This window comes from Chroicocephalus ridibundus, chromosome 5 (assembly GCF_963924245.1).
Source record: "Chroicocephalus ridibundus chromosome 5, bChrRid1.1, whole genome shotgun sequence".
Taxonomy (NCBI): domain Eukaryota; kingdom Metazoa; phylum Chordata; class Aves; order Charadriiformes; family Laridae; genus Chroicocephalus; species Chroicocephalus ridibundus.
Window position 1 is genome coordinate 75,341,502 of NC_086288.1, and position 144,179 is coordinate 75,485,680.

General features: G+C 39.3%; 1 long non-coding RNA gene and 1 other non-coding gene across 4 annotated transcripts; one reads left to right on the forward strand and one right to left on the reverse strand.

Moving 5' to 3' along the window:
• The first annotated feature begins 22,116 nt into the window (after positions 1-22,116).
• Positions 22,117-120,888, forward strand: LOC134516253 (uncharacterized). Of its 3 annotated transcripts, none has more exons than XR_010071263.1 (5): positions 22,117-22,201; positions 102,485-102,642; positions 113,379-113,505; positions 119,367-119,478; positions 120,451-120,888. It is a non-coding gene; the product is annotated as an uncharacterized LOC134516253 (long non-coding RNA). The 3 variants fall into 3 exon arrangements; XR_010071264.1 differs by lacking the exon at positions 22,117-22,201 and adding an exon at positions 39,175-39,278; XR_010071265.1 differs by lacking the exon at positions 22,117-22,201 and adding an exon at positions 95,621-95,659.
• Positions 29,313-29,394, reverse strand: TRNAS-GCU (transfer RNA serine (anticodon GCU)). Its single transcript has one exon. It is a non-coding gene; the product is annotated as a tRNA-Ser (tRNA).
• Positions 120,889-144,179: the final 23,291 nt, after the last annotated feature.

A 144,179-nucleotide genomic window follows, 5' to 3' on the forward strand; every position in this document is an offset into this window, starting at 1 on the left:
CAAAATAAAAGCCTTAGTTCTGATTTGGGGACAAATAATAGGAGTATTTCTGATATTACAGAGAAGGTATTTATATTTATTCATTATAAATTGTATTTTATTTTAAACTTTAAAATATAGGCGTCCATTTGTGTGGTTCTGAGCTTATCTCAATTTCCTTTTAATGTGATATTAATACATAGTTAATATATGTTAGTAATGAAGTACGTGCAGAACACTTATATAAGGCCAATAAAATGATAGGTAGTTCCTTTTAATTATTAAAGATATGTTTTTTTTGCAAATCGTGTAAGAACTGGTCAGATTCCACTAGCTGTCTTACAATGCATAAAGGGCACAAACTGATTCATCAGGATGTGAATATTTTATGTACTTGTAGGTAAGGAAAATATCAATCCCACTAACATCTTGTGGGTGGGTTTGATATGGCCCATATGATATCATAATGGGCCCAACCACTATGATAACGGAGCGGCCCTTTATCTTTCTCCGTTTTTACCTGGGATTCTCTGCCGTTGACTTTAATCAATACGCATGGCTCTTATAAGTAACAAATTAAAGCTGAAGATTTTTCTGTCTCTCACGTTGAAGTATTTCTAATTTAAAAACAAATAAAGAACATGTTTTGTTTTCAAAGCTGTTAATTACTTAAATAAATACAGTGAACTGGGGCATGTCTCTCCTCCTCGCCATACAGGCGCACAGGTTAAATGGAGCTGATTGTTGATTAGGGTGCCCTAATCCTGCTACTGCTGACAAAGATATTTATTGCTCGGAAAGCTCGGGCTTGTTTTCTCCCCTTCAAAATGGTCTCCCGTGTTGTTAGGTGAAAACAGGGACTGTAAAGTTGTATGCTTCTGGTTTAATTATAATGATGTTAAATACAGAATACAAAACCTTTTGAATCGATGCTTGTAGATAAGTTTTATCACACCAGAAAGAGAGGAGGGAAGGGCTCAGTCCCACAGACATCACTGGCAGAGCTTCCACCTGCTGTCCTGGGGATGGGGCTTCGTTTACACCTGCACGCTTGCCATTAGTTCAGAGGGACAGAATTCGTTCTTTGTAGGCTGAGTTTGGGTTGTTCAGCCTGGAGAAGAGGAGGCTCCGGGGAGACCTTATAGCAGCTTTCCCATATCTGAAGGGGGCCTACAAAAAAGCTGGAGCTTTTTACAAGGGCGTGTAGTGATAGGACAAGGGGTAATGGCTTCAAACTGGAAGAGGGAAGATTTAGCTTAGATAACAGGAAGAAATTTTCACTCTGAGGGTGGTGAGCCCCTGGCACAGGTTGCCCAGAGAAGCTGTGGATGTCCCATCCCTGGAGGTGTTCAAGGCCAGGCTGGATGGGGCTTGGAGCAGCCTGGAGGAGTCCCTGCCCATGGCAGGGGGGTTGGAACTAGGTGATCTTTAAGGTCCCTTCCAACGTAAACCATTGTATGATTCTATGAAAACTCTCCAAATGTTGGAAGGGAAGAGTTCTCCTTCAGCTTGGAGCTCTCCTCTTTAAGCAGAAAGGTGTATGTTCTGTTCTTACTGCTATGAAGTTCCATGGGGTTATGGTGTTCTGCAAAAATGGCAGCCATAATGTTGCAAATGCCCTTGTTACAATGTTTTAGTATTGTGGCTGTGCTTTTATGTAAAATAGTCGGACGTGTGACTATAGTTGACTCTATGAATAGTAAGGAAATAGTACTTGCTATGCTTTTGATTCATATGAAGCGGGTCATTTCAAAAGCATTTGCTGATTACAATATAACACTGGTACGGTAAGTATATCCTCTACAGCTGGGAAATGTTTGTGTTATTCTAGATATTTGTGCATAAAATACTTGACTTTTTGCGTTTTCATTCTGTGTAATGCTCATAAATTTGTATTGCAACCGTACCTCACAGAAAGAGAAAAGAAGAGGAAGCTTTGGATGTTAATGCTGTGAAAAGGAGACCTATAGGAATGGGAAAAAAATACCCACAAGCAGTATTTTTATGCAAAGGGGATCTAGTGGCACTTACCTGCTCTGTATGGCAAAGTCTTCTGAATGTAAATACTTTTAATTTACTTTGCAATCGGACACCTACTGATTAAAACCGACAATCTCTTTCCTCCCCATTGTAAAGATGGTTCTTGAAACCGGCTCTTTAGTCATCCCAATGGAAGTGCTTATAAGATATGCTGTTGCTAGGTCTTAGCTCATATCAAACCTTTGTTTCTGGTGACTATTCCCTGTCCTTACGTGCTGTTTTACTGAGATAAAGATATGTAGAGTGTCTCTTAATGCTTTGGTCCAGCTGCTCTGGACCTGCAGGTTATGCTTCTGGTTGGCAGCAGTGGCAGTGCTGTCTCAGGGATATTTGTGCCCATTTGGCCTCCCCTCAAAGGCTATGATGTAGCCTATTGAGTCGAATGAGAATGCTGCCTCTGAGCCTAATTTGTCTCTTAATTAATGCTGAAATTGATCCATTATTAAGGAATAACAGGGATAGCATTATAGCCTTAAATACCTCTTTAGCAGCACAGAGTAATGCAAGTTCCCTGCCTGTTATGACAAAACATAACAGATTCAATAAACTTCATATATTTTTTTTCCCTAAAATAGCTTTACTGTTGGCATTGTAGCTTCTGGAGAAACTGGCTGCTATCTTCTTTCATCTGCAGGCAAAACACCTGCTACTTGTAAACAACTGTTAGTTAAATGACTTAAAAGATTGGCATTTGTTTTAAATGGCAATTAAACTATTGCATGAAGTCATGTTTGTTTCTACTGTACTAAAAGTTCAATAACCTAGTGTACCTTGATATGTACCACATTTCATAGTTGCAAGCTATAGGTCAAATGTAAAGACACTGTAATAACAGGTAATAAAATACAGAAATAGCCCGGCCTGTCAAGGCCTAGACATGCAAAGCAGCGCAGGGCTGCTGGGCTTGTGGCTCGCGCGTTTCTGTGGGCGCATTTCTGCCTGTTCATTGTAGGCATTAAAGGCAGAGGTAGCTGAACAGAGAGACATATTTGTGATCTGTTCTCCATTTGGCAGAAAGAAAAAAATGTTTCTGAGTAGTTAGTGTAGTGACTATTTTTGACTGCTTTCAGACTTGATTAACAGAAGACAATGTAATTCTGAATAAATAGTTTAGCAAGACATAGGAAAAATTAGCTGAACTATTCACAAGTAACACTCAGCCATCTCAAATTCAGATTGCTACAATCACTCAAGCACTGCATTTTAGCTAAGAAGAGAAAGTGGCCTTTGTTAGGATCACTGCTCCATACATCCTCTCATATATATATACATCCTCTCATTTTCTATACCTTTAAAAATGTAACACATCTTGTCCTATAAAGACAGAAGAGCGCAGCTTTCCTGAAATATATTGCACATCTCAAAGGCTTGCGGTACGGGTCCCTTGATGTGGAGGCCAGCGAGTGGTACAGCAGGAGTTAAGCACTGAAGAGGAGAATATAGATTACTGTGCTGCAGGCATCTATCACAGCACTGGCTGAAATAGAGAAAGTTCAGGAAACAGACATTGCTTCCAACAGAAAAATAATCAATTTTGGATCTATATATAACACAGCATATATATTATTGCACTAAAAGGCATCCGTCTTCCAGTCAATGCTTTTATAAAAAAATATTCCATAGAAAGGTTTCTGTAAGAGGACGTAGCTTGCGAATTGCACTGTTGCAACCGGTCAGGGGTCGAAAGTATTTGTAAAATGCAGTTAGTGTTTAAGATGTACTCATTTGGATCAAAGAGCGTTTAGGACTGACTCGCCACGCGGACACACATCTGCTAAATGTCAGACGTGAGGTAGTGGTACCTAATAACTCCCGAAAGAATCATTTTACATTCCCCGCAAGTCACAACTGGCATCATATTCAGCTTTCTGTTGCATAAGGATTTGTTCCTAGCAGGTTGTATATATGTGTGTGACAGCAGGGGCAAGAATGATTATGATGAGTGTTGCTGTCAAATCATTATTATGCTTACTGCCATAAACAGAGGCATACAGCTCTAGCACCTGCCTGCTCCTTTCCCGTAAACAGCTGGGATCAATTGGAATATATTCTGACAACGAGACCTAGATTAATAATTATTCTTGTTATAAATGTAGAGTTGTGGCTTGCTTATCTTTTATGAATGTGGTGCAGTAGTGCAAAGCTCTGTGTTGGCTAGCAGACTTACTCTAAACAGAGAAAAAAGCGCAGCAGATGAAAATTGTTTTACTCTTTTCTGAGATTGAAACAACATTGAATGAACATTCTAGCAGCTGAGGCTTTCAAGGAATAGCAAACGCCATCGGTTAATTGGCCATTATTTCTCTGTCATAAAGATTAAATCAAATAAGATTAATTGGATATCTCATTCCAAATTACTGACTGTGCGTGAGATGCAGGTCTGGTGGCTTTTTTCCTGTATTTGTGGTTGAAACACTCTGGATTTTGTGTAAATGCCTGTGTTTTCAGACTGGACTGAGCATGTCAGTGGAAAAGTATATCCTTTCTCATGGTATTGGATCTGTTGAGTAACAACAGAACAGTGGTGAGAATTCTATACCTCTGTTTTTTTTAAAGTTGCAGTTCTTTACATTTTGTTGTGTGACATCAGAACAAAGGCTTTTATAAACTTAACTGCAGAATAAAGGGACTGGGGAAAAGAGACCGTGACAGGTTGTAATTGATCTTTTTTCTTCTGCTCAGTTTAACAGAGGCAGTTTCTTGTCATGATTCTGTTTTATCAGTCACTGTTTTCCTACTCTGATCACTCTGCTTTCTCGTTTATTTTCATAAGAGAATTTTGTCTTCATTCAAATACTGTAATGAATTAGTAATTCCCAGTGTCCTGTTTTTCTGCATGAATCTCCGGTGAGTAGAAAAACTTGGCTGCTGTTGAAATACAAAGTGATGCCCGTGGACTGTAGTCACTAGTAAATCTGCAAGCACTGCCATATAGCGAAACAGCATGTTCGCTATAGGGCAGCCTATGTACACTGTGGTTAACTGGAACTTTTCATTTCCACTAATTCTTCTTTAACGTACCGTTTTAAAGCTGTCTTTTAACATAAATTCTGCTTGTGCTTAGAGACATGTCATTTTCTTTCTGAGATCTACTAAGTTTGTTACATGAAAGACATTTGTGAGAGTCTTTGATTTTTTTTTTTGTTGATAAAATAATTGACCAAAAATCATGTTTACTGTTTTTTTTTTTTCAGAGGAAATCACATGAAGGTAGTTTGGCAAGCATTTCTGCAGGAAGTAAAGATTTTCTGTTACCCTTCGGGATTAGAACTCTGGATTTGTTCTTCCATGTGGTGAATGTTTTCCACGCCACCTATGATGGCTGATGTCAGATTCTATCAGGGTCACAGTTTTACTGTTTTTTGGGTCCAGGGAACTCGTGGAGTCCATATGTTAGTACAATCAAGAAGCATAGTGTTTTTATAGAGTCAGATAATTACCTCCTACAGTTCTGTTTTTACTGGCAGAAAGTAATTTTTAAACAACATTACCTGACCCCCCAGCTCTGGTAGTTTTTAGGTTTTCCATCAAAACCAGTCTGTTCCCAATCCCTTCTGCATGTAGTTAATTCCCCAGTTCTAATGACCCACATCTGTCATGGTGAATGTGACAGTACTTCAGAAGTGTTATAAGAGACAGCAGTCACATTACAACTCGCTGAAGATAAAGGAACTGTTTCTAAAATTAGATCAGTTACTTTGGTATTTAACTGTAGGTAGCTTTATGTTGCTTTTTATGCTTTATGTTGCTATTTAAAAGAAAATATTGCTTTTTAACCCTTTAAAATGAAAACTTACTCTCATAATTTTGCAGGATCCCTTTTACTACTAAGAGCATAACTGATGCGGTATGTGGGGGTTGCAGTGAAGAGTAAGATACAAAGAAATCTTACTAAATGGAAAAAGTGCACAAAGTGAGATATGATTAAGGAGAGGTAGTTAAAGGGAGGCAGACACAGCAATTTTGTTAACGGGTCTGTACATACATGCTGAGATTCTGATTTTTTTAACATTAAAAATTGCACGTGGGAAAATTTTCCTATGGAATGGACAGAACATTTCCTCTGCCAGAAACAAGGAATTGTTGGTGGTAGAAAATAACGAAAAAGATTCCCTTGCTCACCAACCTTTCCCTTTTAAGCTGTATTAAGTTTAGATGGAGTACCTGCTGTCACTTTATAGAACCTTATAAATACCAGAAGTTAGGAAACCATTGAACTATTGGATGGGAGAAACAGAGGCTTGAGCAATACAGAAAAGATGGATTGAATCTCTGCCTAAGGACATCTTAAGCATCATAGTCATTAGTGAGAGATTTTCAGGTATAGATCCATATTGATTTGAGTAACAAATACCACTTAGAATACCTATAAGTCCTCTCTTGTCTCCCAAGACATAGCTTTAGCATATTGATGTGGATTTTTGGCTGGGTGGGGCACGGAAGTCTGAAATGTCTAATTCTCTTCTTGCACTGGCGCTAGTATACTACTCTGCTGGATACCACTTCTGATTCCAATCAGTTTAAGGTATAAGTGGGAGGCGAAAAAGGCTCAGTGATTTCAGGAAAAGTTCACGGGCAAGACTACTGTGGTATTCAGTTCAGCCCCAGGATTTCTGCATAGGTCAGTGAATACTGTCATCGCTTATGTCACTTCAAGCAAGGGAAGTTAAAGTGCAAATGTGGTAATGTTAATTATCATTCAGTAGGATCTTACTAGATTGTACAGATTGTTAACTTCCCTTGCCAGAGCGCACTGCCACTCTTTTCTCTCATTCTAGGAAAAAAGGAAAGCTGTGAGGGCATAAGCCTAATTTCTTCCCAGCAGGTAAAACATCTCTTTAAAATATTTTAACAGGAATTGATGGTTAAGGGGTGAGATGAGGGTGATGGTGGAAAAAAGTTGTAGTACGGAGTGTATCGCTTCTTCATTAAAAAGGCTGTAGTCTCAGTGTTTATTTAGGCACATGGTTTCTCTTCCACAGCAATTTACTCCAGTCTCTGCAAATCTTACTTTTATATTTGAAATGAAAGAAAAAACCACCGTCCCTCATGATTTAGCAGACATTAGGTTTACTGGACACAAGGTTTGTCTTTTTCATGCTATTGTCTGATCTTACCAAATGTACAAGATCCTGACCTGCTGTAAATGGACAGTATTACTAGAGCTCTGTCAGCATACACAGATCCAGCTTTGGCTCATTCTTCTTCCAAGTACATCAGGAATTTTTATATATGCTACTAGTGAATTTGTTCATGCATTTGCTGCAGGCTTAAATTCTTCTCGATACTGACACTGTTTTATCCATTCTCTCAATGGATGGATGAGGCTATAAAAAACAGGGATGATGTGCAGTCATTTTGAAAAACATGGCAGTTTCTCAAACTCAGGCTCATAATCATAGAATCATAGAATTGTTTGGGTTGGAAGGGACCTTAAAGATCATCTCGTTCCAAGTCCCTGCCCTGGGGGGGGACACCTCCCACTAGACCAGGCTGCTCAAAGCCCCATCCAGCCTGGCCTTGAACACCTCTAGGGATGGGGCAGCCACAGCTTCTCTGGGCAACCTGTTCCAGTGTCTCACCACCCTCATTGTAAAGAACTTCTTCCTGATATCTAACCTAAATCTACCTTCTTCCAGTTTGAAGCCATATAATGTCAAAGTTCATTAGACTGTATAAACAACTTGGACTATATATTTACAGAACATGTCAAGCACCCAAAACTCACCTGTTCATGCTTCAGGGGTTAATTCAAAGTCTTATTACAAAACCTTTGCTCATCTTTCTTACCTAATCATGGACAAAAGTGCACTATTTTTTTATGGTAAAATTTCCCAGGAGTCTGAATTTTTGCTCATTAGCCTGCCCAGTAACAGCCTGTGCTCCTTTGGTCCCTGGAAAAAGCTTTCCTTCTCTATGTTATGTGGTCTGAATGTGTTCTACTAATTGAGATCACCAGAACAGACAGTGAAGACGGTTTGCAACGTCCTCCTTCCTTCATACAGTAGCTCAGTTTTTAGAGCCCTTATTGATTAGATCCTGTCTTGTCAGACAGGATCAATTCCTTCCTCTGCCTTGAAAGGTGTGAAGACAATTCAGGTACCTCTCATGTTCCAGAAATATTCCTTAGCATCTGAGCTTAATATTTTTTCAAATGGAAAGAATATCTTCTTCTCTTTATGAGTGAACATAGAGAACAGGTGACGACCATTGATTTTACAACAACTTTTCTAAGTATTGAAAACTTCTAGTTTTCCTTTTTCTAGAAGAAATCAACAAAGATCAATCTCTTTCAAGCTTTAATCCCAAATAACAGTTTTTCTAAACCTGTTGGTATTTTTGTTCTTTTTTTGCATACTTTTGAATTGCTATACGTCCTTGTCATTATCCAAGACAGGGCACATTCTTTTTATCTGGGGGCTCAAAGCAGTAAGTAAAGTGGAATAATTACCCCCATATTATAGATGAAATTACAGTTAATATATTTGAAGCTGAATTTCACTATTTTACAGTGAGTTTTCCATTGTTAACTCCTTACTCAGTTTATGGTTGGTTTCCTTCTTCTCTATAGTACCTAACTTAGATCTTCCCAACTTCATATTTGGGCAACCCTAAGTACAGTGTTACCCCTGTCTTCATGAATTTCAGCTTCTGATTTTGAATAATTTCTGCAAATGTTCAGAATTATTCTAAAAATACAGGTGAATTCAACATGCTTGCACCTTTTTAATCTTTCTTATCTGCAAATTTTTTGTTTTCCATTTTCCCTGTTCTTTACGTTCTATGGTGCCTGTCGTTCAGATCATCAATGAAAATATTGGCTAGAAATAGGTTTTCTTGGTTGTTGTTGTTGTCTGTTTGAAATGCTTTCTCAATTTGACATGGAACTGCTGAAAACTCTACTTGGGAGATTTTTCAAGCAGTTGTTCTCCCATGTTACAGGGAATTAATCCATACCAGATTTTCTTAGTATACTTATGAGACAGTCATAGAGAATATTACCAGAAAAAAAAAAAAGTTATGTTAATGTTTATCACATCTATTGCTTCCCTGTTATCCATTACCTCGCAACTCTGTCAAAGAAATAAATTATGCTGGTTAGATGCAACTTTTTTTCTTGACAAATCCATGTCATATGTTTTTTATCATCTTATTATTCTTGAGGTGCTTATAAATTGCTCAATAATATGTTCCAGAATCTTTTCAGGAATCAGTTAGGCTGTCTCCAATTCCCCAGTCCCTTCTTTCTCTCCTTCTTAAAGATGGTCCTATGATTATCCTTCTCCGGTCCCCTGACACTTTCCAGTCCACTGTGAATTTTAGAAAAATTCATTATAGTTTGAGAAGCTATGTCACCTGGTTCGCTGGGTCCTCAAGACTGAATTTAATCAATCCTTGAAAACTAGTGTACATGTAATTTATCTAAATATTCCTTAAGCTATTGTTTCCCTAGCTTGGCCAACAGTCCTGTGCGCTTTTTAAGTATCTGGTTACAATTCACCTTATTTGTAAAGAATAAAGCTATGTCAACCTCTTCCTTATCATCAACTCACCTGCCTTCCCTGTGAAACAGTTAGCCTGTATTTTCCTCTGGTTTTGTCTTTTGGTGTATTTATAGGATGTTTTCCTTGATTGGAATCTCAGCTTTTTTATTTCAGCTCTGTGTGCTTGTGCTTTATATTCATAGTACGTTTTGTAAAGTTATTCTTGACTTTCAAAGATCTTAAAGAGGTCCTGAAGTAATCATTTAAGTTTTAATATTTTTTTCTTCTTATTGAATTAGTTGGAAAATGTGATTTTAATATAGAGTCTTCCAGAGATTTCCATTGCATTCAGAATAGTGGATGCAGTCCTTGTGAAGGACCAAACACAGCTTTTACTTTAAAATTTTCTGTGGAGAAATGTTATTTGAAAGCTTAAAGCCATGAGCTCTGTTATGAAGGGATAGATTCAAACTGTCTTCCCATCAAAAAACGCAAATTAAGTTTTGATTAGATGTGGGCCATTTTTTCCTCCTTTGCATTCTGTATGTAATTTCTATATAAAAAACCTTGGGTTGAAGTAATGACTTGTGTGGCTTTGTTGGCATTCAGCAACATAAAAACATATCTTTTCCTCAGTCTGTATAAAATGAATCAACTAATTTACTTGCCCTTTACACAGTATCCAGGGTTCACTTAAATTCCCAGCTCGTGCTGAATCATCCAGTATTGCTGGCTTGGTTTTTTTGTGGTTTGGGTTGTTTGTAATTACTTTTAGATCTATTGCAGAGCTCATTCAAGGCTTCTTAACAAGGTAATCAAATTGAAATGTGCTCTCTCCGAAGATGAAGGTTTTGGTTGGGGCAATTCCTACTTGGGAAGTGGAGAAATTGAGAAGCAGAGGTAGGATGGGGTTGTGTTTGAAAACCCCTGAAAATGGTGTCCTTGCCTTCCCTGCTGCCAGGGAATTCCCTTTTTATAGGGAATACGAAGGATGGAGTGGAGTCCTCCTTGGTTATACGCACAAGGAATTCCCTCAAATGCTTTCCTTGAAAGTGGTATCTACTACCCTACATCCTGAGGCAGAGAGGGCTCTATAGAGAGAGCTCTATTGAAAGGGCTCTAGAAAAAATAAGTAGAAGAGTATAATTTTAATTCCTTTTGGCAACTGATTTTTTTAGGTAGTTTTCTGCTTGGCACATGCCTGGTGTGGGTTCAGCTTAGTCAGAAATATGTAGGTTATTTTCTTTTTACTTTAGATGTGCTGCAATAGATTTCTCTGCAGAAATAACTATGGCACGGAGTCAGCCACGCATATGAGCATGAGTGTGACAGTTGTTTACTATAAATAGGTGCTTTTTTGAAACTGGAGCCTGAATTTGTGTGCTTACCTTTTTGCAAACTGAGTACATACCAATGACCATTGTAAATTGGATGAATCATGAATTTTCTTATATTTATCCTTGCTGCTATTTTCTAAATCAGATAAGCCAACACTTCTCTTATTCTCACACTTCATTGTTAGGTTGGCATTGCACACTACAGTTGAATATTTGGGTTTTTTGAGTACATCTTTAAGAGTGTCCTGAGATTTCTTGCCTTGAAAAAGCGCTATACATCTTGAACTTGTTGTTGGGGAAAACTTGTGCCATAAAATTGATGTAGGGGTCAACTGTTTCTAAAGATTTATTACCAAAGGGATTTTTTGGAAGATAATATGATATTAATACACTAGATTATGTTTATCGAGATTCAGCAACTATTAGAATGGCTAAATTTTCTTGGACATGATGATAGATTTATTACATCACCTTTACAGTGATTTTTCTTGCCCGCATTAAACTTAAATTTTAAACATTTGGTTTGGGAAGAATAGGCAACTGTCCTCAGTTCCTCTTCACTACTGGGCGGAAAATTGCTGCGCTCATCCATTTTGTAACTAAAGTCAAAGAACTGTAGAAAATTGTTAACTGTCTGATTAAGTGATTATCTCATGTGCATTTACAAAAATGACATCTAAAATAGAATGAGAGTTGGTGCTGACCAGATCCTTTTCTAAAATACTATATTTGATACGGCATTAGATGAACTCTTACATGTAAATGGAGGCAGAGGGAAAAATCTGCCTGGGCAGGTCAGTTTGAAGGATTGAGGTCTGTAGTTCAGAACTTTGGTGACGTTTTGGTCTTGTTAATTCAACTTTGCCAAGTCCACCAATAGTCTTCACGGATTGATAACGAACAAAACAAGACAATGCCCTTTTCCTGGGATTCTTATACTTTTACTAGTGGACAGTGGACGATAAAACAAACAAAAAAATAATCCAGTGTAAAAGTACTGAGAGAAGAATCAGACCTTTTCTAGTTCTTGTTGTGATTTAACCCCAGCTAGAACCACGCAGCCGCTCGCTCACTCTCGGCAGTTGTGATGTGAGAAAGAACTCGAAGGTTGAGATAAAGACAGTTTAATAGGTAGAGCAAAAGCCGCGCACACAAGCAAATCAAACCAAGGAATTCATTCTCAGCGTCCCATAGGCAAGCAGGCGTTCAGCTATCTCCAGGAAAGTCGGGCTCCATCATGGGTTACAGTGACTTGGGAAGACAAACGCCATCACTCCCAATGTTCCCCTCCTTCCTTCTTCCCCCAGCTTTATATACTGAGCATGGCATCACATGGTGTGGAATATCCCTTTGGTCAGTTGAGGTCAGTGTCCTCTCCCAACTTCTTGTGCAGCCCCAGCCTGCTCACCACTGGGGTGGTGTGAGGAGCAGAAAAGGCCTTGAGCGCTCAGCAACAATCAAAACCTCCAGTGCACTATCACACTGTTCCTATCCCAAATCCAAAACATAGCATTACATCTAGCTAGCAAAAAAAACCTCTGACTCCATCCCAGCTGAAACCGTAACACTTTTCTAAAACTATTAATGCAGTTTTATTTGGGTCATTACCTAGTAAGGACAAAGATGTCAGAAATAGGAAATGTACTTCAGAAAAAGTATCCAGCAAGGCAGATGGAGAACTGAGACCACGGTGAGCAGCGGGATCTCCCCGCAGTATCAACCGGTGTTGTACGTGTCTCAGCAATGCAATGCATGTCCAGCTTTGATGGATTTTGCTCTTGCTGTTCCTGCCGTCAATGGAGGTTGTGGTTGTTGTCTTATGGGAGAAAAATAAGTTTCTTTGTACAACTGTCAGCCTAACACTTCTTGACACATCTATGATTTGCTTATACTGAAGTATTAGAGGCTCTGCATGTTTTATGTTACAATGCGCTTTGTCACTGTGCTTAGAATCTGGCAATTAACTGTCAGTTTGCAGCATCTTCATTTTTGCATTTTAAACTGAAGGGAAGAGCAAAAGGAAAGACTCTGTTAATACAATAACTAGATGAATTAAATATAGGGAAATCACAGAAGAAAAGGGGGCAAGAGACATTAAATATTTATGAACCCTTGCTTATATTGCGTATTTTGAGGTGAGTTCTTTATTCTACATGAGTAGGCCACATACCATCCAAAGAATTTCACTTACACTGGTAGGTTTTGATTTTCATTTTTTTAAAGGATTTTTTTCAAGAACAACTGGGCTTTGTAATTTTTATATATCTAGGAGAGTGTGTAGTATGACTTGTCCTTTCTTCTTATGTTTTGAAAGAAACTTGCAGTAGTAAAAGCAGGTGCAGATGTGGTATGCAGCATATTTAAACCGTGTGTTTTATCCTGATTAATAGAAGAATTCTATCTGTCAGTTTACCAAACTTCAGATTTTATTTGTGTGGTGCGTTTGAGCGTTTGAGCTGTTTTTCTATTTTGCTTACATGTTAAGTGAGCTAAACTTGCATCTTCTTCAATGAGACCTGCCGGATTAAGCTTTCAACCTCAAGTTGTCCTTTGGTAAGAATCTGAAGGCAATTTGTCCAACACCAAATGTGAAGAGCAGATAAACAAATATTTATATAGCTTTTATTCCCCACAACTCATTGTTGTGGATACAATTTTTATCAGGTATATTCTGCTTCATGGTAGCTAATGAAAAGTCTGTATCCCATTGGGTAGAGATATAATCAGGAGCTCCACCAGGAACTTATAAATACAATGAATCTTTAATATACCAAAGATAAGTTAAGAAACTTTGGAGGAAAGATTTTTAGAGCAAGAGAAAGATCTCTATGTCTCTCACTTTAGATACTGCCTAACTTATCCACTAATCGAACAAGTCTCTTGAGTTTTTTAGCTGTTGCATTTCAGCTGAAGCCTTGCCGATTGGCTGCAGGATTATTTGAATGCTTAATTGCAGGCACTCTGTTGTGTGGCTTGCTGCCTAGTGTAACTCTATCATGGTTGAGACTGGCTTTGCCCCCATTTTCCTTCCCTGCTCGTCATCATTCCAGGTCTTGCAGCCTTTTAACCTCCTCATCTTCATTTCCACCCTTTCCACTGTTTTCATTGCGTTAAGCTTTCAAAAAAACCCCAATAAAAAACCAGTGCCATATTATATTGGTAGCTGTAGCATGTGTGTAGTATTGCAATATGGCAATGAAACGTTTAGCTGCTGCTCAGGGAATTTCTTTTTCAGCAGAACCCCTTTGAGTACAAGCCTTTCCTGAGAGGCAGAGCCCAAGCACTGCTGAAGCGTTGCATCACCGCATCTGCTCGGAGCTTCCACCACAGCCAGTGCAGGACACGTCTAGAGGGGTGCAGCAGCACTACCCTCTGAATGCTTAAAAATCTGTCGTTGTAGGATTACAGGGAGGAAGGACAGAAGGAAAAGCTTAGGTACGACTCAAAGAGATGTGTAGTTTCTGATTTCATCTTCAGGCTGCATCCTGAGAACCTTTTCCTTAGCAGATTTTCCCAGCCTCTTCTTAAAGTAAATGTAACTTGTCTATAGTCAGGCCTAATAGTACAAGAACTTCACTCATCTTCAGTTTCACCTGAGGATGGGGGGGAGCAGTTGACCTTACAGGTTCCCATTTAGTACTGGGTTAGTACTGGGTTAGCACATCCCATTGTGGCATTTGTAGTACTGGGCTGAATTAATGGCATTTAACCCATTGCATCTTTCTAAGCATTTGTTTGGCATATGGTGAGAGGAAGATGTTGAATGGCTTACAAATATTTTGACTTCAGAGGGAATATTTCAGGGACCTGAGAATGTAAAGAGACCTGGAATTCCATTTTGAAAGAAAGAAGATAATTCGGTCAATAATTTAATCAGGAGCTGCATAAAAGATATATAGGTGGAGAGATAAGTATTATCCAGTAGAATGCTGGAAATATTGGCGTATCTTTCTCCATCAAAACAGAAATTATTGCAGTAGAAAAAACTTTGAATATTTAACTTTTTTCTCCTGCTACTTTTTGGTAAACAGAATAAATGGCCCAAACAGTGGGGAAAAAAACAACCCAAGAAAAAATTTCTCATAAAAACATTTTCAATAAAAATACCTTCATTCAGAGGGTAAGTATGATCTCTAGTCTTTATTTATCTCTAGTTTCATATTTAGAGGTCCCAATCTCTTCTGTTTAACACTTTCTGTAGCTCGTTCCAGTCCCATTCATCCTTCATCTCTTCCCCAGATGCCTGAATTTTTTTTTTATGTCCCTGATCTCTTTCAGATAATCACTTCCAGGGCCACGGGTCTTTTAACAATATACCTTTACAGCCTACGTTTACTACTTTTCCAAGTGGAAGAGGCTGTCACTAAGCAGGAACGTAATGCGGTTTGTCAGTTTTCAGCAGGTATCTTGAGAAATCTTTTTTTTTCGCTCCGTAGATAATATGTGTCTCTTTAAGCAACAGTCTCCACCAGGGAAGCCTGTCTTCCACCTGATAATTCATTTCAATGAGAACTGGATGTTCTGAGTAGAACGCAATAGCACGTATCAGGCTGCTAAGTCTGCTACCACAGATGCTAGAGCAAGTAATAAAAACAGCAAGATGGAATTAGGGCAGGAAAAGTCCTATAATTTTCAGAATTTTTAGTATATTTTGGATTGATCTAACGATGAAAAAATTGTTCTAGTAAAGAGCAATCTGCTGTGAAATTAAAAAGGTTTTCCTCAATGTGACAATGCCTCGTGAAAATGAACCCTGTGAAATGAAGTCAGAGTGTCGGAACTTCTTAGACATCCTTGGTTTTAACATAAAGAGAGACCACTCTTGCCTCATGTTTAATGAGTGGGATTTTAGATGGCCAACAGCTGGCGTACATGCTCTGAGGAGTAAAGAAAAATCTTTCAGAAGGGGATGGAAAAATACATTTTTAAGACATCCTTGGGAATAGGAATTTAAAAATCCTCTTTATAAAATATAAACTAACAGCACTCTCTCCTTTTCCTTATAACCTTTTAGAGCTCCCTGCAAGGGATAAAACCGCTGCAGAGACTCCCAGCGTTCTGGGCTGCGGCACCGTCGGAAGCCTGTCAGCGTTAACTCAGCTGGGAACATGCATGTTCTTGGGGGCTTGTTGTGGTCTCACCAGAGGGGTGAACAAGGCATCAGAAAACCATCTAGAGTTGTATAGCAGATTCACTGCAGTGAGTTTGATAAAGCTACGTATTTCTCTAAAGAAATTTTCAACTGGAAAACTTCTTACTACCTTTACATATCTGGGAATGGTATTGTCCCCCTACCCTAAAATAGGTGGATGACATGCTCAGCTGGCACAGGTGGCTGTCACTCTGACTAATTCCAAAGTAAAAGGAGAAAGACTATATTCCTCACTAATAATATGGCTTCTCTCTTAAATTTTTTCTAAAAGTTGTAGTCCCAGCTTTATCACCAGCTATCTATCCTTTCTCAGCTGTAATTACACTATATGCTGAGCGAATGCAAAAGGAGAGAGTGTGCCCTACTTTAATGAATAGCAAATTAAGTCCTAATTTTACATTGCTTTCTTCAACTCTCTTTCAGGGACCAAATCCCCCTACTTTTGGATTATGGGTGCCCCTGTTTCATACCTCACTTTCAGTGGTTTTGCATCTGTATTAACACAGAGTGAGAGTGGGATGAGTTTGAGTGTGCTTATATTATCCTGGGTTATAATTAATTTAGTAATCTGCCAATTGAATATCTTTTTCATGCCGGTGGGTAGCTTTAGTTCAATACCCTTTCTGGTTTAAAGTTTGCTCTGTCTTTGTATTGGATGTACATACTGGCAACTGCTCAAACCGAGACAGATGAAGGAAATTTTAATTACCTTGAGGGAGTTAAGATTGCTTTTTCAAACATAATAGACTACCACTTAAACTGGATTATTAGCCTTTCCATTTTATTTTTCAGAAGGATCAGCTGTGGTTTTTAGAGGATATTCAATTCTATATTACACCATTATTATCCAGACTTACTTTTTGCAGCTTGCATTCTCTCTTTAAATTTCGGCAGCTGTTTTAGATTTTTAATTTTTTATTTTTTTATTACTTGCTATTGCTGAGCTTGGTATTTTCTAACAGCTTTTGTCAAATACAGAAGGTAATGCCTTTCAACTTTTTATTATTTTTATCTTTATTTTTATTTTATGATTTCTTTTTTTTTTTTCCCCACATCCACGATGTGCAATCTGGTATTTTTTCCAGTGTTGGTGTTCAGGCTGACATCAGTAAGAACATAAACAAACACCAATTTTCTTCTCTCCCGCCCTCCCTGCTCTTTTTTGCAGGGGTGTGTGTGGAAGAGGAAGAGTTTTCCTGGCAGTACTATTGTGTATGACAGCAGGAAAGACAAAGATAAAATAACACACACACACCAGTTATTTGAATAATACAAGCAGAGAAACAATGAGTTTCTTTTAGCTGCCAGGGAGCAATGAATTTGTGTGATTTGACTGCAGGTAATATTTCTGATGTAGTCTTGTTTTGAAAAAAAATTTCCAACTTGGTGTATATGCTCACAGTTTGAGGTTTTCCGTCTATCCCACTCAAATCAGCGTAACCTTTTCTTGGATCAAACAGTGCTAACCATAGACAGTTACAAACATGTTTGGAATAAATTAGCTCATAAACATTTTATTCCCATCCCTTAATGGGGAATGCTTCACAATGCACTGTCAAATATGATGAGATTTCTCATTTTATGGCTCACTTTATCTACAGTCTAGTAATTGCACTTTCAACGGCACGGTATTTGTGTGGAGCAATGGTGACATTCAGTGCCCAGTTAGACTGCAACGTGATTAATCCTCTGCATACGTTGCTTAAGGGTCTTATAATTCATATTTTCTTATTTTACAATGGCAGGTTTGAATTCAAGAGAGAATCTGAATATGCAATAAGTTCGTCTACATCAAATATCGAGTTGCTTGAAATACTGAATATATTTTCCAGAGATCTGGCTGCATAAGAATGATCTACAAATATTTTTCCACCTAGCAGTGCTGAGTACTACACCTGAGAATATGGGAGTTTATACTGGTTTTGGAAAAAAATCTGGAAATGAACTGCATTATATGATATGCAAACTCTTGATAAGCTTTTCTTGGTGAAGGGTTAGTTTTAAAAGGCTTTATTGGTGAGCACTTGAGAGCATCTAGTCTATCAAGGGTCACACAGGATAGTTATGAGTGGATTGTATGTTAAACAAGATTATATAGAGATTTTAAAGAAAGCTGTGTTTTAGCTGGGGAATCCAGTTCTGTTTAAGTGAAACAGAGGAAACAGTTCAACTCCTCTTACCTCTTGAATTAGCCTATGTAGTTTCTTGGAATCAGGACGAAAAGATGTGCGTCACTTAGGTGCTCTCCGTGGATCTTGCATGTGGTAGTCTTAAATGCTCAAGTTTCTCAATGCTCCAGGTAAACCTAACATCTTTTGAAATGTCCATACCCTTACAGAACATAGTTATGGGTGCTGAAATGCAACTATTGGATGAGGTTGTGTATAATGTCCTCTTGGTTAGGATATTTGCTCAGTATGTGGGAGACCGAAGCTCAGTGCTTCATAAGCCCAAAGATACTCAAATCCCAATTTCTTACTTACCAATGTACAGTCTTTCTCTCAGACTATGTAATGGATGGAGAAGGGAAAACACTTTTTACTATGCCAGTGTGCAGAATGTCTCCTGGGCAGGAAAAAGCCCAAAGAATGCAGCTTCACGAACCAAGTTTAGAGCACTGACCTGTGTTTCAGTTGTTCTTGAGGACAAGAAAGGACTTTGAGGACGCTGTTTATCAATTTATTATCACAAAAACAGAAAGAGATTTTGATTTCTAGCTCCGAGATATCTCTTAAATGGTGTTCTACATTCCATGTGGGTTACCCTCCCTTCGTTAAAACACCTTTGCATCCTTCAGTCTTTGCCTGCTGAAACATAGTCAAGATTGTGTGCTCGGCAGGGCAGCCGCAAAGCTAGAATACATTTAACTCATTAAGCCTCTTCTATCTGACTTCCTCATGCTGCCCTGCAGTGCTTGGGATGTATTATACCTTTATCACGCTCCTCTTCAGCTCTACAGGCTAGGTTGCTTTGTTTCTGCTTTCTTTGATAACGGGGAGCTTTGTCTTAAAGTCATGGTCTGGTCTGTATACTTGGATGCAAACACCAATAGCCTATTAATCCCAGGTGTAAATCAGTTGGAATCAGTAGAGGTAGACTGGTTTAGGTTTAGCTCCTAATGCACGTTATTGGAATGAATTATTCCTTCTTTTACAACTGAGCATCCCTGCTGATTTTGGTTAGGCAACTGAAGGCAGAATTTATTTCCTGAAGTCTATTGAAGAGAGACGCAGCTGAGTGGAGCTACCAAGGCTTGCCAGGCTGCAAGTAGTGGACTGAACTTTCTTGTGGTGTAAGAGCTGTAAGAAGGTGGGTCAGCTTCTATATTGTTGTGTGGCTGATGGTTTAGTCTGGGCACAGAGGACCGTCTTACTCTTGCTGCTTAGTTCAGTTCTTGCAGTTGCAAAAGGCTTGTGCCAGCCACCACCACTTCACCTGCCAGTTCGCAATCACCTGAGTTGCCCACGTCTCACTGTTCAGCCCCATCCCTCCTACGTAGTCTAATTTCCAGTGCAGTCCCCGGCTTTATCTACCCAGACAAATCATTGAATCATCTAGGTTGGAAGGGACCTTTTATATCATTGAGTCCAACCATTAACCTAACACTGCCAAAACCATCAATGTCCCTCAGCACCACATCTGCTCGTTTTTTAAATACCCCCAGGCATGGCAATTCCACCCCTTCCCTGGGCAGCCTCTTCCTATGCTTGAAAACCCTTTCTGTGAAGAAATTTTTCCTGGTATCTAACCTAAACCTCCCCGGCTGCAACTTGAGGCCATTTCGTCTTGTCCTGTCATCTGTTACCTGGGAGAAGAGACCGACCCTCCCTGGCTACCCCCTCCTTTCAGGGAGTTGCAGAGAGCGAGAAGGTCTCCCCTCAGCCTCCTTTTCTCCAGGCTGAACACCCCCAGCTCCCTCAGCCGCTCCTCACCAGACTTGTGCTCCAGACCCCTCACAAGCTCCGTTGCCCTTCTCTGGACATGCCCCAGCACCTCGGTGTCTTTTTTGTGGTGAGGGGCCCAAAACTGGGCACAGTATTCCAGGTGGGGTCTCACCAGTGCAGAGTACAGGGGGACCATCACTGCCCCAGTCCTTCTGGCCACACTATTGCTGATACAGGCCAGGATGCTGTTGGCCTTCTTGGCCACCTGGGCACACTGCTGGCTCATTTTCAGCCGGCTGTTGACCAACACCGCCAGGTCCTTTTCTGCCAGGCAGCTCTCCAGCCACTCTGCCCCAAGCCTGTAGCACTGACCTCTTACTGCCGCCTCCACAGCCTGGTGCCTCGATGCCCATCCAGCCATTTACCTTGTTTCTGCGTCCGTGTGCAGCCTGCAGCGTTGCTGTCATGGGCTGAATGTTCTACCTGCCCTAGATGGAGAGTCTAAGTAGCAAGTCCTTTTCCTCAGTAGTCTTTCAAGTGATGTTTTACTTTGGACATGTGATTAATATCAGATTAATTTACTTTAATAGCATGTGTTAGGTTGTATTTGCCTTACTCTTCTAAATAGAAGTGTTTGGTTAGTGAATGGAAACTTATTGAAGCGAGTAGGCTATCAACTTTCTTGTAATTTGTCACGTGTCAGTGACAGAGGTTAATTTTGATGGCAATTTATTTATGGCAAACATAAAAAACAACCAAACAATATTTGTATATTAGTGTTAACTGCCATGATTCCAAGGTAGCGATTAGGTTAACTGACAACAAATAGAAACAAACTGTAACAGTGAAAACATGAACAAAAATCATTCAACCCTTCCACTTTATTTAACGTAATAAAAATATACTGACTTAATTGATCTTTAGCTGCTATAAGTAAAAACTAATGACGTGAAATGAAGTTTAGCTATTGGCTTCAAGGAATGATATTTTCTCATGTAATAAAATACAGTGAGATGCACATACATAAATACTTTATGTTCACCATTAAAGGAATGATGTACATTTCACTGTGGCAGGATAAATACCTATAAGCAATTAACAGGGGGAAGTCTCCCTCTTTTTAAAAGCATAATCTCTGGCAGCACATGCAATGGGGACTTACATTGCTTAATTCAATGGTTATGGAAAGAACTTGATAGGGGATATTTTGTATCTTCTCCGTTAACTCATCCTTCAGGGCACACTCAAAATTTCTCTGGTATCACCAAACCGAAACTCTAGTATCTCCATCTACCCTGGGATTTGTTGATAATCTGTGTGTTCTTATTGATAAAATGACTTTTAAAGTGTCTTAATGTCTGGGGTTTTTTAAGTTTTTTAATTCTATGTAAGAAACAGTAACTGCTCTGTGAAGACCACGTTAAATAACTTTTGAAAAATTTGTGTTTGTTCTGTTTTCTGTTAATAGTTATATTTTTGATGAGGAAAAGGTTATGATTAGGCAAACATAAGAGATTCAGACAGTCCCAACCAACCCGGGCTGTGTTTCATCACACAACAGGAAGCCAAGTACCAAGGGAGGTGGTTAGTTGCCATTAATTTCATGTGCGTGTGTCCTGAGATGTATTGACATTTTCAGGAGTGTGAAGGAAGAACAAAATAATTTATTGAAAATTATGTGTCAACCAGATAAATTCAGTAATTTTATTCACACACACAATTCAAGCACAAGTTGCTGTCAGAAAGAAAATGAGGGAAAAAATCCTCTCCATTCTTTCTGTGGCTTGTAACAAGCAAGTTAAAATTAAACCCAAACATATAATTAAACTAGAATAACTTTTTTTTTCATTAAACTAGCAAGAAATGCAAGTATTTTAAGTATTAATCAGATTTGCAATTAAAATTAAATAAATGAACCAATGAACAAGCAATGATATTAGGTTGAATCATCAGGAGGGCAATTTTACCCACTCAATATTGTGGCTGACCACACTATGTGGTAATGACAGAGAATCCTTTTCTAAACTGAAAGTTCACTTGCTTGCCTGTAGTTTAACGTACCAGAAGACTACAGCCATTAACGGCACCTAGTATATTTTTCTTTGGTGAATTTATTTAATTGCTTTTTGAAGCCTTTTATATTTAATTTTCTCTCTGATACCCTGTGGCAATTAGTTTCATAGTTCAGTTATGCATTGTGTGATGATTTCATTGATTATTTTTTTTAATTTTTTTTTTCCAGAACCAAGTGATGGCTTAACTGGTGAGAAGAGTCATAGCTGCTTGGAATCTCCTGGATGTTGGCACACCATCCTACCTAATGACGTAAGTTTCTGTTTAATCTTCAAAAGGTAATATTTATTGGTTTTGTTTTAACTGAGGTTGGTATAGCAGAATTGTTATGAGAATGGTTACTCGTCTAGTTTCTTCAAGTCTCATCTCTCCATTATAACACTTGGCTCTTTCATATTGAAAGCAGTGCCAGCTTAGTTGACAGTTTGGTTTCCCGTTACATATCTGCAAATGCTAATACTCGTCTCTTAAGACAGCAGTCCTGCCGTACCTCCTGTTGGTTTGTTAGGTTATTTGCCAAAGATTAGTCAAGAATTTTAGGAACAGGGAGATCTTTCTGCGGTCAAAATGTCTTTCATGTAATATGCTTTACTGACTGGTGTAAATCTCAAAAGTAGTCTTCTGTTGCAAAAGTGCTTGGAGTAACACTAACACAGGATACTTGTGTTTTTAGTTTTTTTTTTCCCAAAGACTAAAAGATAGAGTTAAAAACATCCTTGCTTGTTTTTCTTTGGTTTGGCTTGGTTGAATGTGTATATATATTTACGTACCCAAACTGCCCTGCATAAAATGTATTTGGATGAGAGTAACTGTAAAGTTAGGCTCAACTCTTTCTTTAAGCTGCTAAAGTGGCATTTAGTCTTGTTGCGATGAAGACATAAGTGAAGCGGTTGTTGTCATTGTAAACCAGGAAGCATTGTGTGAAGTGAAGCCATGAAATTTGGCAGTTACGCAGCCCTTTCAAAGCTGGACACTCTGTTTTTCCAGATGATGGTGACAATTCTTCTTTGCTCTAGTTTTATTGCTTCATAGGCAATGTCTCACTTCTGCGATTGGCTTTGATTCTATTCCTGGAAGAGTTATATGTAGGTAAAAAGTGTCAGTCATAACTAGGAGAGACTAAAGCTGAGGGCTCTGTCATGGGGGCACCGGTTGCTGGTTTGAAGCTCTCCATTGTCAATATAAGCGATTGGAGAGTTTCAATCCAGGTTATTTTCCCTCCTGTTCTTCAGAAAATAATGCATCTACTTTGCTATTGTAGAAAATCTGTAAATGGACATCTGATGGGAGACAAACTTTGCTGCTTTTGAGATTGTTTTGGTTTTTTTTTCTCAGGATTTCGGTAGTTTCTCTCCACGTACAAGAGACATGCAGGTGTCTGCAGTGTTCATTCAACTTCAGCCAAGGGTTATAATTCACAAATAAATGACCTGTCTCTTCAAGAAGTTAGTTAAAAATTTCACTAAAACTGCTGCAATTCTTTCCTTACAGTCCCTACGTATTTTTCAAAGGGTTAACATAAGCAGAGGATATTGTGCATATAGAGGTAATTTACCTCATCTGCAAGTTCTCCAGAGCAGATGTCTCCATACATTGCTGAAAGGAAGTGTGTGGATTTATACATTTGAATGGGCTTCCTCCTTAATTTGGGCTCTGCAAAAACGTTCTCATTCTTAGGTTCTTTTTGGAGAGCAATATAGGTCATGTGCATAGCTTTGATACAGGCTTCAAGGCAAAATATAGGTGGTCAGAGGTAGATTACACAGAGCGGAGAGTCACCTTAGATTCAGTGTAACATCAATTTCTAACAACCCAAACGAGTGTCCAATTAGCAGACTCTTTTCTTTTTATTTTAGGTAGATTATTTCAAGCCGTCTGGTTGGAACTACTGCAGTATGTATAAATTATATATGTGCTGAAGTTACTACTCTTGTTTCTCACGTGTCTTTGCAGTCAATCATCTCCTTCATTCTGATCCAAGGAGCATTGAATTAAATTGTACAAAGTGGAAGAGCTCCAGCAGGAGATGTGGAGAGCAACTGTAGAGGCTGATGGGAAAACATTCACACAGTTTAATGACAAAGTAGAGACTTGAGATTTTAGCAGAGGGAGTAGGGAGAATATTTTTGTACAGGATTACTCATGTAGAAAAGTACAGGCATTGGTCGAGTATTCTCATTTATCCATGCAATACCACCGGAGCAGTCAAAATGTCATCACCTGAGCTTAATTGAAACAGGAACAAATGATGCGACTTCCAATAATACCTTTAAAAAAAATCTCCTCTTTATAGTAATTCTTTGAATTTTTCATAGAATGTCTTTTAGTCATTATTATGTGACATTCACTCCAACTCACTTGGAGGCCGGCACTCTGTAAATTGGGAATTGTAGAAGATGGTGCAGCAGTTCCCTTTTCAGGTAGTACTAAGCTGTTTCATGGATAGTGTATTCAGGGCATTCCTAGTAAATTAGAAGTAGTGCATTTAGTTTGCTCTGGCCTATCTTGTGATTTCCCTGGCAGTGCCCTTGCTGAGAGGTTCACTGAACTGCGTCTCATGCAGTGATTGCATGGAATTGTATGTTAGTTGGCGTAGTATGTGTTCCCTTCCCCAGCTGAGTTTCTTTCTCCACCTTTTCACTCACAGTGGTGTGTAACTGCTCAAATCAGATCACATTTGAAGCCTGAGCTCCCTTTGAGCAAGTCTATATCACTGTATATTGTCATTGTGTAATTGTGTCAGGAATCAATGGAGGCTTTCTTTTTTTATTTTATTTAGCAAGAACAGGATGAAATCTCAAGTTAGAATCGACTTACTTGAAGCAGTTCTTTCTATTTCAGATTAAATCATGATTGCTATAGCTCTTTTGCTGCTATTAATAGCTGAAAATGAAGCTTGATTTTTGTCAGTTGTGTTAACAAGATCTTAAATACTCCCTAGTTTTGGCAGACTTTGATCAGCATTTTCCCTACAAATAAGCCAGAGGCTTACTCCTGGGCAAACTTCCTTCTTTTCCTTATTTCTATTTCAGCGTACCCCTTTTGAAAGCAAATTTCCGTTTGATAAAGCAAGCTGCTTACAGCTTATCCATTTCTTTCTTAGGAGGTTGCCAATTTGCCTCTTATTTGAAAGTCCTTCTTTTAAAATTGGTTCTGCTTTTCTGGAATAAGATAGTAGATTTTCCACAGGAGTTTGTTTTTTAATCCCTTCCCTGTTTTCCAGCACAAGCATATTTCAGCAGCTTTAATTTGTCAGTAACCCACTTCTGACTCAGCTCTGCTTTATTTGCTTAAGTTTTCTTTTCTTTTGCTCTAGCACGAAGATGTGGGCTCTCTCTCCCTTTTATTATGACAATGTAGATAATTCTCAATCTGCCTCTCTTTTTGCTTTTCACTATCAAAAGAATTTCTGAAAGGGGGCTGATTTAAATATAGCTTTTTGCTGCAATTTAATTGTGACTTTTCATACAATGATTATTAAAAAAGTTCATCATCTTCTATTACATTCTGCCTCCTGCCATGTAAAGGGCCCTCTTGAGGGTGTTTTCACCTCCGTATCTCCATGGAGGCGGCAGGTGGGAGTGAGTTTATTCCACTCATGTGCTGTGAGTCAGCTCAATCTGAGAGCCAGAAATTTATTTTAGCACCAGGCCTGAGCTAACAAGCCTTGCTGGGTGCAGGATGTGTTAGTTTAGGCCCAACGTGTTGCTAATATCACTAAGCAGCTTCTGGACTGTGTCATCTCAGTGCCCAGATGAAGAGAACGTCCATCCAAGTGGAGTGAGTCTTTGGAAACACACACTAATTCTTTCAGTGACAGTGTTGGTAGACCAGAAACTCTTCCTTTCCGGCTTTTCCCAGAACAATCTGGGCAATTTCTGAGCTATTCTGTTAAGAGTCCAGATCTTTCAAATTGAGCCAGTCCTGGCTGGCTTGATAAATGATAATTTGCTCAGACCAGGATAATTTTAAAATTGGAGTTTCATCAAACTTTATAACACAACTCAAAAATAAGACTTGGGATCCCTCTTCAGAGTATGAGCAATATTGTGAATGGAGCACACCCCACTCTCACACCTGACTCATTTGAACCTCCTTGCTAGGCTTCTTTATAGAAGCAGGACCGAGCTGAATATGAGGGCGATTTTTCTGGTTTTTAAATTCTAGAAGTGTATATAGCCAGCCCGTAACAGTCTTTTACACTTAATTAGAGTATTGGGGAAGTCGCCAATTTTGAATTAAAAACTATAGTTTGTGGTCTCTTTTCCCCAAGAATCAAAATAATGTTTTACATTTTAGCAGCACAGTCACCATTTTACATGTCATTCAGTGCGTTTCTTCCCAGACTTTGGAAATTTGTCCCTTACTGGCTTCAGCTGGACTCGTGACTCAGTGGAAATATTCCCATTACTTTTAATTTGAATTGATCCAAATAGATTACTGAATTAACAAGTAACAAATTGGGAGAATGGGACAAAACTTTTTGCCACCTTCTTGTAGGTGAGAACGTGTTACATATTAACACTTGATAAAGTAAGTATGAAATTTTCAGTCAGTAATAATCGAATTACTCAGTTTGAGAGAGATGAATGTCAGATATGAATATCATATCTGAGAGATGAACAGGAGAGCGCTATTGGGATCAGCCTTAACATTTGCAATTTCTTAAGAATCTTGGGGCAAATGTTTTGAATATGTCGACTAGGTTGTCAAAGCATTACTCGAATTTATTTTCTCTAACATCTGGAAGGGGAGACAATCAAAATTTTATAACCTCAATGTGTCAGGAGCTTATCTCAAGTTCCTGTCAACCCTGCCCAGTAAGTGTCACTGCAGGTTAATGGTACCAGGCTGGAAGAAATTCACTGGGTGATGTTTATCTGCTAAAAATGTCTCCTGACAGTTCTGTACACTGATGATTATTGTTACAGTTATCAACAAACATGGGATACCATTATAGCAAGCTTGTGAGAGAGATATATATATATGTGTGTCTATTAAAATGTGATTTACCTTTTAAAACCACGTTATGAATCCAGATGTTGTGGAATCATTGTTCTTGTAGCATCCTGAGCTCTAAAATTAGCCTTCCCTGTATACAGAACTTGTACTGGAGGTTGTTCGGTGGTTTGCTCTGCGCTCATGGGGCTCCTTGAGAGAGCGTGGAGGCTGGCTTGCAGTGAAGGAGAGCATTCCCACAGGTACAAGAAATAAGCAGTGTATGGTGGCTCCATACCTATGGTACCTGTGTTTTAATTTTCTTCCACACCCCTGAATGGGCATGATTTAGCTACCTGATAGAAGAAAGGGTGTTTTTTAAAGTGTGTTAGTTACAGGAGGTTGGAAGATTTAGGTGTTAACACTGAGGTCTTTCTTAATACAGAATTACAGAATCACACAGAATGGTTTGGGTTGGAAGGAACCTTAAAGATCATCTCCTTCCAGCCACCCTGCCATGGGCAGGGACACCTCCCACTAGACCAGGCTGCTCAAAGCCCCATCCAGCCTGGCCTTGAACACCTCTAGGGATGGGGCATTGACAACTTCCCTGGGCAACCTGTTCCGGTGCCTCACCACCCTTACCGTAAAGAATTTCTTCCTGATATCCAATCTGAATCTCCCCTTTTTCAGTTTGAGGCCGTTACCCCGTGTCCTATCACTACACTCCCTGATAAAGAATCCCTCCCCATCCTTCCTGTAGGCCCCCTTCAGGTACTGGAAGGGGCTCTAAGGTCTCCTCGGAGCCGCCTTTTCTCCAGGCTGAACAATTCCAACTCTCTCAGCCTGTCCTCATAGCAGAGGTGCTCCAGCCCTCTGATCATCTTCGTGGCCCTCCGCTGGACCCGCTTCAACAGGTCTATGTCCTTCTTGTGTTGAGGACTCCAGAGCTGGATGCATACTCCAGGTGGGGTCTCAGAAGAGCGGAGTAGAGGGGCAGAATCACCTCCCTTGTCCTGCTGGCCGTGCTTCTTTTGATGCAGCCCAGGATGCGGTTGGCTTTCTGGGCTGCAAGTATGCATTGCCTGCTCGTGTTGAGCTTCTCGTCCACCAGCACCCCCAAGTCCTTCTCCTCAGGGCTGCTCTCAAGCCATTCTCCGCCCAGCCTCTATTTGTGCCTGGGATTGCCATGACCCAGCTGCAGGACCTTGCACTTGGCCTGGTTGAACTTCATGAGGTTTGCACAGGCCCACGTCTCAAGCCTGTCAAGGTCCCTCTGGATGACATCCCTTCCCTCCAGCGTGTCAACTGTGCCACACAGCTTGGTGTCATTGGCAAACTTGCTGAGAGTGCACTCAATCCCACTGTCCAACAAAGATGTTAAACAGCACTGGTCCCAGTACTGACCCCTGAGGAGCACCACTCATCACCAGTTTCCATGTGGACGTTGAACCATTGACTGCAACCCTTTGAGTATGGCCATCTAGCCAGTTCCTTATCCACCAAGTGGTCCATCCATCAAATCCATGCTTTTCCAATTTAGAGATCAGGATGTCACTCAGGACAGTGTCAAATGCTTTGCATAAGTCCAGGTAGATGACGTCAGTTGCTCTCCCCTTATCTACCAATGCTGTGGCAACATCATAGAAGGCCACCAAGTTTGTCAGGCACGATTTGCCTTTGGTGAAGCCATGTTGGCTGTCACCAGTCACCTCCTTATTTTCCATGTGCCTTAGCAGAGTTTCCAGGAGGATCTCCTCCATGATCTTGCCAGGAACAGAGGTGAGACTGGCCGGTCTGTAGTTCCCTGGGTCATCCTCTTTTCCCTTTTTGAAAATGAGGGTTATGTTTCCCCTTTTCCAATCAGTGGGAACTTCATCAGACGGCCACAACTTTTCAAATATAATGGAAAGCGGCTTGGCGACTTCATTTTCCAGCTCCCTCAGGACCCGGGGATGGATTTCATCTGGTCCCACGGACTTATGCACCTTCAGGTTCTTCAGATGGTCCTGAACCTGATCTTCTCCTACAGTGGGTGGTTCTTCTTTCTCATAGACCCTGCCTTTGCATCGTGCAACGTGGGTGGTGTGGTTGGAGCCCTTGCCGGTGAAGACCGAGGCAAAAAAGTCATTCAGCACCTCAGCCTTCTCCATGTCCTGGGTGACCAGGTCTCCTCTCTCCTTCCTGAGAGGGCCCCCGTCTTCCCTAGTCTTGCCTTTACCCCTGACGTACTTATAGAAGTTTTTCTTGTTGTCCTTGATGCCACTAGCCAGATTTAATTTTACCTGGGTTTTAGCTTGCCTAATCTGGTTCCTGCTCACTCGGACAGTTTCTCTATGTTCCACCCAGTAATAAAGGCTTGTTTGAGGGCACACAGCAAGATGCTGGCAACTCAGAAACTCTGAGCAACATTATTGGGGCTGCCCGACGAGGATGGGATTCGAACCCATGCGTGCAGAGCACAATGGATTAGCAGTCCATCGCCTTCACCACTCGGCCACCTCGTCAGCATACTGATGTGTGATCTCTTTCAGCTGATTTTTCTGGTTGTTCGGTTTTCCTCAGATAGGTCAGAAATATATTTGTAGTTGATTCCAGGCTAAATTAATCCATGTCTGTAAATTGCTTTGAGATCCAAAAGCTACAATGCCCTTTTCTTGATAATTTAATTTTTATGTTTAATTTTCAGGAGGAAGATAAAACATTGCTTTTACAACATTTTTCTCCATATTTAAGCACAGGATTGCTCTGTTTTTAAAAGGAGCTTAACAGCTGAAATTCATCAGTCTTTACAAGTGTCTTAGAGCAATGCAGGTTCTGTAAGTGACGTTTCTATGAGGCAGGCTTTTCAGTGTGAGTCTGCAGATTTCACAAAGTCTTTTGTTGTTCCAGTGTCAAGGTCGTGCAGGCTTCCTAACTGACATGTAAAGAAATTCTGGCACATACAAAATCAACATAATAGTTGTCTTTGATGCCTTTAGGCAGTAGTAGTAGTTGGGTATAATTTTACAAGGCGGACAATCGTTCCATTGTGAAGTCTGGGAAGAAAGCCTTTCTTCAGTGCTCCTTCCTTCTTCTTATGATTATTGTTTTAATCTTGTGTTATTGTAGATTGACCTTCTTTTTCACTCCATATAATTATTCTGTCACCTATTGATATTGAAAAGCAATCTGTACGAGTATGGAATGGTATCTTCTACTTTGTCTTGTACGCTTGGGGAGAGCAAATAGTTTCGGACTGTCGCTGTATATTCATGATTGCATCTTTTTAGCTGACCCATAACCAATCAGGGAAAAAAGAAAAAGCTGCCTTCTTTGCTGCTAGTGCTAATCCTGTTCATTAGCTGGCAAAGCTGATGAATGAGTGGTCTCTCTAGAAGATGAGCATTCTACCTCCCCAGCATAGACGGGGTGACCTGGTTATACTGGATGTGATGTGAGTGATGGCTCAGCTTGCTGCTGTAGTTCTAGTGTTGGATCAATGCTAACAAAGGGAGGAATGAAGAAGGGTTATAGATGCAATAATGATCTCACCAAGGGCTTTCAGGGAGTAAAGAAAAGCACAAGTTTACTTTCAGCACTTCTCACGTATTAAACTGATAGCTGAGTCACTTTTTCTTTAAACTGAGAATAAACAGTCTCTGTGAGTGCACTACGTACCTTGTCAGATTTACAGTTTTAGCCTCAGTCGCCTAAAGACCAACTCTTAAAAAACCCAACTAATCCAGCAGTAATCGTCCAAAGTGTTAGCTTTGTAATGTCTCAATAGGACACTTTTTACGTACAATTAATGCCCTAAAGTCAAGGCTATGTTTTACAAGATAAGAGCGCTTGTGCCAAGTACATGTGTGACTCGCTATCTAGAATGCTCAGGAGATGATACATTTGTGGCCTAAAATGTAGGTAGTTTATAATAAACTGTTATTGCCAGATTCAGGAATCCTTACGTGTACACTGATTTGAATGCAATTATTTATACAACACATGCAGCAGAGAAAAATAAAGGCCTCTGTAACAGATCTACTCCATGATTAACAGACTAGATCTAGTTAGGATACATTTTAGGCATTTTCTGTGCTATTCAAATTTGATTAACAGCTCTTTCAAGCCTGTTATTTCTCCTTGTTGTCATAATACTTCTATTAATGTGGTTAGAATGAGCAGCTGAGATAATACTTTTAGCAGAAAGAGCATGGTGGTACCATAGTTGGTCTTAATTGTCTGCATTAGGTAATTTCCAGTGTGAAACAAGGAAAACATCAATTGGCACAGACTCCAGTAAAAACAGATACATGCCATTTCAGTAATTGTTCCAATTTGTAGAGGTTTATAAGGATACATTTATTGTGTGACATTCACATCTATTTCATGTTTGCAGTTTAAAAATAAATAGAATCCAATCCAATATCCTGTTACAAGCATCCTAATGGAATTAAATAAAAAGGTGAAAATAGCTTCCGGCATAATTACATTGGGTGTCAAGGTATACTGGAAATGCTCTGTATAATTTGAAGGCCACAGAAGGAAATATGCCAAAAGCACAATAATTATACAATGAATTTCTTAAAATCATCTACATTACTGGTGCTGAGAAGAAAAAAAAAAAAAAAAATCTAACCCCTCTGGCACTGTGAGGCCCAGAAATAATGGCTAGTTAAGTTTTCTTTAAAGGCAATTGCACAAGAATTGGGGATTAAGGCACTGGTTTATTGTAGTATCATCACCAATGCTTTTTTCCCACTTTTATCTTCATGAGAGATAGGAGAGTAGAAACTACTTTGTGTAAATGACAATGCATAGGATACTGCCTGATCTATATATTGCAGAGAAATGTAAACCACATGAGATTGTATTTTTAAAGGTCGTAGGATGTGGCATGTCATATATGAAGAAACATAGTGAAGAAATCCCTAATTGAGACAAAGGTGCAATGAAAGATAGTTTGCATTCCTGTAATTAAGGGCCATTTATAACAAGTACTGACACGAGAATTAATTTAGATTGCCTTGGCAAGCTTTATCCTCACACGTCTTAGCTTCTGATCGCTGTGTTTTGTACTTGCCTCTGGGATCAAAAACCAAGCTATGGGAACCCCCAGTATCACAGTAGCCTGAGAGGACTTCTGGATCCAGCAGCTTCATGGACTAGCAATATAATTGTTCTTTTTGGGTCTCTCATGCTTTCCCTGGGATTTCACAAGTATTTGCTGAGACCAAGGAAAACTTGCAAGGAAACCTGCATTATGTTCTAGGTCTCAGGAAAACTGGGCTGTGCTAATTATCTAACCTTTGTCCATTTTTTTAAAACTGATCCCGTCTGCCTAAGTCCTCTCCACGCTGTCCCCTTCTGCTTTGCTCTTCTCTGCTTCTGTCTGCATTTCTCCCCCCTCTCCTCTCTGTAGGTACAGCCAGCGAGAAAACCAAAAATACAAATCTCAGGCCCAGCAAGTCATTGCTGTGGACAGTGGACCTCTACTTTTCAGGCACACTGAGTACAAGGTCTCACTCAGGCTTTCAAATTCCAGCATGACCATGTCTGGTAGTGTGGGAAGTCTCAAAAAAACCCAGAGAATGTAGATTTTTTGCTATAATAATTTGAGGGGCATCCAGTTACCAGCAGGCTATTTTGCTTTTATTTCTAAAATACAGCACCAATATAACAAAGGCTTTCTGCAATGTACCTTTTCTCTGCTTTCTCTAATGAGTAATTCATTACAGGTTTAAAAGGAATGAAAATAGCATTAATTAATTAGCATGCCAAGCTCTAAACTGAAACTTTAAATCTCTTTTAGTGTGTTAAGGTTGTGTCTGTTTTATACCTCAACAGAACTTGGAAGCATTGGTTAAAGCAATACAAAACACCTAAAAATTAGTTATAAAAAGAATTAACACTTTAGTTTAATTGGTTTCACCTTTGCATTTAGAAAGGCAATAGAGTAAAATTGTCACCTGTAATTACTGAAGTCTAATTTTGTTTACTAGTTAGATCGTTTTCAGCGCATACTACCCGTCAGAAAGGAGAAAAATAGAAGGTGGTAAGCAGCATTTTAAAAATCAAATTTTATTTGAATGTCTATTTAAATAACATTGTGAATGTTTGAATGCCTTTAGGATATATAATGGAGTTTATGAGACATTGTAGTGTTTAGTTTTAGTATTGGCTTTATTGGCCAGTAGTTCATTGTTAAGAATGACAAAGACCATTGTGTCGCATTTCCCACATTTTTTGTGTACCCTTTCCTCCACCATCTCCTACCTTAAAAAAAGTCAGTTACAGGCCTTGTTAGCAAAAGCAATGATAAAGCAGATAAAACAGATTCAGAAATTTAGTGCACTAAGGTCATGATCTTAAAAATCAGCTAACGTTGATTTCTGGAATTTTCAAACCTTCCAATGCAGCACAATTTCATCATCATCCAGGTTTGAGTTTTCCCTGTCATATGACCTATAAAACTTAAATTAGAATATCCTCTACCAGAACTAAAAAGGTAAAATTTTGGGAACCTGAACTTTGCCACCCATCTCCTGCTGGAATCTGGATTGAATTGCAATTCAAAGAAGTTTTAATGGTAAATACTAAAAGGTGTTTATTACTAAACAACAGACAGTTAAGTGTTGGACAGCCTCACTTTTTGGTCCCAAAGTAAGAAATAGTTGCCAAGACTGAGTTAGAGAAGGTAACGGTGCTTCAGAAGAGCAAGAGGAAGTTCTTTTGAATATCCTGTCTGCAAACGTTTACCTCTCACACAGAGTGTTGGGTACACTTTAACTTTTGCAAGTACCATCATCATTCATTAGCTATAATGGAGTCAGCCATCAAGCGATAGCACCCAAACGTGCTTCTCGTGAGGTTGTGAAATTCTGAAGGAGAGAATATATTGCGCTATTTACAACATTCTGCCTTCCTGAAACTTCAGACCTATTAATTTCCAAAGCACTGAAAATAATGTCTCTACTTTTCTCCCATCTGCTTCATCCAATAGATTTTTGGGTGCGGAATGCCGTGAAGCCTGGGTAATTACCTGACAGTCCTCAGCAACCAATTAGTTGTTACTATTTGTATTTTCCGCGGTGTTTTAAAGGTTCCTGTTTTCTGATGGGTGTGGTGCCGTGCTCCTTGAGGTATTTGGGGATATACTGGTATGTGCTAGGTACTGGTTAGTAATCGATGAAGATGATTGTTTCACACATGAGTCTTTGCATATGGTACTAGTAAGAACAGAATTTGATTTGTAGATTTTTATGTTCATTCTAATGCAGATTTCCTGTTTTGGTGAATGCTTTTCTCACTTATTGGTGAAAGGGCTAGCAAGGAAAGAATGAGTATCTTGGGTAAGAAGATTGGATTTTGTTTTGATTCCAATTTAGAGTATAAATTTTACAGAGTGAAGAGCCTGGGCATTTGTTTGTGCCGTGGGACAAGTCTTAAATGAGGCAAAACTAGTAACGGCTGTGGAATTTGCTGTGCTTCTGTGGTAAACTTTTCAAAAGTGTCTGAAGTACAGATCCTTTTAAATTAGAACACATTGTACTGCTGATCACCTGAAGCCTAGAAGAGGTTAAGTAGAGACAGGGTACCCCTGTAAGCCCATCCTGTTCCCAGGCTGTGCCACGTATGGTTCATGGTTGCACAGTACATAGTCCATGCGTAGTCTTAGCCTAGACATTCACTTTAATGACAGTTTAAATAGCAAAACATTAAAACTCATCCGAAGCTCTTCATTATCACCTGGCCCAGCGTTTAACTAATAGGTTTTCTCTACCACAACTTCTGTTTCTTCTGTCTCAGCTGCACCTTTGTACTCTAGATGGTGTTAATAAGCTCTAATGCGAACCTGAGGGAAGAACAGCAAACGTGGGTGACTGGCTTGCCAGAGAAGCTATACTCTTATTTGGGAAGCCCTAGAAATTCAGTGACTCCTGATGTCCTGATCCAGATTTTGAAATGCATGTATGTATCTAAAAATCACATGTTACACTAGAGCTCCTTCTAGTCTGGCATACAGGCTCCCATATAGCGCTCGCTGCTGTGCTCCTTCAGTGTAAATCTCTGGTGCTCGTGTCCTGTATTCAACAGATTTCTTGGGGTATCAAGAAGAAGCAACCATTTTTAAAGGGTGGAGGTTTAAAGGAGTTACATGCTTAGTCTTACGCATGCTCCTATTGAAATATTTTGGCCAAAGCTTTTATTGTTCTTTCTTAGTGTTAATAAAATATAATAATAAAAAATCTGTTACTTTCATTGCAATACTTGCTCAAAGTGGAGGCATGCCAGCTCTTTATGCCTGAATCCTTGCTGTTGAAATATAAGCACTCTTCCATCTTTTTCCCCTTTCCAACTAAATTACACTGACTATAGTGGTGTTTGTTAATCAGTTTTAAATTGTACAGGCACCATTGTCTCGTGAAACCCTGGCTGCGGATTCTTGCACTGATACACTGGCAACCAGAAAGCTGACAGCTGGCCCTTTTTCAGGAAAATATAGTCGCATTTTCTGATCACTTGCTCCTATGTCTGTCTTTCTACATGTAAACAAAGGGACAGATTTGAGTCTCAGCTGCACCATTATAAATATGAGAATGTCAGTGGGTGTCAAAGGAATTCTTTTGAACTCAGAAGTGTAAATCGGCGCACGTTCTGGTCATACAGTTAGTTTTAACATAAGGGGAGCAGTTGAAAACATTGCTTTTTGTGAAATAATCCTGCAATGGTTTTCTATTATTTCAAATATAACTGGATGCTTTACCAGATATTTCATGGTTGGAACTGGGATTGAATATCTGATGCAGAATTTAAAGTTTAGTGACAATTCCAATATTGATTTAGGGGGAAAAATGTTTCTCAGAAGACTATGTACCCATTCGTACGTTCATTCACACTTTTATCTTTGGATTAACATATAATATCCGGTTGGCTGACATATGATAACATGGTGCAAAGTAATTTTAAAATGTGGCTGTATGATTCTTCAGTATTTTAGTGTTTATTTCATTTCCGGTGAATGGCAGAAATGCCACTTTTAAGGGAAGCTCGGAACAGACGGAGTTCATTAAATGGGGCACTGGCAGTGAAGTGAACCCCTCTTTCCTTCATGTGGATTTTATCCATACTTACAGGAGAGTTCTTATTTTTTACTTACACACCAGAACACCGCAACAAAGATGTCTGTTGCATATTCTTCATTCATTTTGCATGCAGATTTTGCATATGATATCAAAACGCAGGTCATATAATACGTGTACTAAATTGCAGTGCAAAACAGTTATGAGAATGCAACCCTCAGAGCAGGTTTCGGGGCACATCATTTGTTTTAGAGCCCTATCTAAGTGCCTAAATAAATGCTTGACTTTTCGGAGCTTCCGAGGAGACCCAATTTGCTTTGAAGTCATGGGAAACTGCAGACAGAAACTGATAAAGCCGAGGACAAAACTAACATCGTTTCCTGACTTAATTCAATTCTTCAGCCACAGGACTGTCCTTTTGTTTGTACTGTCACACAATCAGAACCGAATGTATTAGATGGAAGTGTTGCACCTGCATAAATTAAAAAATGAAAGGTGTTTCACAATTCTCTTAATCGTGCCATGGCCTGCTGTATGTTTTTGTGTTTTCCTGTATTTTGCTTGCTTATAAGGCTGGTCTGTGACAGCCTTCCTCATATGAATGTCACTTTTTTTCTGCAAGAAGTCCCATTGATTTGTAAAGAAAGGGTGGACAGTGTGGATTTTACCAGTTTAAAATAAGCAGTATCATGGAATACACACGTTGGAGGAGATAGGGGTGAGAGATTTACAGCTAATTCATCGATCTCCTAAATGTGGTATAGAATAATTTCAGTACTTTATGGAGAGATCTGTACTTTGCTTTTTTATGAAAAGAATTCCATCATTTTCTGTGGAAGATATGTCACTTACTGGTAATCTTATAGGCAGAAATAGATTGCAGTCTGTTGAAATAAGGAAATGAGCATTAGGCATCAAAGTACTTTTTTTAAATGGAGACTTAGAGAGAGGGCGAAAGGGCATTGATGATAACCAAATGCTGGTGTGAAACCTGTCTTCAGGAGTAGAAGAGTGACCCAGGAGTGGCATTTAGCAAGTGCTGCTGTTCGAGTGTCTTCATGAATTGTGACAAAAAAAGCACTGTCATTTTGTTATCTTTGTGGATTCTATCTATGGCACTTGGTAATTTAGGGTTAGATGAATTTCGTGCTTTAAATCAGAGATTCAATCTCATGCCTACTATAGAGCAGAAATTTACATTTGATACAAAGAGCAGAGATAAACAAGCTTTTTCTTGTTGCGTGTTACAAAACAACTGCATTAAAGGAATTGTATTCAGGCTGTAAAGTCCATATCTGAAAAGTTTGGAAACGCCGAAGTAAAGACTGCAGGTGCACGTATGTGCTTAATCTCTTCCTTAGATCATGCTGCTCGCTTGCTAGCCAGGATGCACGCTGTGCATAAGCATTTAGGGCTAGATCCAGCTCTCCTAAATTCTCAGTCTACACTGAATACTGCTAAATCCTACAGAGCAATCAAGCTGTCTCCATGCTAGTGCAACTTAAGCCAAAGTGTGTCAGGTTTGGCCTGCAAATTCTTGGTTGCTCAAGCAACTAAAATGCTGAGAAGCACCTTGTGGGGAAGAAATGCGCCTCTTCTGTGCTAAAGTTCCATTGCCATCTAGGTTTACGGGGAGAGTTGCCTAAATTCAGGTACTGGAGTGGCTTCTGAAGATGGAAGTTGAGCCTAGAAAAAGGGTTCTGGGTATTTGCAGCTTGAAGAAGTTGGGACCTACACGCATCACTGAAATGTGATGATTCCAGAAGGCAACTTTGCAATGAAAAAAGCAGAAAAAATATTGTAGTACAACATGATATAAAAAGGCTGGGAAATCAGCATTTGTTTAGGATGACCAGGTGAATGATTTACGACTCGGACTACAATTTAAACAGTCTCCCAGAAACTGTCACTCATGCATATCTATTTTCAAATTGGAGTTTAAAAATTTGTGATGATTACATCACTGTATGTTTCAGGTATTTTTTCTGAGTTTAAAACTAGTAAACCAGCATGAAGCTGTGTGACTGAAACTAATCGCATCTTTGCTTATTACATGATTTCTTTAACAGTTAATGTTATTTAGACTAAAACAGACTGTGAAATAATATCCAGCAAAGAGTTTCAAGCAGATCTACATTAAAAAATCATATTGCAGGCTTGTGCATCATTTGTATCAAAGTCTACTTCTCCACGATGTCTCAAACTGGACATCCAGCAGTTTGAGTTCTACTTACCGAATTCTTGATTATTCTTTTTCTTCTCTTTCATTTCATTTTATTAATAATCCTAAAATAAGTATTGCTAAAATAGAAGCTTGGGGTTTGTCCCTGGTTGCTTCGTATGTATTTGTTCTTACCAGTGAACAGTTTTTATTACCCTGTCTGTTGTTCTCATACTCTTCCAAGTTCATGCCTTGCTGCTATGATTTTCTGCTAATTTTCTGCCTTGCTTCTCATATCCTGGAAAAGTATGTTGCACCACTTTCCCCCTTAGCTAACCTAACCTTCCATTTCACATCTCTGATAGATTTTAATTGCTTTTGGTGATATTTGAGTTCATTTTACAAAGCTCCTTACAAGGGATATTAATTGCAATAAAAAAATCCCAGTGTACCAGTTTGACATAATAATCTATAATGCTTCAATGGGTTTATAAAGAATACTGAAAATATGAATGCTGGCATGACCTACATGTGAGACAAAAGCTATTCCCTTAGGGAATAGAGATAATTTGCTTTTGTCTCATACATTATGCATTTCCTCTTTTACACCCCATTTCCATGAAAAATATTTTTTGTTATGTATCAAAGAGTTGTTAAAGTTGTGAGTGGAGTATTAGGCTGGGTTTGTTGGGATGTTAACATTCTGCTAGGATTTCTGCAGTCTCGGTTCTTTGTTTCCTATTACCTATTCATAATTTCTATTGGTGGTCTTCAGTGCTTTTCTCCCAGTAGAGTTTTCTGTTTCTTCTTTTATTCTTTGAGGAGTGAGTGCTGCCGATTCCTTTTTGTTGGGGAAGATCCACAGAAATAGGAAACTTTATAAACAAAAAATAAACTGTAAATGTTTCATTGCTGCAGCCATGCCAGTAATTAATGATTAGCCACATTATGTTAAAATGCAAACATTATTTAGTTGACCTCTCCAAAACTGTTGGATTGATTCCTTGACAGGCAGAGAACAGGGTTGGCTTCTTATAAAGTACTGCGTTGTCTCTTCAGACACTCTGCAGGATTTGTGAGCAGAACGTGTAGTTACGGGAATAGTTCAAGGTACAAAGGCTATTCAAACACTATAAGCAAGAAATCATCTTTGCCACAACACTTAAAGGTATCGTCCCTTTATGACAACTGAGTTGATAGGGATGGAATTTTCAGCTAATTTATACTGAAGTTAAAAAAGATAAAGATCAGCACTGCGCTAATTTGTTAGTGTCTTCTCTCGTTTGTTGCATATTGCTTTCCTTTTTCAGGTTGTAAAATGAAAGAAATTGGAGAAGGGTCTTTGAAGAGGTTGTAAATCTCTAATTCTGCATCCGCTGGTCTTCTGAATAGACATGTATTATATGTATTAAATAATAGAGAAGTAGACAGTTTTCTAGATAGGAATATGCCGCTGACCTCTATAAGGGAAGCATGCTATAGTAGGTTTCTTGTTTGTCTTTCTGAAGGTACCTATTTATTTAATAGAAAGTTTTGGTGATGTGCCTCCAAATTAAGTTTTTAATTTAAACCCTCACCTATATCTCACCCCCTAGGATACTGGTATGAAAAATAATGCATGAAAAATAAAATACTACGTAACAATTTGGTAAGCTCAGCACACAGGTGATGTTCAGGTGAGCCAACTCCTCCTGAGTGTCTCTCCAGTTTACTAATCGCTGTGTTACGTATTTCATGGACATTAATCTTCTTTTAGAAAATTGTGTTTATCGTGTACTTGTTCTTAGGTTGTTTATCATTCGTCATTTTGCAGACGGGATACCAGTATAACTGGCGTATATAACTGGACTGAAAGACATTGAGGATTTCATTTTTGTTCTAGTATTATTTGACAATATTCATCTGGATCTCTTATTTGCATATTTACATTTTTATATTAATAGGCAAGTATTTTTTTTCGACTGTCAGCAAAAAGAGGTATTTATGTCACTTTACCTTGTACAACCATATTTATAGCATCTAATTTACCACAGAGGTATTGAGTTTGATCATTATTCAAATCACAGTATGACTTACTTTGTAGCAAAGGGCCCAAATGGGTTGTTATTACAGTGCCATTGGCTAACATGAATGCTTCAAAATATATCGCTTGTGTATTAACCAGAACATGAGAGAAAACACTGGATCATCGGCTTGCTGTGTAAAAATACAGGAGCAGCAGCCTGACAGTGTGAGGGAAGAGCGGAATCAGCAGAGAGCAGCTTGTAAGGTTGTCAGACTCTGAATAATGTTTGAATGAGTGTGAAGCAGGAATATTGTTAGATGATGCATGTGATGTACAGGAGCTTTCTGCCACTTATGGCATGGAAATATCGCTTTTCTATCAGATGAGTTACTGTGTGTGTCTAAACCCTGAATATCATTCATCTGCACCGCATTGTATTAGCTGTGATATGCTGTATTTCCTGCCTCAGAAATTCTGATTAATATTTTAGTAGGGTTTTTTTTTTGGTAGCTGAAGTTCAGGTTTTAATTTTTTTTTTTTTTTTTTTGGTCTTTTAGGCATTGCCTGTTCTGGCTAACTTTATGATTGGGATTATGTGAGAAAAGCTAATGGGGGAATAGCAGCCACTTTTCCTCTTGTGAGAATTACTGCAGTACTTAGAGTGGCTAAACAAGTTATATTAGAGAAATCCTTTTCTTTAAGGGCTAATCCTGATTGGCAGCGCTAACCTCTAACAAGGTGTTAAATGCTACAGATTCCTGTTAACTTCAGTGGGAATAGTGCCTTTAAATTGCACTGGAGCACTGGATGCAGAAAATCTGTGGTGTTTATGATCAGGAAGGCGTATCACTGCTTTGTCCTTTTTACTGTTGAAGATGTGAAATTCTTATTGAAGGATGTATTCTGTTCCCAAGGGTGTAATTCTACTGTTGTGGTGGGTTTTTTTTAACTTGTTCAAGATTCTTGTTACTGCATAATCAGTCATTTTAACTATGCGTTTCTGATGTATTAGTCTCTTTAGCTGTTGCGTATGTCTGTTCCCCTGTGCTTTTTCACACGTCTCTATATTCTTGAACATCCTCTTTCCTTTGATGCCTAGCTTGTTCTCATTCTTATTAAAACTTTGTCAACATTATTACAAGTAATCTATAATCCAGCCCTCTCTTCTTGCTCTTGGCAATTAAAACACAAAGGAAAAACAGACCCCATAAAATAAAACGGACACGAAACAAATGATATGATATACTCACTTGACAAGCAATCACCTCTAAAGAAAAATATTCCCTCTATTATTATCTCTTGTCCTTTCTTATTCCCCATCATGCCTGTTGTGATTATTTATGGTTATTATGACTTTCAAATCCTTCAGCTCCTGTCTACATGAAAATAGGGGATATTTTCAAAGGCACAAATGATGGATACACACCTAGTTCTTATAGAAAAGATTGATTTCTGCTCCTTATGAGTACACAAACAGCATGAGCACGTGCAACTCTTTCTCATTGTCAAGAGGGATTTTGCTGGTTTGAGACACTGAACTCCAAGAAGATCCCAGTAGGAGAGTAGCCCCCCTATGGCTGTGATCAGTATCCTTTGTTAAAGCCAGTTTGTTACTATAGTTTGCCCATAAATATATGCTTTTGTGTTTATGTAGGTGTCATGACTTGACGCCTACTTGACTCAGCTGGCAACTAAGCACAATGCAGCTGCTTGCTCACTTCTCCCCACAGGGATGGGGGAGACAATTGGAAGGGTAAAAGTAAGAAAACTCATGGATTGAGATGAGAACAGTTTAATAGGTAACGCAAAATCCACACACGCAAGCAAAGCAAAATAAGGAATTAATTCACTGCTTCCCATGGGCAGGCAGGTGTTTAGAGCCATCCTCAGGAAAGCAGAGCTCTATCACACGTAATGGTTACTTGGAAAAACCAATGCCATCACTCCGAATGTCTGCCTCTTCCTTCTTCCTCTTCTTCTTCCCCCAGCTTTATATCCTGAGCATGATGTCATATGGTATGGAATATCCCTTTGGTCAGCTGGGGTCAGTGTCCTCTCCCGACTCCTTGTGTCCCCCCAGCCCACTTGCTGGTGGTGTGGTGTGAGGAGCAGAAAGGGCCTTGACACTGTGTAAGCACTGGTCAGCAGGGACTAAAACATCCCTGTGTTATCAACACTGTTTTCAGCACAAATCCAAAACACAGCCATGTGCAAGGTATTATGAAGAAAATTAACGCTGCCTCAGCCAAAACCAGCACAATAGGCCCTACTGACAACAGCAGCGTGAGGACAGGAACACAATGTCTACCCATACAACTCTGGTGAGATATTACTACTATATCTCACTTTTATTTTTAAGTCATCTGAACTACTACTCATATCTATCCTATCTTCCTTTTTTTCTATGCTGTGCAGTAGTCTTAAAATTTCCCTGGTAAAATGCCTCATTCTAGTAAATCTAGCTCTGAACAGAAATCTAATTTGTTGTTGATGATGGTTAATAGGGTTACCTTAGGTGTTGTGAAGCATTGCTAGATGTGGAAGTTACGACCCTAGGGGTTTTTTTGTTCAGCTCAGTTTGACTAGCCAACTAGCACTCAGTGCAGGAGACAGGACCAGGGTTGGAGGTGACTTTCAAGTTACAATTATGTTGTCATGACCTTGGGTCCGTTAGGGCAGGTTTGCTCCCCAGAATTATCTGAAACAGTTTCCAATCCACTTCTACACATCCTGTGCTCACAGGATACCTTCTCGGAAAGCCATCAAATTTGCCTCATGGGTACGTTCTTTTCTCCAGTCCTATTAAATGCAACTGGAAAGAACTCCTGTTAATTTTCAAACTCCGACCCAGGAGGTTTAATTATACAAGAAACTGGACAAATGGGAAGAAGTGTAATGGACAGTCACAGAACTGAACGTCTGCCAGCACCTTCCCTTGAAATGACATTGCCATTTAGAGGCATCCAGTTCCAGAATGTCGTACAAGTCATACAAGAGTAGGCACTGTTAATAAGTAGGTGGAGTAGAGGTACAACTTCAGAAAACATTGTTCCGAAGAGCAGCATTTCAGCCCTATGTCTAGGTGTGCTTGAAGGTGGGCCGCTGTGTATATGTGTAAATAAATGTCAAAGAGGAATAAACTATGTGACATCTGACAGGAAAGGCTAAGAAGAGCTGGAAATGATTTGGAGTGTTTGAAACTTTGTCTCCAACTGCATTGATGCTAATCAGAAATCATTTATACTAATGCCTTTATGCTGATTTCTTAAATGTTTTAGTGTGTTACCATCATAGTTAAAGTGGGGATGCTATTTTTAACATGATAACACCTGACAGCTCAGTTATTAGCAGCACTTACTGCCTGATTAGGTGGTTATAGTCCAGAAGCAAAATTAGGGGTCAGTAAATTTTTGATGCAAGTCCTTATCTGTACTGGTGATCGTTGTTTTGCAGCCTGTTATTGCTGGTGTTACACTGGTTGTTATGCTAGTTGCAGTGGTGCTGTAATTTGTATTAGTATAAATCCAGCAATTCAAACCTGTATGTGCCATTTTTGTGTTTGTTCACAGGTGATCTATTACCTAAAAAGGGAATAATTGTGTTTTTATCTATGTCCAATACCTTTTATGAATCAGAGAGTGCAGTTTTAAATTATTGTGAACTTCTAGCCAATTCTGACTGACTGAAGAATGGAAGAAACCTTTCCTGCATAAAATACCTTGTAATATCCTAACGTGAGCTGCAAAATATCTGTTCTGGAAAACTCAAAATCTCTTGTGTGTGAACATACAACCCTGAATTTGGACTGATTTTACTGATACACTTTAAATGCAATGAAATTTTGGCCTATTTTTATTTGTTTTCCATCTATACAACTTTGAAGACATCCTTAATGTGCTGTTGGAACGGTATGGATTATAGGAGAGAAGAAATCATAAATATACATACTGCAGAATCTGCTTTGACAGGAGATTTTGTACCTGATACTGTGTTTCTAGAGCGGGATATTGCTGCTCCGTTGACGTCCTTTGTTCACTAAAGGGTATTTAATTGACAGTGGTGGGCAGTAACTCAGTGAATTGTCCCATTGACTATGTCAACATTACACCTTTGAGTAAGGGTTCACCAGCAGGACTAAGACAATCACAACCTTCTCGAGTTTGAAAAGGCTTGATAAGGGCAAGAACATGCCCATTATAAACCTCTCATTTAGCTCATGCTTGTATCCCCTTAAGGAACATTACCTGCTACGTGTAGACTTCATTGTACCTTCCCAACTTCAGCAACCTTTGGAGTCTGCCTCTGGCTGAAATTAGATCGTTACGGTTGTATGCGAGAAGAATGTAAGGATATTGGAACAAACCGTCTAATGTCCATTTTAAAGAATCCTCCTTCCTTGGACTGTATTCAATATTAAGAAGTCCTTCCTACTTACCATGTGACATATGTCATGAGCTGATGATGTACTGCTTTCAGTCAACTAATTAGGTGTGTTTCCTCCTACTCCTCAGGTAGCCTGAGGTGGCCATAAACCAGCTCCGAGTAATTGGTGAAGATGGTGCTGACAACATAAAATATTTAGAGAGTGAGTGGTGTTCACACAGGTAGAAAACCTTAAAAAATTGAGATTTTCAACAGTGTTATTTCAACCCAATTTAGACAGAGCTCTCCACATTCGTTCAGAGTACTTTTTCACACTAATTAGATACTCTTCAAAGGCTTAATTACCATTTTGAAATTACTTCTGTATCCTGGATAGATACCGAAATGCTAATATCTTCACAACTATGTGCTTTGTAGATGGGGATAGTGTTTTCTAATATTGCAAATATAAAATACAGGACAGTACTTCTTACAGATGCAAAAAAAAAGTCAGAAGGAAAAACATTTCAGAATGACTTTATTACTGTCATTTCTGTTAATTTCCAGTGTGATAGGATCTTGCTATACTTTGACAGAACTATTTGCACACACCTGAGTGTTCAGAGAGGACATGAGAAAGAGGCAAAAATTTTGTTCGGGGGGTGTGATGCCTCTTCCACAGTTTCAATCACTGAAGAATGAACTGAAATCAGGAATAATAATAGTATAAAAACCCCTGTGCATGTGTGCGTCTTTTTGGTGAGAGGAGAAACAGCATCAAAAACTGTGGAGAGTGAATCCAAAATATTTGAGGATGGTTTTGCCTGCGTGCTGAGGGTCTGCAGCAAGGCCAGGCATCTCGGTGTTTGAAGGAATACCTTTCTGCCACCTGAACTGAACCATTCGCTTCGCTTACTGATGACTGTCACAGCTCAGGGCAGAGCGTAGGACAAGGGGACTGTGCGGCTGCCGTACTGTCCTGAGAGAGGAAAGTGAAGGAAATCATAACTGGTTTAGGCCCTCTGTCCTTTCCTGATAAATCTGGCTACAGGCTCCTCCACACCTGAGATGTAGTTCTGCACCTATCGAAAGAGGAGCGGGCACACCAGTGAATAGTTATAGGTAGTGCAGATAAAGTATTTGTCCATGCCTTTATGTGCTTCTCCGCTTTTGGATCTTAGCATAGAGTATGTATGTTCTAACGGGCACTTTGTTAATCTGAAATGGTCTGCAAATGATGATGCCTGTAGCCAGTCAGAAAAGTGTAGTGTGCAGACTACCTGGTGACTGTTGTCACAGAATGCCTATCTCTTTCTTTTAAGATCCCATTAGAATGATTTTTTCACCCAAATTTTGGGCTAATCCGATTCTTTTGGTTTTCGATATAGTCTTTTTTTCCTGCTAATATGTCTTGTTTAAGCTTTAAACTTTGAAAACAGTTGCTCTTCGTGAAATGGTTGGTAGAGTGCACTGTGGTTGTACTGCAACTGCACTGTAGTTGGGTAGACAGTGATTTCTGAATCCTGCAGCTGTTCATCCATTTTATTGACGTTTTATTACCATGAGACTGAATGTGGACTACTTTACGGTGTTTGTAGGAATACCTCTCTAATTACCATTGCAAAATGAGGGTTCAAAGTTTTAGCTGGTGGCATCTTCAGGGTTTCTTTCTGGTAACCATAACTCCTCCCTGGTTAACATACAGATATATGCAGTTTTGATGAGACATGCTTGTTGGTGGCAATTCCATTTGTAAGGCATCTATGGTTTGTTTTTTTTTTCTCTAAATGGAAGAGACGGTAGGCTTTCTGAAGAGGAGGTAATCCAGCAAATCCAGGCTGTTCCTTTTAGAACATCATTAGAGCTTTATTTGCACCGCTTAGCAATTTACTTAGCAGGTAATTTATCCTGGCCTTAATTGAAAGGTCTTAGAAAAATTTCCAAATCAAAGGAAATAAGCTTGAGAGGAGTCTGAGTTCGTAGAATTCCTACACAAACAAACCAGAAAATTTGGTGGTCTAATCTTGCTTTTGGGGTCACAAATGGCCGGTACTTTTATTTTACAATACAAAGGTATTACCTTACTCAGAAGTTGTCATTTTTGGAGGTGGAGTAGGCAAACTCTTGAGATAAGTGGAAGCGATGAACTCTGGCGGAAAATGTATTCAAGTTTGAGGAAATTCAGCTGCTTCATTAACTATTATTAGCTACTTCGTGACCTTTCCTAATTAAAAAATACATATTTATTAAACATACTTTGCAAACTGGGAAATGGATATTATTTGGCTGTCTAAATATGAATGTATCTAATCCCCTTCAGTGTCAAATGAAAGTTACAGAACAGGAAGACCTGCAGGAGTTGGCATTGCTACAAACTGTTTAAAAAAACCACCAAAAAGTCTTCCCCCTGGCAATACCTTCTGCTGAATAAAGACTTTTTAATGAAGTTTCGGTTGCTTTAGCAGAGGTGACATATCGTCACGCTGTGCCTACTGCTCGCTGTACCTGTGTGCAAGAGCTCTACCGCGTCTGGTTCGCGTGGGGGAGCGTTCTGTTTGGAGCTGTCAGGGAAGCAGAAGGCTGGGGACAGAGGAGGGAATATTGGCTTGTGGTTGTGGAGCAGGCAGGGGGAAGGGGAAGGAGGAGGGCAGCATGCAACAGGCTGCAGCAGATGTAGCCCATCGCAGGAGATTTTGCTGCAAGGTGGCAGAAGCTTATGCAAATAATGAAAACACCGAGTGGAAAAATAAACACCCACGTTGAAGCTCTCTTAACAGACTCTTTGCAATACGCAGTTTTTCCATAAATTATTGCATATTTCCGGAAAGAGTCTTCCTGAGTGCATAAGATGATAGAGGATTTTTGGCTGCTTTTCTTCTGTTGTGCTTCCAAAGATTTCCTTGGAGAGTCTATGTAGACTTTTGCTGAGTTCACATCAGCATTTTTTGCTAATTGTTCCTGATGCTTCTCCATATTGTGAACTTTTTAGCAGAATAGTAGCAGCAGATTGCCTTCCCTAGAGAGGAGAAAAAAAGTCTGTTGATGTGATCTAAAAAGAGAAAGGGGAGAAATACTACTTAAAATAAATTTTTCCATTTTGGCGCATACAGAATGAGTGGTTAAATGACATCAAAGAACTTAATAATTGAACGAAAAGCCACATCTCATTCACAGTTTCTCCTTGTAAATTGTCTGGATTTTTGCTAAAACTGGATTACTAATATGAAATTACTTACCAGAGAATCTCCTTTTGCAGTGATGCTGACAGATGAACTCTGTTTTGCATTGGTGAGGGCAGTGACAAGCTAAGACTCTTATAAAAACTCGGGTTGGTACCTTCTCCTCTCAGTCTGTGCTCACCTGTTATATCTGTTGCAACAGACTGACTGTTGTATCTGTTGCAACAGACTATCATGAGGACTGTCATTTTTCTTTAGCAGGTTCTCCTCCTTGTCACATCTCGATTCTCTATCAAGCATAATGGAATTCCCGGACACCATTAAACTACAAAAAGTAATGGCATATCACTACATGCAAGGGCACGTAGCGATAGGATGAGGGGGAATGGTTTTAAACTAGAGCAGGGCAGGTTTAGATTAGACATTAGGAAGCAGTTCTTTACACTGAGGGTGGTGAGACACTGGCCCAGGTTGCCCAGAGAGGTGGTGGAGGCCCCATCCCTGGAGACATTCAAGGCCAGACTGGATGAGGCTCTGAGCGACCTGATCGAGTTGAAGATGTCCCTGCTCACTGCAGGGGGGTTGGACTAGATGACCTTTAAGGGTCCCTTCCAACCCAGCACATTCTATGATTCTATATTCAGAAAAAAAAAGAAAATAGGGCTAGAATTGTTCTAAGGCCTGAAGGAGGCTCATCAAAAGCAGTTCTACAAAACTGCTAAAAGTCTAAACCTACTAGCCATTCTGGTATTGATTCATAAAGCTGATATTTTGTATATTTGGTCAACATCAGGTGATGCACACTTTAGGAAAACAACCAAACAATTAGCATTAAGTAGGTGCCTGGGTTGCTTCAGCTGAAAGCTGACCGTGGGATGGAAGTGACCCTTTCACATCTGGGACCAAAACCAAAAGAAAAGCAGAATCCTTGTGGCGCCTTTTGGTAACGTACATGTAGCCACGTAACATACGTGGCCAGAATTCAGGCCTCTGCGTACAAAATCTGTAGAGATCGCTAATTAAGTTTCAGATAGGTGTGGGTTTTTGGAGTCCCCCCCCCGCCTCATTTCTCAGTGTTTTGAGCTGTAGCAAGGTCTGATGGCACGATGTGGAGTTTTGGGGTCATTTTCCACAATGCTTATTTATGGAGAACCTCCTGATTTGGGGTTTTGGTACCTTTTCTGTAGACGGCCAAGTGCTTTATGGAATCTGATCCTCCAGTGCACGTTCCAGCCGTGGCATGTGCCACAGCTCCAGGGAGCAGAAACAGCGTGATGCGTGTGATAGACCCCCCAGCTGGATACAAAGCAAATTGCCTAGACCCAGGACTGGGGATGCAGAATACTATTATGCTTTTGCTTCGCTTTCCCTGTGCCGTTACTTTGAAGTGATTTTTCCTTCTCAGTCTGCTGGGCAGGACTGCTTGTGCGGCTTTCCTCCTGAATGCATTTTGTGGATAAATTAAGAATTTTCCACTACAGTCTTGTGAAAACCTTTCATGACCCCAAACGATGCAGCAAGTTAAAGCTCACAGAGGGCACAGTCTTATAGCTGTGTTTGGAGTCTCTTGGAGAGCAACACTTGCATGTATTTTTCATTTCCCCAGGAATCTCCCTGTGATAGGGCGAGTTGTACTGTTTTCCTCTGATGTGCCAATTTGCCAATTATTATGCCCCAAGAACAATTTTTCATCATCATGTTGTCAACTTTCATTTTTATGCTGATGATATGGTTATGAGTGTCTTTGAAACGTGACATCTCTGAGTCTTTTTTTGTCTGGCAGGCATTAAATCATTAATGTTTCAAAATCAGATGCCTCTCAACGCTGGCAAAACGGAGCTGCTAGTTGACTGGTTTCTTAAATTTGCTGAGAAATATCAGTCCTATTTTTCTAACCCTTGATGACCTCCAGTTCTACCTCAAACAGGTATCTAGTGGTTACCTTTGATTGAGGATAGTTTCTTGTAGTTTTGTATGTATAAGGAACTGCCTTGTATTGCCGAAATCTTGCTAGATTGTAGGTATTTCTCTCTATTATGAGACAGAGGCACTTTTCACCCCTGACATGTATTTCAGATTAGATTATTGGAATTCTTTATTTGTTGTCTTTCCAGAACCTTGCCCTAATCTTTTTTCTTGGTTTTTTTTTTTTTTTGAATCATGTAATACGTCAATGTATTAATTCTCCTGAATTTTTAATGATTGCCTAACTAAGCCTAGATCGAATTCTATTTATTTTTTTATTTTTTAGCTATTTTTCACCTTCAGCCTTCACCTTTGCCTTTTAAAAACTCTTCCAAAATGTATTTACAGTGTCACTTGCTGATGATAGACACAGTTTTGCTCATCTTAAAGCTTTAAGTATAAAATTGACTGTCTTATTCTATTATGCTATTCACAAATTTTATTAAAAGTTTACTTTCTCCATTTACAAAAATAGCTTAGTTAGGCTGGTTATTTGCAGAAGACAGGCAAGAAGTGGAAGGGTACTCTCTACCCTTGAATAATCAGGGAGCACCTGCTAGGAATATAGATCAGTAGGAATATTACAGCAATCAGACATTCATGTCCCGTGAACTCCACTGGGCAGCTCTCGGCTTTTTGATTAAAATGAAATGCAATATTTCTGCCTCTTTTCATACTAGTTCTCAGCCATTTTTTCCCTTCCTGTTCCCCCCCAAAACTCCCCCAAAAAACTGTTCCCCCCAAAAAGCTACTTGCACCCCAGTAGCTACTTTATCTTTTGCAGGTCCTCATTCCTACCAAGCAATTTCTTTTCCTCACTTGATTTCTGGTGTTGTGTTGAGCTATCCTTTTGATTAGACTTTCTCAGCTTCTTTTCAGTCTGTAAGACTCTTTTTTTTTTTCCTTTCATTATTTTTTTTCCTCTGGCTAGTCCACTTACTCTTGGCATTTGCTCCCTCAGGCATAGTTTTTATCTTTGGGCAAGTATACACAGAACCTTTTCCACAAAGCTCACTTTGAGACAACTTTGCGTCAGCAGGGAGCAACGTGGCAGTAAACCGAAAGGCAGTGATGCCAAAGGTCAAGGTTTGGTTTTGGCAAATGCTGGAGTTTGTGAGCTCGTGGTTCCAGTTCATGAGGAAACCTCTCTCTGTCTGGCCTCGAGCTAGCAGAAGCTTCCCTCTTCCCTCTGTGACGCGTGTTATAGCTAATTTCAGAGCAGTTTTCAAGTGAGGCCTGATGGTCTTTCATTCCTACTGACCGATGCAAGGCAGTGGTCTTCAAATAGTAACCATAAAATACGAAATCCTGGTCGTGTTGAAATGAATGACATGAATTTCTACTGACTTTGCCAGAAGACTCTACAGGGTTTGCTGCTCCTTCTGACTTTAGGGAATGCAAAACTGGGTTCTGGAATAAAGAGAAAACATTTGTATACATTGTATGCCTTTCAGACCTTTGAAAAGCCAGAGCTTGCTGATGTTCTTTTAATTACTGGGCGATGTTGTGCGGGAGTGTGAATCCGAGGTACTCGTAGCCCTGGTGGGAGAGATGCTCAGCCAGCTGAGTCTGATTTGTGCTGCAGTTTGAAAAGGCAGCGTCGGAGCCAGCCTGGCTGCTGTTAAATCGCTTTCTAAAGCTACTATTGTAAGTAGCTGGCTGCTCAGCTACTGAAGAATCAGTCTGTAACCAGGGATTCGCTTTTATTTTCCTGAAACTGGTTCAGACAAACCTCTGTGATTTCCCTAGAGAAATCCTTTATGTTCATATTGTTCACTCCAGGTGCACAGCCACAGCAGTACACCTTACTTCCTCGCAACAATTTACTATCCGTGTCAGCATGGGCTTCGCTGCTGTGACTGAGATAATTTGTTCTCTCTCATGAAAGGAAAGTTGAGAATCAAGGATGGTGGAGAGAATCTCATATTACGCTCCAACTAAAACCCATCGGGAGAGGTTAATATTATACAGGACTTTCTAATTCTGATTGAAAAAAAATAAATCTGTATCAATTGTAATTTTTCCCCCACAACAGCATCTCTGAGCTATCTCGCAGAAACAGTGTGATTCTTACAGGGAAGAAGAGGAAGAGATGGATTACTTCTTTTTGTTACTAGCTTTTGTGATTCTTACTGTCTCCTGCAATAATAATGATGGTAATGATGGTGACAAACCCCTAAGCTTTCAAAAGAGGCAGCTATGGTTCTGTATACATCATGGTGACAGCTTTGAAGTAAAACATTTTCCCCTTGTTCAGATGGTACATTATGGACGATCTCTTTCTTGTCGCTTCTCTTGCCTGGTCTTTAATGGGGTTTTGACGCTTGTTTTTTTCATAAGCGAGGAAACATCTAAACATAACTGAGGATATCTGCTTGAGTGCAGAAACTTGGGCAGATAAAAGGGAGTTCTGCCTTTACAAAAGAGGGTTTTGACTGTTTCTAGCTTGTTCAAATTTATTTCAGCATGACAATAACAACGCTAGTAGAGGTTGTTGAGAATCAGTATTTCTGGCTTCCAAATACTTGCTTTTCTTTTTTCCCCAATATTTTTGTTATGTCCAAAGTTGACTGCGGGATATGCATATATATGCATCTATACATAAAGTCAACATTTCCTCCAAATAATAAATAAGGAGAAAACTTGTGTTAGATCCTGCAGCTCCCAAGTGGGTCCACTAAGAGCCACCAAATTAGTCCAGCACTTTTCAGATTTTGTGGCAAACAGCCTGAAAGCTGGCTCAGGGCACGGGTAACCATGGCCACCAGGATGCCATCTGCCTTGGCCTATGGCAGTCCAGCTGGGCTGTTGCCCATGGCTTCTGAGGTCCTGAAGCACCAAAATTTTAGTCCCTTTTGTCATCTCTGATGGTCTGTGGTGACTTTATCGTGAGTCCCGCGGAAAATGGCACAGAATGATGATGAACCCGAAACATTTCAGCTGAATGGTTTGGGCTCAAGGAAGTAACGCTTTCTGATCAGGTTTTAAGCCGAGCTGAGTCTCAGCATTTAGGCGTTACGTTTCTTGAAGACTGGCTTTTGTGAAAATAATTTAGGAATATCTTCAAGAAACCTGCGGCAAATCCTTTGAAAGTTTCTGTTCATTGAGAATAAAATTGAGAATAAAACTTTAAATAGCTGTGGGCCCTCTAGTGGTGTTCCTGGAGTTGCAGGTTCAGAAAATTGCAGGACTCAAAAGTATCACCTAGTTTATGCATTCCAAAATTTTCTGGTCATATCCAGCAACATCTAGTAGTTTGGAATCCATCGCGTCCTCTGATATTATGGACAAAGAATATTGTTCGTATTATCTGTGCACTGTGCCCAAACATTCTTCTACAAATTTTAGTTTATTTTAAATTTTATTTTTATTACTGTTATTACGCTCATGAATCTGAACTTGGTTGTGCTGATGTTCCCTAACAAAAAAAGCCCTGTACCTCAAAGATCTTCCAGTCTAGATGCGAGTTGTTTTAGTCCATCAACAGTCATCAGCCATAGTTTAATGCTTTTTCACAAGCAGCAATAAACTGGCACCGCTGCGGAAAGAAAAAGTCTCACCTTCCCGTTGTCTGTGATGAGTGTTTTTATTGCTCTGCCGTCATCCAGGCACAACGGACTGAACAAGGAACTGATGCGGAAAAAAATAATAAAAAATTATTTTCTATAATTTCTATAATCTTCTATAATACACACACCTGCATAAAGAAAGTACATCAACTGATTAACAAATTAACAGTTTAAAAACTGCTCAAGAAGGCTGACTCGAGTTCTAATTGGACCTGCGTCACAGTGAACTTCAGTTTATTGTACTTTCGTATGAGATGTATGCTTGCAACCATCCTTTGATGTAGAGATAACAGGCTGCTCTCCTGGCAAAGAATGATGATGTGATTAACCCCACAGTAGGTCTTTTCCATTTGATCACCTACGTGAAGGTGTACCTTTCTTCCTACAATCCCCCCCCTTTTTTTTTTCTGATTTTGTTTGCTTTCTCTCCCCTCAAAGAGTTGCTGCCAGAGGAGACTGCAAGAATGCCAGCTGTAGTAGAAAATTTGATTATACAAATGTAGTTCAGACTTTGTACATAGTTACAGAAGATTAACAGTGTGTGCTGTGAGAAATGAATGCAGCTTCTTTTTCAGGATGAATAACTGCAAGCTAATGTAGATCTGTGGATGAAACACTCAGGTAAAACCAGCAGCTGTAGTGTTCTTCTGCCTCCCTCGTTTGCTTGCTTGTTTTTTACCGAATACTCTATAAAACTCCCATTTTCCAAGAATCTGGAGAAGATGGTAGAAGTGCATAAAATCACAAGTGGCATAGATATTTGAGCAGGGAGTTCATTGTCTTTTTTATACAGGACCCAGAGGGGATGAAATTGTAACTGCAAGTGGCAGGTTCGAAGCAAGCAAAAAGTGGTAATTCCCACAGTACATTGGAAAGCTGTAGAAGCTTATTGACCCAGGATTTTGTGGATATTAAAGGGTTCAAGAATCGATTAGGTATGTGTATGAAAAGAAAATCTATGGAGGTTGTTGCCTGTGGCTCAGAAAGTCTGGAAGCCACAAATCACACGAATCAGAGAAAAATATTCTAGGGAACTATTTTTGTACACTTCTTCTGTCCTTACATTCCTGTCTACATCTGCTACTGGCCGCTGTCAGAGACAGGATGCTGGGCTGGATGGACTTGGCATGATGTTCTTGCATCCTCAGAGAAAATCAGGTTTTGTCTGTTATATTTCAGTTTCATATTTCTTTCAGATCCCTGCTTCCAGACAAGACTCAAACCACAAGCAGTAGGCTATCCACCAAGGATTTCTTAATATCATTTCCATCATAGCTGAAACCAGAAGGACGCATAAATTTTGAGGAAAAGTCTTGCTGAATTCTTTCAGACCAAATTAAAACAACCAGCTTCCTCCCCAGCTCCCTTGCCTTCTGGAAATAACAAACTACTGAAGGAAGACAAGCACCTTCTCATTGGTCCTTGAAGATTTAAGCTTTTTCCTGAATGAAGATAATGGATCTTCCTTAGACTTTTTTAGGTTTCTTTAGGTATCTTTAGGTTGGGGTGTTCTGGCAGGCTGCAGGCTTTCTTTGGGTACGTGCAGATTAAACTATCTGTGTCCTTCTTGCTTTCATTAAAAATGTTTTGTGCTAAGCACCGTTCTTCACTTCAGTGTCCTTGAAGGTCCCTTCCAACCTAGAGGATACTATGATTCTATGAAGTATTATCTTTATACATTTATAAAGAATCAGTATTGTCCTATTATATTGTGCCATTTTTTTTCTTCAGATCTCATAGGCTTTTACCTTCTGCCTCTCCCTTTACAAAAATACGTGCCTTGTTTTTGTTATCTGACTTTATAAGAATATCAGGAATATTAGGTCCTGTTATGGCAGGAATGCCATTCATGTGAAAGCTGTTGAATCTTCATAAAAAACAGGGTTATGGTCCTTCATGATAACATTTTTCTCAGAACTTTTCAAACAGCTGTGTAATATGAGTTGTAATAGAAACAACTGTGTGATTTTCAAGCAGTCTGACTAAACCCCCTTGCTTTGATGGCTGCTGAGGTTTCTTTTTTTGGTATTTTCAATGCACAAACCTCTGTATTTGTATGAAAAAGAGACTAGAATTCTAGAATTCAAAACTAGAATTCCTTTTTTTTTTTTTTTTTTTATTTATTTTGAGCATAAAGTGTATTTGCAGTTGCCTTAAATTCCTGCATCAGGAAGTTGCACGATTCAAGGAGGACAGTCAGTGTAGCCCTTGATCGCAGGTGACAAACAGCAATAGTGTGTGGAAGTAGTCAGAGGACAGACCAATAGGGGAGGAGTCCCAAAATACCACATTTCTAGATCTTACTTCCACGACTGTTCTGAAGCCATACAGGCACTTTGCCTCCCAGCTAAACCATGAAAACAGCAGCTAATTTCTAATCACGGTTGTTACTTTGTTTCTCTGGGAAGCTTGGGCCGTATCTTTGGTGCTCACAATTTAAAAATAATATGAAAAGAGGAATTGTGATAAGGAAACTTGGTGATGGGTTTATTTTTGAAAATGTTTTTTAAGCATTAATGAAAGTAAAATCTTTACATTAATTTAGGACAGAGGGCAGGGTGCAAAGCCAACAACATAAAAAGCTAAGAAACAGCTGAATGAGAATGGAAAACACTTGAAGAACTAAGCGTTAGACAACCAGCTTTTTATTGTCTGTGAAAATATTTCCTTTGGTATTTATGAGAACAGTTTAAATGGTCCCTTCACCATATGGAGGGTTTATAAGGACAAAGGAAGAGGAGAAAAGGAAGGAGGAAGGGTTTTAGAAAAAGTAGTCAGTAAAGTACAGTATTCTGTTCCTCCTGCTGAGATAAGTAGTTGTTAGATTAAGGAGGTGTTAGTGAAATCATAAGAACACCTCCTTTACTATGCTTTCCCACAGCTCACGCAAACCATTAATAAAGGGTTAAACGCTTTTGAGGGTTGTATTTGTACCTCCTGACTGTCTTGGTGGTAGGGGGAGCTGTGGTCTGCCTGCCTTGAATAGGAAGAGGTCTGATTCCTGCTTTCTTGGCCTTAGCCTCTTTGCCTACTATGGCGGCTGAACGGCACGCGTACATTAACTCATCTGAACCCCTAAGTGCCCGCTCCACTGGGGAGCTGGGGCCGTGATAAGATCAGGTCTTAGGTCCTCTTATGGCAAGGCAGAGTTACAGTGAAAAGAATTTCCTGACAATTGCACGTTAGGGATCTCATCTCTCCATTTTTCAATCTGTGGCAAAACCCATTTTTGCTTGGAGTAGTAATTTTTAAGGAGCCCTCAAATTGAAAAGAATCCCAAATGACAGAAAGTTGATTAGGAGTTGAAGCCGATGTTTTGAAAGCTAAAATATTTTTCAAAGTAATATGTTTCTTAATGCATACAAAAGTCAGAAAGTGTTGCCTGCTTTTTTCAACTTCTGTATTCTGATTTTAACTATTTATGTAGTTAAAAATTCAAACGCGAAATACTTTGTTTTTCCTTGTGAGAGAATTTACAGGACTACAATGTTCTCAGTAGATTTTTAAAATAATCGGTGACTTCATTGATCAAGGAATCCATGATGATGAATTTACATTTAACTATGTGGTTGCAAATTTTGGATGACTGCCTTTTTGGTTTTATCCTTTGGTTCGAGTATGTCAAAGATCATATGCCGTAATACTGACTCTCCAAAGGGAAGATTGGATTTGATATGCCTGAGATCTCAAAAGAAAAACTGAAGGGAAAAAAGGAAAAGACAAAGTTCTCACCTTTTTATCTCTCTTTTTGGAATAAGCATAACCACAAATCTCCCCCCCCCCCCCAGTTTATGGATTAATATATAACCTAAAGGTAGATGAAAGCCATTCCTTTCCTCTGGTTATAAAATCCCAACATGATAGGGTTATCTCATTAAATGACATTAACTGACACTGAGAAGTAGAGACCTAAATAAAATGTAGATAGAAACCACTAACTCGCTTCACTTGAGCCACTGAAAGATGAACCTTTCTTTTGACCTTCTCAGTTGAAGTTTTATTCATAGATGAGAGTAAACCACGTCCCAGCCTCCACACGTCTGAACTTGCATTGTAACTAATGGTGTACTACTAACTAGTTTGGTAATAGCTACGTGACTATTCTTGGCTACTTTTTGTCATGAAGCCGCTCTCAGGAGTGCAGAATTTCACAGGCAATACTTGTTTTGCCAAGTTCCACAACAATCTTTTGCTATAAGACAATAAACATGTATCTGAAAGACTCCTCATTTACTTTGTATTCAGATATACGATGACTGAATGAAATCTTTTGGAAATGGTGTCCAGGCCACTTTCTAACACATATAATCCCTAGTCGTTCTGCAGGATCGCTTCTGCAAAATGGAACTCATGCGAACTATTCAGTCTGTAGGTGATAACGTCTTTTTTTTTTTAATGTATGCTAGCCATACATTAAAGTTGTTCGTAGTCTTTTGCAAAGCTTTTTGGAATTCCTTTTTCACAGAGTTTTTTTTGTTAATTGCTTCATCCAGTTGAACTCTTAAGTGGACTCCACCAACATCATTTGACTTAACAATTACATTCAGCTAAACTGTGTTTTTAATTAATAGTAGTAATTTCAAATTCAGCCCTGCTTTCTTTGTTAGTGCTGTACTGGCAAAATGGGTTTTATTTCTAATTATATTTGTGTTAGCAGCTCTATGCAAGCTAAAATGTATATAATGTGTTCAGAAATTATTACCACTTATAGGATGCCAGTGCTCATTTTTATTATTTATTTTTTGTGCCATTTGAGTAGTTTGTCATCTGAGTAATGTGGAATTGTTTATGAACTGAAAAGACCTCAAAGGATGAAAATGGCCTTCCTCTTTGCCTTTTCTATCAGTTAATCAAGGACTGAAATTAATCCATTCATAGCTGAGAGCTGTTTTGCTCTTGCTGACAATAGATAATATAATGCTACAGAAAGCCATGATTGCGTCTTATGAGGAAAAGCTTTTCTAGTCAGGTTGCTTGAGTGCAATCATGACCTCCAGTTACTAGCATTTTGTTAAAGTTGCACGTTAACAGACTCAAATAGCATGCCCCAGGCTGGGCTGTGAGCTCCAGATGCACCTATTTTTTAAAAATTAATCACACTTTAAAAGATTCCTTGATGAACATTAACCTGAGTTTCAAGTCCTCACTATAGACACCAGATCAATTTAAATATTCAAAGTCCACGTGTCATATAATCTATCAAGTATTTGTACGATTTGTATCAAGTAGTATTTTTTTTCAGATGTGAGGACCTATTGTATTCAGAACAAAGTGGAAGACTGTTCTTGTACGTAGGAGCTTCCATTTTAATTATTAGTACAGACTGACAAAAATGAAACAAGTCAAATAATGGACCTATAATTTGTGTTAGAAAATTCCTTTCCGTAGCAGTGTGCAGAAGAGAGAAATGTTATGGCCAACAGAGACTTAACGTTTCCAATACGGTGGCTCAAAAATAGTTACCAAGTGCTTGTTAACAATGTCTGAGTCTATAAAAAAATATCATTACAGTATCACAGCAACTTGTCATTGAAATCATTCTTTATAGTACTAAGATAATGGACATTATTGAATGGCAACATTTTTGGCAGTACATGTTGCTTAGTCCTTGCTGATAGTCATGTTCATTATGATCAAGAGGTAAGGTAAGTGACTATGGGATGACTTTGCAAAAAGTGAACATTTAAGAGAGAAGGTTACCCAGAAGAATACCAGATTAAACGCCAGATCATCCTTGCTAACTCTCTAACAGTCTGCCTTTGGTTATTTTGGGAATCTGTCCTTAAACAGGAAATCTTCCGATGTACAGACAGCTGCTTTACTACTTCGGCTGTAGTAAATGAGACTCTATGATGACCAACTTACGTACTATTTTCTTAGCTGTCAGCTCTTGGAAGCTCATAGTGAGGCTGTTGTGGAATCTAAATCAGGTTTTCCTGCAGACCGTGGTGTTTATCTAACTACAGGTAAACCCCAAGGAGTGAGGAACTGAGTTGGTGTGAACTGGCACAGCCATCTTTACTTCAGTGAAGGTGTGTTCATCTGTTTTAGATGGGTGGATAGGTTGCTGCTCCATTCTTTGAAATTTCTTGCACATTTGTTTAGATATGAAGTGATGACCAAACACTGACATTTCGGATTTGGAGAATTTTATACCCATTTTTCATTCAGTGTTTCATCCACCTTCCAATTAAAGGAAGTCTACCTGTTGAATGGGTTTGCAGTAGTAAAAGCAGAGAATTTTCCAAACAAATGGGATTAAATTTATATGACTGTGTTTGGAGAAGCCTGAGAGTTACAAGCAAAGAAGCCGTATGATTTTGCAAACCAAAGCTTTGAAGGTGAAGAGGGATGCCATTTATCCTAGCAAGTGAACCCAGCCACATAACAGACCTGAAGCACTGACTATTCTCCCACAGCCATTATTTCCAGTTCAAATTGCCCGTAACATCGAATTCTTAAATGCGGAGTTAGGTGCAACAAAACTTCTCTTACCTATTCTAGAATATTGAATTATAGATTTGAGTCCTGCATCAGTGAAATCCAAAGAAACATAATTAGGCTAGAATTCTAAGGTGTGTTGGATGTTGTTGCAAAACTGCTGTAACAAATTCCTCCTTTTCTTTTGGTGCTAAAACTCTTTGTTGGCACCCCACAGAAACTCTTCTACAGTTGTCTGCCATATGTAACCTTGGAGTCAGTCTTCACCTGTGTCGTACATCAGACTTGGTGCATACATGCCAGTCGTCTGTGCAGGATACAGGAACTCACATCGATGCCTTGGATGCAATCAGCATTCCTCTTTTAATGAGGAAAACAAGGAAAAGTTCAGTATTTGCTTGCTATTACCTATATGTGGCACGGTCATAATAGTCTTTCATTCAAACAGTCTTAGCAGTAATTAGTACCTACTTTAGAGACCTTTCCAGTGATTGATTTAAGTTAAATTCATTCTGGATATATGTCATTGCCACATTGTCTGTGGAAGTTGCCACTTAAAACAGTTTTCTCCTATCAGCGTATGTTAGCAGTTTACCTCCAAACGTAAGTTTACCCTGTTTCTGGACCTCAGTTTTATCCCATCTTACTGGACCAAATTAAACTAGAGATTTCTAGATAACGGATGATCATGTTGTACACAGCATTGGACTGCAGTGTGTATGAAAACCAAAATAAACTATGAATTGTTTGATTACTTGGATTTTTCACTTTAGTCTCATAAGTTTGTTCTGGAAGCAATGATATTGTAACACAGGTTTTGTGGTCTCATAAATCATTGAATTTGATATATAGTTTTTCATTATCAATTGTATTTACAAGTTCTGGTCTTAATTTTCTCATAGTTAACTGTAGATAACTGCATGTAGCTCAGAGAGGATTCAGTTGACATGAAAGTTACTTTAATGTGTTGTGAGTTATTCAAGGAGATATGACATATGTAAGCGTGGCTCTTTCCTGTAAGAAGATGAAGCCAAACTGGAAATTAAAACTGGCAAAATGACAGTGAAGATAAAGCCTCTGCTAACATTCATGTTCTGAAAATATAGAACATGCATTTTTGTAGCCATAAATTTTATGAAGATGATGACTGTTTAATTACAGGAATTCTGTATACACTAATGAAATAGAAATCTGATCTAATAAGGATAAAAAAAATCGGTTGTATTTTAGAGACAATACATGTATAAAGCTCTCTTGCAGCTAATCTGAAATTTATTGACAAATTCACATATACAGGTCTGTTTGATATACAAAACATAGCAAAGTACCTTTTTTAAACAAAAAATGATTTTCAGTTAACCTACCACGTTGGGACTTAGTTTAATTCTTATTTTCACGTAAACCACGGGATTAACTTGGTGAATGTATAACTTCTATCAGCTGAGTCATTCTTCACGTTGAACGTGTGATTAGTAACCTTTCTGTAGATACCCTGGTTAGTAATCAGCATCTCATTATACGCTTTCACCAGAGCCTTCAACACACCCTGTAATGGTGCCTGAAAAACAGTTTAGGTGTTTCTGCTAAGATAGGTAACTGATTTTGGACAGACATGGCAAAGATATTCCCCTTGGTTATGTTCAGCTTTCTTCGTTGCTACATTTTTTGAGATAGTCTCCAAGGATTTGCCTTGCCTGGGTTATTCTTTATTTTCTCCCTTGTGCCTAGATGTATGTAAAATATTACTTTGGTTACTATGCAATGGTACCTAATAATTCTATACAATTCTTTATAGGTTTGGAAATGATAAACAGTAACAGTTGTCAACAGTCCTTATTCAGGATGGATATAGTTATGAATATTGTTGTATATTTCATGTTTCCAGAAGCTTTGTTTTTCTGTTAGGTTCATTTGAAGAACCTTTGCTTGGCATTTAGGTTCTGGTTAATGGTAAGAGCTGACTTCACTAATGAATACGTACAAGCGCAGTGAGTCAGCTGGGCGTTGGAGAGGTTCCTAGCATTTGAACGTTATGGGGATGTGGTGGGTTGACCTTGGCTGGCTGCCAGACGCCCACCCTGCTGTCTGTAACTCCCCCTCCTCAACAGGACAGGGGGAGAAAATAAGATGGAAAAACTCGTGGGCTGAGATAAAAACAGGGAGAACGCTTACCAGTCACCGTCACAGACAAAACAGGCTCGGCTTGGGGAAAGTTAATTTAATTTATTGCCAATTAAAAATTGAGTAGGATGGTGAGAAACAAAGACAAAATTAAAAACACCTTCCCCCCACACGCTCCTTCCCAGGCTCAACTTCACACCTTCATTCCTGACTCATCTCCCTCCTACGCCCCGTCTCTCGGCAGCACAGGAGGAGAGGAGCGGGGCTTGGGGTCAATCTGCAATAGTTTCTCTGCTGCTTCTTCCTCCTCATGCTTTGCCCCTGCTCCAGTGTGGGTCCTCTTCGTGGACTACAGTCCTTCAAGAAAAAACAGCTCCGGTAGCAACAGCAGGAGCGAGAACAGGAAGAGGTTTAAGGGACAATGAGATCAGGACTAGCCATAGTTGAAAGAAGCTGTAGGGCTCATGATTCACTGAAGAAGTCTGCAGCTAGGAAGCCTAGTTGAGGGGACAGAGTGTTCTGGAAGAAGACTACCTTAAACCCTAACCAAAAAAAAAAAGGCGGAAAATAACATGGAAATGGTTTATCGTTTTGTCCATATGAGTGTATTGCTTGTGCTGCCTGAAGAATGATAAGCCTGAAGCTTTTTGCAGAAGAGATGTACTTCAGGGATGCTTCTCTGAAAAAGTGAAATACGAAAGCTTCTGTCCACTAGCCTAAAACTCTGGAAAAAGCTGTGCTTTAGGAACAATACAATGTAATTTTTTGTGAATTTCTGAGCTTGAACTTGGAAGGACCTATTGAAATCCATTAGAAAGACTTATTGACTTTTTGTTCGTTTGTGACCTAATTAAGTTTTTAAAATAATTTTTTCTTTTTCTTTGTCTCAGTAGGAATATGAAAAAGGTGCCAAATAACCCTTTGGCATATGGATTGGGCTGTACTTTTAAAGGCTGACTTGTACTTGCTCTCACTCATATTCTTGGTCTTCAGTCACTCAAATATAACATCTGCCATTTTTGTGGATCAAAAGCTTTCTGTACCCTGAACTTTGTCTCTGTTGATTTTAATTGTTTTATGCTGCATTTTACAGTTCGTGCCTAGAACACAGATGGTAGATATTTACCATATATATAAAATTATTATTATGCTGCTCACATCACATGCCAGGCACTGCTGATGTAGTAAAGAAGGAATGCCTTGATCTGCATAAATTTGTTGCATACATTTTCGGTATCTCTTAATATATTTTTTCTCACCCTTTCTTCTTCTCTAGTTTTGTATCACATTTTATAATAACTCACCCTGGATATTCGCTTTTCCAGCTGTATATTAGCCCTTGATTAAATATGTGTGGCTTTGACTGGATGCTTCCGTTGCCGAAGCTAGCCCATTTCAAGCAAAATAGGGTAGCTCAGTTCTACGTTCCAGTATGTTTGGAGCAGACATATCACGACACATGTCATCTTGCAAGTACGAGTACTTTCAAAAGTAAAAATTCAGGCTTTATGTAGTTCCAGAATAAAAGCTATTGCAGTGTATGCACTAGCCTGATGGCTCATAGGCCCTATGTGTACATTTAGAAGTCCTAGTAAGAAAGCTGATTGTGTGGAAGCCTGTATTCAATATGTGTGTTTTCTATTTCCATGTATGCTATATGATATACTGCTATCATGTATGGGTCTGTTCCTATCTTTCTATTCTAGGATGCGTTTTATTGCTCCAGTCCTTTCAGGTGTGGTCCATAATACACCTCCCACCGTGAGTGGTAGTATTTCCAACCAACTCTGGTTATAGCTGTCTGCCAACCAGTGAGTCCTTTGGAATTCCACTTCTCCAAATGGTCCAGATCTCATTGGTGCTGTAAGATGACAGTATCACCAGAGTTATTAAAGTTCGGCTCACCACCACGATATAAGCCTTTGAAAAGCCACTGGGCACATAAAGTGTGCACTTTTGCAGTTATTTTATTTGTAGGATTTCTTTTTCAATGTGCAGCTTTACAGATATTAAAACTATATTTAATTCGTTCAGTTGATCGTCTCTCGAGTTGCTGTTCCTATTTAGTGTTGCTACTTGGTTGAGTTTTAAAGCATTCTTTGTTCATGAGGCAGGACCAAAGCATTATGGAGCTAATACGATGTTATGAGCAATAGAGACTCTTAATATGCGTTCACATTTTGGAAAGGTTGTAACTTGGATAGATTCTCATGGCTTGATTTTATACTGGTTTATGTCACATGCTGTTCCATTGACTTGGCAGAATTCAGTTCACTAGATGCAATTATACATGTGTAACTGAAATAGATTTTTTATCCCCCCCCTCTTTGTCCTGTTTCTGTTCTCAGTTACTTGTGCATGCCTCGTACAGCCACACAAACACAGAATTAATATTACCATGAACAAGTCTAGTATGTTTTAAGGATGGCTACTGAATGTTAGAAACACAACTTGGTAGCTACATAAAACTCATATAGAAATACTTAATGTGTAATGTTATATGTTTGGTATACATTGGTTTTGTGGACATCTGTGGCTCTGTACCAGTTCCCATGGCAGAGAGAATTTTGCCTGTTAATTCCACCTTAGCACTTTTCCACTGAGTTGTTCTTTATCCTCTTGTGTCAGCTCCTACAGCGTTATGAAGGGGTTTAATGAGTGGGTGAATTATACCCAGGGTGACCAGTGTTTGTCTTTGGGGTGAGACCCACATATATACATACCTATATACGCTTATGATAGTAAACGTTTTTGCTTTAATGAAAACATACTTTCCAGTAAGAAAATGATAACTTCTTAATTTTTTTTTATTTTGTTTGAAAAAATGGACTGAGAGAAAATGAGAGTTCAGTGTGATTTGTGCTTGTTTAGAGTTTTGGCATTAGAATCTAAGCACTTCTAAGGAAAAAACCCCTCTCAGGTAAAAACGAGTTTTGAAAATTAGAATTCCTTAGGTTTTGTGGGGTGTTGTCAGAATAATTCAGCAACATATGCGGTTAATGTCTTAGTTACTCCCTTCTCCTATATTTTCCCTTATCTTTTCATTACATCTACCTGCAACTGAAGCAGCTGATCCAGGAAGACTGTTTTATTGCTAGCAATTGTCTGTTGCAGGCATCCTATTGTTCAGAAACCTAAAATGCCTGGAGCCTACAACCACGACAGCTATTCAAATGCTAAGGAGTGGGTTGAAAATTTTTACTCCCATCCTGTGCTGAGAAGGATTTCTATAGTCTAAGTAATATGGATGTGTCTACAAGTAATATATTTCTTGAAATCATAAGCCTATCCAAAGTAAATTAATTAGCCTGGATGGTAATAGTTTTAGTATGGTTATGGCCTCGGTAGAACTTGAAATGTGTAACAAAAGCCACCAAGAGAGTAGGTACAAACTGTGTGGCACCTGGCCACGAGGACTGCTGTGACTGCTGTGACAGTTCTGCCTGAGCTCCCTCCTTTGGATCTGCCCGTGTAAGTCGTGGCCGTGTACCTTCAATGTCATTGACTGGGTGTGATAATCATAGTTTATCGTGAGTATGTAGCTGTTTATTTTTATTTTCACGTGACTAGTGTTGACGGACAGTCCTGTTCTGAAGTGGAAACCTGTCTCTTACTTGAGTAAACATCTATCTTGATGCACCTTAGGTTATCAAATGAAAACCCTTATACGGTATATGCTCTTCAGGCAACATATAATCTTATCACCTTATTTAAGTAGTTTGGCAGAGCTATTTAGTTAACACCGTTGTATAGAAGAACAGATTCTTAATAATTACAAACTTTCTCTGATGCTGGCAGAAAGTAACCATTTTATCATGTAAGTGGTAGATAATAAGAAATGGCCAAAAATAAACATAGAACAGAAAGTGGTGCTAACCAAAAAACCAAAGATGATGCTCATTATTTAATGTTTCTTCAATGATCACTATTTTGACAGCTCCACAGTGCTGCTACATGTGGCAAAAATCAGAGCAAGTACTTCATGAATCGTATTTTTAAAAAATCCAACACGTAGCCTATACAGCTTCTATTTCATATGTTACATGGCGATGCACATATCCAACAATTGGAGTCTCTAGGTGATTGCAACACTGGATGTTTCGTATAGGGAAATTTAATCAATTTATGAAAGCGTTGGGTTTTTTTGCTACCCTTACAGTCTATTTTAATCTAAATCATAAGGGAAAGCCCAGTTCATACATATATATATATATAAACTCTTTTAATAATAATTTATTTAAACATGGTTATTTTATATCTTATTTTATATCTTAAAATATGTAAGAAAATCTTGGAAAAAATTGAATTAAAATGGTATTTCTAGAGAGAAAGACTTTGTGTATCAGCATGGCAACAGGAGTTTCATTATGTATGATAATTTGTGCATGTAATTCCTTTCAAGCCTTTAGAAGTTTTCCAGCTATGATTTATCAAGTATTCATTGGCAGATACTGAAAGTCGCAGCAGTGGCTATGCTACCTGTTGGTTCATTTTTCCAGAGTAGAATCCTTTGTGGAGATTATCTTACATTTAAATTGCAATAGTTGAACTATTAAGCAAATTTTATTTAAGGAAAATCTCCTTTTTCTTTTAGTTTGTCACCTTACCTTTCTTTTTGTTTTAGAGCAATATTATCAACAGTCTCTAGACTGATATTGTATTTATAAATAAATAATTGTCATGGTATGCTATTTTTCTGTGAAAGAGCTCAAGCAGATTCAGAAGTACATTTAGGTTCTTCCCTTTCTTGGTTAGATATGATCCACCATGTAACAACTCAGTGATCGAAATATGTCCAGATGTATAAAGTGTCAAATTTTTTATGTGTAACTCTGCTAATTTGAATGAGTTTGTCCCTAAGAGACTACAGTGGCCACGAATAGTTTGTTATTTAATTGACCAATTGCATTGCCTTATTGTATTTTCGGTAGACTCTTATTTGCCCTCATTCTCCCATTAGTACCTTCCAGTAATTTGTTGAGATGTGTATTTTCTTCTTCTGTCATCCTCTTTGCTCCATTCTGCTAAACATCATGTTTTGATCGGGCTTTTCATTTTGTTTATTTATTTATTTATTTTTGTTTGTTTGCAATGTCTATTGCCATATCAAAGAAGTACACCTGGTATTTGTCGCGGAATCTTGGTAGGATACCTCTACCAGCTACATAGAATGTGTTGGGTGCAGGGGTCCTGTTTGCAGTAGCTATGAAATTCATGGCAGCTGCGAGCACTTTGCACCCTGAAAAATGGAGCCTCAAAGATGCAGCAAGGAACAGTTAAAAACATAGTTGACCAATATCTGCATGAGAGTTTGAGTATCCTAAAAATAAGTTAGGGAGCACATGAACTTCTGCAACAAATGTGAAGAAATAGCCTGGCGGCTTGAAGTACTACCTCTGGCTTTTCAGCTGTTAAGTAAAATGCACATTTTTTTTCATTGTACGTTTTATTTAATGATCCTTTGCAGAAATGTCTGTGTAGGGTCTCTGCAAATGCAAACTCAGAACAAATTACCTGACAAAAAAGGCAGAGCTTCCTCTGTCTTTGGGGAGTCTTTTCCTGCTGGGGTTTACATTACGTGATGACAGAAGTTAGGTGTATCTTCCTGTATCCCAAGATCTGTAAGTAGCTGTCTTTCACCCAGCTGTTCCAAAACCAAAAAAACCCACAAAACAACCCCAAACCAGTGTGTACTCAGAAGTATCTCTTGTAGTAATGATACAATACTTAGTTTAGCACTTTACTAAAGGACAAAAGTTTGCCTTAATCACACTCCAAATAACTTCAAAAACTATTAATGGTCACACGATCATGACGTGCACTTTAGATCTGGAGTGAATGCCCCAAGGCAAGACGTTTCTCCTTGAAGAAATAGTTAATGAGGTACGTCATCCTGCTCGCCTCTTCATCACGATTTATTTGTTTGCTGTGATGGGACCGGGTGTGCTGCTGGGCACTGTTCTGAGTCATAAACAAATTAACTTTGCTTTTGGAAAGGTCTCTCCTCTGTTGCAGTCTGTCATCTACTCACCATCTAGAAAAGGTGGTTTCGTATTTTTGGGGGACATGCAAATGATTTTGATATGATTAAAATGGAGAAAAACAGGGTCAGATACTCATGAAACCATTCAAATTCTTACTGGAATTTTTTTTCTGTGCACTTCATATTATAGTGGTAAAAGTGAGACTAAAAATGTATGTATTTTTCTAAGTTGTGGGGATCAGAGGCAGGACTGCAGATTTTGAATTTGGAAGGTGAATGAAAAACCATGCATGTCAAATTTCTTTTCCACTTTGCCCAAAGATATAACAAAAGTAAAGCAGTGTTCTCACAAAATGGTTTAATGAACAAAAGGGTTTGAATTTCTATCTGATAACCATTTACAGATGGATGTACAAAGGCAATACTTCAAAATGTAAAAGATAATCAATGTGAATAAAAATTGGGCTTTGAATGCTTTACTGCAATGTTATTACTTCCTCTATGTGGTGTGTTTCCAATTTGGAAAAATAAAAACCCAACTGTGAGCAGGAAAAAAAATATATCCTTCAATAGCGACTGCATTTGTTGGGAAGATCTAATGGTTTTATTTTCATGCTTAATGCCTGTGAAGTTCCACAGACCATAATTTCTAAATCCATCAGGAATACCAGTATAGTACTGTTGCCCTCAAAACTATCTGTAATGGATTGCTTGCTTTTGATTTGTAGAGTGACATGGCAGCCAGGATTAGCTTTCACCCCTCCCCCTTCAAACATACATATATTTTAGACCCCATTAAAAAAATTAAAAGAGGAAGTCATAACTGTTAGATTAGATCATGTTTTTGAATTCTGGACTCTAAGATCCCTGCACCCAGGCTGTTAAGACTAGAAGATTGATACTTAATGATGTTTCTTGCCCTTTGTTCCCCCTGTCTAAGCTATAAAGCAGATTTGACAAGCTCTTTTAAAAAGTGCTTGAAGAAAAGGAGAAGACAAATGAGAGAAGGGAGGGAGCAAATAGGTTCTTAAGAGAGGCTTTGGCATCTGAAGAGTTGGGGAATGACTTCTGAATTGGGCAAGTCCACAAAAATATCTTACAGTACACAGGTATTTGGCACACAAAAGGATACTCTTCTTTTGATCAAAAGATCAGTTGGATGCAGCCTAAGTTTCATACCTAACTATACACACATTTGCGTCTATCAAAACAGATTTTCTTTAGGTGGAATCTTTGGAATTAGTAAATGTGGAATAAAAGACATCATTTTAGGCATGAGAAATTCTTAATGAAATGAGCAGCTCAACAGAAATAATTGTTTCTAAATTTAAAACCAGAGCAGTACTGAGTAAGGTTTGGAGGATTAGATTGCTTCTGTGTTTGATGCAACATCCGTTAGCATAATATATTCCATTATGATGTTTAAACCTTATTTTAAATAATGGTTGTGGTCCAGAGAAGAGTTAGGAAACGGATTAAGGAATTTCAAACAAATGTTTTGTTGTGTGGGCCGCAAAGAAATCACAAAGGCAGTGTCTTCACTTTTTCACAAAAGACACCGTGTAGTGGAAGACTCTTCACTTTAGCAATGAAAGTTATAGCAATCATATGGTTAGAATGTGAAATGAGAAAAATTGAGAATAAACTAAATACAGAGTTTTCATTAGAAATACTTGCCATGAGCCACTGTTGCCAGTGAAGTGAATGATTGCACAAGTTCCTTCTTGCCTTAGAATGTGTAATTTGGAGTTGATTCTTCAATCTGCCTCAGGTTTTAATGCTGACATATCTTTGTCAGAGGAGGTATTTCCTGGGAAGAAAGAAAATAAAAGGCAAAGAGGAGCGCAGAGAGTGCAGGTGAATAAATTAATCTATTGAAGTGACCTTTTCTTTTGAGTGTGGCCAGGTGGAAGAATAGACTAAGTGAAAACTTTTCAAATGGAAAATCTTAGCTATCTGAGCAATCTTTCTCCCTATGCTGAAAAGCCTGTTACCTAAAAATGCTTAAACGCAGTAATAGATTTTTTTCCTGCCTTTCCCTGTGTGAGACAGCACAAACTCAAGTCTACTGTCAGCAGCACTTTATTCCGAGAACTTTGGATTTGCTCAATTGTTTCCAGGGTCTTAAATCTGAAAATCCCAGACTTTGTTCATTTCCATTTTGTTTAGTTTCTTCTTTTTCTATTTTCAGGTCAGAAAGTAGTTCTAAATTGCTCAGTCAGCTTTTGTATTCATTCTAGACTCCTTAATCTTTTCACATATCCCATAGCTACTTAATACAGTATTTCTAGGCAGTATTCCAAATCTTCAAAATGTCATCAAGATATAATTTTTCTCTGGGTTATCTGTCAGGCAGGAAAATATAACTCGGTTATCATCCAGTATCAAGAGCTAATCCAGTTGAAATAATCGAAGGAATGTACTAACAGCGTAACATAATTGATTTGCTTATATGCTTTTATTTAAATCAAAAGTGAATGTATATTTGGCCTAGATGAATTTACATCCCATGGACTGCAGACTTGAAAAAATGAGATAACCTTTTCTATAACATTAGTGAATCATTATAATAGATCAGATAATTACAAGTTGCTTTAATAATTTTCAAGGGAATTTAGTAATGATCTTCTAGAAAGAGAAAAATCTCCATCTGTTTTTTAGCTTTCAGTGGGGTGTAAGACCTGGGCTACTGGAGTGGCATTTCAGTTTAGCAAAGAACAGTAAAACTGAAAAGACTTTAGGCATGGAAATGAAAAGAATTATCCTTGTTCCTGGCTGTCTGATCATCAGTTCTGCGTCTGGCTGAAGGATAACTGATACGTTAATACAAGATCCAGAAGGATGAAAGAGATACTAGTAGTATCCCTACAGAGAAAAAAATTGCGGAGTGAGCTCAGTCCTTATTAGATGATAGAAACTTCACACGTGACAGTCACTTCCGAATAACTCAGCTATTGGAAAAATTACCATCGGAGTTCATCCTTTAGCAGGCACCAGGAATTCACTCCTTGGTTGAGTGTTCTCCTTGCGGTTTTTCTGGCAAGAAATCAGATGGTAAATTCCCTTGCTGTTACGACATTCTTAACAGTACCCTTGATGTGATTTTCCGGTGTCTAGAGGAGGATGAGCTCTTTCTGCATACTTAGTAGAAATCAATTAAAACATCATGGAACAATGAAGCATAAATCTACCGGAGGTGTGGCATCATTACTTCTGCTGGGTTTGTAACCAATATACCTAATTTAGGAACCATAAACAACAGCATTTCTTCGGTACCCAAAATCTGTTCCAAGAACACTTGACAACTTTCTAATGATGCCCAGCCCACATGGGACCTCCCTTAATGGCAGTACTCTAAGTTAGCCAGCAGTTTGGCGTTTTTTTTTTCGGGTTTATGTGATAATGATGTACGATTGAACGAGGAAGAATTAGAATACGAAGAGAAAGAAGTCTAGGAAGAGGACACTAGAAGGAAGACATGCACCCCATACACTGATTTATTCCCTCTGGAAACATTCTCAGTGAGAGTTTGCAACTGAACGGGCTAAAGGGTTAGCCCAAGTTGGAGTTTTAAACTCCTGTGTGAAGGAATTGCAGAAATATGTTGAGGGTTGAATCCTAACAAGGGAATCCTACCTTTCAATGCCTTTCATTTAGAGACAAAACAAATGCAAAAAGCTGACAAGGACTGTTTATTTTATACTTGCAAATAGACTTGATTTTATTCTCTTTTCTCAGAGATGGCCCCAAATTGAGAAGCTCTTTTGATGTATGTTTTTAAGAATTCTAGAGCTCATCTCTGCTTGTTTCAAATTTATTTTTGTGCTTCTACCAGTCTTTTTATTAGGAAAAAAAAAAGAAAGTTTTTCCCCTCTGGTCCTTAATGTAGACAAAGCCCTTTTATTAAATTTTTAAAATTTAAACCAGCTGCGGTATTAATGTTCTAAATGACAACTGCTGCAGCAGTGGCTTTATCAGGCAGGTTGTTACAATATGTTTAAATGGTATTATGTGTGTTAAGATCCAAAGGAGCAACAGCGTGTTGGATCACAGAGTCCTTCTTACCCCCCACCAAACCCTGCAAAAACCAAACACCCCTCCCCGCCCAGACCCCCAACTCCATACAGATTTATGGGACTGTCCCAGAGGTCCTGAATTAATAATATGTAGCATGTGCACAAGAATGATAGATGGAACAGGAATGGCTTATGTCCCTGTTAAATACTGCGTTGTAAAAGTTGTACCAATATATGTTTGTGAGACAGGTCCTATTTCTCTGCCTTTCCTGAAGGTTGCTAATCTCTTGGGCAGACAAAGAAGGTGGAAACTTCTGAGGTTTTGGATTTAAGAACCCTGTAGCGTACTGCATACTTTGAAGGGAAGTACTAAAGCACCATTAAATTTTAAAATACAGTTCAGAAGCATTATGTTTTCTTATACCCTGCAGTTCTTAGTCCAAAGGACTGAATTTCAGCTTAAGAAAAACAAAAAACCAAAGGACAAAACAAGTGCAAAGCACCCAGGAGTGCAAGTGGGAGCCAGGGATAACAGTGAGTCCCTCTGTAATATTCCATAGCTGAAAAGTGACAGCTGCCTTGTCACAAAGGCTGTTTGGATTTAAAAGTGAAGATTATATGGACAACACAGGAACAGTCTCCTTTCCACTCCATATTCAGGTCACAGAGAGAGTTCTCTAAGTGGGGAGAAACAATTTTGGGAAGGACTGCAAGTTTTTTGCATTCCTCTACATTGCAGGTAGGATAAAAAATTGTAAAATTTTGAGTGGTGAAATGAGTACAGAACAAATACTTTCATAATGACTTAATTTCAATGTCATTTCTTCAAAACTGTAATTGTATATCTTCTACAATGTCACTTCAAATGGAAAGGCACTATGAAATGGGACAGTTGTAATGTTTATTCCTAAAATGTCAAGATTAGAAGCTGAGATGTACGGAGCTAGACATGTAGAACAGAGAGACACCTGTAACAGCAGTTTGTCATTTGTACATAAGAAATATAGAAAGTGATGGTGTTTTATGCTGGTTCCTCACAGTCCATACCGAAGTCCACACTTTGTGCTGAGCAAGAGCTGCTGGAAATTGTCTAGTAGATTTTTCTTGCTCAGCTGGCCAAATCTATTTTTGCTGAAGATCAATATGGGAAACCAATGCCGTCAGGCATTGAAGTGTAATAGATGGCAAGAGTGAACCCTCTCTGACTTGCAGACAATGAAATAATGCATATTGATATAAGCCACTTGGTTCTCCTGAGCTCATCTACAAGCTGAGACTGTGTAGTTTCTACAACAGGTTGTAGGTGTCTTTCTAATTAATTACATTTTTGTAGTCTCACACTCTGCACCAGTTTAGCTTGAAATTCAGTATTCCCTTTGTTTTCCCTTTTCCACCCTATAATGGTTGTCTCTGACACTTCTGAGTACCGGGCTTCCTAGGAGAACTCAATTACCTGCAGAGGCAGGTGTGCTAAATGGCGATGCAAGGATGATTTGTCGAAGCCGATTTGAAAGCTGACATCTGATACTACCGGCGGCACTGTCACGAGAGGAGCATTGTCAACAAGCTGTTAAAAGTGACTTCTAATAGCCGAACAAAATAGATGAAACATCAAGAAAATCTCCCTTGTCCTTACTGATTGCATAATTTAATTGGCACAGTTTTACTGAATTTTTTAATAGAGCAAAATGAGATTTTAATGTAACCTCACTGAGGTTGGTTCTAATTATATGTTTTAATTTATTATGACTTTCTTGGTTAGAAGAACTCAAACAACTCATTAATGTCTTCTGTATGAAGTTATTTTAGAAGTCCCAGAACCTTCCAGCTATATGTAAATTCTTGGTCATATTGGTGAATACTTAGTTGACAACCTACAGAAGACTGCAGAAAGACCAAATAGCTTATTTTACTTATTCTGCTGAAATTCAAACTCTACAATCACGTAAATGTATTGAAAACTTCTGATATTTTGTAGATACGATTCTGTAAGCTTCTCAGCCATTGATACATCAGTGGTATCAACCTCTCCGATTGTTGCAATAAGAGTGAGACATAGCTAGCCAGATTTCTTTGCTTGCATAGCTGTTTAAAGGCCTAGTCAGCTTCCAGTTTTATGTTAGTTCTTGGCAACTTAAAAACTCAGATAGGAATAGGAGGTGCTAGTTAAATTTTGTTAGATGAGATGTTGAGGGACAATACAGTGCATTTTTGCCTTAAGCAAGCTGCTTGAAATATGGTTTTGTAGTGTACAAAACTACATTACTGCAAGACGTTTTGGATCAGGAGTAATCTTGAAGTTCTCTTGTATCATCTACATTTGATCGTTTCCCTCCAGGGTTTACACACGGACCACGTGGGCTTTATGGGACAATGAGGAGTGGGGTGGAAGGTTCGTATAGATTCAAAGGGGCTGTTCTGTACTGAGTCTAGAGAGGACTTTGCTGCCTGGTGAGGAAATGCGAAGCTTTGGTAACACTGGACATTTCTGGATTCCCAGTTTAAAGTTAGAAATATCGCAGTGGCTTTTTATGTATCCATTCACCCATACAACCTTAAACAGTGGCTAGCCACCTCAAATTCCAGTGGCTAGATAACTCTTGATTTTGCTGTTTTGAACAGTGATTGTTCTACAATATTGCAAAGTGCTACAAGTTTCTCCCTTGCGTTTTGGTAAGTGAATTTACTGCTTGTGAAAGTGAAATTCCAAAAGTACCTGTTCCGCCCAGGCATCGCATTGATACCATGCCACGGTACTTGAAAAGGCTTGAAGTTTTCCCTTCCCTTTATCTGTGAAAATATAGCCATAAACATTAGCTCCCAGGTTTGTCTGGTTGTAGTATGAAACATCCACAGTAGACCATCCTAAGGCAACAGAGAAATGTTTTTATCAGCATTTTGAGCCTTGGTTTTCAACATTAATTAATACAAAAGTCTAAAATACAAATTATTCTATTTTGCAATCTGTCCTCAAGGATCACTGTAACTACAATTCCATTGTAATGCAACTGACAACAACCGTATTTTCACAACAATAACCTGCATCTTACATGGAAAGTATGGGCCATACCAGTGAGTACTCAGATAACTCACGTGATTAAATTGCCGACACCCCTCTGATAATGAGACAAAAGAGCTGTTGAAAGAGAAGAGATGAGGTAATAAACTTTTTTCTTACCTATACTGGATAGGATGATGCTGTTTGAATGTTAGTGGTACTTATTTTTATTTTTTTTTTACAGAAAAGTTGAGTTTTCTTTATATAAAATTTGTGTGGTTTGTACAGCTTTGTTCATTTAGCAACACACATAAAGTGGCATTTTTACTGCCTTTTAGTCCTTTTTGAACACAGCCAAATGGCTTAAGCAGAGCTTCGTGTTCAGCTATATAATTGTTCAGAAACTCCTCTAAAAATTTAATGCAACAGAGGCATAGACAAGGAGTCAAATGTCTCTGTCTCTATGAAAGACAATTAACAGTGGGAATGCTAGTTCTCCGTGTTCACTATCGGAATGCCTGATGCGTTAGTACACTGATAGAGAAATTACTGTTGACCAATGTACGTCAGAGCGGAGGATGGCAAGCCAGGGAGGTCACCAATTCGGAGCAATATTTAAGGTATTTTGGTTGCCTGATACGGAGCTGGTGCACAGACCTCAAGGAGGGTTCGTAACTCCCGCTCCCAAGGGCCGTGTTAACTCCCCAAATCAATAAGCACCCGAATGTTGAGGTTCAAACCACTGTATCAACGAAAGCAGAGACGTCTGTCTGTGCTCTGCCATGCCGTGCGTGAGTAGCAAAGGAGAGAAGTCAGCTCCAACTTTGGCTGAATCATTTTGGTACGCTTAGAACCAGCGTTAGGTATTGAGTAGCACTAAGATAGTTAAAGGGGGTTGTGTAGATAACGGCCTTAGCTTCTTTCAGATCTATTCCTGAAATGTAAAGTACCAATAATAATAGGGGGCTAATTCCCAGTTTCATAGAGATGTTGTCAGGATAATATGTTTACTAAGTCTCTGGGTATGCTGAACATATTAGTGTCCTAATAAGATGTTATTAAGGCTTCAGCAGCGATCTGTTACATCTTTTTATTTCAATGAATTCGAGTTGTTTTATTTGTTGGCCTCACATCGATAAGAAAACTATGCCCTTATGATCTTCATTTCTCACATTAGATTTCATACATTTCATTCGTTTGTCCATAGACATGTAAGACACATAGAAAAAATGATAAGACTTAGAATTTTAAAAAGGAAGATTGTCCATTAATTCTTCAATTTTTAGCCTTCCAAAGAAAACCCAGAAAACAACGAAATACAGCTAACTATGAAGACTCCAGTTGGCAGCAGTGTTTGTAAGTGGTTGTGCTTCACATACCAGGAATGTGTCTAGATTTCTGGCTTGGTAATATTTTACTGTATTGCACAAGCCCCAGCTGGTGTGTGTTTTCCCTCCAGCTCATCACTTTCTGGCTTTGTTGAAACTTGTCTCTCTGTCTTTAATAGGTGCTGTTGGACATTGGTCTTATAGGGCGTTGTTCTTGCTGCTTCCTTCTAGCAGTGTTTGGAACACAATTTAGCCCCTTTCCCACCCTTCTATTCTACTACCGAAATGGGCCATATAGTGAGATGGCATGAGAAAGAGTTTGATAGGTAGAATTAGGAAAAAAATATCGTTATGGTTAGCTTGAGCTCTTCTTGCATGACACAGAGACACCTTTCTGCTAAATCAGAGCTGACTGAACACTTGCAGCGGGCTGTGAATGCCCTGGTGTTTGACAGCTCCTGTTTCAGGTTTCCTACATGAGAGCATGATTCACTATCAACGGATCCACCCCTGAAATTGAATCTTAAAGCTTTCGGCAAGTACTATGCTACACTCTCGTCATGCGGGAGGGAAGGAGTCTGTTGCTCATTCTGACTGTGAAATGAGCCAGTGCTATATGATTACCCTTCAATTTGACTCTGGGAAGTAACTTGAACCTCATCAGATTATGAGTTGCTTGCTCTCCCCGTGTAGGTGCGCACTCTTTTCACAGGCTTTCTGAAGTGTTGCTGTAATTGCTGATTTGTGTTGATTTTTCTCTTCACATAACACCATATGCTGCAGTTGAGAGATGTGTTCATAACTTGTTTTCACACAGACTAAGTCCTGAATCACACACGCGTTGTGCTGCTGCAATTTCCGTTGACAGTCAAGAAAGCCTGTTACGGTTGCGGACTCATTAAAAGGCAGACTTCTTGTGAAAACCAGCAGACAGAGTCGATGTAGCCTAAACAAAGGTGGAATGATATAGCAAATGTGTAAACGAACTTGTGATAGTTTCACATTTGTGTCAGTTCACACAATGAAATAACAAAGGTTCTCCCCCCAAAAGTAATTAAAAAATGCTTTAGGTGAAATGTTTCCGTTTTCTTGGGGAAAGAAGTGATACAGTAGTGGCAGTGGGAGAAAATTATTGCTTCCATTAAAACCCCCCAAAAAAACTCCTAAACCAAAACAAGTTCTCATAAATTTGCAGGAGGCTGAGTGTTTATTGCTAAGAATACCCAAAATGATGGGTGAGCCTTAGAAAAGCAGTGTTCGGAAATGAGTCCAGTTCAAAGTTTCAAGTCCGTTTCAATCAGCGGGGTGAGATTTCTGTGTGTGACAGCTCACCATGCGTCTGTCTCTGGTGGAGTTTTAGAGAAAAATAAAGGACATATCCAAGGTTAGCCACTGTCAGAAATGGGACCTGAGCCTAGAGTTATATCCATTCTGACAATACCCACATTGGCATAGCTCTCCCGCATTCTACCGTTCTCTTCATCATTGTGTAGACACAAGCTATTTTCTTTAAGTCAGGTCAATACCTTGGCCATTATCAAAACAACTTGATGAGCCAGAAAGTCATTTTACAATGCTTTTTCAAACTCAGAGAAATAAACTCAATAAAAGTGCCTCAAATCTTTTGGGAGAAGTGACAGTCTAATCATTTAAGCAACATGTTCATTATGAAACCCCCGAACATGTCTCACTGGGGGCAGGAGGAGATATATTTGGTTATTGAGCTTTCTTTTCTTCACGAATTTAATCGATACCTGTATAGGCAGAATGAAAGTGTCCATTATTGTGAGACTTACTATGTAACCAGGGTGTGCGTGATAAGGATAAGAGTATAGTTAGCAGTGGAAGTGATCTTGAAATGATTGCCATGTACGCAGTAGTCATTTTCTCTGCTTAGTATTTTAGCTTCCTTAAATTCACAGAAAGCTCAATTAATTCTTCCTGAGGTACGAATAAAAAAATCATTAAGCACAATTGGCTAAGTTCTTTTCTGTTACTTAATATAATTACCGTGCTTTTTCCTTTTGAGTATGTCACCGTGATGCAGGCAGAGACGGTGACAAGAAATTCTGTTCCACTTGGGTACAACATTGCTGATCATTGGGAATGATGTACGGATGTGTAAAAGTGAACGTAGTGCTCGTGTTGTTTACCTATTAGTGTTGTTAAACCATTATGTTTTCCACTGAAGGGAACTTTTTGGGCAGTTTAAAGCTTGGACTCCACTTCGCCAAATTCTTGTTGTCTGCTGGTCTGATTCATCTTGTAGGAGTGGGTGGTCTCTGAACCTCCAGTGCCAGTCTGAGTCTCCTCTACAGTGTGTGGCTGCAGAACATGGTAGGACTGATCCCTTTGTCTTGCTTCTTCTCCAAAGAGAGCCTTGTCTTGCATATCCAGTGCGGTAACAGAGAGAAAGGACATTGCATTTTGTGGAGAATTTTGCTACTTCAAATCATTTTTCATTCTGATACGGAGTTAAAGCTCCAGCTTCTGAAATTCTCTGTGAACAATGAAACAGACATCTGTGGCATGGAATAGGTGGCAAGGCTCATTGGCAGGGAGGTGCAGCTCCTGGAGCGTTGGAGAGCTGGGGAGCTGGGTGAGCAATGGAGAAGACCACCAGAAGTGTCCCTCTGCAGCAGGCTGCCATGGGGAGGGGAGCGCATTTTGGCATTTCCCGTTACTTTCTTAGAAGGATGGTGGGGGCTTCATGTATGAGGGCTGGAGCAAAGGTGACTGAGGACATTCTCTGTCACCTCCTCTTCCCCTCAGCCCTGTAGGGAGGGTACCCAGCTGAAAAGGAGTTGTGCAAGATTCCCAGTCCCACTGGGAGAGGAGGCCAGAGGGCTGGGGTTTAGCTACAGCATGTACTGGCCCCACAACTTGGAGGCAGCATCAGATTAATAGCAGTCGTCTTGCGTGCATTTTTATTTCTGCAAAGTGAAACTGTTTTCCTCAACTGCCATTTTCTTATGGTAGGCGTTATTTATAGAGATGGTGATCTGCTCTATTAATTTCTTGTGATACTGTCCTGTGATAGACAGGCTGCCTTCTTCATGAGTAAACCAGTTCATTTTTGACTTCCACAAGGTGCAGGTGGGGAATGCCTATGGTCTTTCATCGCCTTGTCCTTTTAGTGCATTTCATGAAGTTACTAATTTAGCAGTAACAATATGGCTAGTCATGATGGCATTGTTTGTGACATTTTTCTGGTGTTTTCTAGCATAAGATAAAAGTTAAGGCTGGTTATGAATTGTCTTCTAAAATAAGAAAATCCTTGTTAGGCATAATGTCTGGTTAGCTGTTTACTTCCTAGGAATGGATATGATGAAATATCTGTAGATACTGTAACGTATATACCAGCTCATCTATATCTGTTATAATATCTGATAAATTCAAGGGCATCTAATCAAGAATCCAGAATCATATTCAGTCTGAAAGTTTATTCAAGGTATTTTTCAGAAGAAATACAATTTTACCACAAGATTTAAACAAATTACTTTCAGCTCCCAGAGAAGAATGTTGTTGTGTTTGTTGTTGAGAATCTCATATAATGAAAAACAGAACTTAATTGCATACTGGTATCACATTAAGAAATTCTGATAAAAAATCATACAAGTTTAGGTGTAGGAAGTGTGGACAAAAGTTGATTTTTAATGCCATTGTACTTCTTACAGCAAATTTATCATCTGCTAGATAATGTTGCACTCAGGGCTTTTCTAGTGCTCGATTTATCAAGGAGACTGACACAGAATTATTTTGTATTTTATCCCAAGTACCATGAGGGTAAAAGAGACGAGTTTTCTGTCATGGACAGACTACTGCCAAATCATTATTCGTTACTTTGCTCATTGTTGTTGTTTGTGTTGTTGGTGGTTTTTTTTTTTATTTTCTGGAATTTTTGTGTTCTCTCTTTCAGTTCATATATTTTTTAACATTTGAGCAGCTCCTACAGAGGAAAGCCGCCATATTTTCTTCTTGGCTTTCTCTATGACCTTTGGCAGTCACTTAGCTCTTCCGTTCCTCGATTTAATTACATGTAGAAAGTAGAGATCATTAACCCCATTGAGAAATATTTTAAGAATTATCCCTTTAGAAATAAAAAAGGTTGCAGGGGTCGGTGGGGTGAGTCAGGAGGGGGCCAGCCTGCTGATTAATGAAAAACCAAAAGATGGCCCTGCCGGGTTGCCAGCTCTGCAACTTCACTTGTGGTTTGCCGAACTTTCCAGTTTGAGCAGAAGGTCATGGAGATATGAAACTGTGAATGGATTTTGACTTGTGTCTCAAATCTTTTTCTGAGCGTCTGCTGAGACTGGATGTGAAGGATCTAGTAACTAGTTCCATCTATGGTATTTTGTAAGTCTGTTATGAAAAGCGGACACTTCTGCTTTCTATTTATTCACTTTACATGAACCAATCAGGAGCCCTGGTAAAACAGTCTGATCTTATCATTTCCACTTATATTATGTTTAAGTCAAAGAGTGATTCAGTTGGATTAATTTAGCTTCCATTTAATTAGAAACTACGACCATATTTGAGTGTCTAAGATAGGTTCGGGTCAGCTTTGCTCCCTGAGTGTCTGGCGGTACAAGAGGAGAAGAGAAATTGGAAGCAATGATGAGTCTGTAATTTGCTATGCAACAGCCTTTTGCCATTTGTGTACCTGGGAAAAACAAGGCACAATTTATGACTCTAAAGTATTCCTGACAAAGCAAAGAACTGTTGACTCTGCAGAAATAAGAGGCTTTTTTTAAAGTTTAGTTATTACAGTCGTTAACAGATTGGCAAAATATAAATGTAAAAGATTGTTTTAATCCTGCTAAACATTTTCTTTGGCTGATCTCATGTATTTCATGCTAAAATTGATTTTAAGCATTAATATAAACAGTCAACTCCTTCCAGATCACTGCAACCAGTACCTTGTGCAGGTAAAAGCATATACAGCAAGAGCTGGGAGAAACTGGGTTAGATACTGATTTTTGAATCTATCTTCTTTCCTAATAATTGATCAGGAAGAAATGTGTGAAAAATTCTACTTCTGAGTTGTTATTATGAAGTATTTCTCCGGAGAGCACAAGAAAAAAATACCAGTTTTTGTTTAAGAAAGGGTTTATTTATTTCTATGTTTTTACTAATTATATAGAACAGCTACTTTCAGATACCAACCCAACCTTATAGACTCTGCCCAGGAATAAAACATGTAGGGTAAGGGGAATATTTTGGGTGGCATTTCCAAAATGGGCATCTGCCTTTTGAAACCCAAGGTTCAAGGGGCAGCTATAGTGTTGAAACTTTGTGAAAGCACTGTATGACTAACATGCTTAAAAGGGCCAGACATATGAAATGAAACTGCCTGTCTTGCCCTTGCAAAGTAGATACTGCCAGTATTTTATTGAATGTTCCTCCTTTCTTCTTCCTAGACTTTTCAGTGATGGTATTTATTCAAGCTACTCGATGATTCCCCAAAGTGATGAGAGATGAGATAGCTTTGCTATGGTTCTAGGACTTTATTTGAGAGGGCTTTTGCTGGAGGTCCTAGTCACTATGCTTACTGCTTCAGTTGAACTTATAGAATCATAGAATCTTCATGGTTGGAAAGGACCTTTGAGATCATCGAGTTCAACCATACACACACAAAAAACCCCCTACAATCTCTGTCACTAGAGCATGCCCTGAAGTGCCACATCTAGATGTTTCTTAAACGGTGACTCAACCACTGCCCTGGGCAGGCTGTTCCAGTGCCCGACCACTCTTGCAGTAAAGTAATTCTTCCTAATATCTAATCTAAACCTCTCCTGCTGCAACTTCAGACCATTTCCTCTGGTCCTGTCGTTATTCCCCTGGGAGAAGAGGCCAACACCCACCTCTCTCCAACCTCCTTTCAGGTAGTTGTAGAGGGCAATGAGGTCTCCCCTCAGCCTCCTCTTCCTCAAGCTAAACATGCCTAGCTCCCTCAGCCTCTCCTCATGTGACTTGTTCTCCAGACCCCTCACCAGCCTGGTAGCTCTCCTCTGGTCACGCTCCAGCACTTCAGCACTTCTTCAGAAATGATTTGGAAAGTGGAGACACCTGTGGCTGGTGCTCTGAGAGGTAGGAAGAAACCTCAAACTCTTTCCATGTTTCCTAATGTGTAACGAACCTTGTTCAAGAGATGTCTGTCTAGAACTTTGACAGCCAGCTCAATACTCATGGTGCGTGGTGTTTGCAACGGGGTTCATTGCAGATACGTGAGTACTAAGAGGAAAGCCAGCTAAGGTAACAGCTAGTGTTCAATGAGGCGAAAGTGTTCTACTGCTGTTTTCTATTCTGCTTTCTAGCAAATTGAGAGTGACTTGTGGTTTGAAACATGTCCAGAAATTAAGTTCTTCCTTGTGCTTCTGAGTGCATCCATCAGTTTTTGTCTCCAGGAGAATGTGCAGAAAGGTCTATGCTGTCCCTCCGATGTCCCAGGTTGCGTACCTGGCTGCGGAGAGAGCTGGTGAGAATTTCCGCTGTACCGTGCTGTAGAGCGACCAGGAGGAAGTGCAGTGGGCAGGGAAAGACTGCAGCCTTAAAGACAACTGCATGTACTGACTGGGCTGAGAGAAGAGACCTGCCTCCCATGATGACTTGACCGCTGCTTGTTGACTGCAAGGGGAGGTTGGGTGCGTTGTGCGGGCAGGAAGACTGATCGTTTTGATGGGTACTGTAGCCACGTAGTTTCATCAGGGCTTATCTATGCCAGGCTCGGCACCCTGTACATGGGCAAGTACCTTTAGAGTTGTATCATTTTGTATTATAATAGTATAGCCTTTTTTTTCAGCCACTATTGTGCTTTTGAGAGAATTCCCTCGTAACCACCTCCCCATGGTATAATAGTTAATCCTGTTGAATCCTGAGCAGCAGTTATGACACCTTACCTCTTAACTGTGGCACAGATTGCTTTCACACACAAATTAAGCAAGTGACACAGAGTGATGAATGGCATGTTTTAGCGCGAGTCTCCTGCTATATTGTCAGACAACAGCACAAAACAGTCATTTACAAACTTCAAAGCTAAGTAAGGTAATAGTGAGTGTAGCTTTCTCACGATAGTTTTGGTTGAAATGTTGATATTCCACCCGGTGCGGGTGGATTTGAACTTGTAAGAAGGTGTGATTGTTCCGTACTGATATTTAAGCTACCAATTCATAGAATAACAATAAAATGTTTGTCACTATTTTTATTTATCTAAATAGAAAAATCTATTTGTTTTGTGTTAGGGTGTTGATTTGGTATTTAATATATTGGAATATTTAAATATCTTATGTTAATTCCTTTACATTGTATGTAACTATAATATGTTTTCTGAAACATATTTATTTTGACTTATTTTTAACCTACACAAGCATTTACAGGATTCTGGTTACACATTTTAGCAAAACAACCTGAACTGCAGCAGTACCTCTGAAACATGCAGTGGGTAATTGGTAAATTTAAATTACTTTACCAGTGTGTATTTTATAACGTATCTACGCTGACTTTGTTTAAAGTTAATTCCATGTGGGTTTAGACTTATAAGCCCCTGGCAGCTGCTGTATTATCGTGATTCATTTTTTCCTCTTTATTGGTATAGTTACTATTTTAACATTTTAAGTTCATTAAAATGCGAGTTTAAATTGCCTGGAGGTCAGTGTGGTTGCTGTGCAAATAAACAACCAGGTCTTTTCCCCTTCCCCTCCCTCCTGCTAAGTCCAACTATGTGGACTCCAAGTATCTGTTGTCTTGTTCTAGTTTTCTGCTTAACATAGAGGATATTTTCCGTGCCTAAGTCGACTGAAAAGTTTATGATTATGATTGGGAGACTGTACGGCAGTTTTGTCTGCCTAGCTGACTTGCAGTTAATGATTTCGTTGGTGGAAGAGGGTGTAGGAATCTAAACGCTAATCAATTTGGGGGCTAGATTTACAAATGAAAGAATCACTTTCTTTAGTAATCTGATGATTTAGGGAGTAGAAAACCAAAGGAGTGTCCTAGCGGGTGGTTTGTGGCACCCTTGATTTGGGACAGTTCTTTCAAGGACTGAAATGAGAGTTGACAAAAGGTTTTTTAAATGTTTATTTATTTATTTTGGTTCACGTAGCAGGTCCCCAGATCTACAACTCTCCTTATGAGCGTTGGATTTTGGGCTTTTCTAGGAGATGAAAAAGCTGGTATCTTTAAATCATTGCAACGGGCTCTCTGTGAGTGTAAGCTTTCCCTTTGCCGCGCTTGGCTTTTAATGCTCATTTAATGAGCAATTTAATGCTGACAGAGTCAGATTTGATGTGAGCCGCCTCTTTGGCTCTGCTTTAGGGAGTACACGTGTGCCCTGCCTGCTTTCTTGCTTGGAAAGGGTGACACGGCCTTGAGAACTGAAGCGCGCCGAGAAGCTTGCCAAGGAGCGAAGCAGGGCAGATGTGCCATTCAGGTATCCCGCTGGAGACAGCCACACTTGGGCTGTGTTAGAATCATTACAAAGGCTTAGCTGGGAAGTCTGTGGCTTTTAATGCCATTTCATGGTAGTAAAACTTGATGTTCCACCAGCTAAAAGAGTTGGTGTTTTAATAGAATAAGCATTTGATTAATGAAACAATGTGTACTGTACAGAAGAAATGATCGTAAAAAGCTGCTTTTTAACTGCCTAAAGTACCTTTTGCAGCTTGGAACCTTTTATCACCTTGTAAATCGCCCCTTGAGATGAATAGTTGAAGTTAGACAAGGCACACTTCCCTTACCAGCATATCCTCCTTCGGATATTATTATAGAGCTCGGGCTGCAGCTGCTTCAAAGCCGCCCTTCTCACCAACACATTTTTACATCTTGCTTTCATTATGCCAGGGGCGCATTCTGTGTTATTGCAGTGGCTTTGCTTTTAATAATCTTCTCGATGCAAACATTCAGACCTGAGGGAGGTCCACTATTTCTCCTTATGGTCACATTCCTTCTCTTACAAGGTGCTGACCATTTTTTGCCACTTTTGTTCTATTTTATAGATAATGTTCAAAGGTGCTAGTTAACAAAGACTTAAACTTACTCAGGAGGAGAGGAAGATGCATAATAAAGCCTTCTGTAACCTGAATATAGGAGAGAGAATAAAGTTATGTCATTTTCATTCTGGAGGATTGAAAACTTCTCAATGCTTACAGTGGGAGTATAAGTAGGAAAATAAAAGACATGACCCTAACAACAAACAGATGGCATTCCCTTTTCTGTGATTTTGTACACTTTTGAAGTTGTAGAGGAACCGCATAAGCAGTCATGCTTTCAATTATTTTCCCCACTAACAGAGGCAGACACAAAATTTATTTGTTCTTTCTGACTGATTACTCTTCCATTCCAGTCAGTGTGTCTGAGCTCTAAATTCTCTTCTGTGAAAGAAAGAGAAATAAACTTCAGAAACTTTTTGGCCTCAAAACCAAAGGAAATATTTGACTAAGTTTAAATTCCCATTTTGCTGACCTCTTATTTCGCCCTTCTGAGGGATTAAAATGGAGGCTGCAATGATACGACTTCAATTTAGGAGAGATGAGCACCCAGAAACTCTGCTTTTCCATAAGAGGCATCTCTCCGCAGAAAGAATGGAAGAGCCTTGCAATTTCTTTTTCTTTGCTTTCTCCATCTTTGCTGAGATATAAAACCAGCAGCCAGATTTAATCCTTTCCCTTCTCCACAACAATTGTACGAGGTCTGTTATCTCATATTGTTACTAACATGAAAGCATAGCCTTATAAATAGAGAATATGGTAAATCCCATAAAGACTCTAAAATGGAAACACAACACGATGTCAAAACAGTCAAAATTAAAATAATGCGTTCCCAGTATGGCTTCGAAATAGCTATTTCGTTTCCTAGTAATGATAAGCTTAGAAACAAGAGTGTTTTATGTTTCCCTATTCTTTCATGCAAGGGTCTCAAAGCACTTTGCAGTTGTAAATTAAGCAGTGTTATAGATGGTGGGGGAGGGAAGTCACCATCTCGCAGACGCAGAAACTAAAATATGGAGGGGGCAATATAATGTAGCCCATAGTTACAGGCAGAGGTAGGAAGACAAGCACAATTTTTTGATTCATGTATCTAGATTCTATGAGCTTGACAGTCATCCCTCACAACACATATTTTCATGGAGTTTCAGAAACTATTCTGCAACTACCTGTGCCGTTATAAATCAGTGGTCATGGGAAAGGAAATGAGATATTTCTCTTGAGTTAGATTTCTGACTCTGCTATTGATTTGCTGGGTACCTATGTCTTAACGTAGCTCTGTAGTTTACTTGTCCTTTATAAACTCATGCACTCATCCTTGGAAGAACTCGATAATTGCAAACTGGTTTCTGTCTCTACTGAAGATGCTAGCCGATAGCTGTCACATCCCTGTGTGCAGGTTCTTCTCCATCATGTTCCAGAACTGATGATTAAGTGCTGCATCCTGTTATTTCAGAAACCGATGGGAGTTTTCCAGCAACTTTAGTTGGCTTTTTTTCAGACCCTCAGAGTACAATGAGATAAGAAACAGCTAGAGGTATACTGTATGGGGCTGTTTGTTTGTAAAAAATATTAGAGGAAGCCTCTTTGCAGCATGCAGAGTGATCTGATTTCTTTTTTGTGGACACCAGGGATGGTGCTAGTCTGCATATATTGATGAATACTTCTATGTTTTTGCTAGCTACTGTAGGCCTTGTCATGGCACACATCTCATCCTTGTCCCAGGATGCCTAGGTTAGGTATGATGAACTGTGCAAAGTCTTCGTGTCATGGGAAAGAAGACTTGAATGACTGGCTTAGATGTAGTCATCTACACTGTATGCCTTCAAAGTTAAATTACTCCAGCCAGCTCCACTCCTTGTTGGCATAGCTTACTTTTGGAAAACTGATTTATCTATAGGTCTTGGCCAGAGGAGTTAGAATCCCTTTCCTCTCCTTTTAGTAAATTTACCTTAGCTGAAGTCTGAGGGCAAAACCTTCAATAAAATATATCAACAGTCTGTATCCTGCCTTGTTTTCCACAGAATGCAAAGAAAATTAGTTAAATCTGAATGGAATGACTACATTCCCTGTGCTTTATAGCATTTATAATACTGCGCTTTCACCAAGCAATAATTTAATAACCCAAGCAGGCTTGTTTTTTTTTTAACATCGGCCTTTTGTGTGAAGACACACAGAAACCTTTCCTTTCTTTCCTCTTTTCCTGTTCTATTAATTTCCGGGGTGTTGCATCCTTGATCTTAGAAATATTTCCAGAAGAGCAATGTAGCAGAATTCCCTGTAGTGAATCTTCAGTGAAACCTTCCTGTTCTCGTCAACCCCGTCTCCTAAGTCGAAATAAAACAATCCGTTTCACTTTCATTAATTTTTCAGTGCAGCGTTCTTGCTCTGCTCTTTATACATAGTGCACTCTCTGAAGTTCCGTGGTTTTATGATGACAAATACTATTTCAGTCAAATGCTTGCCATTTTTTGCTGAAATGTAGACTCATTCTTCAAGCTTCAAAAATAACTCCCCGCATGCTTTTAGACATTCTAGTAATCATTTTGCTCTGTTAATGACGTTGGATTTAGAAATGGTCCAAAGAGGCAAATACCACGTATGGTTGTAATGAGACTGGAATTTTGAAAGAGGATTTTAATTATTTGATTATCTTCTAAGAGAACTGAGAGACAACTTCTGCGTTAAAAAGGTTTTCTGGAAAAAGCAGAATGAGAGGTAAGGCTGACTCATGCTGTTCGCAAATTCCTGTGTTCCATTGTTTGACACTCTGCATGTCGCACAGAGAGTTAAGATCTAAGCGATGGGTTTCCATTATGGTGTTGCAAACGATGTCTTAGTCATAGCATTTCTTTTCAAAGGAATGAGGATCCCTCGGGTGTATCAAGAGGTAAGGTACCTCTAATAAACCTTTTAGTTGCTTTAAAATCCCTTTCATCAAGTACTGGGCAGGCGGAGGATATTGGGATGTCTGTATTTGAGCAACAGGAAGAATGAAAAGAAGTACAGAAATGGTATTTATCTATTGTGAGACTGTCAGGTTTTCCTTGTTGCAGCTGGTAAGGTTGATATGAAAACACATGGTAGCTTTAATCTAAAAAGTCAATTATCTGTCAAGACGTGACAAATTTCATCTTGTACATCTGAAGTAGCAAGCCACTTTGGACCTCAAATGGAACTCTTCCTATTGACTTAAGCAGTCAATGAATCAGGCATTTTGTACGTTTCCCTCAGCTCCTTTAAATACCAGCAGAAAAAAAAAAGATATTTGTTTGTCTCTCCACAGCATGCATAATTTTTGTTGCTTGGAACTGGTGAGGCAAATATTGATCTTATAATTTTGGGAATAGCAAGAATGGAGAGAAACTTCCACAGTCACTGAGAGATGGATGGCCTTGGCTTCTTCTGGGTTCTCTGTATCCTCGTTGGGTCTAGCTCCCTCTTTTTGAAGCAGGTCCTCCTTTCTGATTCTTCTTACATGGTTCACTCTTTTTTGTCTTCCTTGTCTTTCTTTTTGGCCCTTCTCTTTTCACATGACATTCCCCAGCATTGTTAACTGAGAATTTGAAGGGAGTTGGGTTTTCAATTCAGAGGGGTTTGAACACCAGGCTGCTATGAACATCTCAATTTGTGATGTGTACTGGAGTTCTGCATTTTTTCACACTTCTCTTAACTCATTGGAATTATTGGTATATTTGCTTTTGTATTCAGCAGACACTTCACATATATTGAAGATGCATAAAAATGGTAGAATTCAAATACATCTTTTTACTACCTCAGGAAATTTGAATGTTGTTTAATATAATATATTCAGTAATTGTTGTGTAAAGCAAAAATAATACATATTTCATATTTTTGCTAGTGTATTTAAAAGCAGATTGCAGCAAACAACTAGCAGCCCGTGAATTAAGTGCTGTGATTTCTTTGGCTTCTCTGAGAACATGTATTTTCTTAGTAGCTGTCAAATGTTCATTTCATGCCCCTCTCTAGATTCTATAAAGAAAAATGGTGGAACCAATTTAAATTACATTTTTTTGGAGGAAAAAAATATATTGCATTTGAGTTGACAGCTTGTAGAGTAAGTTTCAAGTTTACGGGATTCCAGATACTTGAGTTTTAATGCCTGTAAAATAGGGAATTTGTAGTGGAAACAACCATGGCGCCAGAAATACTGCAGTGATGTTGCTGGTAGGACTGTGACTAACTGAAAGATGTAAGATAATGCACTGATACATTATCGTAAAAGTACTGTGAACTTGTGCCTAGCTTGTTTTTGAAATTATGTTGTTGAAATCTGTCTCTATTCAAGAAAATAATGGAATGTATATCAAGAGATCTTTTTTTCTCTTGATCTCCTAGTATTTTGGGATATTCTTTCGAGCTAGAAATGATTGCCCTAGCTCCCGGAATATCTGCAGAAAATGAAACAAATGAGTATCCAGTAGCTTTGGACTTGTAGCTTTCTCATAAAAGGAAAAAGTTGTCTCTGATAGATACAGCCCTACCAAGGTTGACTGCAGCAGATTTAATTTGATCTTTCAAGCACGGATTAAAAATATTGTTCTTGTTCCAGTTAGAACATTACCACTTAAGTTTCAATACAAAAAGGGCTTTTTCATCATCCCGAAGCATGCACTCTCAAGCATTTTAACTGACAGAGTTTTAGTATTTGCATTATCTTTTCCTGCTTGTGCATTTTTTACCAGTGACAGATGATAAGAGTTTATGTGAGGAGAGATCTGCAGTAATATCAAGAAAAGGCTTCGTACTCCATATTACTGGGGACTGCAGAAGAAATTGGTGATGGCTAAAAATTGCATTAAAAATTATTGCATTTTCCATAAGTGAGCATTTTTGCATATATTTGGCTGATGCGGCTGTTTTGCAAGGAGGCATGCAGCATCGGTCTTGTTTTAACGTTAAAGCCAAAGTTGTAGAGAGTTGTAAAACATTCTCCCAAGTATTCACAGACCTTAGGGGATAATTTTGCATGGATTAAAAGTAGATTTAGAAATTCATCCTGTCTCTGTAAGTAGAAGTAAGTACACAGATGTAAGATCAATTATTTGAAAGGAAATAAGGTGAGTAAGGTCAGACCCTAAATTGATTTGCGCCTCAGATAGCTCTGCTGACATCCACTATCGTAAAGAATTCTAGGAACAGCATCCAGAGAAGACAGCAGAGATCTGCAGTGGGCATGGCTTCATGCTTGAGGAGCTCCCATAATAATCCTTGCTTTGATAGTGGGTTCATACTGTACTGGCTGCCTGAGAGGCTCCTGCTTTCTGTCGTCGTGTGCCGTGTAAAGGCAGACTGATCAAACTGCGAAGGTGTCCAGAGCATTCCGCAGTGTGTTGTAAGACTTCCAAGTATTCTTCAGTTACCTGGCTTGGTTGGTATTCCACTCCCGTTTCCGTGCCATCAGCCGGACGGGTGGGAAACGTGTGGAAGTGGCCAGCGTGTCCAAATGCATCGGCTGTCTAAAGCTTGCGTATTGCCGAGCACTGCTGTATTTCACAGAATTTATTAGGCATTAAAATTCCAATATCTCATGCCTGTGGAAAAGATTGTACTGAAAGCTAAACCAGCACTGTATGAAGATTGCTTTCACAACATGAAATGCTAATAATTTACCCCTCCCTAATTGTAATAGATCCTTTTGTCTGTGGGCTGTACCGTCTAGTCCCACTAATCAAAAATGGTTTATGGTCGAAGCATCAAGTCTGTCAGAGAAGTCGTCAGTGTGATTGTATTGTAAATTGTCAGCCCTGCAGAGAACCTTGTATGCACAAGCGGATGCTTGTGTGCTCTTAACTTTTAAAGCCGTGATCCAAACCCCATTGTATTCAATGAAAGAGCCCTTGCAGCCTTCTGTGAGTGGCCGAAGAGAACGCTCAATGAGTTTCTGATAAACTCTGTTCCTGGCAGAGGTGCCTATGACAACGGATCACTGAAAAGATTTGTCTCCTGCCTAGGCAGAAAGTTTTCTATACACAAATTAAGCTCAACTGTCTGAAATTGGTTGCCCGTAGTTCTGTCCAGAGTATTAACTCTGTGTGATCGGGATGGTCTACAGCAACAAGTAGAGCAATGCAGTAGGAGCAGGTCTGGAGAGCAGAAGAATTGATCTTGAGGATCTGACGTTTATGCTGTAGACATTTCAGCAGCCTTAGATGGAATTAACCGAAGCCTGTCCCATGGGTGGGAGTGCACTGGGCGTGCTCCTAGACTTCTGTCTCCTCGTTTAGTTCAACTGGAAAGGATCCAAGCGCTCTCTGAGACCACTCTGCTGTACAAACCGAGGTATGATACATGGGGAAAGTGGGAGACACACGAGAGGCACATTCCCAATGCTGAAACGCTGCTGTGATACATTTAGGGTTGTCTTGAATTGAATTGTTACTTGACTAAACAAGTCAAGCCTCGAGATCAAAATAATTGATAAAGTGGCCGATAAAAAAAATAGCCATTTGATTTGCAGATTGTGAAATTTTAGTCAGAATCCTCAGAAAATGGTTTCTGTAGTAGTTTCAGATTCTCTCAGTTAATGGAGAGGACTCGTCTTACTATAGATGCTGGCAACATGTATTGTAGGTGTACGTATTCCCATTTGAATAAGAAATCTGAGGATGATGCAGGTGGGAACGCTCTCTAAGGCACTTGAGCAGTGAAGTCTGATAACAGAGGAACTGAGTTTATCTGGATATTGAGAAGAAGTACTTGGGAGAAATATAGTGCGTTTGTCATGTGGACAAGCAGGCTAAGGATTGTTCAGTTCAAAGCTCTCATATGGAAGTATCGGTCATACTGTTTGCTTTTCTTCTTGACCTAAAAAATTATGATCCCATTTCTCAGCTTCAGTCTAATCTGACAGTAGTTGAGGTGTTTCAAAGATACTGAGTCCCTAGAAGTTCTGTGAAAATGTGATCTTGGGTAGAAGAAAGAAGCTGTCTAAGCTGGGGGAAGGCTGCAACCGAGCCCTCATTAAACAGCAGAGAATCCACACCAGAGAAAAACAGGAGCTGTTTTGACCTGGGACGCACAGCAAAATCCAACAAAATGGTCATCAGTTGTTTTGTTAAACCTGAAGATTTAATTAACATGAGGGCTTTTGTTTTCATCTTTTACTGTGAAAAACTACAATTAAGAAGCTGAATTGAGGTTTTGTATTACCAAGTACCACTAGGCTATCCATTCTCATTGATTTAAATGAAAGCAAGATTGTTGCATTTTACTGTTCTATAATTTCTAGCCTGTTTGTTTTTGTGGTTCAGTGAAGCAAATACACAAGAGAAAGACGACTTAGTTACTGAAGCCATGTGTAAAGCACACGACCAGTGATCAGGAGCTGGAGTGATGCTGTAACCTAAATTTATTATTGCTGAGAGGTGCTGGATGGTGCTATTGCAGGCTTGCCGTTTCTTTTATCTACCCATAGCAGCAATGTTCTTTTGAAAAGAAGCGTTTAATGCCACCAGTGGTCACTTGACATCTCTGCTCTGCATGAATCTGGGAGTCAGTTTTAGGAACAGCAGGTTAAATGTTCACATTTGCACAGGTTGCTGGGTAGTGCCAGCTTTCCAGAGCTCCTGCAGCCTGAAGAGGTTTACTTTCTACTTCAACACAAGGATCTCCAGCCACCGTGTAGTTTCCTACATTGATTTCATTGGGAAATGGCTCATTCAGGCATCCTTGTTTCATTTCCCCAACAGCTGTTGGCTGCTTTCCCTAATGAAAATATATATTCACCAAAAAAATTTAGTATGGAAATAATCATAAGAATGACTTCTGCCTGGAATGGCACTGCCTTTGCAGCTTGATTTATTAAATGCTCTGAGATGTCAGCTTAGAAAACTGAAAAGAACATCTTCTGTAATAATATACATTCTAACAAGATAGCATTAAAGTGTCTGCCCAGCTGGGGAAAATCATACATTTGTAACAACGCACATACCTGTGTGTTCCCTATCACAGTATGGGAGCAGATGAAGGGGATTTACCTCATTTTGCTTTTAAGCATAGACTCTTGAGATCTCAACTTTCCCACTCATTCATTGGAAGAGGTTACCATCTGTCAAGGAATTAATTTTTCTTGTAAGTGTTGTGATTTGTAATTTCTCAACGAGCAGGTGGCGAATATTTTACATTACAGTTTCCTTTATTTGCTTTATTTCGCTAAAATATGGCTCTTCACTTGGGTACTAATCTGAAAATTATACCCAGGTCTGAATAGATCTATAAATATGAGAAAGTTATAGCACTGCCCAATACTTAGCATGGGCATTAGTTTAAATCAGTCTGGACTGTGTGTCGTAAAACTCTCAATGATAATAAACAGCTGGTGGTCCTGGTTCTTATCTAACTTATTTTGACTTTACACAAGCTCCCTCACTTGAGTAGGATAAATTCTGATTTATACCATTATGATAGCAGATTTAGAGCTTCCATGGATTATTTTAATTCAGTTAAATTAAAATGAAATTAATTAAAAACAGGTCTGGAATGTTTTATCAGCATAGTACATGCACAGTAGTATTCTGTATTATACAGTAAATTCTGTACCAAAATGAAAGAATGCAATTTCGTTGGTTCTAGCAGAGAAACGTTGCTTAGCCTAGAGTTTAATTCGGTTAATGTGGAAAGCAGTGTAAAATTTCAGATGCTTTGTGGACATTAGAAATTCCTTCTGTTACAGTGTGTGCGCATGCAAGGACATGCAGCTGAGCTGGCTTCGTCTTATGTAAGTCATGGGGAACAAAATTTATCTCGTTGCTACCAGTTTTGAAGGTTTTATGTATTCAAGTAGTTCTAGAGAAGCGAGTCATGCCACTTTTTATTAAGGGCTTCAGAAGTATCCCATTATGCTCTCAGTAGCTCTTTGTTGTAGGCAAGGATCATCATCTTCATTTTGGAGGAGAAAACTGAGACAGATATTACAATTTTCTGAAGAGCAGAGAAGTCTCTTCTTTTTAAAAGAGAAGTCCCTTCTTGATTAAGTAATAAGGGATGTTGCTAAACTTTCTCATTCATAGGCTCAGTATGCTTTAAAAGCTAAATATTCTTTAAGCATTGTTCCCTGTTCGCAAACGTCAAGCCTGTCCATACACAGGGAAAAAAGTAAGGGCTCGATTGTAGAGGGTGCCATAAAGAAGATGACTTTCCTTAAACTCTGCCTTGGGTGGCAGGATGGTACCTGCACGGGATGTAACAGTGTCTCCATAGCAAAAAGCAGAAACTTATGGTTTATATCTAGGATATCGCAGCACCAGAAGGATAAACTACACACGCTGACTCATTTTTGCTCTCCATTGCCAGTCATGAGGTAGAGTGCTAAATGTTATACTCCGGAAAATATGAGTGTCTAAAATTCAAGTGCTACATTCTGTAAAATCTTCACTGAGTTCAGTTATTCTTTAGTTGAAGAGGGAGAGAGATAGGAAGAGATTAGAACAGTTGAAACTAGATAGACTTGATAGACTTTGGTTTATCTTTAATCTACAGGACACTTGTTAGCTGAGAAATATAAAGTATTTTCTTCTTCTAGTTTTAAAAATCACAGTAGAGCCTATGTAAAGATAATTATGTTGACTTCATGGTTTATTCCATTTCTTGGGTTGGAATATACGGACAATGGTTGGCCTTTGGTCAGGACACAAGTCTGCAGGATGGATATTCCCAGATCTGATGTTGATTCAGTGTCTCAGATTTTTCTATGCCTTACTTCTCCCTGTGTCTATGATACGGGGATAAAGTAAAGATTGTTTTAAAGAGTTCTGAGATTGCTAAAAAATGGTATGTAGTATATACAGTAAATGCTGCGGTCTTGTTCCAGATGCTGCTGCCCTTACACCTATTGAATATTCTCCAAGGTTTGGAACAGTCGTATTCAGATTTTGAGGAATGTAGCAGGGCTTTTTTTCGCTGTAAGACATGTTTTAAACTAACAAAGTCCCAGAGTGCTTGACAATTGGCCAATTATTTTATTTAGTTTAAATCAAGGGTTTAAACCAGCAAGACTATTTTGATTGTAAGTTTTGTTTAATTTAAATATGTTTTTCTAAGTCCACAGAGGTTATTCATTTTGTATGGGTGAATTAAAACTTTCGGTCAGCAAAGCATGAGTGATTAAAATCCAAATGCTACACTCCAAGATCTTCAGTGAAACAACTGAGTTATTCATTAATTGAGGAGGGAGAATGATCGATAAAAGTAAGGTTTAAAATAGATAAAACTTGGCAAACAGACATCCATGGTTTGAAATCTCTTGATATGAATTCAGATACAAGTTTGTTTTTTTACCTGCAAGTGTAAATGATAAATAAGCATGTTTTTATCAGTCAATTTTGCTTAATTGCTTTCTGATGTCATCAAATGCTGCTGCTTAAACAAATCTGTTCCTATTAAAAAATAGATTGTAATCACAGCATCTCCTCTACTTCTAACTTCCAAAAAAACCCACATTAGAGATTCTTTCATTTTTGTCTTTGAAATTTGTATTGGAGTAAATGAAGTCCACAGTCATACAAGGGTTATATTTTGAAGTTAATTTTTATTGAATTTCGGGTGGAAGATAGCTGTAATCCCTGCTGCTATATATTTAGGTAAGAATTTCAATTTTTTTCTTCAAAGATGTTTACAAGTGCTAATTACCAGTATGGCAAACACAATTTTACAGATTTATTTAATACCGTCTACCTGCAGTTTTGTGAGTTAGAAGAGAACCCGATTCTAACCAGCTGTTTAAGTCGGTAGTGATTTCTATTCAGGCCGGGAGAGCTGATCAAAGATAAAGCTGATGTTGACATGAATGGAAGATTCTTGCCATGAATATGATAATCCACAAATAAAAAAGTATGACCAAATATTCTAGATAGAGGTTGCCCAGAATTTGATGCATCTTTAATAAAGATTCATTTAAACAGTCTTTGGATGTGTTAGTGAACATTGGTTTTCCCATTTTTTGCTTCAGTGGATCAACTCATGTAAAATTTATAATTTTCCTGTTCTTCCCCCCGTACCACAAAGAGAGAAGGAACTGATGCAGAAGCATTATGCTTTTTTTGCAGGAAGGCAGCAGCTTCTCCTAGCAAGCAGAGGTAATATTTTGCTGGTGCACAGGTGGAAATTCTGTTGTGATTGATGGCTTCTGGTTGAAAATTTCTTGCTATTGTGCAAGATCGTACAATTTCTGAATAGGCTTTTCTTAGAAGCAATTCTGAGGTTTATTGCAGATATTCTATTAAAATAAAAGAGCACTGACTATTGCAACGGGCGGGATGCTTGCATAAAACGTGAGCAAAGCAAGTTTGAGTGCTCACCTTCTCTATGCTGGATCAGCGATGAACCTTGTTCTCTGTTTTGAGTGAATGTCCTGACTGTCACGTTCACATCTATGATGCGGTCACTGATGTTCTCGAGTGAAAATGTGGATGGTCTGAGTTTCATGCAAAAAGAGAACGGGAAAATCTCTGAGGTCCCAGAAAGCTCCTGAGTATGCAGTTCATGGGGTGATGAATACCACCCTAATGAGAGATCAGCCCATGGAGCCCGCTCCTTCCCCATCTTTGCTGCAGTTGGTCAAACTCAGAAGCAAAAGGACCAAGAGAGCAAGAAAGCCTGTGTGTGGCACTGGAGAGTGTTGAAATTCAAAGGGATGGTGAAATCTTTGCTTTTCTCCTTCTCTCCTGTCTTCTAAAGCAGAAAGACAGAAAAAAAACCCCTCTGCATTTGTGAAGCCAGCGTGTTCTAGTAATTTATTAATCAGCCAGTGAGGAGGTCTTTCCTGCTCCTTCGTGTTTTCCAGGGTTGAAACATGCCCTGGATATCTAGCAGACACCAGAATAGTGGGTTTTAATTAAAGGATTCTGGAACTTTACAGGTAAAGTCAGACCCATTTCTTCATAGTGCTATGATTCAGTTAAAAAAGCTAGGATTGGAAATGATGAGCAAGTAGTAAAAATTCCGACTAACTACCCAATAAAAAGAAAGATCTGTATCATTTTTCATTAGTGAATTTTAGGTTATCATAAAGAAAAAATAATTGCATTAAAATCTCGGTATTACATTTAGGAAATAATCTTGCAACAGAAGAGGAGGAAACAGTAAAGACTTTGTGAAGCAGGTACAATTTGCTGTATAGTTTCTGGAAAATAGATTACTTTTTAAAAAATATATATTAAGGCACTTTTTTCAACCCCAGCATATAATGTAGCAAGAGTATAACGCTAGCTAACATCCTGGGCATTATAAAATTTGGAATCTGCTTACCACTGCATAATTTCACGCAGCAAAGGGAAATCAGGAGGGATTAGTTCAGTCCCTTTAACTTAAGACTTGAAAGGTTGTTTCCAAGGTCCCCTGTCAGCCAACCTCTCCTTATTCTTTGCCTATGGGAGAGAGCTGCAAGCAAAAACCACCTGGCTACCTTCCTTCCTTCCTTTCACAAGCCTGTAGACTTTTAGATGTGGCACCAATGTGTCTACATAAAATAGCATGTGGTAAGCAAACAAAGCCTAATGTGCCGGGAGCTGCTGTTCTTTGTTTAAGATCATTCATGAGAAACCAGGGTAAAAAATCCCAACACCCAAACAACCAACCCTTCCATTCATTACAAGTTTTTTGGTAGCAGGGCTTGACTTGGGTTTGTAGTCTCAACCAGTAATCTCACACTTATTGGTATTTCATCTACTTAAAATTAGATACTTTTTCCTTAAAGAAGACTCACCTAAAATTATATTCCTGTACGTATTCATAGTATCTGTCACCCTTTAGACTTCCATGTCATCACAGTGGTAAGAAATGGGCAATCAAGAACTCCAGCGTGAGGTGTGAACATATGAGGTTTTCCTACTTGTGTATCGTCAGGGATGTCTGCTCTGTTTTATAAGAAGCCAAGTGAGAAGGTGAAGAGAATATCTTCCTTCGGGACAATAGCCCACGGACTAACATCAGCTCCCTCTGCAGGAAAAAATGTGCCCAGAGTGGTAGAAACCTACTTACTCCCTGGTTGATTTACTTCTCAGTTCGGCAGAATCCTGAGTCACGGAGTGACCTGAAAACACTTTTCACTGAAACAGCACATATTTTGCTAAAACAAAAGGTCTGTAGGCCCTGGTAGCGTTAGTTTTACTGCTTGGCTGTGAGATCTCCAGAAGTACTCTTAGCAGTCTGCGGTTTTGTTTTGCTTTTAAGAAATAAGCAATTCTTTTGCTGGTTGTCCTATCAAATAGCCATTACAAAACTACATGAGACTAGGAAAATGACCTCATTTTATATGCATATAATATTCAGGGGGTCTAGTTTTACCAAATAACTTCATGTAAAATCTCTCTTTTCCCAATATCCATGACAAAGGCAGTAAAATAGTACAGTCTGTTCTTCATCAAATTTTACAGTACACTCATCACCATACTATTGACTATGCACTCAGCTGGCTAATCAGTGCATTGGAAGATTAATTCAGGCAGAGCACCGATCCGACAGTACCTTGCTTCTTACATATGCATTTGCTCTGATTACTGAATTTGCAGAAGCAACTGGATTACTGTCTTCATGTGGACAGCAGGAGTTCGTAGAACATGAATATTGCTATCTATTTGCAATCTGTGTGGCATTGCAATTCTACTTTAAAAACGATGGCATGGCAGCAGACAACTTAAGCTGTTATGCAGAAAATCAGATTAATAAAGGAGTCTGTTCTGCCTTATAGCTGCTGCGTTATTTCAGTTATCCTCTGTGAGAGCCCATTTAATTTTGAAACTTCACACATCTTTCGCACTTGATTATTATATTACTGTAGTACAAAGATATTCCAAGCTAAGGTCTGGCCCGGCTTCCGTCTGCATGGCAAACATGCTAATAGCCATTTTCCCCTACAGGGAACAAGGAGTAGGTGAGTGTTATCCCCACCTTACCGATGAGAGCCTGAGGTGCAGGGATATGTCTGATAATTGTTCATAGTTTCACTGGACATCGGTTACACATCTAGAAAGGGCATCTGGATTTTCTGAGTCACTGTCCTGTTCTGTATTGACAGAACGTCTTTGTTTTGCTTCTGCAGTTCTCCGGTCAGTGTCCCTGGAAATCTCTGGCCTTTCTCTCTCTTTTATAGCCCTGGACCAGACTGGCTGTTTAAAGTCTGGGACAGCAGACTGGGAATCAGGAGAAAGGTGCTCTCTCTGAAGGTGGTGTGCGTACCTTGGGCCATGGGGGAACATGTGGGTCTCCATTGGTTATGGGGTCTTCTGAGTCTTCTATGAACAAGATTGAAGCATTGGCCTTCTGCTTCCTTGCTTGTTTTTCCAGTGAACTTAGCGGAATCCATCCATCCTTCTTTTGTCTTCAGCTTTCAAAGAAGGACTTATTCTTCTTGGTGGTGGCAACAGTAAGTCAAAGGTTTCTCTAAGAGTCCTGACATAGTATATAAGTATTTCTGCTGAAAGTAATATTTTAGATTCATTTCAGACATTTTAATGCACAGTCTGTTGTATGAATACCATACCGCATTTCTGATTCGGTTCTTGTTTGCCTGGATGATGGGACACCAAAAAAATTTGTATCAATAACATTTCATCTTTGCAGATAACTTCAAGGAAACACGTTAATTGCAAGGATATATAAAGAACTATAACCTGGGAAAAGGGTTATGCAGTTATTAATAAAATGATTACTGATCACTTTTCTACAGTTTTCCCTTAACTTGAACTGATCCAGTGCTTGACTAAAAGTAGTGTGGTACCAAAAGGAGTTCAGAATGACTCCTCCAGGAAAATAGTTTCTTTGTTTTTAATTACACATACTTTAACTGCTAATTGTGTCGATTCATTTGAGCAGTTGCCAGTTAAACAACTTTAGAAGCTCCAAACTTCAATTTGCCGCAGACAGGCAAGTGGCCTAGAGACCACCTTCAGTGTGATGAAAAATGCATTTTAATTCCTAAAACAGTTGGGTAGAAATTATTGTGAAATAGCAGAAATATTTGTTAGCGGGTGGTGGACACAGGCTTGCTGAAAATGTATTTTTTAAGGGTAGTGGAGTTGTGTTTTGTTTTCTGTTCATTCATTCCCTAGTGTGGACTGTACATAAAAATAGTTCTCTTGCACAGTTTTGAAGAAACCATATTGCACGGAATAGCTTTGTTTCGGCTTTGTTGTGGCAGTTCTTTTACATTGTTTCCTATTACGCCCTCAAGCATTGTCACTTGGTTCTTGTAATGTTAATTACGTCTACAAGATCCCTCTAGCCCTTCTTAAGAATATGAGTAATTTTAAATGCATTAAAATGACTTCCATCTTGTGTGCATATATTAAAAATAAATACACTTGACCCAGGAATTAATCAACAAAGAAGTATGGAACAATGAAGTTAAATAGCCTTTTTTTCTTCAAGGCTGCATTGTGTATGTTTTGCTCACAGTGAAACATTTTTTACAGCGACAGTAGTGCCATACATGCGGCACGAAGGATGCTCTCTCTTGATGGATAGGTAGCAGTTTAAACTGAAGGGTGTTGGTTTTTTTTTCCTCTAAACATTATGCTTTGCTTAATGAATGCAGGTTATTTAAAGGAATTGCAGGTTATTTAAAGGAATATTAAAGGAATGCAGGTTAGCCCTATGACTGTATAATCCAGGAGCTCAGAGCAGACCATCACAGAGGTCCTGTTTGATGCCCTGAACTGTGTCTCTGTGTAACTGGTGCATTTTAAGTATAAAGGACGTTATGAACTTACTGAAATCAGTGAGTCTACACGTGAAGTCAGTACTTCTCAGTGAGATGGCAAATGGTCCATGCAGGTTAAATCCTATCTCTTGGATGTAAACATTAGAAAAACCCTTCAGGCTCTCCCAATCTCCAAGTTTTTCAAGGCACCCCGCATCATTTTTTCGAACATGATATAGGCCCCCCCTTTCTGCACATGGCTGAGCCATCCGCTGCTGCTCCTGTGGACTCCTCCATAAACGTTCTTCTTCAGTGATGTGAGTTGCTGAGAAGCCTCCCTTGCTCCTTTCTTTCTGCAGCGCCTCCCTTATGTGGTTCTCCTCACTCGGCTGGTGGCTCAGGTGTCCTCCCTGGCCCTTCCCCTGCCTCTGCCCTCGTGCCTTGGGGTCACCTGTGATTCCCTTGCTACCTTGGCAGTAACGGATCTGCACTCTCTCTTCTCTCCTTTGAGGAAGTCCTGCCCTCAGGAGAGAATTAAGGATATAAAATAACCACCTAGTGGGTAATAATTTAGCTCGTAGTTGTTAATGTTGCTTTTATCAGGACTTCTCCCAGCGCAGAAATTCATTCCTGCTCAGGACACAATACACTATGTAAAGGATGGACATAGTATCCACAAGTATCAAGTTTGTTTTGCCAGGCTTAGTTTCAATATTTGATTAGTGTTTGGCAAAGCAAATGTATGTAAATGAAACTTCTGACTTTTAATTTAAAAATCGTTGTGTCCCTGACTGTATGCTTCAACGAAACCTCCCAGTGGGACTAGAGTAGACCGATACTCCCAGTGTAAAAGTTAGGTCTGCAGAAGGAGGTATGTTAGGTATGCAAGGAGACAGAAAGAAAGAAACTTTCCTTAATCTCGGGAGTAGGGGAAGGGCAATGGGGAGGAAGCATAAACCTATTCTTTCAATATTCTTCACTTAATATTTATATTGTAGAAGTGTTTTGAGGTCCACCAGTCCAGGTTTCTGCTATGCAAAAATTCTTTCCAGTTATTTAGACAAAGAAAGTCGGTACCCAAATACCTCCTGTCTGCAGTGCCTTGATGTATTGACTCTGGCTTGTGGGAATGCATCTATAGTATCTTTGTATGAAGAAATATAAGTCAGGTGTTACTGTTGTATCTTTCTACATGGTGAAGTGAGAAGATGACTAGTGTACTCTCCTTCTTGCGTACTGAATTTAGAAGTTTAAATAACACTCCTTTAATCCGTTTACTAGTGAGGTGTACTAGGTCCCTGAGAAATTTTCCTATGTAATATGGCAGTGAGAAAGGTGGCAAAAGGATTACAAACTGGTCTTGTTTCCCGGCTCTCATATAAGTGGTGCCTGTTCAACTATGTTACGGCGTGGAAATTTTCTGCTTGATAGGGAAATACAGGAAGCAAAAATTAGATCATTTCTTGAAGCTGCAATAAATTACACTGGGGACAGAGGAGATGGTATATAGGGAGTGCACAGCTATTTGAAGTTAAATTTCATTTGCACTAAACTCCGTCCCCCATGTGCCTCCAATAACTGATTGAAGCAAGAGAGATGTGTGTAAATTATGGTTTCCAAAAGACATGTGAGATTTGGACCAACTTTGGGCCAATTTTTGCCACTTTTAATGTGTCTCATTTTAAGCATTCAACACCTTCAAACATTCTTGTCATGGAAGATTGCATGCAGAGTAACTGAAAATCATCCCACTTATTTCCATTTTCAGGTCTCAGCAACAACATTTCCCTTGATTCTCTCCTACCCGCGAGATGCCGCTTTCTGGAATGATAATTTTGTGGCTGCCACCAACAGACACATACGCTATTGCTTCCAATCTCTCATCTAAAATCACTGAATGACAGGTCTGACAGAAACAAATAGCAGGTGGGTTGATAAATATTGTGTTTGGATTTGCTTTAAAAGTACTTTATCTCCCCTTCTCCTCCTCTTTTTTTTTCTGCTTCAGCACCTTTTTCTCTATAATCGTTAGGATCACAACTTCCAGTTTGCTGGGTAGGTAGTCATGGGTCGCTATACTAATATTATCACAGCTGGGGATATAATTTCACGTTACTTCCTTTGGAATATCATGTGCTCTTGGTTTTTTTTATGCCTCTGTATCATATTCCTTTAATTCCTTTACAAAGGAATGTTTTTCAGTTTTCTTTCCTTTACAGTATTGCAGGATAGACCAGCAACACGCCAAATGGCTTCTAGATCTCTTGCTATTTTAATTCTCTTCTCAATAGGTGCACTTTTGTAGATGCCAATAGATCCCATCTGTGCCCCGGTTGAAATATTACGAATGACGCAGATTAAGACTACGTGTTAGCAGAAATACCTGGGAAAGCTCAGGCAGATCTGCTTTTATAGTCCGCTGGGTTCTCGTTCCACCCCGAGAGAAAGGGCAGATGGGCAGACAACAAAGAGTCTTGGCTTCAGAATTTGCCCCCTCTGTGCACTGGCGTAGAGTTCACATTTGGGAAGTGAGTTCAGAGTTGTTAATATTTGTCCGCTTTTTGCAGCTTATTTGTTCCTGGTCATAGGAAAGCTTGCTAGAAACATGATACCCATAGCTCTAAAACAAACATTTTTTTCCATGTATTTGCTGATATCCATTATTAATGAAGTAAGTACTATTGTATCAGAGATACTTTATATTGAAATTAAACTCTAGAGGTAGGTGTGAGGCATAAACCAGTTACTCTGAGGCTGAACTAGGCCAAGAAAATATACCTTTTTTTGTGCAAGGTTGTCAAAATCCATCTAAAATTATAAAAAGACACATAATATAAAAGAATTAGTGAGACCTAGTTATAACATCAGCTAATTGCATAGCACTTTTTTGCAACATCTGATGAAAGAGCTTACCTGGAATTAAGCATTAGTATCAGAAGGAGGAACTGAGGCAGGGAGCATTTAACAGGTTCCTTCAAGATGACAGAATAAATCAGTGACAGGAACGGAATGTGGGTGTCATCTGACACAGAGTAACAGAGAGCTCTGCGGTACTGGGATTTCTGACAGTGGAAATCTGCCTTAAGATGAAAATGAAATCCTCTAATTTTGTGATATTTGGAGTAATCAGGGGCTTAGCGCCTCCGTGAGAGAAAGAAGAAAGGAACTGGAATATGTGCTTTGAGTCAGTACATGAAGATTCTTTTTAGTTTAAGTTTATTAGGTATTCCTGGAGAAATTGCAGTTTTCTGATGTGAGTGTCCATTTGGGAGTCTGGCTCTATGTTATGTCACATCTTGTTCCTTTTGTCACTCCTTCAGCAAGAGCCAGGAGATGCATGAGGGTCATTCTTTGAGTTGTTTCAGTTCAAATTGCCCGCAATGAGGAAGTTAAACTCGTGGATTTTTCATTGCTGTGACCCTGATGGATTACATTCTGCTCCAAAGGTTATTTCGGAAAGAGAACAGTTTTTTCTAGATGTTTAACAGTATCAGGCATACATAGGTAGCAAAATAAGTATTCTTCATCTTCATCGTCAGGATGAATCTGTGGATTTTAGCTTTCTGAGAGGAATAGGCTTGAATTGGCATTGAAGATAGTGCAGTCCTTTCCCTGTGGCAGAGGAGAGGCTGGAGAGGAAGTTCTTGTGGTCCTTGGTGGTTTGTTCTTCTTTCCTTCCTGCTTTGCTTCTGTTCTGATTGGGAGGCCTGGCATGTCTTTGCTTTTTCAATTTTAAGGAACATTTAGGTCTCAAAGTGTTAGTTGTTCACTTCTAGAGGTGAGAGGCCTGGGAGACGTAGCAGCGGGTTTATGCTGTCCTGTCAAAATCAGGTGGAGGGGGATGAAATGGAAGAATAACCCGCCGAATCACTTTCCTTGAGGATGGAAAACCTGCTGAAGTGGGGAAGTCTGGCAGCCCCATGACAGCTTCCTTGTCAGCCTTCTCCCTGTAAGGCGGCAGGTCCAGGAGGGAGTTAGACAGGTCAGCATGTGGGAAGGTAACAGGGAATTGTAACTGGGAAGAAAGGAGGACTGAAAGTTTGTTGACGAGGTGAGGAAGAAAGAAGCACAAAATCTAGATAAGGATCGAAGTTAATATACTTATCCAAATCTCTGAATCTGCTGGGAGTTCACCAGGAGTTCATCTGTCAGCATCTGCCTAAATCCCTTTCTAGGAGCTTTCATTGGTACGGAGAAGTTATGTTAACAACCATGGCAATGCTTAACCCTATGAGTATTTGTAAGAAAATTCACTCTGGGAAGAAGCAGTGGGAAGCTGTCTGGGGTAATTGCCTCTGTTGGAGAGTCAAAGGGACCAGGGTGTTTCACTTCCCTCAGCTGCTTTGAGACTCCCAGGAGGAACTGCTCAGTTATTAGTAACCCATTTGCAAAAACCTGCCATTAGAAAGGATTTTATTTTTTTTAAATTTTAAATAGCAGTGCTACTTAAAAATAACTCTATATAACAGTATCCTTCCTGAAATAGCAGGGAGGATGTGGAATCAGGAATTGCAGAAAGTGAGACCCTTATGCGACCGAATGTTACTAAGGAGTAACAAGCATTTGTTTCTTCATTCTTTACAATGACATCTTACTTTATGCCATTTAGAAAACTATCTATTATAACCTAACTAGATATGGATTTGTGAATTGAGCTGGCGTAGTTCGAACACAGCTATTATTCCAAAACCCAGTTGTTGTCACTAACCCATCGCATGTATGGGTGGACTCAGCAGAAAGGTGAAGCATAAGTTGGCCACAGTGAGGGAGAACTACTAAATATTCTGTCCCTTGTAACCAGTTCCCACAACCTGGTTTGAAAAGCACATTGGGCACTCCCTCTGCTGTGCTTTCAGGGTTAAGTGGTCGACCATTTCTGTCCTGGTCAAGCAAAGCATTTACGCTCAATGTTTAATGTTACGGAGAGAGTAATACTGACTTGGCTGGATTCACACTGGGATGTGCGGTCCCTTGCTGGCCAGAGGATTTCTGTTGTCTGCGTGGTATTCTAGACTTTTCCATGGGGACTGGCGTTAAAAAAGCACTGTAGAAAGAACTTTGGAGTATTCTATTTATTTGATTTTCAAAAAATATTTCTTAGACTACAGAGAGATTCTGGGAATCTTGTTTGACTGATTGCTTCCATGATTATTGATCTCAGGATCTGGGGGAGATCGATAATAATGAAAAAGATATAGTAAATCTGCTATATTGTCGTTAGACTGTGGTTGTGAATATATATGTGTGTACACGCATGCCTGTGAGTTTAGCTGAGGATATCCTCAGCTAACAATTACTAGACCTTTTAAAAAGTGTTAGCGATCAGTGTGTCCCATTTTAGTGTCCTCTTTTGACACAGAAAATAAAAGCTGATGCTGACAGGTTCAGAGGATAACAAGGACTCTAGATCATAAACCATCAGATTCAAAGCTGAAATAAAACTTCAAGCCAGAAACTGCAACATAAAATAGTTGATTATTTTTAAAGTACTTCAGACTCCCATAAAACAGTATAGAAGTTCTCCAGAACATTATCGAAGTTTTTCTTCCTTTGCTAACAAAGATGAACATTTATATTTAGTTGCTTTGGCATTTTTTCAGGGCAGTTTGGGGCCATCTTATTAACTAAGATTGCAGTCGGTTATCTGCTTTATTGAGTATTTGTTTTCATTTGAGTGATCTTTGTACTGCTTGCTGGATAATTTTTATGTGGTGAGGAAACTCATTAGAGCTCTTACTATACCTGCTTGCTACAGCCGTACTCGTCTGAAACTGAAAAATCCAGCTAACGTGATCTGAATTTGATTGGAGCTGTAAACCAGCACAGCTACCTTTGCTTCATTAAAATGTGGAAAAGCATGTGCTTGTTTTCATTATAATTTATAATTACTTCTTTCTTTTTTTGCCGCTTGATGCAAATTGGAACTGGCCTTTATTCTGACATAGAAGATACAGCATCAAATCAACAACTTTATTTTATCGCATGAAACAGATGGTGAAGATCACAGAGATTTCCAAGAAAAGACAATGTAATTTCAGTGCTAAATTACCCTTGCTGAAGGGCCTTACTTCCAGGAGTTGATAGGGAATACAACTTTATGGTGTATTTCTTGTTCAAGTCCAGGCTTAGCTCACCAGCGGCTATGAAAGATTGAATCTTTGCTTCATATTGTTGTTTCAAGTGTCAGAATCAGGCCACGGTGTAATCATTGGGAGGTTCACAGCTTATTTTAGTGGGCCTTCATTCACAGGGTGGTTTGTGCCAATTATTACCGTGTATAAAGTGAAGAAATAAAGTGATCAAATGGAAAATTCCTGAGCTATTGAAGCCAGGGACAAAGCCTTCCCTGATACACTAAGGATGATTTCCCCCTCTTCGGTGCTGTAGTGCGACAATCATTCTGTGTCTTCAAATGTATTTCTCATTTGAGGAGATAAACAATAGCTGCTTTTCCTCGGGGACAAAAAGGAAAGCAGAATGTGAATACCCAAGCTTTAATGACAACAGAATGGAAGTCTTCCGTGCTGCAAAGTGCCTGGAATACCCATCTCAGCGTAAATGAAGTTTGTATTTAAGCATGTATTTTTTTGAACTGCTAGGAAGGACACATTCTAATGCAGTCTGGGTACAGGTAGGTTTCTTTGTTCCCCCGGTCACCTGAAAAAATTAAAAAAAGTATAAGTGTTTAGACATAAACATCCTGGGAAAGTGAGAATTGCAAGCGCTACAGTGGTTGATGGTAGAAGCATATTCTAGAGCCTCACAGAAAACCAGTCTGGTCCTGGGAAAAAATGGAGTTGCTTTTTAAGGAGAGGACCTAAATATTGCAAGTCCTTAATTGCTGCAGAGGACATGCAGGCAAAGATGTTAAACCAGAAACTAAACACGCACTTCATTAGATTTGTGCTCAGACGAGGGACCACTGTGTGGTACAGAAGAATCGGTTCAGGGTCAGGTGGGCACCTGGTCACAAGATGTTTTGTCTTAGGTACCCACCATGTTTGTCAGTAACTTGTAAGAAACTGCCCAGAATTGTCAAGAAACTTGGAGATACCACTGCATCCAGTGAAGTCAGCCTGCGCACACCCAGATAGTTTGCAGCTAAATGTGTCTGCAAATAATTATCCTGAGGAGAGGCCAGGTTGATTTGAAAGCTCCTCCGATCGATAGATTACTACTTGTGGTTTGTGATGCGTCCTGTCTAATTGAAGTAGCATGCCATCTTCCGTAAGCCAGAAGCAATATTGGGTCTTATAAATACGAAAATCAGAACACACCAAAGAACTTCCCAGCGGTCATTTGTGTGTTGGTGGCTCAGCTTTTGACTGAGCTGTTCCAGCTGGACTTTTTAATCAGAAACCTGCCGGGGCTCCTGCCAGTTCTCCTGCCCGACCTCCTCAGCGGGCTGCCTGTCACCACTTCGGAGCGGAGGATTCCAGGTTTCCAGGTCGATGGTTCTCAGTGGTTTATCCATCACTTGCATATTGAGAGGTTATACTAAATTGCCACAAATTTATGGACTGACTCAGTCGGGATTTTCTGCTTTATACATCTTTTTTGAAACAGAGTGAATGCTACATTTTTTTTGTTGCATCTAATCATAATTAAGACGGGCTTTTATAAGTCTTCTGGGGATCTTTCTACATTTGTGTAAGTGCAACACCTTTAAGTGAATTTATTTTTCTGGTTTAGAGAGTGCATCTGAGATTTTCCAAACTTAGTGTGAATTTACCCAACTTAACTTTAGGCAGTTAATCGAGACACCTAAATTAGGAACATCTACCTATCATCTCATTAAGTTCCCCTTCTGGTTAGGATAGACGGGGTCCAAGTAACATCTGAATTGCCTTCTGTATCTGGATCCCTTTCTGTATAGCAGAGGAGAAGCCTGGAATGAGATTAAATGTCAGAGGTCAGGAGGCGTGGGTCTGTGCCTAAAATCAAGTTCTTGTGTTTAGATGTAGATACCTGATTTGTTAGTTTGATTTTCCACTCTGCTGAGCACTCAGTGGTTCGCAGAGGTCTTATTTTTCTGACTAAATCGCACAAACATTTTCATCTAGTTGCTTTGATATTTCTGCAGCAAAGCCGTTAAGAAGGGATGGCGGAATCACCACTTTTGAAAATCAGGCCACTGACCTCTTTTTAGGTGGCTTTAGAACCTTAGCTTTAGTCATATAGCTTGGAAAATCTCTGATAAAGTTGCATTTAGTGTGTGTAAGAAGGATCAGATTACATACAGGTGTGTATACAATCACATCGAGTTGAGCAATAGTTTCTTTAACCATTGCTTTCAGTGGTAGGATTTCGTTAAATGAAGTGTGAAGTTGTTCTTAAAAATTATTTCCAGCTTTTGCTTGACTTTACGTGATGGAAATAAAAAGATGGCTTGTAGACATTTCTAATACCCAAGTGATTTCTCTAGTCTTTCTTCACCTGCGAAGGCGATAGGGTTCCCAGTTACCTTACAAGTACCAGGTCCATTTTCTGTATCTGTTAATTTGGAAGTGGAACAAAGTCAACAACAAGACTGCTGTTGGGACTGCAGGCAAAGATGCTATTTAATGCTGTATATGCTCCTGCACTGTCCTTAAATAGTGTGTAAAGTTTTAGGGAATATAGGATTGATTTGATACTCCATAGCTCCAAGACTTCTATCTGAAGATGAGCTTAAAGCTTTGCAGGAACTAAAGGGAAGTCGAGTGTTAACGTCAGTGAAGCCAGAAGCTGCCACTCTGTTCTTTAACTTTTGTAACAACTATTCAGTTTATCAGTGATTTTGATGAAACTCTTGACAGACCAGAAGTCTAACAACTGTGTAAGCTGTTTGCATTAATACTGCTCTTTTCTTTCCACCTTATGAGGGAAAACGATTAAGTCAGTCATTTTTAAATTACTGTAACTACGGAGTCACCACAGTTAACTCCAAGGTTGCATGCTATAGACTTAAAATGACTTGTTAGAAAAAAAGAAAAACCAACCACACCAGTCTCTTTAAAAGTGTCTCATGCGTTACACTGTAACCAAGTCCAAATACATGCACTTTTATGGATAATTTCAACAATAGGTACCATCTGCTTAATGTGTTCATAAAACCAAATATTAATTTCCTGGTAAATCAGTTGTAAACCAGAAAGTATTATTATTATTGTAATAATTTTTGCATAAGATAAATGTCTCAGTGGCTCAGAAGGTTAAAGTTTAGAATAAGAGCTGGCATTTACTTTTCTCTGCAATTTGGCTAAAATTAAATTGCTCGATCATGAATCCAAGTCATATTTTATATTTCATTAAAATAGAAAAGACCTGGAAACAATCTGTGGACCACCAGGATGTCTGAAAGTTATTTTCCAGTTATAAAAATAAACTAGCCTTGAATTTATTCACCATCTGTCAGTCTTCTCTTCCTACCAAGGAGCTGAATTTTCAGACAGGTTACTTGCGGTGGTACGGAACAGCTGCAGGAAGCCAGGATACCAAGATTGCTCTAATTATATTAAGACACAGAGCGGCTTTTGGAAATTTGCAAGAGTTCAGTTACAGTGTCTGGGGAGGGATTTAATGTTTTCAGGATTCTCAAGAATGCACACATTTCCAACTGTGTCTGAAGCTCCTTCAGAGGGGATGGAAATTAGCAGAGTGACCTTCCCTTGCTTAATTGTCCTCTGCATCAGAATCTGTGTACGGGTGGGACCGGCACGGGTGAAGCAAGAGACAGTGTTAATCTTATTAAGGAAACACTCGGTGGCAGGAAGAATGTTCCTTTGCCTTCATAACCTTTGGGGACCTTCTGACTTTGCCTCTCTTATTAGTGGTATGCTATTCTGTTTGAGAAAGAGAAGCAGAAGGTGATTTTTAGTACATGAACGAAGTGATGATGATTGTTTGCAGGTGGGCGTGCCGTAGCTGAGATTTACCAGCAAGTTGTCTCTCACTCCCTCCAGGACACGTTTAACAAAATTAAGGTCACCTCTACTGCAGAGAGGGACACGATCAACCTGTTTGTATTCTGAGGTTCTTTTTCTTTTATAATTATTGTAAAGATATGTCAGCGTTAATGCACTCAATAAACATAGGGGTAACTGCATTTGAAAAAGCCCAAATCTTATTTTTCCTGACTGGGATTCGTATTGACGCAGAGAGCTGGTTCGGAAGTGGATTCTCCTCTCAGAAGTGAAAGGAGCAAAGAGAAAGCTGAAAGGCACGACAGAAGAAGCGTCTCTACCTGTATCCCATAATGGATTTGACTTCAACATAATAACAAATTAATGCACCAAAAGACTTTGAGACCAAAACTGTCTGACCCTGAGCTGTAAGAACGGTGGGTCAGATCTCCTTGGAAACCATTAGAAGCGTAGATGGGAAGCCTATTCCCGTATCGCACACTTATGTAACAAACTGAAGAAAATTGCTTTCCAGAATGAATAAAGCGCAAGAACAGTTAAGGAATTATTTGAACAGTATTTTCAGCCTGAAGATAAATGATTTTTATGTATGTCTTTCATCTTAGTTCTTTTATTTGAACAAAAGCAGCGTAAAATTACCATGACATATGCAGGAAACTACTGACAGACTTCAGGACTCGCCACACCAGAATATGGAAGGAAAAAGGAGCCATGAAGTATGAAGCCATGATGTCTGTCAGACTTACAGAAAGACCAGGCCGTGCACCAGATTTATGAAACAATGCAAATAACTTCCTTACAGCAAAATTGGAAGGATATGTCAGATTTTTCCTCAACTTCTTACGTATGCTCTTTTCCAAAGCCTTGCAGCACGGGGCTGTCAGTTCCACAGCTTCGAGTACTGCGCAGTTGAAAGTGTGTATGAGGAAAGGCTGGATGTCTGGCAAATATTATCTTCTCATGGAGTCCCTTTGTGCTTCTGTTACTCCTGGTTCTGCTGTACAAGTTGTCCTGCTCGCAGCAGAGGACTCCTGTGAGTATGCGGGCACAAAGGCTGAAGAACTGGATGCCTGACATTTTATAACAATCTAAGGAGACAAGTCATTATTAGTACATTAGAACTACATCCCTCTTCTTCAGTCCCCTTGGTATCGCTGCTTGGCGTGGAAATTCTGACCCTATTAACATTGGCTGAGTCTGAGGTTTATTTTTGGAAGCTTTTAAAAAACAGCTGGGGAGTATCTTTCACTTTTAGTCATATGCTGTGACTTCTTTTTCGTGTCTGAAAGTTGAAAAAGATCCCAGGGCTCTCCCTGGCCTTATGTGACTTCCATATTAAAACATCTGTGTTCCTAATCTTGTCTGCTTTTTGTGGGAGATAAAAATGGCCAAGTGGTACCTCTATTTGATAAATTTCAAAAAGCTTGATTTGTATCCCAATTCCTCTTAAACTTACCTTTTTCAATTCACAATTTTGCAGGCTTCACTGGAAAATTCAAAATGTATCCTCAGCTTTCCTACTGTGCGCAGTATTTCATCACAAATATGAGGTCATGTCTAGGTTATTGCTGAGTCTTCAGGTGTTTTTATTGTGTGAGGCTTTGGGGCAAGTCTGTCTGAATTTCCGAGTATTGTACTACAGAGCTCCACATTAAAATGCAGATATTGTGTCCCAATCCAATAGATTTTTGATGCTTCCCCTTAGAATTTCTTTTAGGAAATAAATAAATCACTATGTTACGACAGGACCTTTCTTCCTGGAGTCTTATACTCACAATTCAGGTTCATCCTTTCAGCCGCTCTCAAACCTCGTCCATACTTGTGTCTCCTGTATTTTTTTTTTTTATTATTTAGGTATATAGAAAAAGCAAGTTAGATGAGTTCACACCTTTTGGGAGCCATGGCTGTCAGGTTCCCATTCTAGTTCCCTGCTTTCTGGAGCGCTGCTTCTAAACTGTTATACATGGCCAGGCTACCGCACATACAAGTCTTTCTTGAAGTATTAAAAAAATACATTTTTCTCTTTCTAATAGAAGTGCAAAAATCTTTGCTGCAGGGAAGACTAATCTCAAAATATGATCGGCTGGCTTGTGCTAATCCTAGCAATTTGAATAACCCTTAGATTTATCATCTGATTGTATGAAGCCTCCCTATTAATAATTCATAAATCTTCTTGGATATACTTTTAGCAACACCACTGAAGGGGAATTTTTCTTGCTAAAAAGAAATAAATAGAACAGAATGATCTCAAAGGAGCAAAGAGTTCCTGGAGCCAGCTTGCTGGGAAGCAGCTGAGCAGTAACCCAAATTAATTTGTACTTTAGATCTTACTACTCTGAAAGTCGCTGCCATTCAAGATTGCTTTGGTGATATTTGTTATCTTTTAACACACCTATGATAACTTCAGATGACGTTTTCAGAGGTGATAAAAGAAATTAACTGCTCAAACCCCACTAATTTGTAATCGGAGTTACGGGAATCCAAGTGAATTTTTTCAGGAAACAAGCTTTTCTTTATGAAAACTGCCGAGGTTGACTTCAGCCTCTTGAATTGTTCATTTTTGGCCGATAAAAGAATAGGAAAAACCTATATATTTCAGTTCAGTTTTGTCAAAATGTGACACAGCTACTTTGGTTTCAGATTTCGGCTTCACTTGAAATCATCTAAATTTATTTTTTAAAGAGGAACGGGTAGTATAATCCAATATCTCATTTTTAATTCTAACAAATTTTTGAAGTGTTTTGTTTTGTTTTATAGGATCAATCAGAAACCTCCCCAAAACGGTTGTTCAAAGAGCTCAAGGAATGTGTGCCCAAGTCATTTAGACTCACTGCAAATGTTCCTGGCCAGCAGTAGCTGCTTTTATTGGAAACAAAATTACGGGGTAAGGAAAACAAAGTTAATGTGTAAGGAATATTATTGATTGACCTTAATTTGGTTTCTGGTCTCACTTTACAGACAGAAATGAAGAGGAAAGAGCCAGTGCATATACGAAAATCTCTATGACGTTGCTGGCAAGATCAAAAGCCTTTCCTTAGATAATGAGCGCATGGATGACAGTGAAAAACGGTGTATGAATGTTATCTGCATGACACCCTGTAGTAGAACTTTTGGCAAAGAAGTAGTAAAATTTATGGGGCTGAAAGTAAGTGAATCAAGATCAGGCAATGATTTCCATTTGGACCAATAGCTTAAGACTTGGTTACCTACAATTAGATAGTTAAGTCCAGATTTTGGACTTTGGTCACCCTCAAATATGTAACTTGATTTTCTGGAATGCAGAAAACTTGTAGCTGTCATTTAAACCGTGCTTTATAAATTTAGGTTGATACTGTAATGGCAGTAGTTTATTATTACTAACGATTTACTTTGATATATCATTTGTATGTGCTCCATGTGCACTTGTTTGAAAAAAACTGGTGTGCGTAGTTACTAAAAAAGAGTAAAGAAGGAGAATTTTGGTAGAACTGCTAAGATACTGACCATCTTAATCCAAACCAGTAGCAGGATATCTGTAATGAGAATCCATAGAGAGATGGAATTTTCAGTTGGAAACATCCAGACTGAAATGGTAAATCTGTGATCTATCAATCTAGAAATTATAAAACTGAATAAGACTGTCAAGAAAAAAAATAATAGAAAAAAGGGAAGAGACCATGAACAGAGTTTTAAAAAATTGGCTTGAGTATCTTTCATTTTTCTTTGTATGATTTACATCCGATTAAAGCAGCTCAGATCATTAGCAGTTAGATTTAATAACCATACAGTTAAATAAGATGAGAAATCACAGTATAAGGATAGATTTGAAAAAAGTCAACATCTCAAATCTCAAGAACACACGTCCGTAACATTCAACTATTTGCATTTGGTATATGCGCATTTCATAGTTTTTATCTTGCAGAGATTCTTGTGAAACAGAACTATGCTCCTGTTATGCAAACATTTTTAAAACTTAGATTAATTTTCAGCTCATATGGTTTATTCCTTATTTTAGAGATCCGCGCCATTCTGTAACCTAGTGCTTTAATAATGGTTAATAGCCGTAGATGTAGAAGTGGTAGTTCAGTGACCATTTCTGACTTCCTCTTCTACTTTGTTCCTCAGAATTTGAATCATTTGAGAGGAAAAGGTTTTACCTGTCCTCTGGGTGGCACATTGCTTGGGAGGCTAGAGGAGTTGAGGCCGTGGCTACCTCTTGGTTAATTGCAGATACCAAGAAGTGAATTAGTGAATAGACTGTTCTTGAACAATTATTCATAAACTCTCTGCTGCAGTACAAAACTTAGATTTTCAAAATCTTTCAAAATAAAACCTGACTGCCAGGAAAACAGGAAGAAACAAAAGCACAGAGAGCAGTGGAATCCACAAGAATCCTGTGAGTAACTTAATCCTCATTAAACCCATGAAATGACAATAATATTTCCAAATCCAAGCACAGAGGGACTTGAATTCTCCTAAAGGATCAATCCTGTGGAGAACTGACACGCATATGGTATAAATTCTAGAGTCCTCCTTCTGTTTTCCAGTTCAGATACCAAGCTCCTAGCCAGCTGGCAATGAAGAGGAATTGTCAGATAAGGCTTGTCGATAAAATCAGTGCTCAGTCAGATGAAAGCAAGGTAGATTTCCTTAATGTTCTGAATGGATAACTTGTTAAATCATGTTTGTCAGCCCTGATTTATTACAAGTTTTGATCTGGCGGAGTTTATTGCAGATTGTTGTCTCTACCAGCTCCTTCAAAAAAATGTTCCTATTGACTGCACCTTTCGTCCACTTGGGTTACGCAGGCCCCCCCCACCCTCAAGCTGAAGTACAATTGGATGATGCTATCCTTTACAGTTGGATTTGACCCCAGAAGCCTTTCTGATTTAACACCGATAGTCCTAAATCTCACAAGTAGTCATTTTGATGGAAAATACCATGAGGTGGAAGATGGAAAAAAAGGCTAGAGCTTGATCCACAGTCCCAGCTTTATTCTGAGCTGAGCGAGATAAGCTACTGTGACTAGTTTGTGCCAAGTGTAATTTTATATACTTTGTCAAAAAGTGCTTCCATCAGCAAGTGGTGTAATAAACTCCATATAACCAGGTATTTTGGAAGGTTCAGCTTTGTGGCAAGCCTATAATAATGTTTGTTTATTTCATGGAGAAGTCTGATTTCACGGTTCACGCTGAACTGTGGGTAAAATGCCTTCTGTAGAGTACAGTATTACTCACTCAGCGCTGAGGTCTTTGATGAGTGTGTTGAGAAGCCTAGTCAGGATGGGAAGACACACAAAAGGGTATCCTGCTGCTGCAGAAGACAAATTTGTTCAGTCGGAAAAAATTGGCCAGCTAAGCCATTAAAATGATTGCACTCCCATAACTGCCTGGGAAAGGTCTGCTGGGGCTTCATGGCTTTGAGTCTTGTAGGACAGTGGTCTAAATCAAGGACATCATAAAAGTTTTTACTAGCTTGTTTTAACAAGACATTGTTAGAAGTGAAGTACTTGTTTTGTTGCTCTATTTATACTTTATGGGATCCTGTACTACTACCAGTAACAAATTGACAGTTGTTTTTTCACTGGAAGAAATGGTTAATTTTCTTGTTTTGTTTCTTCTCGCTGTTGTTTTTTCCTTGGCCTCCCTGCTCAGCCGTTTGGCCTGAGATCAAGAAATGTATGTGGAAGACATTGTTCAAACTGGGGCTTTCGTCAGGAGGAAATAGGGTCCTGGCTTACACCTTACACACTGAACATAATAGTTGCAATCCAGAGGAGAGATTCACTGATGCCACTAGTTGATTGCAATCTCCGTATATCTTCTTTCTGCTCTGAGACACTTCACGTTTGTCAAAATCAGTATCCCTTGTTTGTCTTTCTCCTGTGCTGCTCCCTGTTCAATGTCCATGAGGATCTGATATTGGCTTCTGGAGATGTTAACTTTTCCTGTATTTTTTTCCTTTTTTTTCATTTTAATTTTGCTGAGGTGGGGCAGAAAGTCTTCCATGCTTTTGGAAGTTGTGAGTCAGTTGTGCAATTTGAAAACAGAAATCAACCAACCGATTTGGACAGGAAGACAATGAGAAATTATTGGGACACCGCAGGTAATTTAATTAAAAATAGGATTTTTATGAGCAGCGTTAATGTGTGCTACCTCAGCTAACCTGACAATAAAGGTTTTGCAAGCTACAATGACATCTGGCACAAGATCGCATGTAGGAATTATGCAGAGGCAATAAAAGGCACTTAATTAGCATTGCAAATAGTATTCCAACATTTATGAGATGTCTGCAAATTTGCATACAGATACGTAATTACATAATTTGCAGCTGTTGTGTTTGTTCCATAAGACCTTGCCATTTTATTAGTAGAATATGTAAAGCAGGAATTAATCCCTTTTATCATCCACTTTCTTAGTAGTCCACAAATATGTGGCAAATCATGGGAACTTGCTACAGGTCTTTTTTGTGGACTTTCTTGTCTTGCCCCAGAATGGTGTGGAAGCAAAACTGTTTCCCCTGCCTTACTTAGCTCGAACGGGCTTTTAAGAGGTTTGTAACTGCACCTCATTTATTGGCAGTTTTTTACTCCCTGTTCATCTCTGAAACCTTAGTTTGCAGGGTCGTGCTGCAAATCTCTTTTGATTTATTCTCTTCCAGTTTTAAAGAGATTTAAGTTAATATTTGTTCTCATTAGTACCTTTCTGATAAGGGTAGTTACCTTGTGTAACAAGTAAACAGAGAAGGCTGGGAGGGAAGGCTATCTGACCAAACCAGAGTGCTGTATATGTAGCTTATTAAATTCAAGGTGAAGCTGGGCAACTCAGACACCTAAAAAGCAAAACTGGACCAAATGATTAGCTAGAAAAAATAATGCTCAATATAACTTCTTATAAATACCTAGTGTATAAGATTCCTTTGCCTGGATAAGCTTGGATAATTTTCACTTACGTACCAACAGACAGAGACATAAAAAATGTTTATCCAAACCAGCTTTCTTAAAATATATCTGAATATTGACTTTTATTATGTTGGCTATATTAACACTTTTGTGGCACTTTCCTTGTATTTGGCTCAGGGGAGGTTTGCAGAGATACAGTCAGTTAACAAAAGGTAGTTCTGGCTACAGATTTTGAACACACTGTTAAGCCAACTGAAGTAAGGAATAGAGAAGAAGTTGTTCTTTGTTTTTGTTTTTTACCATGTTTTTCCTTGTGTGTTTTGAAAGTGCTTTCACTATAATCACGCCATTGTCCCTTCTGCATCATGGAAACTTCCCCTTATGTTTGAATCCTTTAAAGACAGAAGTTCAAAGCAACAAGGGAGTTCAGAGCAGGAGGGAGGAAAAGCATGTTAAAAAACAGTGATTGTGCTCTCCCCCAGAAGAACTTTGTTGTCTCTAAATTTAATTTGTGTTTGGAAGTTGACTGGACTGTGGACTGCCAGTTCCTTCAAGGCTCTTCCAATAGATGAAAGTGGTTTACAGTAATGTAGCCTAAAGGATGGTTTTGTTTACTGACTATGTAATGCTTTCTCATTATTTTTTCTTGTAATCTAAATGACGTGCTAAATGACAATCTGTTTATAGAATAAGTATAATTAACAATGAGTATATCTTTAAGAGTTTTGTTGTTGTTTTGTCTGAGTATGATAATGGGAATTGCAAATGAAATCTTTCTGCCCAGAATGACTGATCTGCCTTACAGGCATTGCCAGCAGTGGTTTTTATGGAGGGGAGGAAGTTGCAGTAACTGAAAGAATAAAATAATGAACCTGCATAAATGCACAAAGCAAAGAAAGGAGCAACAGAAGTTTCTTTTCCTTTAAACTGAGGGGGTGAGCACAAGGATGAATATTGTTCTCTCTGCTGACTGCTCCAGCAATGTTGCTGCTGGTAGGAGCTCTACTGAAAACAGAAAGAATGAAAACAAGATCTTGCTTCATATTGCTCTAACTAGACCTGGCTTGCTACAGTTGGTCTTTACTTTTTAGAAGGGAGTTCATTAAACAGAAGATGAGCTGGCGTCAGCAGTGCAGATGGTTCTGACCTTTCTCTGCACCTCTCACTGGAGAATGGGAAGTTGTGAGGGACTCAAATTCAGACAAAATTCCCCATAACTCAAACCTAGTGCAGCCGAAGTAGTCTAGGCTGGCTACTAGCCAGTACAGATGGAGAAGGTGTCTTAGCTCAGTGTCCATTTTGCTTCTGAACACAAGCTGCTAAGGTTGCATGGTGTCCCACCTGGCCCCAGAGTTACCTGTTGGGTCTTCAGTAATGTAACCATCTCCGGATGAAGCTGAAACTTTGGTGTTGTCACCTCTTCTGTCCTGCTCCATCCGCTGCCCCTCCTTACCTGGCTGGAGCTCTGGCGCCCTTTGTGTGGATTCCATGTGCCAGGTCTCGAACCATCTGTAAGACATCTTTTGCCAGCAGAAAGGTGGGGAACGGTGCTTTGTCATGGCGAGAGAGTTGTTGTACCGAAGTGGCGGAGCTTGGCAATGCTGCAGACTAGCCGGGCAGGGGCTGCCTTCGTGTTTGCCTGCTGTGCAGGGCTGAGGACACGGGCCTCAGTGGTGGACCAGGGCTCCGAGCTGCTGCCTTGACACAAAAAAAATGACGGAAACATTCCTCGATGAATTTGTGTGTCTGTCAGCCTTTCCTCTTTTTCATGTGAAGGAGAACCTTCCAGCACTGGATAGGTGAAGATTAAGGCTATTTTTCCATCTTGTAATGGTGCTTCTGCTTTTGTTTTCTGGTCCTTGTAGCTACAGCTACTAATAGGTACATTCACAGAGGAACTAAAGGTCCATGGCATTTTTTCTCCTAATTAAGCGCCGCATTTCTGAGACGTACGACAGAGCTCTTTCTTCTTAAAAGGTAGGGGAGTTCCTAGTGGTTTGATCTAGTTTCTGCACATTTTTACAGCTTGAAAAGGATTCTTCTGAAGATTACAACTGATTTTTTTGTCAGTGCCATGCCACGTCCCAAATCTAGGACAAACCAATTAGAACCGCATGTCTTTTGTCAGCTGAATAAATCTGGTGCAACAGAGTGGAAACCTGGAAACTCAGACTTTTGCAGGCAGCAGGCTGCCTGGAGGAACCGGCAATATAACGTCCTCTGCAATGCTGAGGCCAGACAGGAGTCGGCTCGCAACCTGTGACCATGTGTCTGCATTTCTTAGGGCTCATTTAGACATTTCAGCTTGACAGAGGCCTATCCTGTTCTAGCCATGGCTTTCTTTTTCCCCCTGGACTTTCCTTTGCTATTAATAGTAAAGGAAATAGTATATACAAAGTCACTTTTTATTCAGCTGTTGAAAAGAAACTGTAGTTACATATGTTTCTGCAGCAGCTGGCACGGTCCTGGTCTTGTCTGTCATCTCTAGATGCTCTTTTTATATGAAACACTGAACTCACGTTATGCGAGCCAAAGAAGTAATTTCCTTCCTTTCAGTCAGGAATAGTTGGTGGAGAAACTCCGCTATCAATTTAATTCATCAGCTTCACTGGCTGTATTTCAAATTTAATAGTTTTCAAATATATTTCTAATTTGCTGCTAAGAAAATTAAAATAAAATTCACAAATGCCTTGCCAGAGGCAGCATTCAATACAAACTAATCTGCACCTCAGGAAGGGATTCAATTTTTTTTTTTTTTGTCCATAACTGCACGTAATTAGTGTGTCTGCAACAAGCATGTAATTTTTATTATCTCTGTAGAGTTTGGCAGGGGGAATACATCATTACCTGCACATCTAATAATGTGCAGCGCTACAATTCATTTTCTGAGATGTCATGCGTACTGAAGAAAAACATTGACTTTATCTCTCTTTTTGTTTTTTTTTATAGGCATAGCAGAAGCCTAGCAGTCCGAAGCAGATGAAAGATAAGGATGGACAATATGTTGGAAAGCCATTTATATAAACAGTAAACAGTAGTGAACAACAAAATCCGGTTCCAAGATCCAATGAACAGCTACAAGTTTCAAAGACTCTGGGAACATCAGGCAACAAAAAAATACGTTCTGGTCACCATCCGGCAATGGTGTTTTAGAGCAATGCTGTTTTAGAACAGCATAAAAAAATGGCAGAAGATGTGGGACATGAGTAAACATACCATTGGTCTTTTCTCTTGGCCTTTGGGCCAACATCATACAATCTCTTAAACGTGCAACTTTACTGAATTATGGATGTAAACATGGACAGAATCATTGGGAAGAAGTAGCTATGGACATAGACCAGCACTGAGAACTGCTGAGATTCATGTAGTTACTTGAAAAAAGGAGCTTTTGATTCAAAAAAGCTTCCTTTTTTGAGGAAATGTCAGGTTGAACAGTATGCTGGAAAAGGGTGTGTGAAGAGGACAAAAATAAAGAGGACAAAAACTGCTTGAGGAGATGATTCCTGAGAGTAAGGAGGAGCAGAATTACCCCTGTCATTAGAGTCTCTCTCTCTCTGTTGGGCACAATTCTTCAAAACACTTTGCTTCGAGGGACAAGCAAGCAAGACTCGCTGGGCCTTTCAGAGGCACTTCTTGGGACCAGATTTGTTTTTCTTGCAATCAGTGAAGCCTCAGGTTTGTTCCCGAAAGCCCACCCAGACTGTGAGGAGCCCCCCCGTGCAGACTGCTTCTCAGCTGTGAGAAAGCATCTGTTCGAGCTGGAGGGTGGGGGTGCCAGGAGGCACGCCGTGAATGTGGCTACTCCTGCATTCTCTTGAATATAGCATTGGTCCACACTTTGACTTTGAGCCATATAAGTAATTTATGCAGGAAAATGCAATTCAAATTGTTACATTCCTTCTATCTGAAGGGAAAACAGGCATTTCTGGTGCTGTTCTTAGTTGATTTCAAGCATTTGTTCCTCAGAGTTGCTCTGAATATAAAAAAGAGGAGAGTAAGGAAAATGTTCTGACAATAAAACGTGTCAACGGGACACTTCCATGAAAAGGAAGTTCTGTAATTAAATACTTGAGGTGAAACACTAAAAACTCTTCAGCTGTTAAATATCCTGTATTAAACTTCAGAGCTAGAAGTCCCTTCTTCAGGTGAGGAAGTTCAGTGGGTTCAGCTGCAGCTTCATGAGACCAGCAGTGGAAACCTATCTTCCTTGCTGAGGGCAACGTGGATTTCTCCCGTAGACCATGACCCTTCTGCAGAATCTGAGGTAATGTTTTTTAGGCAAACGTGTATTTATTCCTTTGGGTTGCTAAGATTCTTTTTGTAATGTAAACCAAATTCTGCAGTTATCTTATTATGAATGCAATCAAAAAGTGGAACTTTCCCTTTTTCTGTGTTAATGGATGCTAAAATAATATTTCAGTGTTTATAGGGGTACCGGAAAGCATCAATTAATAAGTTTATCTGATAAGATGAATTGGGTGCTGCCTTCCATGCTCTACGGTGGGAATAGGTTGTGACTGTCCAGATGTGTAAATGGTCCCATGTTCTCTTCACTTCAGACAGAGAATGGAGCTATTCCTCTCTTCATGATATATATGATAATGACTGTTAATGTATGTCGGATTTGTATAGTGTAATTTTTTTTGGATAGTTTTTGTAAAATCTGATCACGCAGCAAAAAAGCGAGCATATACAATAATATTGTGAGATAAATATCCCCTTTAGCAACTTAGACTGAAAGCTTTAAAGTAAAAGCATTATGCAAAATTTGAGATAGAAGCACAATTTTTTTCAGGAAAATATCTTTTATGCTCCTAAGAAAATATTGTCTGGTTGTCCAAAATCCTCTGTTGATTTCTGCTGCATATGTACATTTTTATTCCCCTATTAGAGCTTTCATTCTTTCTTCATATTCATTTTTTATTGTGGGTATCACTTGGGACTAATAACGCAAAGTAATTTTTTTGCTGCAGTTTTTGTGAGTATCAGTTGCGATGCCTAAGCAACCTGATTTTTACAGTCTGAATGTTTTACATTGGGAATTAAAAAAATTGCAGCACTCTAAATAATGAGTTGCTATGTAAAATCATTGGCTTAATTCTCATTTCTCTTTGTTCTTTCCAATTTGTTTCTCCTTTTCATCGACTACAAATGTTTCCCAAGTTTTCTCAGGAACTGAAATTGTGCTTAGGAAATAAAGATATAAAAAATATTAAAGCTAGATTTATTAAAACAAACAAACAACATCCTAGAGAGCTCTGCCATTTCACTTTTGTAAAAATCTATTTATTTGCTCAGCACATACAGTAACACATGAAGATTGGAAAATTAAGCATCTTCACCTAAAGAAAACCACTACATATCGACGTTTTACTAAAGGAAGTTCCATAATATTAAAAATGCTAAAAGCTTATATATAACAGTTTTGTTCTATAATTAGTGGTCATTTTTAGATGATTAGATGCTAGGCACATTTCAGAAGATATATTTTAATCTGAACTCTCAGTTTCGTTACTAGAAAGGGGAGCAGTTATTTTGAGGTTTTGAACCAAACACAATGCTTGAAATGAATGGTGGTGTTGCAGAAAGAGTAACTACTGGTAAAACCTCTCAGTCAAAACTGAAATTCAGGGAACTATTTAGTGAGATAAATACCAATAAACTGCAAGATTACAGCCCATTCCTCTGAGATTCTCTGCACCAACAGTTAGCCTTAAGTGATTCAATCATGACTAATTACGTATTACCACTCAACATCTTTAACATTTCAATCAGTCTTTAGTTGTGCTGTTTATACATAATTTGTCTCTGTTTATGGTTTTATGTGATAACTGTGCCAATCTTCATTTCATTAACATGGAGATGGTGGAGGCTTCGCCACATCATTTTTATTTTTCACGTACATTGATCTAGAAATTAACTGCAGACTTGAATGTTGAGAAGTGCTGAGAGCTTGACTTCCAGGCTGTTCAGGCACAGTTTGTTTGAAGGTCCTCTGCAGCCAATCCAAAGGCTTCCAGTGATCTTATGACATCATTGAACGGCCTATTTTCTTTAGAGACAAAGCCTGTTTAAGATATTCCTCTCTCTTTGCTCCACCTCCTTGTTTTTCTCTCCAGCCTCTCTTTCCAACTGCCCCTGTGTTGTTAACTGTCTTTTGTTAAGCTGCTGAGAAGGAGAAAAATGAAACCAAAGATCTCTGCATTCCAAACATGACCAGTTGGGTTGGGCGACTTGGAGTGATGTGAAGTGCTGAAGTACGTGACGTGGCTGGGACCAGCAGCAGGGCAACTGGACACTGTTCAGCTGTATCAGCCTCATGCTGCATTTGAGCTTATGACACATGCCAAGAGGCAGCGTTTCTTACCGTGGATGGTATTAACTCAGTGCTATTGTGACTTCCTGGGATCTGGGAAAAGGTTGCACTGGGCTTCCCTGTCCTCTGAGACATGCCAGTCTCTTTGGAGACAGCTCTGGGATCATAGAGTCATAGAATCACAGAATCATAGAATGGTTTAAGTTGGAAGGGACCCTAAAGATCATCCAGGTCATCTTCACTGTGTGGAGCAGATGCACCCTTAACCCACCAAATCCATAGCTGCGAACTAAACACGCGGAGTCCTCATACAGTGTATGGGCAGAGCTAGATACCACAGACTGACACCGGTAGGAACCACTAATAGAAGGAGGGATTTGCAACAACTGGTAACCCAAGGTGTGTTACTCATCTGATTCTCTGACTATTGAATCAGAGTTGGGCGTCTTCATGCATGTGGAACCCTCAAACAGGGTCACCCCTCTTGAAGTTAACCTTCTAAAGCATGTCTGTTTTTTTCAGTAGTCCACGGCCTGGAGACCCAAACTTTCTGTTTCTTCCTCATGAGCAGTATCCCTTTTAGTTCACCATTCATTTCTCAAGCTTCTGGCTGTGGTTTGTGCGGGTGGTATCCTTCACTTCCTAAACTACGTTACAATTCCACAGTTCTTTTGGTGAGGCTGATAGATATCAAGTCCTAAATGCGTTTGGAGCGTGCTGTTAAGTTCATACTTTTTTTTTTTTTTTTTTTTTTTTTTTTTAAGAGAGCGCTCTTCCCAGTCTAGTTGAACGTTGTGTAGGGGCCTCTAGACTGTTGGTTCGTGCTATGGCTCCGCATGGCTTTTTAGGGGTGGAAGGGATGCTTTAAAAACACCAGAGAATAGGAATGGAGTGGTTTAGAAATCTGGGGGTATAGCACTGGTAGGAGACGCCTAAACTGCAATTTTCTGTCTGACTTCAGGCATGTTTAACTTTGGGGGTGTAAAATTGTCTCTTGTTAATTCTGGGCAGAGAAATGTTGAGCGGCCTGGTGTGGTGATTGTTCCTGGCAGCACGCAAAGCTCAGAATGCAGGTAACTTCTGTGCTGCCCTCTCCTCTTCTTCATGAACTTGTGTCTTGGATCTCTGCTAGTTTAGAGATTGCTGTGCTTCACTCCATTTCATGATATAGATGTGCTGCCAGCGTTGCCTGTCTGCGTCAATCCAGTCCAAGGTGTCTCTTTAAAACATTGAATCTGCGTCTAGAGCCAGCCTTTTTGTTTTAGACCCCTTTTAGCATCAACCGAATGTTAACTGTAGTCTGAATGAATGGCTCCCAGCTGTGAATGTATCGACTGCAAGATGAACTCTGAAGTAATTCGCTGCAAGTTTCAGGTAGAATCTAAGTTTAGTTGTGGGGAAAAAAAAAAAAAGGAAACAAATAAAAAATGTTTTCAGTTTTCTGACTGCACAGATAACCTCCCACTAGGGGTCGAAGCCATAATCCATGTTTATGTACTTGAGTCATCGGCCTTGATTTTCAAATATCTTCTAAAAACATCAGCTGTAATGGGAATGGCTGGGTACTGAGCGTTTCCAGATACCCTCTCCAATATAGATTTCTGATGATAGGTCAGATATCCCTTAAGAAAAAATGGCATGGTTTTTTTGCCTTTTTTGGGCTGCGAAATTACAAAGCATGTGTACTATTTGAACAACCTAAGTGCAGGCATAAAGTATTACTGGATGATTGTGGATAGAAACATTTCTGTTAATATTTGGGGCAGGAACACAAAATGCTTTCTACTTGGGAGTAACTCACAGTTTCTGTGGTTGTTCTAAAACCAGTTTGTTTTGACCTCCTGAGCTGTTTAAGCCCAGTGACACTCATTTTGGAGTTAGCAATAGACAGGAAATAATTTCCTTGTGTAAAAAAAAGATACTGGATCCTGCAAGGGGTGCATTTTGAGGTGTTAAAATAACTTCTGAAAAGCAGTAGTTTGTGCTTATGGCAGCTCTTTCTCTCTCAACTACTACTTTTGTGTGAAGAGGTTTATTATCCTTTAGTATCCTTTAGTATGCTTGTCCAAAACCTTTCGTACTGAAGAAATGCAGGAAGCGTAGTGTGGTTCTCAATTTTACAAGAAACTTTTGGAGCTTTGTATTGGCCTTTCAAATCATGGTAAAACTGCAGCAGGGCATCCATAATTCATTCTGCAGCATTTTACAGTTATTAATACTACATAATACATACATATTTTTGGAAATGCTATGCACTTGGCTGCTGAAGACCAGAGGTGCGTACTAAATGCCATGTTTTGCCAGTTCTTAGATTTTTTTTCTTGTGCGTACCTTATTGAGGAAAGAAATAGTTTATAAACTTTGGATCTCAAGCTACATTTTTGTCCTTAAAAAAGAGATATTGATACGTTACACATAAATGTGAAAAGTGGTGCAACACATTGTAAAAAGTCTGCATTAAACTTCATCACATTTAGTGTGTATCGGTTTGCTGGGGTGTAAAGTGATGGAAAAATGAATTTTGTTTGAACTGATTTTAGTTCAGTTATGAATTCCTCTTGGGGTAAGCAAGTGAGTGCCTAGAGACTTATGGTTGTAGAGCAAGTGGGAATCTGTTAGAAATTACCTCTAGATAAGGTGTATGAGCTGTGTAATGAAATGCTTTCAATACCACAGAACATTTGTTTTTAATATAAAAGTAGTTGGACATGAGGATTGTCTCCCTAAAGTAGTTCTTGGACAGTTGATTTCCTGCCAGTAAAAATGTTTTCCAAGTTTTTATGGAATTGGTTTCCAATTCCTGCAAACTGGTTATTTTGAGATCTGAAAATAAATTCTGACGTTTCCATGTTTAACGTTTACCTTAATGTTTATGTTGTAAAAAGAAAAGTAGCGACTTGAGCATGCACATCTCTAAAAACTCTAAAAGCCTAGTGTCTTGTCCCTGGACATGGTGAGCAGTGGATGCTTAGGGGAAAAATATGAGGCGCAGGACAAGCGTGGATTGGCTCTTCCTCTGGCCTAACAATTTCTGGCACGCAGGGAGATGGCAGCCCCACCGTTCTTTTGAATAGCCACCGGTAGACATAATATTCATGAAGTTGTCCTACTTCTTTTAGAATGCTTGTCAGTGTTCATCTTCTATAAAGTCCTGTAGCAATGAGGTTTGCTATGAAGCGTGAGCGTTGGGTGATAAAAACATATTTCCATTTCTTTGTCCTTGAGTGCTCTGTAGCTTGTTGTAGCTTGCGGAAGAGTGAAAGGTTGTTCCCTGTTCACTTTCTCTACACTGTTCACGGACTTGTAGACTTCCTTCACGTTCACTCTTCATTCATTTCCTGTCTAATAAATGTAAGACCATTAATCAGAATGGGAAAAGAAAGTGAGAAGACTCAGAGCGTGCACTGGAGAGTTGTGTGTTTGGAAAAAAAACAACTATAGAGTTTTGTGGCCAGGAGTATAACAAAAAACTCCACGATTGACCCTAAAGTCTGTTTGTGTTGTGTCTAGTAAAGAAAATGTCTCTTCCAACATGAAATTTGACTGCAATTATGCCATAATTGTATTACCATAGTTTTCTTACTATTTTTAATCATATAGAAATGGTTTGAGAGGCCAGTAAATACAAAATTGAAAAATTGCCTGCCTTCTTGGGAAACAGAGAGTTTATCAGTGCTGAGGCTGCCTGTTTAGAGTGAAGACACTTAAAATCTCCAGTAATTATGTAGCCTACTTTTCTCTCACTAGAGAAAAATCCTAGGTCAGATTCAAAAATTCCATAATTGCCCCCAGAAGGTCAGTGAGTAAAAAAGCCCAAACTCACAAACATTAATTTCTTAGTCCTGCGGGGACTTATCACCAAAAACATCTTGCCGAGATCTGAACTAACAAACCTGGAAAGGTTGGAAAATTAAGTGTAGTGAAAAGGGTTATTCAGATAAGGCCAATATTTTTAACAAGTTTGTTCACTACCTGAATTAATCTCCTGATGGAAGTTTTACAAAACTAAGATAAAGGAAAAAAATTCCTCTAGTCATAAAACTTCAAAATTTAGCATTCAAACTTAAAGCACAGGTTTTCTCCCATCATTCATTTATGTCCTGTCCTCTTCGCCCAGGAGACCTACATGGCAGAAAGGAGTATCTTTAACTAAACTTTATTAGCTTATGCTGGTGACCTGAGTTGAGTTTGTGCTAGCGTCCTCTTAAGAAATATACGAATCCAGCAGGGTTTCTTGATGGTCAACACAAAACTCTCTACACAAATACACAGACTTTCAGGCTTTTTGCATTACAACATGTTCATGGTGTGGCTCAGAATCTGAATCTCTGGAATATTTTACTACAGGTCCACACAGCTATTTTGGTAGATTTTTATACTTGAACTTTAACCGTTGATAATGCCATCACCAAAGTGGTTAGGAACACGGGAATGCTATGCATCTACGAATCATTGAATCCAGTCCTCTGCTGCTTCAACAATAATAGAACCTAATTGTATCTGAATTAAAGAGATTTTCTGTAATCCTACCGCCTGCATTAGGAAGTTGTGCTGTCAGCTCAGTCCTTAGAGGTAAAAAGCCTCTGTCTTCCCCTGATCTTTCTGCTGCCTCTTCCCTGAGCCTCATTAGTGGGTTGACCGTGGTTGGTAGTGTGTCGTTGGTCCTGCCACAGTAGTGCAACTCTGAATTTTTTTCCCAGTTCTCTCTTGGGAATGCCTCTCTTACGCGTTCCACATTTGTCTGTTGTCATAGCCAAATAACGCCGCTGTCTCGTAGTCCTCCAATGAGCGCATAATATACTCGGGTCTTTTTCCTTCTTATGTAGTTTCAAATATAAAATGCACCAGCTTCTAATGAATAATAATTGTTATTAGCCCTGAACTGCATAACCTTGCATGTTTTCCTGTTGCATTTCGTCCCGTATTTATGGCTCCAGTGCTCAATATCATTCAGTTCTTCCTTTACACCATTCTGGTATCTTTTTGCACAGGGAAAGTTTTCCTAACGTGTTGTCACCAAACTTCACTGGCACGTTTCTCTCTTTTCCCTTTTTGTACCAAGTTCATTAGTGAAAATATGAAAATAGGAGTGAGAATCTGAGAATGCTGTTGGGAATTTTCTAGCCCTATATAGCTTATTTCACCTCTACTTCTTGCTTCTATTTCAACAATTTCTGTTCCCCTGTCTTCCTCAGTTATTGTATTAATCACTCTGTTTTCCTGCTAACTTAATAATTATCTAATCTAATTAATAATCTCGTCTCTCTGGACTTAGCAAGCATTTGACTTCCTACTTAGTTATTAATTATTAATTAATTGATAGATCTACCCAATCTCTGATGGCACAGGAGTTAACTTATCAAAGAAAGTTAACTTACCAGACAAAGCTTTCAGATGAGGATGATGTGATCCAATTTCCATAGATACTTACTACCTTCTCTTCGTCTAATATCATTGAAGGCAGCTCCTTCACATCACTGCAATCTGGAGCTTCCAGGTTATGGACAAGCAAGGGGCAATGGAGAGGTGAAAAGACTCATCAAAACTGAAGAGACATAAAACTGAATTCCCTTGTTTTGTGCAGTATTTAGGAATTGCAAACATGACTTTTCCCTCTATTATTTAAAATAGTTATTCCATGGACATTTATAGAGCTATTGTTTTGAGCTTACAGAGTAGAGTCCATTCAAATAGAAATCTTCATATGTTTTGCTCATCAAGGTGATACAGTCAGCGTGTTTTTCTCCTCTATAATTTCTTTGATTTTAAGACATATCTGCCCAAGTAGCTGTGAAGCATCACAGTCCTGAAGGCATTAAAGGCATAGGAAATTTTCTCACTAACCTTTTAATAAGCATGGCGTTCCTTAGTTTTGGCCTTTCCTTTTCCATCTGGCCTGTTTTTGACTTCTCACTGTTATTATCCTCACATAAAATAATTGGTTTCAGCTGTACTGATCCCTCCTCATACACAAAAAACCCCTTCCTGGCTACTGTAAATCTTCATCACCAAGGCTAATTCCCTTTTAAGTATGGAGCTTCTGTTTGGATTAAAGAACTGAACAACGATTAAACCCACTTACATTTATTCATTCTTTCGGCTCCTATATTCCAATCTAGGAGGCAGGTTTGGAAGGCTGTGACTATTTTGATAGACTGTCATTATATTGTTTTGATCCCTCACGTACTTCAGTGCTTAACCTGATTATTATTTAAGTCAAAACCAGTAAATGAACAGCTTTGTATTCATGCTTTTAGGACAGCTTTTGCAGTCTGACAGCTCAGTCAGCGTTCATGATTTCCCTCTCCAGAATACTTACTCAAGTGCTTATTGAAGGGAAATTCATGGTAAGTTAGCCAAGAAAATAAATGTAATGATAATGCAATAATTTCTTCTGAGGTAAGATTTCTGAATATATAGGTTTAATGCTTTAAGGTGTTGGATCCCTTGACTCCCGTTATCTTGAGAGAGATTTAAGACTCATCTCTCCAAAGACGAGTCCAACATCTTGTAGACATGGTGCTGAGGGACATGGTTTTGTGGTGGTTTTGGCCGTGTTAGGTTAACGGTTGGGCTTGATGATCTTAAAGGTCTCTTCCGACCAAAACAGCCCTGTGGTAGTATGGCCTTGCAGAACTGGATCCTCAGTGAGCGTTGTTTGATTTGCTGTGTTAGGCAGTTTAGTCTCTAACTTTTTGTTTTCTTCATTGCCCTATTGTCTGGATTACTACACCTTGCACTCTCATTTATCTTTTTATTCTAGGTAGGAGTCTGTGTATCTCAGAACATGTCTCCAGTAAATACATTTACTGAGGTAACCATGTCAGCTAAGACTCTGAAATTGTGTAATCTCTGAGGCCAACTGGGACTGCTAGTGTAAGTGTTGTTATAACAGCAGAAGAGAGTTAATTTCACAGGTATGTGGGACCTGTGTTGTGATACAAAGCTTTCTTGGCATAGCTACAGTCGTGCTGGATGTGCTCCGTTGGTATAGGGTCTTGTTCTAATTCCTTGCCTACAAAATGCAGTGCAGTCATTGCTCTGACGGTTCTGCCCAAATCAAATAGGCGGTCTCCATAGTCTGTCAGGAATTACTCCTTCCATCAAAACAAAAGGTCCAGAGAGTTGTCCATAAGAGTTGTCCAGAGAGTCGTCCAGAAGCCTGGGCTTGTGATCCTGTGAAATACACCATTCTTTCAGAGTGTGGAGACTTCGGAAAAAGTTTGCTCCGTTCACTTAGCAGAAATGCTAAGTAGAACCCATTAAATTATTGATATTGGAGTGAAAGACCACTGTGACTTACCAGCACGGGCTCTCCCCAGCACGTTAATTAGTACCAGAAGATACGGGCATGTAAACTTCTAGGCCTACAATGTCGTTGTGGTTTTGCAAAGGTCCCTGCTCAGTGCTGAGCTTCATCACACCTTGGTGATGGGCCTCTGTTAAAAATAAATTTCTGATAAACGAATATTAATGTGCGAATAATGATCTTATGGGAATGATAATGACACTCCCATATCTTCTCTGGCAAAGTGAGGGTGTATGGCTCAGCTGCTGAGGATCTAGTTAGGCATCTCTGAGCATGCAGGCAGTTCTCTTTACCAGGGCACTGGTGGGCTGAGACAACTCTTTTCTTATCTCAGTTTATTTCCCCTTAATGCTTTCTGGTGAGCCAAGCTCCTCTAGGCACAACACACTGTCATGAAATGGATGGTAGAGATTTTTAGCAGATGATCCTCATACACGTAACGAACGGCGATCCCCACCAGCAAGGTACCTCACTCTTCTGAGCCCCTGGGCACCTGCTGTGTGGGTGTCACAACTGAACCCTTCCTGACTAATTCAGCATCCAGTGCATTTTGTTATTTTCCTTGTGCTTTTTTCGATTCTCTGCATAACATAGGCAATAATATTGAGTTGTTGCTTCTTCTGCCTCCATTTCTAATGCATTCCAGTCCGGCCTCTCAGAATGAGCAGCATAAAGCCATGTGTTCCCTAGCAGCACCTCACCATCCCTGTTTGTGCTATACCAGCACACCAGGTTTGCCTGAAAAACACTTGTCGTGTGGAGCTTGAAACGCTAGTGGCTGAGGTTAAGGTATTCGTTAAGGATTATACTGTTGAAAACTGCTGCCAAATACATTTGCTTTAAGAGGTTCTCGGGAGCTGGACAAAGTTCTTTGATTCCAGTTGTGTGTTGTGTTTTCATTGTCACCTCATTAAGGTGAAATGAAAGGACATAGTTGATGCTTTTGCATGTTTGGTGTTAAAGGCTCTGTAAAACTGGCCGGCTGCTGCAAGGGTATGTTGACTTGTATAAAGAAAGACTCGCATAGTGCAGGATATACAGGAAAAGGGATTGCTGGGCTAGTGGCAACTGAGTACTGATGGACATGGGATGGAAAAATTTCTGAGATTATTTCACTGGGTGCGATGGAGGGTGTAACAGGAGAGATGAATAGATTGTGGCAGTATTCCAGAGGCACAAATTTAAGATGAAACCTATATATCATAATAGTTAAATGAACTGAATGAAGTGAACCATTTTTTAAAAGTAATGTCTCCCATAATGTTATGGAACTATTAAAAACTGACAGTGAATAGAAAATGTAATGCTGCCGTGATCATCCTTTAAGACAGTATTTACCACTGCTCATTCTTTTTTTATTTTTTTATTTTTTTTAACCTGAGCTTCAGTTGTCCTTCTTTGTTGCTGAATCCGTTGTGGTCTACGTGGATAAATATCTGAATGATGCCATTGGAGACGGGTAAATAGAATGGGGCCGTGGCACCATCTTAAGCAGTGGCCTAAGGGCCTGCTTAGTTGTTAACACAATTCCTGGCACGCGTTTTGGCCATGCAAGATAGCATTCTCCTAGATAATATGTGAATATAGTGTGGACCAGTAGAGTCTTTTCAGCAGCCACTCTGTCATGGAAGAGAAGCGAAGCGAAGCGTGTGCGTATGAGCCAGACCACAGTGCTCAGTCTCGGAGACAGAGAGTGTTCTTTAGCCGATTCTAGTTATTTGTAAATATGCAGCTCCTAGTTCCAAGTTAAAATCAGACACAGATCTGGCTATTTTTTGCCAGATCTTCTCTTCTTAATTGCTCTAATCTGTAGATGGAGATCTTATCTTTTAATGTTAGTGGTAGGAGAAGAGAGAGGAGACTGGATTTACCAAAGAAGAGGCAAGTGATCTACAACTCTCCTCTCATCTATCTTTGTGGAATGTTCCAAGAAGAGGATGTGAAATAACATGTGGTTTATAACAGATTATAGGATCATAGAATACTCCAGATTGGAAGGTTCCATTCAAGCAGGGCCACATGTAAGATCAGACCAGGTTGCTTAGCATTTTATCCAGTCAGGTCTTGAAAATCTCCAAGGATGGAGACTGCACAGCCTCTCTGGGCAACCTGTGTCATTGCTCGATGGTCCTCACGGTGCAAAAGATTCTTCTTCTGTCTAGTCTGAACCTCTCTTGTTTCAATTTATAATTATTGTCTCATCTTCCCACCATGCACCACTGTGAAGAACCTGCGTCCATCTTCTTGACACGTCTTGTGAGTACTGGGACGCTGCTGGTAGATCTCCTCCAAAGCTGTGTCTTCTCCAGGCTGGAAAAGCTCCAGCCCTCAGTCTCTGCTCCTAGGATGAGTGCTCCAGCCCCTGACCAGCTGAGTGGCCATGTGTTGAACTTGTCCCAGTTTATCAATGTCTTTCTTGCACAGGAGAATCCAAAACAAGGCACAATACATGATGCCATCTAATGAGTGCTGGAGTAGAATAAATACTGCCCTTGATCTACTGGCTGTGTTCCTGGTAATACAGCCTAGGATGCTGTTGCCCTATTTTGCTGCCAGGGCATGCTGTGGGCTCACGTTAAGCTCACTGTGTGCCAGGACCCCCAGGGCCTTTGCTGCAGAACTGGTCTCCAGTCAGAAACCTTGAAGAGGGTTGCTTCTTTCCAGGTGGAGGTTTTTGCATCTGTCCTTGTTGAAGAGCCCATTCCTCCAGTCTGTGTGGATCTTGCTGAATGGCAGCCCTGACCTTACGTGTATTGACTGTCCCCCAGTTCAGTGTCATCTGTAATCTTGACGAGAGTGTACTCCATCATCTCCTCCAGCTCATTGATAAAGACACTAAACATGCCAGGTCCCAGGATAGATTCCTGTGGTCCTGTACTTGTCACTGTCCTCCAGTTAAAGTATGATCCATTAGTCACTACCTTATGAGCCCTATCATCCCAAAGGTAATACAAAATCTCTGTGCAGAGACAACTAAGTTTTTGTGTAGTTGCAGGGTTTCTGGGAGACCTTTTCCGGTTCAATTCCAAAAGTTTAGGTGAATAGATAGATGGTAATCCATTGTGCATTCCCCAGGGCAGATGGAAGTCATCAGAATTGCACAACTACATAGACCTATCATGAAGCTGTTCTGCTTGAGTGGGACTTGATTCTGAATAATTACTGGTTGCATTGAGTAGTCTCTAGTGAACGTCACTGCTTCAATAACGTCTTTAAATTTTGCTGCTTATCTTATGGTGGAATGTAGGAAACTAGATTTCATCCTGCTTTGGAAATAGCGTGTGTTTGGAGCTGAAGGATGTTTCAGAGTAATGGTTGCATTGTTTAGTCATTGGCATACATTATGCTGTTCTCTTCAATTTTTGCTTGCCTTTAGGACTTCTGGTTTAGAATTCATATACTTCAGAAGTCTTAATTCCAATCTTTATTACAAAACGTTCTGTGAAAAAACAAGAATACTTTTTATTTCGGTATGCATGTTATTTTTCATGTACTGCAGCAATGGGTCTGTTCTCCCTTCTAATGACTATCGGAGAGTCTGTTAGCAAACGGATCCATCTGCTCCTTCTTGAGATGAATGGCTTGATGACAGCAATTTGATCTGAAACCAGGGCTTGTGTGCCATATTTACCTTCTTAATGTTTAGTCCCACTTGTTGATGTAAGTTATGTAACTAAGAGGCAGGCAATCTATGCGTTCTTCGCGTAGGCTTTTATGAGCTCACTATGATAAGCACATATTGCACGAATAAAACAAGAATTGTTATTAAACTAGGAATTTGAGACCTGGTGCTCAACTGACTCCCATTTTGCAGCTATCCATGATAACAAAACCATACAAAGTTTTTTGAAAATACGTACGTTGACTGCTACTTCCCCCCTTTCTAGACTTTTTCAGGAGTTTTTTATTTCCATCTATGATTAATAATTCATTCAACTTCTTGCTGGGAGTTGAAGGAAGCTCATTAGCTGTCAAGAAAGCACTGCCTGGTATTATAGGGGGTGACAATATAGTGTTGGTATAACTTTCTAATCCGTTAGCTATCTCCTTGTATGTACATAAATACATTAAGGAAGCAGAATAAGAGCAACATATTTGTGTTCAAGAAAGATGGATTAAGACTGGGACAGGTGAGGAAAAGACTACTAGGACAAAATGGAGAGCACACCCTAAGCACGGAGGCTGAAGAGTTGCATTAACCTAAAATGAAGGGAAGAGATTAGAAATGATTTGTCTGTCCACATACACACATATAATATATAGGCTTTGAACAACAGGAAAGCTGAAGGAAAACTTAAGATAAATGACAGTGTTGGCACTTGTACAACTACGTTATTCCTGGATATTAATGCACATTATTTCTGGAAGTGTCAGGTGTTCCAGTCAGACTGGTAGATCAAACTCACGTTTGATAAGACAGAACTTCAAAACAGAGCTTATCATATTCATATGACATGATTGTATGTAAAGTTGAGGGGCTGAACTATTTGCTCTTTTGCATCCTTATTCTTGGAAATTGCAAAGTCAAGAATGTGAAGGGTAGAAAAGGAACACTTATGTTACCAGGGAAAGCATAAGTCAGCTCCCCTGTGTGTCCTTGAGCATACACAGAATGCCTGAGAAAAAAACAAGGGGAAAAGGCAGTAGATTATCTTATTTTCAAAGATAGCGCCATTGTGTATACAGGTGAGATGTCCGGGTTAAGTTTGCTCAGGCAACAGTAAACCATTTGGCAGACATAATTTTGCTGCATAAACTTCTTTTTTTTTTTTTTTTTTAATGCACAGTCATCATGCAGTTTTACATTGCTATTTAAAAAAAAATAAATATTATCTTACTTTACAGAACAATAGCTGCTTGTTCCATATGCTTGAACTTTATCCCCAACTGTGAGATAATGAAAAAAGACAGACAATCGGCATGCTAGTCCAGGAGAGATGGGGACCAGCTTCTTAGGCTGGGAGGTGTTGGGGAGCTTGGCATAGCTCAGATTTCCCTACTCCCACTTGCATCTTCCCTTCGGAGGTGTTGGGGAGCTTGGCATAGCTCAGATTTCCCTACTCCCACTTGCATCTTCCCTTCGGAAGAGGTAGTTCTGGTGGCCAAACTGGGGAAGTAGTGAGGGCACCAAGCACCTCTGAAATAGTCATGTTCTTGGCTGTCAAGATTTTTCCTCGTCTTACAAATGGAATTGGAAATGATGACAAACATACATATCAGAACATCACTGGAGAAAAGGTGTTTTCTAAAACCTGGGATGTTTCTTCCTCCCAAACAATGAAATGAAAACAATGAAAAAGTGTACAAGTAGAATAGCAGGCAATGTGTATTTTAAAAATGTACTACCAGTCCCATTTTTAATCACAAAAAACTTTAAAGAAATAAACTGTGTGCTACTGAGAGACAAATTTTAGTTTGCATGTAAGAATGATCGTGGAAGATGCCTTATAATTGACAACAAAGCCACAAAAGGAACCTACACCATTTCCAGTTCCTGGAAAGAGAATTGAGTATTCAAATCCCCTAGAGGGAGTAAAAACTTCAGTTTTATTTTGATCTGAGCTAAACTGTTACATTTTGGGCATTTTTTGGTACATCTTTTGCAAATTGTTTAATTTTATGCTTTAAAATCGGCACTGTATTGTTGTGCTGTTGCCTTTCTCCTTTTCTGGCCCTTTTGATCGCATGCCTTATACTGCTCAGGGTGAGCTAGTTTTCTGGGCAGTATTTACTGGGGGAGACTATCCACCGTGGACCTTTTTTTTTGATATGGATTACATTCTCGGTGAAATGTCAGCTGATAAGTGTTGCCTGGGATCAAAGGTGTCTGATTAAAAAAAAAGTCTAGTAAGTGGCGCGGTGCCCTTGACTGTGGGTTAATGGTGCTATCTAATCCTTGTCAGTGAAGGCAGTCATAAGGATTTGTAAGAGATGCAGTAGCTGGCCAAGAATGACGGCCACAACAAAAATGTTACGTGGAAGAAGTGCCTGAAAGAGAAGTTGTGTTTCTGTCATGGGAAAAGAAACAAGCTTTTTAGAAGCAAATTGAATAAATCTTCCTTAGTGTCCTCAGAGAGTTTCTAAGATGCTTTATTTGGAAAAGTACAACAGGTTTACTCTTTACGCTTTCCAAGTATAAAGAAAATTATTAATAGGAAGGACATTCTAATATCTGTAGAAATCCTGATGGGAATAGGATCTATAATAATGGAGGTGCTTTTAGCTGTTTTATTCCTTTAATCGTTGCAGAATATACAGAGTTCAGCTTGGACCACATGAATCCTGTGGCATAACATTTCTCTTTGTTCTCCACACGGAGTAATTGGACGTGTCATCCATGCTGCAAACTATGGCTGTGAGTCACCTAACAACATGGGCTAACGCCATCCCTGTACTAATTCTACTGAAACTAATACAATTAACTGTTGGTGAGCTTTTCTATTGTGTTGTAGCCCATACAGTTACTTCACTAGATGATAAGGACTTAATTAACTGACTTTGAATTTTCAGCATAGTTTCCCTTTCACTTCAAATAGCTTTTCTGCTGATCGGTAACAGATGTGAACGTTGACCATATATTACTAAACCCTGTCTTTCTCTTTTTCTCTTTCCTGTATGGCATCCCTTTAAATATCTAAAAGAGAAAAGCACATATCATTGCATCTAACATGACCTCTTTGTCCTTTTGTGCCTTTCCTCACGCGATCATTTTGGTACATTCTGTCCTCCAACACAGAAACGTGAGGCATAAGCGTCTCCTTGATGGGAGAACAAGTAATACCCATTAACTTTAAAGGGATTTCAACATATGGCTTGAAGTTTCCCCAGAGATACTGTAGAAACTTAATTGAGGTCATCATTAATTTTGATCCTTTCCTTCAGCTGAAACCTCGAGCTAAAACAACAGCCGCCTTTTTGAAATGCCTGGTTTCTGCAGATGTATGCATTTCCACCGTCTTTTAATTAATTCATTTTCTCCCCGATGAAAAAAGTATGAATTCGAGGGAATGCGACCATTTAATCAGTGGAAATAAATACATAGCGTACCCCTGCGTTTGTGCGAGGACTGCGTGGCACCCTGGGTAGTCAGCAGTTTGAGTGGTGGATTTAGCTGCAGTGGTTCGAAACTTTACTGTTCCCAGTTGCCCGCTCTGCCTTTTCTGCCAGACATCGCTGCCTTCTTGGCAGGAGAGGAAGAACGGGCCAGTTGCCTGGACTTCAACTGGTCCAGACTACAGTTCAGCGCTTCCCGATGCTGAGGGTTGGGCTGGGATGTGCCCTGGGGATGCCAAGGTGTAGTCGCATCTTCTGCCTCTGTCAGAGAGAGTTCAGAGTCGTGCGGTTGGGAGCAAGAACAGCTAAGGACTCTGCCAGAGTCCTTTAATATACATTTGCAATAGCAAAATAAAAGGCGTGCTCTTAATTTGGGTTGGCAAATCTGAGTTAGCTAACTCAAGTAAGAACAGCAGAGTAGATAATACAATTGGATTTTCAGCCTGGGTGGCAGAAGTGCTAAAATTCATAGAGGTGTTTGGGGGAAAAAAAAGAAGTAGGCCGCCAGCTGCAATTCAAGCCAAGTTGACCTACTCCTCATTGCTCTTTTAGCGATTGCTAGTTTACGTGGGCTAATCAAACTAAGACTGAGAACGTTTTGTTTTGTTTTAGTGTACACAAACATTGAAAGAACTGAATTTGCTTAGTTGACGATGGAGATTTAAATCTGGCTTTTTGTATAAAAGCCCTAACGTTGCATAAGTGTCTCTCGGGGTAGAAAATGTGTCATAAGAAAAAGGTCTTTAATATAGCAAATAAAGAGAAGCTTATAGTAGAAAGCTGAAGCAAAACAATTCAAATGAGGGGGATGATTTTAAAGGAAGGCTGTAACTAACTACTGGAACAAAATGCTGTGAGAACTGATAGATTTTCAGTTTTAATGTCTTTCGTGTCAAATCCAAACTGGATGTTTTCCTGGGAGATATGTTTTAGCCCAACAGAAGTTATGTTTTAGTCAAGCATGAGTTACAGACAAGCTTTTTCAATAAAAAATAAACTAATGGGGTAAAATTTCAAGGCCTAGTACCTAGAGAAAGTCAGAGCAGATGATCTAATGGGTTATTCTGACATCAGCAACTGTAGATGTGTCAAACTACTTGGAAAATAGAGCAAAGCAGTGAGAAATTATAGCATTTACACTTTTATGAATAAACACCTGTGTTTATGTTATGATAAACTTCTCTGAAATACGTGCAGCCAACCTACTTCTAATCTCATTTACACCCATTACATGAACCTGATTTACCCTCTGGTGAAACCAGAAGAAACCTTGTTATTCCCTGCTGATTTTAATAAGCCTCTCCCACCCTATTGATGTAATATTGCATGTCAGATAGACAGGGGGCATTTGATATTAGTGGTTTTCAAGTAACACTTCCAGGAAGGTAATTTCAGTGAAAAATTGAGAGTTTGCATGCCATGAAATAGACAGAGCAATCAATACTTACATGTGCTGGCTGGAGCTGGTTTTTGGTTTATGGGTACTTTCCTCTCCCTGTTCAATATTTCTGAATTTTCGTAAGTCTCTGGCTCATCCAGGATTACACTTATCAGTGATGCCACCACCCCAGACAGTGTTTCATTTTCAGCATTCCAGGGTCGTTGGAGTTGAGGCTTTTTATTTGATTTTTTACAAAAGGAATATTTCATCGGATTTCATCCACTGTACCATACAGAGTGCTGCTAGTGCCTGGCAAGGCACACAGCTGGCTTCTAGACGTCTCTCTCATCTCCTGCAGTGACATTATTGTCATGAAGAAAACATCCCTCAGTGGGCAGATCCTTCTGGTTTGAGTTCCAGATTGCCACCGGTTGATACATCACAGCTGGATCTGCTCTGCCTTGGTTCCCAGCTGGTGACAATGCAGGAGGCTGATGCCTTCGCGTGTGAGTTGTGACTGTAACCCTTACTGTACAGCGTACAGGCTCAAACATGTGGTATGTTGTTCTTTACTTACAAATAATAACCAGGCTTGGACATTCAGTATTTCTAATGGAATGGTTTGCTGCTTTCTCGTCGCTTCATTCTTATTTGGGTTAAGTGTGGTAATAAATCTGATTTCCAGCCTGTTTGTATCCCGTTTTCTGGGCTGAAGTACATGTAAGATTTCACTATTTAAGAAACAAATCTATCCTGATATTACACAAATTTCTCCAAATGAATCTTATATTCTCTTAGATGCTTTCTTGAAAATTCAGTGTTCTAGTTTTTATAGTCTGTTGCTTTGTCAGCTTATTCTAAAGTTTACATATTAAGGACGTGAAAGACCGTGATTACATCCTTTTTATCATACAGTTATATGAAGAGAAGGAGGAGTAATGGATTTGTAACAATATCTGTGAGCTCACAAAAGCGTGGGCCGTGCATCGGACTGAGATTAGGCGGTGGCGTAGATAGACCTTGATGTGATCACAGACGTTGGGAAAGACGTTGGGGTGAGCTCTGGTCAATGAAAGGTGTGGAACTGAGCACCCTGGGGTTTTGTGCCTGTGCAAGCTATGAATAATATCTTGTCTGACTTCCTGACTCAGTCCAAAACTTCTTTTGGTTTGCTTAGCTCTGTGCTTGAAAGAAAAAAGTTGAAAGAGTAAACATGATGGCATATTTTAGTAACAAGTGAATTAGGTTAGGAAGGAATTGTACTCCCATTGAGCAAAGATATTCCATTTCTGAATCAACAGCTAAGTGGAGAGACATAACGTAAACATTGCAACCTCAAGCTTTCTTTGCCTCAATTCACCTATAATGTAAAGTATAATAATTCTTTAGAACAATAGTTAGTTTTAAGGATGTTTTTGAAAGCAGTTTTATGATTATTTCTTGGCCACAGTGGATGTGTTGCAGCTAAAAAAAATTAATACTAAGAGGGAGTTACCTAACCTAAAAGAGACCGATCTAAATGGGGCCAATAGATGATGGTAGCTTTCAGTCTTTGCAATTAGTGAGTCTTCCAAAAGGTCGTACAGCCAGAGAAAATGGTGGTTTTGCTACTAGTTGCCCTAGTGGTGTTGCTGCTAGTTGGAAGTGTGTGAATTGCTACATCATTTTGTATGGCCACAAAACAAACTTCAAGAGCAATCACTTTTTTTCCTGCTTGGGTAGTGTCAAGCAGCAATTGAGCTGTGTATTCACATGTTCATGTTGCCATTTATCATGGGCCATATCAGCATATAACTTAGTAATGAACTTCTTTTTTTAGACAAAAATAGAGGGGTGTTTCCTGACCAAAGTTGTTTCTTTGGAATTGCTTCAAGGGCAGTCTTGTATTGGTTGAACAGGATTTCCCTATGTCTGTTTTGTAAAAGCTAATTAAGCCTTTTCACAAATGCCAGTAGTCCTCAACTCTGAACTACTCAACCCTCCAAAAGAAAAAAAAATAAAAATGAAAAGAAATAAATGCGAGGATGTTATTTCGTTTGAGCAGCTGCTTTCTGATATCTTGCTGTTTCTGCACCAAGTTTTAAAGCTATAGATTTTTTTCTCAAAGAACCAACAGTCCTTGGAGTGACTGATTTTGTAACAGAATGATACAAAACATCTTCTAGATCTTGCTAATTTTTCTGACTTACCGGTATTGTTCAGATCTGCTGAAATGCTAATAATCAGTTAACTGACTCAACTGCTTTGTCAGCTGATGTGCTCACTCTTCACCAATGAGCTTCACCCAAGAACTAATGCTGGGAAAAAAAAAATTCAGGTTATTTCAACAATTGGCAGCAGTGAGTAAAATGGTTTTAAATGTCTGTTCTTGCTTCCTCACACGCTACAATCTCACAGTAGGACTTAATGAATCGATGTGAAAGCACACTGTACTTCTTGTAAGAGTGAGTCTGGACAGGCTGCCAAAAAATTTTGGCAGAAGAAGCCTTAGTCTTTCGTATGGGTCAAAAGTCAGTTCTATTGAACATTGTAACACATTGCAAAAAGCTGCTGTCCTTTAAAATTTCTCTTGAATGCTCCTGTTGCCTTAGACGTTTTAATGGTCTGAATAAGTGAGTAATGGCATAATAATTAATTACCTCTTATGTAAGGTATTTCAGCCAGAGATTTCAAAGTCATGGTTATGTCAGAACCCAAGTACGTTAAACCCCAGTGTGGATTCTTTCTTTGAGAAGTAAAGTAGCCTGAAATTGCCAAGGCTTAAACTAAGAAGGATTGAACTGTAGAGAATCAAGGCCACTTTATTTCTCTATGAGCGCACCGAGAGAAGGATGTAATGTGCTTTAGCTTGTGCTCCTTAACCGCATACCTACAGTGAATATATTTTAACACTCCTGAATGCCTTGTGGGACAAAAAGCAGAATAGTATCTCAAAGTAGGGAGCCCGCATATTTTTTTATCTGCGAGTAATTCTGTAACAAATTCTTGAACATAAAGCAGTTTGCATTCACTTTTGGTAGATTTTCTTTTTTATGCTCTTGTAAGGAGGTTCTATGGGTTAAGAACCATCAATTTCAGTACTCTAACAGCAGTGGGCTCATGGGGCTTGCACGTGATAGATTAACTTAAGTGTTTATTAATGCTTTTGTAGAATCAGAAGCATTGTGATATTAGTAAGATAATATTGAAATGTCATATTAGTGAGTGAGCAAAACAGAAAGGGATACACAGTATATGAAATCCAGAGCTTCTGGGAAAATCATCAGGTGTTTTCTCATTCACTTCAGTGCTGTTTACTTTTGTTCAACTTAATAAGTTAAATGGAGTTGAACGGGGCTCTGAGCAACCTGATCTAGTTGAAGATGTCCCTTCATTGCAGGGGTGTTAGACTAGATGGCCTTTTAAGGTCCCTTCCAACCTAAACTATTCTATGATTCTATGAACATTTTATGTAATTCCTGTAAAATATCCCAATTAAAATAAATAACTAAAGCATTGGAGAAAGACCCTCTAACCTTTAATGGCAAGTGCCAGCATCAAAACCACACATTGAACACTGTAATAAGCGTATACATAATCCACCAAAACTAGGTGAGAATTCATATCTCTTCCCCATGTCCTATTTCTACTGGTACTTCTCCCTCTGAGAGCAGAAATAAGTCAAGTACAACAAACTACAAAGTGGCAAATTCTTCAGTTACTGGCAACCAAGAAGTTGCTATTGCAATATAAAAAGTTTATTGTTTCCAGAACACAGGGATCTCCGAATGCCAAACGTGCCTTGCTTGTGTAAGGGAAGTGTTTTTTTGAAGAAAACACGTGTTGTTTCTGTGAATACAGGGTTATCCAGGCTTCCCCCAGATACTCCTGCAAGACGCAGCTTATCTCGGCTTTCTCCATGGAAACTGTCTCCAGCTACTGCCAGTTGTCTCTTGGCAGCATTTGTGATACTGTGTTGACTTTAAGAGCCTGACACTGTACGTAGTACTATGTTTCTCTGTCCTACTATAGAGAGACACAATTTTCATATTTGCAGGGAGGCTTTTAAACTTACACATGGAAAGGCTGACTTTCTAAAAGAGATGATTTAGCTTGCTTTCTGGCTAAAACAGCAGCATAACATATTTAATCTTTGAATTTTCATGAAAGCAAAGCCTAAGTATACCTCGAGCACACTTTAGTAGACACAGATGACTAAAAGATGATAGTCCCATTTAAGGTTGCTGGTCTACAGCTTATTTTCAAGAATAAGAAGTCTATCGCTTCTGATTTTTTTACACACTAAAATGACTTCGTCTCAGATGCTAAACATCTATAGATCCCATTAGCCCCAACTATGGATGTTCTGTTTTGAACAACATTTTCCCCAACCGTGAAGGTCTCCTCAAGAAATGGAAACCCTACATTTGAAGAGTTACAGCATGCTTTTTCCCACCTGGCAATGTATTAAAAATGCAGCCTCCAATATATATATATATGCAGTGCAGAGCTATGAGAATTTATGGCAAGTGAATTTGGAAGTGCTTCTGAAAGAAGTGCCACAAGGGGTTTCAGATATGATAGAGTGTTAAGCCTCGCATTGCCTTGTGTGTAGTCTGCCATACTGAGGAGAAAAGAAA